Source organism: Vulpes vulpes, chromosome 9 (genome assembly GCF_048418805.1).
Source record: "Vulpes vulpes isolate BD-2025 chromosome 9, VulVul3, whole genome shotgun sequence".
NCBI classification, from domain to species: domain Eukaryota; kingdom Metazoa; phylum Chordata; class Mammalia; order Carnivora; family Canidae; genus Vulpes; species Vulpes vulpes.
In genome coordinates, this window is record NC_132788.1 from 74,681,180 (window position 1) to 74,803,075 (window position 121,896).

At 36.3% G+C, this 121,896-nt stretch overlaps 1 protein-coding gene across 1 annotated transcript; it reads left to right on the forward strand.

The window, feature by feature from the left end:
- The first annotated feature begins 12,604 nt into the window (after window positions 1-12,604).
- MDFIC2 (MyoD family inhibitor domain containing 2) lies at window positions 12,605-117,722 on the forward strand. Its single transcript, XM_072720468.1, has 4 exons — window positions 12,605-12,737; window positions 13,321-13,408; window positions 106,350-106,571; window positions 114,977-117,722. The coding sequence occupies exons 2-4, from the start codon at window positions 13,321-13,323 to the stop codon at window positions 115,234-115,236; spliced, it is 570 nt and encodes a 189-aa protein (XP_072576569.1). The 5' UTR covers window positions 12,605-12,737; the 3' UTR covers window positions 115,237-117,722.
- Window positions 117,723-121,896: the final 4,174 nt, after the last annotated feature.

Genomic DNA, 121,896 nt, shown 5'->3' on the forward strand with positions numbered 1-121,896 from the left:
GTGGCTGTCTACAGCAGGGAAGTGAGTCAGCAGATACAGAGCAACACACAGGCAGGAAACACACAAGTGGCTACTCTAACCTTCCCAGTGAAAGGCTGTCTTTCAAATTACTGACAAAAATATCTTCCGTGGCCCATTCTAACTGGAAATACACAAGGAAAGGAATTCTGGGACATGTAGTTCAGCCTTGCTAAACTGACATATTACAAGTCCCCTCATTTTACCATGGAGTTCTGAAGTGCCCAGCCTGTTGAACTTGCATGTGCCAGCCTGAAGGCATTCACTACACAATGGTAACCATTCCTATTGTGATAAGAGCTGCAAAGACAAAGTACATGGTGATGGAAGAGACTATCCTAATGATATCACGTGGTCATATCAGGGCAGTTGGCAACTGGGAGAAATGAGCTGGTAGTGATGAAAATTTTCCTTTCAGTGGTACTAATTTAAGATCCATAAGTCCTGAATGCAAATCCCAGTCCTGCCACTTATTAGTATGAAATGGACATATTCATAATGATTTTGCTTCCTTCCACATTTCACAATAACAAAAAATCCTAGGGCTTCCATTTCTCTTAACTATGTGACTTAGAATTCAAGAAAAAGAATCTGGTACCTTTTATTTCTCAAAAAAGCAAAGACAATGACATTTTCAATTTACTCTGTAGAAGAAGAAATATCCCCTTTTTTCACCTTCAGCTATTCTTTCCCCATATTCAACCATTATTTTTGTAAATCTCTGCCCACTAACATTTTCTTATCTCTTCTCTGAAAAACCCATTGTCCCTCTTAGAATTTGTACATTAACAATTATGTATTCTTAGATCACTGTGGCATTACCTGTGTAGGTCCTATGTGGTTTTAACTTTATTAATTTCCTAATTTATGGATATACTGATACTCTTTTCCAATTAGTCTCTATGACTCTTCAAAGAATTATTTTATCTCAGATAACATCAAATAAAACAGCTTACAATTTTTTATTTGCTTTATAGTTCTTTAAAGGATATAAAGACATCATTTGTGAATAGCTGATCAAATGTTAGAATTTCTCTTTGGATCCAAAAGTCCTGTTAAACTGAAATTGTATTTGAAGTTCAATTTATTTAAATGTCCTGCTTTAAGACTGACCCATGAGAGGTGGTCTAGAGAAAAGACTGATCAAGATAAGGTTTTTTGTTTTTTCTTTCTCTCTCTTGGGTTTAAAAAAAAGTATTCCTCACTGATGTAGGTAGAAGACCAAGTACTGTATGAAAGAAATTATAGTTCTCTGCCCTACTTGGCAGAGAAGATCTTGGAACTACAAAAGCAGAGACACAGCCAAAAGATGACAGAGAACTTGATAATTAAGGGACAAAACAGGAGGAAAATAACTGCATGCAAAAGAGAGACATTTCCAGATGTTAACATTTAGGGTAAATTTTACTGACATAGTGTATTGATTACAGAGAACTTCACTTTAAGCATCATCATACCTCCATCAATAATATCTATTAGTTTACATAATCATTTTAAATAATTATTAAGAATTTAGCAAAAGGTACTGTACTGTAAGAATCAATATATCAATACCTTCTTATTAATAAATAATTTTAAAGTAATTCCTCAGTAAGCAACGTTCCATATTGCTGCAATCAGTATCATCCAAATATTTCAAAATATCTAGGTTTTGAGTGAGAAAGCAAGACTGCCATTTCTGTTAATTGATTTTTAAAATAAAATAAACTGAGTTTGCAAATGTACTAAAAGTTCAGTGTCTTTTAAAAAAATAATAGTCCACATTTACAGGAAGACAGTATGCCTCTTCTCTACAGTAAAATTTTGAGAGGTTAAGGGGGTAGTGTCTTGTCTTACTGTCTTTTTCCCCTTTTGAGGATTTTCCAGGAGATTTTAGTTGATCAAAGACCTCTTAGTAGTCAAATATAAAGATGAGCCAGTTACTCCATCTGGATACCAACTAGTCATTTAAAGGTAAAGTTGTATGTTATAGAATAAAACTGCCTTTGCAAGCTAATGGGTGGTATTTTTTAAATTGCATTTTCTTTCTTTTTTTAAGATTTTATTTATTTATTTGAGAGAGAAGGAAAGAGAGCACACATGAGTTTGGGGGAGGAACAGAGGAATAGGAACAAGCAGAGTCTGCTGAGCTTAGAGCCCAATATGGGGCTTGATCCCAGTACCCCAAGATCATCCTGAGCTGAAACCAAGAATCGGATGTTTAACCAACTGAGCCACACAGGCACTCCTAAATTATATTTTCTAATCACAGTTTTATTTATTTTAGGACTCTCTCATTTTTTCCCTTAAAATTTTTTAATTTGATAAATGGTAAACCCACACAAAGTGAAATCACAAACTTGCACACAAGGGTTCATTATAGCTTTATCTGTAATATCCATAATGGAAAACCACTCAAATATCCATCAACAGGTGAATGGATAAGTAAACTGTGCTATGCCTATTCAATGGAATGCAATAAAAATAAGTGCACTCTTGACACAACATTATGGATAAATCTCAAGATCATTGTGCTGAATAAAAGGATTTAGCAAAAAGAACACACCCTGTTCGCTTCTGTTAGATTGAGTTCTAGAAAATGCAAATTCATCTACAAGGAATGACAAAAAGAAGATCAGTATTTGTGTGGGGATGGCAGTGGAGGGAGGGTTGAGTTGTAAAGGAAAGAAGAAATTTTGGAGATGATGCAGATGTTTGTTATTTTGATTATAGTGATAGTTTTCTGGGAAACTGGTCAAACTACATGCTTTAAATATGTGCCATGTGTTGTACTTCAACTATATATCAATAAAGTTGAACAAATCACTCAGAACAAACATAATTGTTATGTCTTTATTTATAGTATTTACTACAGCCTCAGGCTCCTTTCCAAGCTCTTTTTACTCATTAACATTTAACCCTCCAACAACTCCAAGGTAGATGCATTATTATTATCTCTATGTTACAGATGAGGAAATTGGGACAGAGAAGTTGCCCACTTTGATCTTCCCCAACTGCCCAATTTCTCCACTTTCACATAACCCAAACAGGCCTCCCTAGATGATTTAGACAAACTTCATTGACTTAAAACTGCCAAGTCCTAATGATTGGATCCCAATTCAAATTTTGGGAGCGAGGATATTGGATTGGCTGGAATGAATCACCTATTTCTAACATAATCTGTTATGACCAAGGAACAGGGTCACCTGGGGGTGCTGGACCCATCTCTGTGAGTGATGGCAGTCATTACCTAAGAAAAAGCAATTCTAAAGCAAGCTCCTAAAGAACTACTTTGGTGAACTAACTCATTTTACAGCTCTTAGGAGGGTAGAGGGAATGGAAGTTTAGAGGAAGGCTATGTGTTCAGACCACCAAAACATATAACGTTTTTAATTTTCCACAACTGATATTAACTTGGCCTTTGAGCCCTCATTTCTGATGATGATGAAAAACAAACTTACAAAATCACGTTAGCTCAATCTCTTCCAGCTTCAAAGAGAGGCTTTCAGGCTATATACAATTGCCTTTGGCTTTCCCTCTGGGTAGCAAACCCAGTACATGATAATCCTCTGTGGTTGTGCTTCACTTAGCTAGCACTTCCTGCTTGCCTTTGGGGATCATCTCTTTTTTCACCATTTCTTCTCCCAAAGCTAGTAACTCCTCCATTGCCAATAGCTTGTATTGTCAATGCAGCATCCGCTAATGACACCACTTACTATGACCTGGGGCCATGTTCCTATTTACTGGTCCTTATCACTTCACTCAGACTTGGAGGAAGTTTAAGATTCTCTACAGGTTGTTCTAAGAATACATCATATGATGAAAAAAATGCTCAAGACTTTCCACTTAGTTCTCCAACTGCTACTGATACCTAGATGTCATGTTGGATGCAGAGATTTTTTTTCTAAGTCTTGAAAACCACTAAGATGCTTCTAGAAAAGTGGGCAAAGATCCATTCTGCTGCTATTCTCCAGATTACCTGGAGATACTGTGGTCCCAGTCTTTCTAGGATTATCTAAAACAACCAGCGACCAAATTCCTTTTTAATGAACATTCAGCATCTAAACCATAGTCAGACATCTTCTTCAAACTCCCTTCCTACTCACTTGTCAAAATTTAATTTGGTGGGGTGATTAGCTCAAGCACTACTTTTAAGCAATTTTGTATTCTTACCTAATATATGATTTATGGCTTAAATGTGATCTTAATTCTTTGGTACTTATCATAAAAAGATCTAGTTTTCAAAACTACTGATTCTTCTATGAACTTAAAATAAAGTGAAATTTGAATCTCAAAGATAAGACATCCTTTGTTCTAGGTTCATCTGCCCTGCACCAGGGGATGAGAAAGATAGCTATCTCTGATGTCTTCTTGATTGGAAGGATAGTGGTAAAGGAATTTTTAAAATTATTTCCACTTTTGGTCACAATGGAATAAATGGTACTGTACCTGCATTTCTTCATATACAGTTACAAACTGGACAAAATAAATGGGGAAGGTATTTTTCAGCATTGGACAATAGGCAGAGCTGTACCATAATTTTTGAGAGTAGGAAAGCACAAAAGATAAACTATACATTTGCTCTACCTCTTGGCAGCACTTGTCTTGGCAGCACTTTCCCTACCATGGTGCAAGTAGGTGGAATCCACAGAGAGTAGCAGATGTGTTCAACTGAAGAAGCAGAGACTGGAGTTTGGACTGTTGAAGTGGCTGGAATTTTCAAGGCAGGGTTCTGGAGATGAGAGAGCAGCACAAAGTAGGTAGAGTTTTCCCCAAGTAGTCTTGGCTAAGGTCTTGGCTGTGTATGCATAGAATAAGACACTAAATAACTTGCAAAAAGTACCTTCTGTGGGGCTGAGCAATGAATGTGGCTACCATGGTTAATATAGCATTAGAAGATACTCTGGCCTCACTACAGCAGATGTATCTCACTGACCACTTTGGACATTTAGTTGAGGCCCAGGAAAGGACATAACTTGGCCATAATAACCAGATCCTTTAGCATGAGCTACATCATAAAACTAAAAAAACAAACAAAAAACCCAAAATTGACCCACCTTAACAAAACATAAAACCAAGACTGATAGGACACAGAATATGTGCCAGCAATTTAACTGTTTGCTGGAATAAAATTCAACACTCTGTAAAAGAATGTAGCACAGTCTAGGACTCCCTACAATGTATCATCCAAAATGTCAAGAGTATAATAAAAAATTATTACACACTTGAAGAACCAAGAAAATGTAACCCATAACCAAGAAAACAAATAGTCAATAGAAGATATAGATGTTGGAGTTGCCAGATAATGACTTTAAACTAGCTATAATAGATTCAATCAAGAAATTGAAGGAAAAGATGGTGATATTGAGAGATAGATATTATCAGCAAAGAAGTAGGAACTATTAGAAATAACCAAATGGAACATAAATTCTAGTATATCTAAAATGAAGACAATATCTAAAATAAAAAAATGTATGGGATTGCCTTAACAGATTGAGGACTATAGAAGACAATGTTATTGGGCAGCCCCGGTGGTGCAGCGGTTTGGCGCCGCCTGCAGCCTGGCGTGTGATCCTGGAGACCTGGGATCCAGTCCCACATTGGGTTCCCTGCATGGAGCCTGCTTCTCCCTCTGCCTGTGTCTCTGCCTCTCTCTGTGTGTCTAAGAATAGATAAATAAAATCTAAAAAAAAAAAAGAAGAAAATGTTATTGACCTTGAATGCAAATCTACAGAAATTATTCAATCTAAAGAATAGGAAGAAAAAGCTGGAAAAACATGAGCAGAGTCTCTATAACCTGTGTGAAAATATTAAGGAGTCTAACATATGTGTAATCGGAATGTTAGAGGGAGAGAAGAGAGGGAAGGAGACAGAAAAATATCTGAGGAAATAATGGCCCCAAGTATCCTGAGCCCAAAATACCCTTAGTTTGATGAAAAACATCAATCAACTTGCAGAAACTGGAATCTCAGAAAAACTTAAATAGAAAAGAGATACTAAGAAAATTACACCCAAACACATTATAGTCAGGCTGCTGAAAACCACAGAAAAAGAAAAGAAAATTAAAGTGACCAGAGCAAGGTGGGGGTGGGGCTGTTAGATATAGGAAGGAGGGAAAGAGGAAGGAAGGAAGGAAGGAAGGAAGGAAGGAAGGAAGGAAGGAAGGAAGGAAGGAAGGGAGGGAGGGAGGGAGGGAAGGAATCTGCCAATTAAGAATTCTATATCTAGCGTAAATATCCTTCACAAATGAGAGTGAACTAAAAACATTTTTAGATAAACAAAGCTGACCTAAACCAGCAGACCTGAACTTCAAGAAATGGTAAAATAAAACAAAAAAACACCCAAACACCTCCCAAAAAACAAACAAACAAACAACAACAAAAACTCTTTAGGCTGAAGAAAAATGAAATCAAATGAAAACTCAAGGGTGCTGAAAGGAATTGAAGAAATGGCAACTGTGTGGGTTGACATTTAAAAAATTATCTTCTTTTTCCTTCTCATTTCTTTAAAAGAAAACGGACCATTTCAACACACACACACACACACACACACACACACACACACACTGTCAGACTGTAACATTTGCAAATGTACAATATACAAAAATAATAGTTTAAAGGAGCATGTAAGTGAAATCATACAGTTATAAAGCTGTTACATTTAACATGAAGTGGAACAATATTTACACTAAGTGGACTGCTTTAAGGATGCACATCATAATTCCGAGGAATCAAAAATCTTCATAATAAACCCAGTAAGTGTCACTGACATGTTTATATCTTTTCTCAATGCCAGCCAACATCTAAGTCAGTAGAAGGAACTCTTTAAGGTATAAAAATAATTTGGTAAAGGTAAACAGCTCGTTTTAATGATCTGGCATGAAACAAGGATAAAACTTAATGCATTTTATATCCTTAAGTGTTATTTTTGAACCTAAACTTTTGATGAGATCTAACATCGAATAAATCCTTGAATTGGTATGCCTTTGGTGTTAGCTGCAACCTTTCCTGGGAAAGCTTGTATTACAAATATGGAATTTTCTTCTCATTTTATTTACCTTTGCCTCTGATATTTTGGACTGGTGTTTATTTGCTTCATGTGTATTTTTGTATTGAGACCAAAAAAATCCCAAAGAGAAGGTTGAAAATGCAAAATATTTGATGGCATTAGAATGGTTATTGAAAACATTTTAAGTAACTGTACTAAATAATATAGACATTCCATTCTTTAACAGAAAGCATACTTTCAAAGAATAGCACAACTTCTTATACCATTTCCATTTGGATCCAATCCACTAATACTTCAGAAAAACTCTGCTCTACAATTTATACACCTCAAATCCAATAATCTGCATTGGTGACTTCTCTCCTCACTGATTAATGTTCTCTTCCATGACACATACAATTTCATTGTTTTAGGAAAAAAAGCAAGTGACAGTGTAATGGTTTTGAAGACAACAAAAAAGATTAATTTGATAGGATATAATTATTTGGCAGTTTGTAAGTGTCTAGTAATTTGTCCATTTCTTCCAGGTTGCCCAGTTTGTTGGTATATAACTTTTCACAGTATTCTCTTATAATTTGTATTTCTGTTGTGATCTCTCTCTTTCATTCATGATTTTATCTATTTAGGTCCTTTCTCTTTACTTTTTTGATAAGTCTGGCCAAGGGTTTATCAATATTATTAATTTTTTTTCAAAGAACCAACTCTCAGTTTTATTAATCTGTTCTACTGGTTTTTGTTTGTGTGTTTCTTTATTGTTTATTTCTGCTGGCTATTATTTAGGTTTTATTTGCTATTCCTTTTCTAGCTCTGTAGGCATAAGTTTGGGTTGTGTATTTGAGACTTTTCTTGTTTCTTGAAATAGGCCTGTATTACAATGTACTTCCTTCTTAGGACTGCCTTTGCTGCTGATAGCACATAATTATTTGTTAAAGAAGGATCTAGCTTCATGCACTCAATTTTGTTATTTTCTTTTTAACAGAAACAAGAATATGAAACATATAATGATCTTACAGGTTTTTCTCTTGGCAAAGATTGCCTTCTACTGGATAGTTTGTCCTTAAAGTTTTTACCTTTAATCAGATTTTGACTAGCAACTAAAAATACTGATGCATGAGTCAAAATAAAAGGAATAGAATTATCAAAACAGCACATTCAAACTATCTCTGTTTAGAAGAGAAAATCAAAACATAATTTAAAGAGAAAACTGGAGTCTTGAAATCACATCCTTGGGTTTGAATTGTTTTGCCATTATTTAAAGTGGGCACAATGAACATAATTTGGGCAGTTTATTTTTTTAAATATGTTTATTCTTTTAAAATTCTAGTCAAACTAGCCTGACTTCTGAGGTTGGTTTGTCACTTTTTACCTTCATTTTCGACCATGTATTATTTCCTTGCTGTGCCTGATATTCATCAGACTTCATTTCTTTTCACCTCCTACCATCAACTGTGACTTATCTCACCCAGCCAAGGGCTCAGTTCAGCTCAAGAGTCTGCTTTGTGGCCCAAGGATATCTCTAGGTAAATGAATAAATGGTTTAAAGATTGGCTTGAGTATGTACTACCCTTTATTCAATGTCTCATAAGGACACTAGTGATATACATTTGATGCAGGAAAGAGTACTTGGTGACTATTCTTACCATCTTTACTGGTAAGGTAGATGAAGGAAATTGAATATGATATTTATTAACATCTGCAGGTCTCATAATGATTGCTAAAACAAAGACCAGAATAGAATTTAAAATGAGATGTCTATTTTCAAAAAATGGTGCTCCTTGGGCAGCCCGGGTGGCTCAGCAGTTTAGCGCCTGCCTGCAGCCCAGGGCCTGGTCCTGGAGTCCCATGATCGAGTCCCATGTCAGGCTCCCAGCATGGAGGCTGCTTCTCCCTCTGCCTGTGTCTCTGCTTCTCTCTCTCTCTCTCTCTCTCTCTCTCTGTCTGTCTCTCATGAATAAATAAACAAAATCTTTGAAAAAAAATGGTGCTCCTCAAAATAAAACAAAGCTCCATACAGAAAATTCAAGTAATGTCAAACACTCTTAAAGGTAAAAGGCAATTCAAAGAGCAAAGGCAAAAATCAGAGGGCAGGGAGAAGCTAAACAAAGAAAATGGATAAAACAAAATAACAAATATTCCAAGTATTAGAACATGTAGAAAATAGTATCTAAAAATTGGATAATATTTCCAAACCTGAAATGGATTTTTTTTGCTATTTTAAAATAAAAATTGAGTTTTATTGTTTGTTTCTAAAATAGGGAAAATTATGAAAACATTGAGGCACTGATATTCTACTTTTTTTATAATAAATGTATTTTTTATTGGTGTTCACTTTGCCAACATACAGAATAACACCCAGTGCTCATTCCCTCAAGTGCCCCCCTCAGTGCCCATACCCATTCACCCCTACCCCCCGCCCTCCTCCCCTTCCACCACCCCTAGTTCGTTTCCCAGAGTTAGGAGTCTCTATGTTCTGTCTCCCTTTCTGATATTTCCCACACATTTCTTCTCCCTTCCCTTATATTCCCTTTCACTATTATTTATATTCCCCAAATGAATGAGAACATATAATGTTTGTCCTTCTCCGATTGACTTACTTCACTCAGCATAATACCCTCCAGTTCCATCCACGTTGAAGCAAATGGTGGGTATTTGTCATTTCTAATGGCTGAGTAATATTCCATTGTATACATAGACCACATCTTCTTTATCCATTCATCTTTCAATGGACACCGAGGCTCCTTCCACAACTGTGGTCCCTTCCACAGTTTGGCTATTGTGGACATTGTTGCTATAAACATTGGGGTGCAGGTGTCCTGGCATTTCATTGCATCTGAATCTTTGGGGTAAATCCCCAACAGTGCAATTGCTGGGTCGTAGGGCAGGTCTATTTTTAACTCTTTGAGGAACCTCCACACAGTTTTCCAGAGTGGCTGCACCAGTTCACATTCCCACCAACAGTGTAAGAGGGTTCCCTTTTCTCCGCATCCTCTCCAACATTTGTGGTTTCCTGCCTTGTTAATGTTCCCCATTCTCACTGGTGTGAGGTGGTATCTCATTGTGGTTTTGATTTGTATTTCCCTGATGGCAAGTGATGCAGAGCTTTTTCTCATGTGTGAAATGGATTTTATCTTCATAATATTCCCTCCTCAGGACAACTCTTACAAAGAGATTTTAAAGTCTGCAATTTACTTAGCACGGTTCTCAAATAATTGTATCATAGTAACAACAAAAGTAAAACAAGTGGAAAATATATAGAGATCAAGAATAATCAAAGAATAAACCACAAGCAAAAGTAATCTGTAATCTCAAAAGTAAGAAACCCAGACAGGAGTTTGAGTAACGGACTGCTCTTGGGATGGATAATTGGAAAATAGTTTAAGTGAAACTAAATAAAGTATATAAAAATGACCACAGGATGTGAACCTGGAAGCATCAGAGGCTCACAGGTCAAAATGGGTTTCCTGCCTTAGAACTACATGGAAAAAGATGTTATATGACTTGTAACCTTAGGAAGATCTAAACTCCATTTTGAATCTTAAAAAAAATGTTTTATTAACCATATGGTCTAATATTAAAATACAAATGAAAAACAACTAGGAGTAACAATACACTCAACTGTGTTCCTGGCTCACTCATTATTCCCTTCTGGTTGCTTGACTGACTCTTTTCCACTAGCTGTTTGTGCATTACCTTTTCTCACCTTCCATGTTGTCTCTCTTCACTGTTTTAAGATCGCCATAGCTGATATTTACCAAATTTCTTCCTGGTCCCGCTAATACATAAATTTTTAGATAATATGCTTTTCCAAAGGACAATGCTTCAACTATTAAGGAAATTAGATTAGGTCACCAAATGAATGAGTAAGGGACATAAAATGCTACAACAGATATACCCATTTAAGAGTGAAATTCCTCTTTCTTAATCCCTCCCCTAATCTAACACTTTCTGAAACACTGTAATAAGTAATAAATCCACTTTCACTTTCTTTTACTGAGACGCCCACTTTTCAAACATTGTGCCCTCCTCTTCATTGCCACAGGCCAATAAATCCAAACTTTGTTGGATTAAAAAAAAAAAAAAAAGCTCTAACTATAGAGAAGACACAACCTAAAGGAATTTTTAAGTAGGTGTATCCTAGGACTTTGGGACAAAGGAAAACAGCATTCGGTATATTTGCTGGTTTTATTTCATTATATATCTGCAGAATATACATTTTCAATCCAGATCCATATTATCTGCAAGGTTCTTAAGCTGTAGAATGCTCTTCTTTATAACCAAGAAGACTAAATAATTTGAGGAGAGGTATCTCTTAGACAATAATCACAGAAAAGAAAGGCATGCTATAGGAAGTAATGTCTACAAATAGAATCACCATTCACTGCAATTAGCGAAGCCACACACTGAATAAGACATAGAAAATGCTGAGATATAGGCCAAGCCTTCAGGGGGTTTATAGTCTTAGAAGGAAGTTAAGACAGGTTTATGTGAGACCAAAATGGAGATGATTACACCAAGAGTGCCAAATGGGATCAGAATAGGGAGCAATCATTTTTCCAGAGGAGAGGTATCAATCAAGAAGGCTTCAAGGTGGGAGTGGAGATGGGATTTTGAGGAAACATTTCTGGAATGTTAATAACAGAAGCAAGCAGGTTGAAGAAACAGCAAGCAGCATTGCAGTTGGGTCAGAATAAAAGCTAGGCACCTGGAAAAATCAGACCACTTGAGACCTTCCTTGGTGGCCTGAAGAATGTTATCTTCTTGATATTGGGAGGAAGTGAAAGTGATTAGTATAAAAATTGGATTATCAAGCAAGTTTTTAAAGATGAGACTGGAAGCAAAGTATAAAAAATGAAATTGGTTAAGGAGAAGAAATGGGTATAAGGTGATGAGAGAACAGACAGTTGTCCAGGGACACTGGAGGAGGAAAACCACTTGGCGCCAAAAAATAAAATTATTTCCATGGGGGAAAAAAAAAAAAAAAGAAAGACAACCTTTAGAAATGTTGGACTATTTATCATCACTATGAATTATACTTTTTGTTGTTAACCTTTCATTGAAAACTGTATGATCTTTGACTAACAACCTAATGACAAATTCTCTTTTAAAACGTTACTCCAAATTCTTTTTGGAATATGTGCAGACTCAAAAAAAAATTTTTTTTTAAATAAAAACTTGAAATGTTTTCTTGTTGCCTAAAAAATGTTTTAAAAACTTGCTTTTCAAAATGTCAGCTACAGGATGAACTTCTAGAAAATAAAACTTCGAACTTTGTAGAAATTTCCCTTCTTTTTCTTTCAACCCAGATAGTCCATTTCTATTTTTTCCATGGGTTTTTTTCCACATCCTTTACAATTAACCCCCTAAGCGGTGAATGGCAGGTGTGGAAGGAAAGGGGACTAAAGAAATTGTCGATTTGAAAAGAGTTCATTATTTGCACCTGATTTTGCAGAGTGTCATTTTAAGTAAGTGCTAGCCTGGAAAAGGTTTTTATTGTTTTGAACCACAGGCTTTATATTACCTTAAAAAAAAAAAATCCTCTCAGCCGCAAGTTAGATGCTTCTGGCAGCAAGACAAATCTAGCACCACCCAGGGAGGGAGCGTATTTGCTTCTCAGCTCACTTCTGACAGGGTGGAGGAATGCTGGACATCGAGAGACAACAAGGAAGGCTGCCCAGAGCATCCCCAGGCTGCTCCCTTGTCCCGCACCTTGGGCCTCCTCCATCGGGAACACACAGGTAAGTTACACTGAGGCACTGATTCACGTGGAGCGTCCTAGCTCACTGAGAGCAAGCCACGCAAGTCAAGTGCAAATGCACTGAAGGTGCATTAATAGGTGTCAGCGCCTTCGGGGAGCTCCACTTGGCCTGGCTCAGGTCGTAAGATTCTCACTGGATCCAATAAGTTGCTGAAAAGGTCCTTTTGAGTTTATTGTTTGTGGTTGTATCTTTGTATATCACTTTACAGCATGCTTTTTTTAAAAATAGATTATATAAAAGGCATTAAAACAGCAACTGAATGTTTTTTTTTAAATCTGTGACTAGCTGTTAATCTGTTATTCTTTCATATTCAGAAATTATTCGATCTTATAGCCATCTTTACTGCTGAAAAATGAAACATCATCTAAAGTTTAGTTCACTGTCAATGTTTTAAAATACTACAAATGGATAAAATGTAAGACTTAACATTAGACAGCGAACTGAAAAATTATAGAGATAAAATTGTCCTATAATATGGTAGTAGTCTCTAAATATAAAGCTCAATGTTATAAATGCGGGTTCTTAATGAATTTTTTATATCACAAATTCTGTTTCCACTTAGATGTCAGAAACTGAGCTGGAAAAGATAAAAGTAAGAACAGCTGAGCATTTTGAAAATGATAAAAATAACATTTCTTGGTTAAAGGAAGGTAAGTTTTCTTGCTGTTGATTTTTTATCAATGTGAAAAATTGTGATTTTGTTTATTAGCAAGAGACAGTGTGGGAGAAGGAGGAAAATACCCTAGAAGCTCAAATAATATTAGTACTTCTGGTTTTCTTTTTTCTTTTTCTTCCTTCTTCTCCTTTTTATTTTTTAATTTTTTTTTTTTGCCTAAGTCGTAGTTTGAGTGTCTTTAGTATTGAAGTATTGTTGTACTTTCTATGCTGCAGTATACACTGATTATTTTGTTGATAAGAGAATATAACATTTTCAACCCAGATCCATATTATCTGCAAGGCTCTTATGCTGTAGAATGCTCTCCTTTATAGCCAAGAAGACTAAATAATTTGAGGAGAGGTATCTCTTAGATAATAATCACAGAGAGAAAGGCATGCTGTAGGAAGTACTGTCTACAAATAGAATCACCATTCACTGCAATTAGAGAAGCCACCTTCCCAGGGGAGAATACTGTCCGCCACGGGCCTCGCATGGGTAAGATGGTTGCTTGAAATACACACACAAATCGATATGTTCTCCTCAGATGAGTACAAATTTGTGCACTTTGGAAAATACGTAGAAACTCGTGATTATTTACTAGAAGGTTTGGTTTTATAATCTTTTCATTTTATGACCATCTGTAATGGCTCCTAAAGGAAACTGAATTAACATTTTATCTCAATAGATAGGGGCCTTGTAGACTACTGCATGACTCTATCCCGTTGTAAAGAGACTCTTAAGTAGTTCCCAGTCCTCAAAATTGTTTTATAACGTCAGGGGGCGACTTGAGTGTTTATGTCGAAAAAGCTCTACAACACCAAAACAATAATAACGACAACAACCACACTGACGATGTGTATCAATGATTATGCTGAGTCATCATACCAACCTGATGAAGCAGTAACCGTTCCTAATTTCAGATGAGAAAAGAGAATTTCAGAGAGCTCAAGTAAAATTGCCTCAAATCACAAAATTAGCAAGTGACAGAGGTGGGATTTGATCCCAGACAGTGCAACTCTGTAGTATGTGAATTTCACCACCACCTTGCAGCTTATTTCAAAGGAAAGATACTTGAGCTACTTGTCAGGGCATGGTAGTGCTCAGATATTTCTCTACGGTGCTTAAACCAACACCTCCACCTTCACACCCTCACATTCACTCTTCTTCATAATCCCTCTCTTATTCAAAAACTGTTGACTCTTTAAAAAAAATGATTTCTTCTGCCCAATGACCCCCAGTAGTCAAAATTAATAGCTGGAGCTCATTTCTACCACAGACTCTATTCCTGGATAAAGACTGATACATACTCAAAATTATTTCCTTCAAAAAGCCACAAGGCAAGAAAATTCTCTAAGTTCTCTTTATTATATACTTTTAAATAGGATGTTTTAAATTCAATGTGGAAGAATTGAATTTGTGTCAAAGATCCCCCTTTATTTTTCTTGTGAACCCCAAACCCATGAGGACACAGGTATTCTTCACTCCTATTTATAGTCAACTTTATATTATTTATTTTTGCTCTAGTTGCTCCAGGCTATAGATGTCTCACAGAGAAGTAATAGTAAAATTGATAGAACAGTCAATTGTCTCCTGAAGATTTTTTTTAAAAAAATTGCGTCCATTAGGTACGATTTAGGCATTGAATTCTTGTAATCTATAAAATCTAATTTCCCAGGTGACCTGTTTTATCCCATTTGGACACTTCATTTAAGCTATACTCAAATTATGTTTACTATATTTCATAAAAGGAAATTGAGCCAGATGCTAGATGACAACATCTTAATTGGGAATTATCAGGATGAGTTAGTTTTCGAACATAAATGTCGTTTTTTTTTTTTTTAATGTTAAGAAAAAGTATATGTGCTGGCTTTTTTTTTTTTTTTCCTTTAAAAGGCTAACTGGTGCAGTAGGAAGAACAGAGCTTTTAAGGCAGGTGTGGTTTTTAAGTCTCAGCTTAGCTATTTATTAGCTGTGTGACTGTGGCAGTTTACCTAACCTCCCTGAGCCTCAGATTCCTTACATTCCTAGGGACCATGATGTCTGCTTTGTGAGATTATGGGGATAAGAAGATCTTATTATTACTGTGGGGTTTTCTCCTCTTTTTATTTTATTTTTAATAGATTTTATTTATTTATTCATGAGAGACACAGGCAGAGGGAGAAGCAGGCTCCCTCCAAGGGGCCCGATGCAAGACTCCATTCCAGAAACCCAGGATCACAACCTGAACCGAAGGCAGATACTCAACCACTGAGCCACCCAGGTGCCCCCCGCCCCACTTTTAAAGCATGATTCAAAATAATGTAACTATGTTTTCTGAGATCTTGACACTTTGAACAATCTGCAATAGTAATAGCACTGTATATTTATATAATTTTTACATAAATCTCTTCATTTAGTCCCTACAACAATTGTGTGGCAGCATTGCCCTCATTTTACAGATTAAAGTACTGAAGTTCAGAGAGACTTTGGGTCTGCTCAAACTTGCAGAGCAGTTAAGTGGCAATCCGAATGCTGAACCCAGTCTTAAATTCCATTCTTGGCCTTCATCCACTTTGTCCCAGTGACTTCTCCAGTGGTTATCCATCCCTATTTTAAGTTTTTCAACCCCTTTCTTACACACACACACACACACACACACACACACACAAAATAAAGAAATCAATACTTTAAAGTTGTTTAGAATTTTTGTTCACAAATGACAAGAGTAGCTGCGTCTCACATCACTGTCTCTTGCCTCTCCCTGCAATGCCAGCTGAAGGCTCCCTGCTACAACGTAGGGAATGACAGTGATGTCTAATTAGGGTTGGAGCAAGCCCACTCTGGGATAACCTACAGAAATCACTGACCACAGTGTCCAGCCTCAGAGCACGCATGCCACCGACAGGAGTTACCACCATCATTGCCAAACTGAGAAGAGACATTCCTCCTAAACTCTCTACTTCAAACATAAAATCAGTTTGTCCAATGCGATTTGACATTTATGAATCATGGCATTACTGGAGACAAGGCATGAGCATGCTAAAGAACAATTAAAAAAAAAAAAGCAAACAGGGTCCTATACTCAAGAGGTTTATCTGAGGTCTTGCTTTGGCCTATAAGGTGAAGAGGCTCTTACCTTCCACTTTCCCTCTGATGGAGATGGATCTCATGTGCCCCAAGGCTTTCAGCCATGGTGTCAGGACCTGGCTAAAGCCACAGCCAGAGCTGTTATCAACAATTAGAATAAAAAGAGCTTAAGGAACATACTGGCAGACCTGACAATGCACTCACTGTAAGATTAATTGAATCTTGGGTTTTTTTTTTTTTTCTATCAAACCATCAGGCAATCTTATACCACACTAGTCATCTTGCCTTTCAAGGCCTGACTTTTCAAATTTTAGATTTATCAGATTCCTAGGCCGCAACTTAAAGGATTGAGGATCACACAGGTGAAGCCCAGGAATGAATGCTTAGGAGGAAGACAGGTGATTCTGAATTAAGATGCGCAGAGACCCTACATGGAGAAACTCTGTTTTAAGACCATCAGAGAAACAGTGTAATTTTGAAACCTGTAACGAGGCAGGAGGAACCATAATGTACAAGAGTGTACCAAAATAGGTGAGAAAGGACATCTTTAAGGAGCTCATGATCCTTTGCACAGGTGGAGAGGATGAGATATACCTCTGGGAGTGGAGGCATTGGAGTAGAAGATTCCTGCTTTGGTGCAAGGGAAAGGGGCATGGTGGCTAGTTATCTGAGTAGGGTTTAACACAAACTGCAGGGAAAAAACAGACTGAGTTCTGACTACAGGGTAAGTAGCTGGACATGGGTTCTGGGTTGTCACTGCAGGTCTGAGGGCAGGGACTGATGTACTGAAGCGGGATTGGGAGACATAAATCTGTAACTGCTGTGCAGAGCGGGAAGGGACAGGCAGAGACAAGGTGAAAGCAAGAGGGGTGGTGATGGCAAAGACAGCCATGCATTCCTTCAGTAGCCCAGAAGGGAGGAAGACAACCTGGGTAAAAGTCATAACAAGGAGAGGAAGAAAATAGGCCCAAATGTGAAAAAATTTTATGAAGGAAAAATTGATATAACATAGAAATTGGGGGGGAAATTACAGGTGGAATAAGATGGCATGTAATACCCCATTAAGCCAGGGAGCATTCTGGGTAAGCATTTTAGTGCTTGTACCTTACACCATTTGATACGGAAGAGAAACATCAAAATGAAGGGATGGAAGCCTTTAAATTGTTGCCATTTGCAGTTTAAAATCACGGCATCACCAGGGTTGGAAGTGCACACAATTTTTACAGTGTCTCCGGATTTTTCAGGAGAAGATGGGAATCTGGATTTCTGTGTGAAATCTCCAGATTTCTAAAGATAAGGTAAAAACAACAACAGCAGCAATAATAACGCACCACGCAGGACAAATGAAGCCAGGTTCTGTGAGTCCATTGTAGCCCGGAGGCTACCAGTTTCTAAGTTCTGTCCCAAGAGTTTGTATCTCTGAACAAGATCTATTACAGTGTCCTAAAAGGCACTTTTCCCTAAATATTGCTGCATTGGCACAGATCTATATAAACAAGCACACGCATTCATAGGTATGGGCAAAGACAAGTGTTCGACCTAAAAAAGGTAAAATTAAGAACCTTGAAATAAAACTTTGTCCTTCAAAAGACTAGCTGTAATTGTTTTAGAGAGGCGTTCTCTTTATGGGTGTAATAAGCAGAGGAAAGAACAAAATCATCCCAAGTAATAAATGTGCCCTCAGCATGCCAGGGCATAGTTTCAGAATCTAACTGGGTGTTCACTCTGTCCAACAGTTGTTAAATTGGGAGAAGCTCCAATGAGAAAATACATACTTTGAAAATGGGTGTGATCAAATAAAAAGAGGGAGGAAGGCAATGCACAAGCTTTGCTCTCATTTTCCATAAGTGCCAGGAAGAAAAGGGGGTGAAAATAATGTAGTTATTTTGAATTTAGTATAGTTCCTTTCCTATAAGCAGTTACATGAGACTACACTCTTTGGTGATTTCAAAATCATTATTTAGATACATTTTAAAGTAAACTTCCCTAAATTTAGTAAGCATTGAAGTAGAGGGGCTAGGTCACCAATGACTTGGCAACTTGAAAACACTGGTTGTCATTTAATCAGAATTCAGAAATATTAGAGGCTAGTAATCCAAGATACTGAAAACAGCCTAGAGGTCCCAAAAGCCATGTTCCCCAAATTCCCTTTTCAATATAATGCAAAACCTCAAATCCATAATACAAGAATCCCATCTCACTCTGGATCGATGATTGTTTGCAAATGAGACAGAAAAAGTGAGAATCTTACATTTATTGACATTCACAAATTCTCTGGCCTTCCCTTAATTCTAAGTGAAGACAGTTTACTTCATTTGCTCAAAAAAATACTCTTCGATAATGAGCATTAATTCCAAAATGTGTATTTTCTTCATCTCAATAACCCACTTGATGAGGTTCTTCTTGAACTCACAGTCAACATGTTAAGCAAAGAATTAAAGATGCCAAATACTTATGATGCCAGAGTGCCTGCCCTCCAGAAGCTCATGTATCTGGATGCTTTATTATAATGACAAATATTAATCCACACTAATTCTCTCCCTCAGATCATTCTCACTTTTAAAGGGGCATTTTTTTGGTGTCTACCTTGAAAATTAAGACACACTAATATCCATTTTCAGTTAACTTCCACACATAGAGCATACCTTGAAATGCCTTTTACTATGTATGCACACAAAATGGAATCATTAGCTCTTATTTCTGTACTCTTCATTAACTTATAAAAACGTGTTACCTAATAACAAGCATACAGGTGAGTAAAAAGTAACAGCCAAATAGTATGTTGTTTCGTTTTCAAACACAGTTGAAAGGAAAACTTAGATGTGAAAAATATGCCCTCACAAGTCATATGAGTGAAACAAGTACAAGAACATGATTAATTTTACAAGAGTAATTATTTTGACACTCTGAAGCAAGATGATGTGATAATAATTGGCATGGGGAATTATTCTTTAGAATCAGTGGTCAAAGAAGTTCTGAGGGAGAAATATCTGAGTTAAGACCTAAATGAACAAAAAGAGCCAGCTGTGCTGAATCTGGGAAAAGCATTCCACCAGGGAGAAGAGCCTGTGTAAATAGTATAGCTCAGAATAGCTGGAGGGGAGGAAAGGACAGAGGGAGGGAAGGAGGAAAAGGAAGGTGCTTAAGTTGAAAATAGTGTAGGACCCTGTTGGCCACAGTCAGGAATTTGGATATTTTTTTCCTAATTGGAATTAGAAGCCACTGATGATTCCAAGCAGGGAAATATACAGTCACTTATATTGTATGAAGCAAAGAGTGTATGCAGAAATAAACAAGAAGACATTGCAGTTGACCAAACAAAAGATAATAATTGGGATAGGAAAAGACTTTGAAGGTGAAAGAGGGAGAATAGGGATTGGGATCTATTTGGGAGGTAGGGCCAATGGAACTGGCTGGTGCATTGATGTAGAGCAATACAAAGAAATGAGTCAAGGCTGACCTCTGGCTTGGGATGCTGCATTACAGTAATGCTGAGTGGAGAAGAATGAGAGAAAAACTGACTGGAGATGAGAGAATCAGAAGATCTGGGTGGGTCAAGCTAAGTGTGAAATGTCCATGAGGCATCCCTGTAAAGACTATCAACTGGGCAATAAGATATATGAGATCAGTTGTCCACTCTGACTAATGTTGATGGGGAGAGTTTTTGCTTCGACAAAAGAATGAGAAGGTATTTGTTGATGGGGAGAGTGAAGGAAATGAAATAAAATTTCAGGTAAAGGATTAAGGCAGGAAAGATCATGCTCCAAGAAATGAATGAAAACAAGAGTGTCTGGAGCATCTTGACACAAAGGAAGGTTGGCATTCAATGCATCTGGAGAGTTTGCTCAGGAACAGAGTTTCAAATCTATCATAGACCTTAGGTCAGCATTTGGATTCCAATGTAATCATTACCCTGGAAATGCCTGCAAAAGACATATTTTTTATTGTAGTAAAAGTATCCACTACATTTCATTCTCAAAAGAATATATAAGAGACTAACCAAGGGCAACACATTACTTTCAAAATTTAATAATTATAAAATAATTACAAAAAAAAACTTTAATAGTTTTTTTTGTCAGAGTTCTCCAGAGAAACAAAACCAATAGAATGGATATGGATGAATGGATGGATGGATAGATGGTAGATTTTTTATGAGGAGGGGCTGGCTCACACAATTATGGAGGCTGAGAGGTCCCATGCATGATCCATTGTCTGCAAACTGGAGGCTCAGGAAAGCCAACGGTATAGTGCCCAACCGAGTCCCAATTTCTGTGAGCCAATGATGTAAATCCTGGTCCAAGTAACAAGTTCTGAAAACCAAGAGTGCTAATGTCCAAGGGCAGATTAAGATAGATATTCTAGTTCAAATGAAGACAGAAAATTTGCCTTTCTTCTGCCTTTTTGTTTCATCTAATGGATTGAATGATGCCTACCCACATTGGTGAAAGCTTATCATTTTTAAAAAATCAGACTACAAATGCAAATGTTAATCTATTCCTGAAATACCCTCATGGACACACCCAGAAATAGTATTTTACTAACTACCTGAGTATCTTTTAGCATAGCCAATTGACACATAAAATTATTCATTACATAGTTCTTGAGAAAAAAAGTAACTAACAGTGATTCTAGCTAAATTAATAAAAAAAAGAGGAATTTATTAAAAGGCTTGGAGGTAGCTTATAGAGTCAGTGGAAAATCCAGGTCCAGAATGGGCAGGACACTGTCTCAGAGCTCGAAGCTCTGGTGATCCTGTTAGTGAGACTTAACAACATACTTGTCACCATTCCTAGAACAAATTGGCTCTACATACTTTTCTGTGCTCATACTCAAGACTACAAATCCCAAGAAAGCTCAATAGCTTTGGCCATGAGTCCCCCTTGTGGTAAGGTGATGCAGGGAAACTTGACTGACAGTACCACAAAGCTTTTCCTAAAGGGATAGAGATGCCTCTTTAGAGGGAACTCAGGGAATTCGACACAGGAAGAGAGGGAGAACAGAAGCTGCATGGCCCCCAAATGATGTTGACTCTATGAACCAGTACCCATGATCCGATTTCCAGTGCTTTTCTCCACAAGGGATAATATTTTCTTAAGAACCTGACATGTACTTTTGAAGGAGTGCTGAACATTTCAGGAAGGAGAGTACTTACTTTAAATGTATTGGCCTTCTACTGAAGTTCAAATGTCAGAATCATTTTCATTCTCTGATAACCTTATTTTATGTTTAGAAAGTTCAGTAAAAGATGAGATATTCTGTGTTCTCATAGGTCAACAAATTAAATTCCAGTGCCACGTCCTACAGCTGACGTTTGAAATTTCTTTCCAACTAAGTCTATAAAGTAGTAAGCTCATTTCTTATAAAATGATGATGTTGATCCCAATGGAATGGAAGGCCTACAAGATGCCGTGTCAGCCTTGAGACTATGACCAGATGAATTAATCAGTGCAAAGTCCCTATAAGTTGTTAAACAGCAGATTTAAGGACTCTCTTTCAACGATGATAGGGCAGTACATCAAGTCCAGAATGATCTTAGCTCACCATTATTAATTGCAATTTTATGAACTAGGAGTGAAGCAATCTGTAGAGAGTGGAAACCATCTCTCCTGTCTTAACAGGAAGAAGAAAATTGTAGATAACTAGAAACTTCAAGAGATTAACTCCTTTTAGTTGAGATTTTCAATAGACACTTTTGCTTTCTAAACATCACAACAGCTGTTGACGTGGTACACGTAATCAACATTAGTATAAAGAGCAATCTTAGAGTGAGAGAAAAAAGCCCTTATGTTCTATGCCTCAGGAATAAGGACATTCCATTTCTTGTAAATTCTACAAAGAGATACTTTATTTTTATATGATTATGGCCCATTTCTTTCAGCTTAGGAACAGCATTTAGAGGGAATATACTCTCTAATAAAACGCACCTACACTAGGTGTTCACCAGACCATTAGTAAAAAAAGAAATGTGAATAGAGCAAATGAAGACATCACTCTACAGGCATAAATCATTTCAACCATTTTAGCCATTATTTAAGCCTGTCGAAAAGTAAATGTGCAGCAAAGACGAAAAGCAAGGGCAATGACAGTACTTTTGGAGTGTATAACTTCAAGAAAAAATAGAGAGGACAACTCATAGAGGCGTAGTATTAAATAAGACATCAGGAAATTCTTCCTCTTGAGCTGTATTTCCACACCAATATGGATTTGAAAAGAAATAATTACATTGCAGAAGGCAAGAAAGGTACTTCGTGATCTCTAATCTCAAACAACAGACAATAGGAAAGGAAAATCTACATTTTAGCTCTTTTTTCACTTACCAATTTTATTTTCTTTTAAATATTTAGAACAGTCAACATTACAGATAGGAAAATACATTTCTTCTGGAATTACCAAAAGGTAGATGCTACTACTAAAACATCCTGAGTATAAATTGCATAAAAACCTAAGAAGTACCTATAAATAAGCTCTTCTGGAGAAAAAAACATACCAAAGTTATATTCAGGCCACAATTAATAAAACAGAAAAAAAAATCCAATCCATGCATGTGTCTTAAAGCTAATTTCTTACAACAACACATGAGAAATCAGATTGATAAGATTAACCACTCATACCATAAAGCAAGCACAAAATAATGTGAAATTAAGTAAACCAAAACAAATAATACACTATGACTCCTATACCCAAGGACCTTATAATTCAGTTGGGGGAAACAAAATATCAACAGTACATCCTGTTTGCCGTATGATTCAGACAGGAGCAAGCTCGTAAGCTGTATTTGAATCATAGTAGAATGTGCACAAATCATTTGGATGGAATCTTTCAGTATCAAATCTCTCACACACCAAACCATATGGGTGCACCCAATTCCTTAGATAGACACAGATTTCTCATAAGATGATAACAGTGCTTTTCGGTTTGTCTCGTCTTTAATGGATTTAGCAGATTTGAGTGAAAACAACTATACGAAGGAGTCACTTGAAAACAGCCGAATTCGTTAAAAATATTAATGTAGATTCCTTACATAGTCTCTTTTTTTTAATAATAAATTTGTTTTTTATTGGTGTTCAATTTGCCAACATACAGAATAACACCTACTCATCCCGTCAAGTGCCCCCCTCAGTGCCCGTCACCCAGTCACTGCCACCCCCTGCCCTCCTCCCCTTCCACCACCCCTAGTTCGTTTCCCAGAGTTAGGAGTCTTCATGTTCTGTCTCCCTTTCTGATATTTCCTACCCATTTCTTCTCCCTTCTCTTCTATTCCCTTTCACTATTATTTATATTCCCCAAATGAATGAGACCATATAATGTTTGTCCTTCTCCGATTGACTTATTTCACTCAGCATAATACCCTTACATAGTCTCTTAAAAGAAAAGACCTTTTGTGTAAATATCCTTTAATTTGTTACCAGCCCTTTTATTTAAAGGGAAAAAAAAGGAAAACAACTGATATCCTTATTTTAAAATGAAGAAAAACTATAATATAAACAGGTAGAGATATTTAATAGATAGGAAGGGAGTTCATTTCTCCAAGGGAAATTACTTTTTTCTTTAAGACTTTATGTGTTTATTCATGAGAGACACAGAGAAAGAGGCAGAGACATAGCAGAGGGAGAAGCAGGCTCCATGCAGGTAGCCCAATGTGGGACTTGATCCCAGGACCCAAGGATCACAACCTGAGCTGAAAGCAGATGCTCAACCACTGCACCACCCAGGTATCCCTCCAAGGGAAATTCTTAAGTGAATAATTCCATGAAGAGGAAAATTACACTAAGGACTGTTTTTTTAAGTAAAATAATAACACAATCTAAAGGCCTCATGTATTTGTAGGTCATAAATAGATCAAGTATCCAAATTTAGTACTCTGCTAAGCATTTAAATTCTTATAGGCCAACATCTACTAATTAAGAAGACAGGTACTCTCACGTCCTTGGTCTTCCTGGCTAAATGATCAAGTAGGATATCTGTAGCATAACTTGCTCCCCAATAGAAGAATGTGCTCTGCCTCTGTTTTACTTAAAGAAATCAGTCTCATGTTGGACTTGCCTGGAACCAGCTGGTAGAAATAACTGGTTCTCATCATTTAGAGATCCATAATGCTACATAAGAACAAAATCTACATTTTATTTATTTATTTGTTGCTTAATCTTATTTTTTTCCAAATTTAAACTTAAAAGCACTGAACAGATAAAGTTACATAGTTAAAAATTATATGTGTTAAAAAATTATATGTGTTATATAAAATTGTATGTAATATATAAATATGTATAGTTATATATACTATTATTCCAATATTATACACTATGTTACACAAGTAAATATGTTGCTTGAATAAAGTATTTTATTTCATTCTTCTCTCTGCCCTTTCAACAATACATTTGTTGACTGTCTTTCATTTGTCATAGAACACAATGTTTCTTTGAGGGAGTCAAATATAAATAACACTCAAGGTGCCTACAATCAGAGTATGTATGATTGCAGGGGGAGGTGGTAGTTAAGTCAAGTTCACCATAAGTCAATAGATATAAATAAAGCAGAAATGTTTAAGTATTAGATTGTTAATTGCTCAAGGGCAAGAGTGTATCTGTACTTGTTTACCCCTCTATATCTGAGCAACCAGGTAGCCCCTAGAATACAGCAAATACTCAAAAATGATATGAATAAATGAACGAATATATAAATTTCCAAAATTCTATGAGATTCAAAAGTAGGAAAAAGTACACCTAGAATTCAGAAAAAGTGGGAGGTTAGCTGGGCTATATAAATCATTTGTAGGGTTTTAATAGGCAGTAGCATTCCAACTGATGAATATGATGATCTAAACTGGAGACAGAAAAGTCCAGGGCATTCAGAGAACAGTAGTTATGCTTGGCTGGGTGACGAGTATGTGTGGGAGAGCAGGAAATAAGCCTTGGCTATATTATAAAAGGCTCTGAATACCAGGCTGAAGACCATAAACCAAATGTCCTAAGACAAAAAGAAGCAATCAAATCTATCTGGGGTTGAGGTCAGGAAAGCAGGCAGGACCTAAGGGTAACAGAATCAACTCTGCACTCTAGAAATCATTTGTGATTTGAGGATCTTTATGAAGATGGATTGGAAGGGAAGAAATAGAGGTGAAGAGTGGAAACAGAGTGACTAGTTAGAAGCTTGTTGCATCCACTGATGAGGAAGAATGACTTCTGAATTGGGACACTGATTGCCAGGGCAATAGAAACAAAGGTACTAGCATCCAAGTAAATGCTGGCCCCAATGCCTTGGCCGTAGACTGGATATTAAGAGGTAGGAGAAAGAAGGAGTTATCAGATATTATAGAAAGCCTCAAACTGGAATTTCTAATGTGTGTGTGTGTCCTTATGTAAGTATTCTATGTTTATTTCAGAAAACTTAGAAGATGTGAATAGCCAAAATCATTCCAAACCCCAACATCAGGAGATAGCCACTTTACATCTTTTCTTCTATACTTTATATTCATGCATCAATGTTTGTATGTACACATACAAAGTAGTAATTAACAAATTAGTAATTTTAATAAAATTTGATTATGCAATATATTTAATACTGTGTTTTTCTTACTTGTAAATGAATATGGATGCTTTTCAGGTTAATATAGATGTATGGCATTTCAATGGCTATACACATGGTATTCCATTAGTGAAGTAATAAAATATACACAACCAATTTCTATTTTTGGATATTCAAGTTGTTTCCAATGTTTTGCTTTTAAATCTCATACTACAACACCTATTAGAAGTTCCTTATAAGTGAACGAAGGAAAAGCATCTTGCAGAGTCCTCCTACCTTAACTTTGGCTTATAGGTGACAATTCCCCATGTTTTGTACATCAGTGCTTCACTTTAGTTACATGACAGCCACGTGCAGAAGGCCTCATCATGCTTTATTTCTATATATGAAGCAAGTCAGAGATGTTTAGATAATTGGTCCTGAGTCCCATGGGTAATAAACGACAGGACTAGGTCTCATTCCAGGTATTCTGATTCCAAATCCAGTGCTTTCCCATTATGAATACACTTGAAGGTAGATAACCAAAAACCTCACACTGGCACTCATTTTGACAATTAAAATTAAAGGAGCTGGGAAAAGTTTGGAGAAGTCTTACAGATGATGCCTTTTTAAGCCTATTATTCATTTAGCTGGATTCTCTAAACACTGATCTTCAGCCCGGGCCTGGTGACTTGAATGGGTAGGAGGACTTAGTTATGACATCAGGCAAAAATTCAGAAGCCAGCTTATCTACAGATTGTAGTGATTAAATAGTTCAGGATGAATTACACATCTGTAATATTACACTGCATTCATATTTAAGAGATAACAATTGGAGTCCAGCTCCCATAATTTCCAGTCACTCTTAAGTTATAAGGATTAATCATTTTAATATCTTCCTGTTGAAGTTGGCTAACTAAACAAAAAACATGGCCAATGGAGGAGGGAAGTGGATATCTTATTCTGTTTGCAGATCTTTGTGAAACAAGCACTTGAAAATAAAATATATCACATCAAAGCATGGGGGGAAATAACTTTAGTGGCAGAATCAAGATTATGAAAAAGCAATATATTTTTGTGTGGCCAATAAACAGATCAAAACCCTGCAAACGAAAGGGTATTTAGATGCCAAATCTAACTTTAATTTTCAAATATCCCTATCTGGTCATATTATCTCTCCAGCAAGAAAATTATATTACACACAGCCCTGTTTTCTCATATTCAGCAAGTAGCACCCCTACCGTCAACCCTAGACATGACCTTGATTTTCCTCGTTATAGGTAGAATTTTTAAGAATTTGTCCCCTTAAATCTTTAAATAGTAGGATTTAGCAAAGAATAAAAGACACCACTCTGTAAAAGCTTTAAGCCAGAAACAAATATACTTCAGATAGCCATTACGGGTACTGCATCCATTGTTATGTTTCAATTATGAATTAATCTCAGTTATACTTTGGTGATCAGAAACTTGTGAGTTTACAATAATCATATGTTTTAGTTAAAATTAGAATACTTTGAGTTCAAAAAAGCCAGATAATCAAATGCTACTTTACAGATTACCTAAATTTTTAACATCTACCTCACAGAAGGAAAACAACAGTAACAAAATACTTGAGAAAGGATTTAAACTCCTCATTTTTCATAAGGAGAAAGCAAAGTCAAATACTTTTCCATTCTCCAAGAAGAAATATAATGAAGCTCAAGGAATTGTGATTACCCAAATATTAAGCTATTGTTCTGCAAGGCACCCAGACATATGCAATAATAGGCATCTGTATTTCTGTCCAATTGAAACTATACACATTAAATGAATTTGGCATTAGCAAGAAGAGAAACTAAATGAATAACATGGGGATTAAATAAAGGTGTAGTCTAATTACAGCCCTTTAGTGGCTCAAATATCTAAACGGTTAATTTGCACCAAGACATTCAGTCTTTTTGCAGTTTGTAGCAATTACTTTACAACTTCTATTTCAACTTTCCCTAGCATATTTAAGTAAACAGGTAGGCTCTCTGGTTCTTTCACTTTGTTTTCATAAGGACTCACTTTACAATAACTAACTATCCAGAGCCAGGCAAAAGAATTTGTACAATTATTAAAATTGTCCAATGTTAAATTCAACAAGAGAAGTATGCTTAAATATAAATTTGATTTGTTCTCTTTTTTTTTTAAAGACTTATTTATTTTAGAGAGAGAGAGGGGAAGAGAGAGCATGGGCATGAGTAGAGGGAGGGGCAGAGGGAGAGATTCTTCAAGCAGACTCTCCACAGCTCAGAGCCTGACACGGGGCTAGAGATTGTGACCTGAGCCAAAAATCAAGAGTCAGATGCTCAACTGACTGAGCCAGGGGCTCCTTGTTTTCCTTTTTAAAGTAAGCGGGGCTCAGAGAGAAATAGGTTTGCATCAATTCTGAAAAAATGTCTGATAAGACATGATAAATACCCCCATTGGTCAATCAACAAATATTGGTAAACCCATGATACACTGGGAGACATCAACCAGAGCCTGGTAACACACTGCTGGGTGCTTCTGGTGAAGATTTTCATTTTGTTTCATTTCATTTGGGAGAGGGTGGATGGCTGGTTGCTTTACTGTATTTTATTTTCTTCTGGTTTTTGGCTACTAAATTCTCTTTCGGATGCTGTCAAGTTTTCATGTGATGCCTGAAAGTGGTGCCTGAAAGTGGGGAAGCCATCTTGTCATCGTAAAGTTTGTTATCAGACTGGTAATAGAGCCATACACTCAACCCATAATGAAACAGAAAAAAAAATGGGGGGAAAATCTTATAAGAGTTATTGGGTCATGGATTTGATTATCCGTGAACTGCCCTACTTATGAATTGGCACACGAGAAATAAATTACCTTACTTTTTAAGCCAGCTTCTGTTGGAATTTTGTTATTTTCAGATAAAGGCTCCTTTCCTGAATGAGCAAAAATGAATGAAAATTACCGAGCACCCAACAATAACTACTATTACTATTACTAATTTACTTTTTTTCCTCATGGCTAATTTTTAGGTCTCTTTCTCCCTTTACCTGACCCTTTTGAAACCACCAGGGAATGTGTGGTTTCTTATTCCTTTCTATATTTCCCTACACATCCACACAGTGTCTGGCAGCAGTAAGTGCTCATAAATATTGTCAAATTGCAATAAAATGGAATCTAAGAGTCCTCATATTGTATAAGGTTTCATTAGCAAAAAGAAAAAATGTTTTATAAAGAATAGTATGAGGAAAATCAATGTATTTTTCATTCTTCAGAATGATATATTTTTCATTCTAAAGAAAAATATAAATTCCCATGAACTGAGTTTTAAATGCTGGGGCAGTATTATTTTGAACAAGTGACATTTCTACAGCACTGAGAAAAAGAAACAAAGGGGAAAATACTTGAAACATGACAATGTCTTTGTAAAACTAAGCTGCATCCTTAATAAAAATTGATAAATATTAAAAATTCATTCAACCCTTGCCCAAAGTACCATCCTTGATCTTACATTCACATTCCTGAGCCATAGCTCGGGCTTTCTGTGGTGTGCTCTCTCTTTCATCAGATAATTTTGCTCTTTCTCTGGCTCCAAAAGTCTCTTGAGGTCTCAGTGTGTAACACAAAAATAAATATAGTAATGAACTAGAACTTGTACAGTTAATTTACAGTTAGCAAACATAACCAGGCTTGTAAGAAAGTCTTTTTTTTTCTTTCTTTTTAGTAAGGTTCTGATACTCATTCATCTTATTTTTTTTTCCTTAAGATAATCTGGATGAATATTAAAGTCCCAAACAAAAATTCTATTACTCCTAATGAAGTGTTCTTCTGAGTGAGAAAATGGGAAAGAAAGGAACAGAACAGGTCCTATTAAAAAGTCTTATTTGGAAACAAAAACCAAACTAATACCATTTTATCTCCTCCCAACTAAAGCAGAAGTGTTTTGTTTTCACTAATCTCTAACTAAAACTTAGAATTCCCCTCCATCATAAATATAGGCAATATCACAATAGTGGTATTGGCAATAACTGTGATTTTGGGAAGAAATCATGGGTATTTTCATATCACATTATAATTGTCAGTGATATCTCAAAATATTGTTTCTTCTTTTTCTATCTTAATTCCGATATAGTTAACATCCAATGTTATATTAGTTTCAATATTGTTTATTCTTATCCCATCATCAGCTATTCAATGTCTAGGTCTTATTTAATTTACTGATAAATATGCACATATATTGCTTTATCAAAAACTCAAATATTTTGCTAACTGTATGCCATTGGTTTAATCTAATCCTATATATTTTATTTTATTCATTTAAAACATTTTTCTGGGGCACCTGGGTGGCTCAGTAGTTGAGTGTCTGCCTTTGGCTCAGGTCATGATCCTGGGATCCTGGGATCAAGTCCCACATCAGGCTTGCCACGGGAACCTGCTTCTCCTTCTGCTTGTGTCTCTGCCTCTCTGTGTCCCTCATGAATAAATAAATAAAATTTTTATAAATAAATAAATAAATAAATAAATAAATAACATATTATTCTGAGAAGGAGTCTGTAGGCTTCACAAGGCTTCCACAGCACAAAAATATATTAAGGACCCCTGCACTAAAGGAAAGCAAACAAACAACACACTTCCTGACATCTGAAAAGCAGAGGCAGGGAGCTGTGTTGGCTAACACTGAATCTCTGCCCCTCCTATCATATAATATGCTACATGTTTCCTGTCAACAAAAATCAAAGGTCTGAGATTGCATGACCATCATAGTCTTCTCTTCTTTCAAAGAGATAATCACTTCAACTTTTAGTAATCAATTGTACATATATTTCTCCTACTAAATAATTTTAAATCATAAATATACTAAGCTTATTTTGGAAAAGTTGCTTATGTAGGAAATAGATCCATGAAGGTAATTCAGCCATTTAAGAAAAAGTCTGAGGGGCACCGGGGTAGCTCAGTCGGTTGAGCATCAGACTTGATTTTGGCTCAGGTTGTAATCTAAGGGTTGTGAGATCGGGCTCCGTGTTGGACATGGAGCTGGCTTAAGATTCTCTCTCCCCGTCTTCCTTTGCCCCTCCCCCCTTAAAAATCTGAACAAAACTGTTACTTTTTAAAAATTTTTATACAATTCCACTAAGTAGTCCTGAAAAGGAAGGGAATTCTTCCCTTTATCCACAAGTTACAGATGATGGTGATGATGATGATAGATAGATGTTACAGATGTATCTATTGATGACAGATAGATAGATAGATAGATAATGCCTGTATCTATATAGATACATATCATCAAATATATAGTTTTAAATATCTAAATATCATTAAAGAGAACATTTCATGGATATCATCCTGGAAATGAATTTTACTTTTTGGCAAGTTATTAGGCACCTTAAAAAGGGTGCTGCTCAAAAAAAGAAAAACTCATCCTAATACAAGATATTCCTACATAAAAGATACATTAAAATGTATAATAGATACAAAGTACTCCTACATAAAGAACTTAAAAAAAAATAAGTTTATAAATATTTTTTTCTCAATGTCTCTCAAACTAAAGGAGCCAGGCACATAGCTTCAATTCCATCTTTGCAATTACTTCCAGGTTCACTCAATAGTGATTAACAGTAATTGAGTTTACTATGTATCAGGCACAATGGCTGAAAACTAGCTATCAAGGGGAACAAGGAAGGCATAGTAACAACACTCAAAGCCCCCAGTTGAGCTGAGGCAGATATTACATATTACAAATAATCGGCTAACCACAATTGTTTCAGGAAAAATCATAGGGTGCATATTCTTAATAATTCTTACAACTCTGTGAGATAGGTACTACTACTCTCTTCGTTTTGTAAAAAGAAGCTTGAATTCAGAGAGATGGAGTAATTTGTCCCATGTCATAAGGAGGCCACAGAGGTACCAGTATAACAGGGGAGATTAATACACACAAAATAAGTCATAAAGTAATAGCTTTGTAATTAATAATATTAACTATAGTTATGTTTATAATTAATAATTTTAATAATATTGTTTACCTTCTTAAGGAATGAGATCATATATTCATCTCTGAAGTCATTATGTCTCATATATGATAGCTAGAATTCAACAAAGGAATGACTCTTAATTAAAAATAAACCATTGGACAAATTGAAGTAAGAGATGGAAAATGGGAAAACAGAAAGTATTATACTCCTACATTCTGCCAGGAAGTCAATGACAAGATCTGCAGATGCAGACTACACATCTTGGAACAAAGTTAGGTTCATCCTTAGTTTAAAAAAAAAATCACCATCTGGTTTATAAGGGAAGAGTGATGTTTATAATGGAAGAGGCTATGCATGTGTGGGGGCAGGGGGTTTAGGAAATCTCTAAACCTTCCTCTCAATTGTTTTATAAACCTAAAACTACTCTCAAAATTGCTTTTAAATTTTTTAAAAAAATAATAAATAGACAAAGGAAATTTATATTACTCCTTTGATGAGCATATATTATATGGGTAACAAATACTTTGCATCTTGGACTCTTTGGTTCTAATCCACTGTCAGTGAATGAATGCTAAGATACTGTGTTGAAGAGAGGTCAAGGGAGCATTACTGTCGTGAATACCAGAGGGGAGGATGTCAGCACTGTTTTTGTCCACTGATGCTCCTGGCTCTGTGCTAACACTATCATCCCTTCTCAGGAGAATTCAGAGGAGAGTGGCAGATAAGGGCAAAGAAACAGAAAAAATACTATATAGTGTGACAAGTACCGGAACAGAGCCAGTTCAGGATCGTGGGCCAGCTCAGAGAAGGGAGATAAGTTTTGCATGGAAAAATTAGTAACTCAGTTTTATTAGTTCTAATAACTACACATATTGCATGCTTACAATTTGCCTAAAGTGTCCCAAGCACTTGCATGTTTTTTTTAATTCATTGAATTCTCTCAAAACCACATGAGAAGGCTATTAATATTATTACCCCCATTTTACAAAAGAGACAACTGAGCTCTAGAAAAGAGAAGTCATTTGCTCCAGATCAATACCTGTAAATGCAAAAGCTGTGTAAAAACCCCATATGGTCCAGAACCCTCGTCGTTAACCATTAAAATATGTGAAAAATACTTTCTTTGAACAGGATCTGTTTTCTACAGAGATAAGTAAAATTACTTCAAGGGTATTACTATTTCCTTGGTAAGAAACAAGCAATTTAGAACTAGTGATTAACCCACATAACATTGTCAGTAAAACTTCAAAAACATGGATCAGCTATATCGATTCCATTTACTCTTGATGTTTGTCATTCTCCAAAGAAAGCTTTTTTTGCTTTTGTGTTGGTTTTCAGAAAGGTTAACACATATACACAGTCAAATACAAATTTTGATAGTTTACAATTTGGAATTGAGTTAACCTCAGTAGAAAATTCATGGCAAGTTTACAGGAAAAAAAATCATAGGAATGAACACATACAAATATCTTGGCCTTATCACTTTCCCTGCTGGTTAATGTTCATTATATTTGTCTAATGAAATAAAAACTATAAATGAAACACAACATGACCCTTGCTTACATGGAACTTTAACTAGAACAAGGTGACAGTTTTAAGAGTTGTACTCATGAAAACCAGTCTAATTGGGCTTTAAAATCAAGTTCTATTCAGGACTTTAAAAAGCCATTAGCCAATATTTCTGCCACCCAAAGACTGTGTGAAGGCTCTCTGTTGAAGGGTGGGATGACTAATATTCAAGGATCAGAAATGGAGTTAAGATGAATAAGCTTGCAAGATTATGAACAGCACATATATTAACTACTTGATTTTGGCATTTTACACATTCTTTTAAAAATATATTATTTATTCACCACCCAGATTTAACAGATGTTAACATTTGGCCATATTTGCCTCAGATCCTTTTTTATTTTTTTTCTCCTTCTTTTCTCTCTCTTTTTAAGAAATAAGTATCACACACTCTTTATTCTGTCTTACTGTGTGTGAAATCAGGACTCTAACTGGCAACTCCCTTAAAATTCAGACACCCAAACCTCAAGTCTGTTATCCTAATAACAGCTGCAAAGAACCTGACCCAAACATCAATCTCTTTAATCTGTGCAAGGCCCACAGAGGGAAGTGGGTGATCCAATTATGCCCATTGTACAGATTAGGTAACAGGAATGAAGACGAGCTGAGACTAGTCTTTCAAAGTCCTTGTTCTTTGCATATGTCTATAGTATCCAGGAAGCATAATGATATCCATCAGTCTTAATGGTAACTACCCAGACTCAGCTACTGCCAAATCCAGGTCCTATTCATTCCACTGTTATTGAGCATTTATTATCTGCAAGGCACAGTGCATTAAAAACACAGACCAACCAAAAAGCAATCAATCAGAGTATTGCATCATTTTGCAAGGCTTCTGCAAATCTACTCCTGTGTCTTCCCTTCTAATAAAGCTGAGATTTACAGGCATCTCCTGCCATAGGACTGCTCGTGTTCCCAACCAGCTAGTGCTGATGTCAGTGCCAAGATAAGTAGATTCTATTATTTGAATATTAATTGCCCCAAAAGCCATTGCTGGAAAAAATCTTACTGAGGTTTCTAAGTACTAGCCCCCAAACCCTTGGGAAACTGAGTCTCCCAATCATCAAGGGTTTGGGGGTAGGATGAGCCAGGTTGAGTGGTAAGAATGAAGGGCAGAGAAGATCAGGGGCTGGGTGAGAGAAGATTTTAGCTTTTAGTTAGACAGGAATGAGAAATCATTAGCATGTGTAGGTAATATGATCTGACTTCTAAAATTTAGATGGTAGGAATAATACAGGTGACCATTTGGGAATTTAGTGGGAGAACACATCAGATTCCACATGGACAGACACATCTTGACTTGTGTGTTTGTCCAGGAGGGCTTTAATGTCAAATAAGGACTTGCCATGTACAGTATACAGGCTGTTAAAGCAGGTCAAGGGACCACCTACACTGGAATCACTCAAAGATGTTTTTAAGCCTGAAGATTTCATGAGACCCACCAAAGATATGATGAACCAGAATGTCTGTGGCTGGAGCTAAAGAATCTGCATTGCAAACAAGGATCCCTGGTGATGTATGAGTGTAAAAATTTTGGACAGCTACTGAAGTCAGGGAAAGCTTAGCAAACAAGGATCCCTGGTGATGTATGAGTGTAAAAATTTTGGACAGCTACTGAAGTCAGGGAAGAGAATTATTGAACTGAGTTTCAAATACAAGAGTCAACCTGTGAGGAAGAAGCAGGAAGTAATGATGATGAGGATCCCTTAGGGAGAGGAGCCATCATGGATAAACACCTAGAGACATAAAATATCATCTGATACTTAGGTTTCTGCATCTGATTTGACACAACTGGAGCAATCTTTTTTTTGCACTTTTACCCTGTGTCAAACATATATGTGGTCCCATTTTATCACCCAATTACCATGAAGGGGGCTTTAAGGAAAGTGAGGGTCACTGAAACTAAGTGGCCTGTCCAAGACTACTTGGCAACTAAATTGTAAAGCCAAAATTGAAGCAAACATGATTTAACTCTGAAGCACATGATCTTAATCATCACATTAAGGAATGTCTTAAGGAATGTCAAATAATGAAGTCCGAGAGATAAGAGAACAAATCAGGAGGTCCTAAATGCCTTGCTATAAGCCAAGACACTAACTTGCAACTTCACATGTGCCATTTCATTTGTCTTCATGGTAGCCCTTTGACCCAGGGTGTTTCGCTTCGCTTTACAGAAGAAGAATCTGATGCAACAGGTAACCTAAGTTACTTTACCAAGGCCATTCTTTTATCAATTGGTAGAGACAGAGATGTTAACCTAAATCCCGATGGTTCTAAAACTTGTGTTCTCATTACCTCTCTATGGCCCATTATATTCTCCACACATGCTCAAGTACACATAAAAACGTATGCCGAAGCCAAGTGTATTTTCCTTGCATTTTCTGTACATGGAGTATATAAAAGCATTCAAGCTATTAAAATAATAGTGCAACTGACAATACCAAACACTTGCCACAGCACAGAGCACCTGGAGTTCTCCTATGCTACTAATGTAGGTACATTTGGAAAACTACTAAGCAGTATCTACCCAAAGCTGATACATGCATACATACATACGTACGTACGTACATAAATCCCATTCTACGATCCAGCAATTCTAATTCTTAGGTTTATACCCAACAGAAACAAGTGTTTATGTCCCTTAAACAAAAACATATGCAAGAGTGTGTTCAAAGCAGCTTTATTCAAAATGGCCACTCACTGGGAACAGCTTCAATGTCCCCTAACAATAAAGTGGATAAATAAATTGTGGTATAGTCCTGCAATGAAAATACTGCACAGCAATAAAAAGAATGAACTACTGGTACGTGTAAAAATATGCATGAATCTTATCAATATGATATTCAGCAATGAAGTTAAATATAAAAGAATATACATTATATAGTCCATATAGTCCCATTCATACGAAGAAGAGGCAAAAGTAATCTATAGTGCTAGAAATCAGAATAGTACTGTAGTTACTCTTGGGGCAAAGGTGCCGACTGGGGGAGGGCGGTGAGGGTGACAGGAGCTGTCTAAGGTGCTGATCGTGTTCTACATTTTGATGATCACATGGGTGTAAACAAAAAACTAAATCAATCTTTGTGCTTAAAATTTGTGAACTTTATTATGCATAAGTAATATCTCAATAAAATTTTAATTTATAGCATTGAGGACCCAAAAAAATCTGGCCGGCAGGTTATCAATAGTCATCCTCTTATTAAAACTGAGTTCCATCTTAATCATATCTGTCTCATCCTTTCATCCCCTGTACCTGGCACATAATGGGATGCAGCAAGAGTTTGCATAACCAATAAGCACATGCCTGTGACATTACTCAAGTTCCCACCTAGCTTCAAGTGCATCCATCCTTGTTCCTCAGATGAAACACAGACCATAGTGGCAGCAGGCCCTGCAGCCCAGGAGGTGATAGAACTATCTCCATACCTGGCCATACTTTCACTAGAAGAAATAAACTATAAAACCAAGCAGCAGTTTTGCAGTATGACACAGCAGTATTGCTTGCATTAGGCCAATTTTCCACTTATGACAGCAGTAATAGCACTAAAAGCCAATAAAAGCGGTCTGTTCGTTCAGAGATCGGCTTTTATGGCTTATTCTAAATATTATCAAGTGAATCAAGAGCCGTCATTATAGTGTCTAAAAAGCCTTCATACCTTGTAAGCAAACAGTGTGACTTTGACAAATAATCATTAGCGTGCCTGTGTGAGGCCAGTGCAGAGGGAAAAAAATCAAATAACTGATATTTCCGTTTACATAAGTCATTAAGGTAATGTAGGTTAGTTTCAGAATAAACAAAATGGATTTCATATGTAAAATGACATACTATCGCTTTCAACAATCTCAGCATTTTTTAAAGTCTTATTTCTAGGCAGCTGAAGATATGGGTGGCTTTAGTTATTCAAGGCTTCTCAGTCCTTATGAGCCTATAAGGAAAGTTCAATAAAACTTCTGAGGGCTCAGTCAATCACACAGGCTCAGCCAATATTTCTCATTTAAAGTAAATCTCAATAGCTCTGATTGCACTAATTTCAGTTTTGGTGATTACTCATGCATGTCATGCTAAAAATGACTTGTGTTGTAAGGAGTTGCTTAAGAAAAAATAAATAAACCCAGTGAAAACCAAGACATGTTTGCCTTATTAATGTGAGAACTTTTGCTGGATTATAGTTGAGAACATAAACTTCCTGGAAGGTAACTTGCCTAAATTAAAATTGACTGGATTAGTGGTTGGCAAATGTTTTCTGTAATTGACCAGATATTTTCAGCTTTGCAGGCCGTACAGTCTCTGTCACAACTATTCAACTCTTCCATTGCAATGTGAGAGCACAGACAGTACATAAACATGTGAGTGTGGCTGTATTCCAATAAAGCTTCATTTGTTTAAAAAAAAAAAGCATTAGGTTGTGTTAGACTCATGGTCCACAGTTTACTGACCTCTGCACTAACTATAAGATGCAATGGTATTATACTTGCTTAATTCACCAAGGTATTCCCAATTAGCTATCTAGTACAGGGCACAGGTTAGATATTTGGTAAATATTTACTAAATAAATATTGAATAAATCATAATTCCATAAAATGGAATGGTCAGCCACCTCTAGGTGTTACCCCAAGAAAATAATCATAAATTTGTGCAAATTTTGCTGTACTTGTCACGATATTTGTTTATAATGTAATATAAACAAAAACAGTAGAAGTATTGAAAGACAGTAGAAGTAATGAAAATGTCCAACAATGGGGGAGTAGATGAAGAAATATTTATATTATTTATGTGGGATAATAATCACTCATTAAAAATGATATGCAATATTGGAAAAACAAAATTTAATTCCATTAAAATGTCTTCAAATACATGAAGTAAAATTTTTATTATAATAAAAAACATCATTTCATCATTCCATGAAACAATATTTATAGAACACATCTTATACCAAGCACTATTCCAGACACTGAAATACAGCAATAATAAATCTGGCAAAAATCCCATCCACATATAGCCTATGTCATACTATCTTAAGTAAGTATGAGTGTGTTTTGTTAAAAAGAGCATATACACCTGTGTGTGTATATTATAATTTTTAAGTTTGAAGTGTTCTTCATCACAATATTTTTAAAAATTAATTGTGGGTGAATAAAATCATGGCTAATTTTATCTACATGTTTTGACTAAAAATATTAATCAAAATTGATTAGGTAACAAAGGTTGCATCAATAATAAACAATCTGATTTTAAGTAATTAATTATTACCTCATAGGATAAGATATGGATTTTAGAATCTTATTGCAAAAAAAAGCCCTTATTTCAAGTATAATTTATTTTATTTACCAGGCCATCATAGAGCACTTATTACACACACATACACACACACACACACACATCACTGCTCTAAATACTTCACATATACAGACTTCCTTAGTCTTTGCACCAACCCTATGAGATAAGTATTATTATCCCTAATTTACAGATAAGGAGTTAGGCATGAGGGGTTGGGTAAGTAACTTGCCTAAAGTCACAAAACTAACCAATGGCAAGGCTGGGATTTAAATCTAAGCAAAACAGTTCTAGGGCAATCATAATGAATGAATACTATGTGGAAACACAATATACAAAGCAGATAATAATTTGTGAATTCAACTTTTTGTAAGTTAAAATTCCTAACATTTTTAAAATTATAAGATCTGTGAGAATAATGAGGTGATATTTCTGACAACTATGGAATTTTTGTTTGGAAGTTATAAATGACAGCTGCAAACTCAAATCACCAAGAAAAGGCAACTTTTTTCTGCAGTGTGCTTTGGAATACAAAACACTGAGATTCTTTGTTACCTAGAAAAGTAGTTGCACATGGTCATAGATTTTCTTTTCCCTTTTTATATAACTCATTTTGCAAAATTGGTAAAAAATATTTAACGAACTAAACCCAGAGTTTAGAGAAGGAATAGTAAGATATTTGGATTTTAAAGTTAAACCACTAGCAATATCTAATAATTTTTACAACATTCCTAGTGCATATTCCATTTGGAAGCTCCTACCTTTGTCAGCCAGTTTAACACTAATTATCCGCAGACAATACTTTTCAAACATATCTTATAACACCAAGTTGATGAACAATGTTATCAAAAAATTATGTATCAGTGCTCATTCAGTCAGATATTTAGTCTATATTTTAAAAGAGCTAAGTTTGTTTTGTTGAATATGGTGACTCTAAACCTTCCTTTATTTTCATCAATCATAAATTTATCTGCTGTCAAAAGCACAAAATGTCATAAGCTGAATTGCCTAATTGAACTCCCTGAGATTAAAAAAAAAATCCAGTCTCTGTCTTTCCAAGTCATGTGTGTGCACTCATGCACACACATGCACACATAGATGCATGCACACACACATGCACACATAGAGAGGCAGCTATTCATTGTATTTATATTTATAGCAATCTCTTGTTTCCGAAAGGCCAAAAAAACTTTGATATCAAAAGCAAATTCTGGACTTCACTGTACATTTCACTACTAAATAACTGGGGGAAAAAACTGTCCTTTAAAAACTGTGATCAGTTAGTAATGCCTGCTGTTCGCACAATATATTGAGAATGGCAATGGATATGTGCTGCGTGGACCTATGCCTTGCCTTTTCCCCTCTGACATTATAAAAATGCTCTTATAAACAAAACAAAACAAAACAAAAAAGACCCTGCACTTCTTTTTTAAAAAGTATCTTTATAACTCAGACTTTACACAAGTATTGACTTTTTCCCAATTAGATGACATTATTGTATTATCTGGAGTTTACTGTTTTAGGGAGGATTTTTCTGGAGCATCTCCCAGGTGATGGCAATCATCCTAAAATACTCCTGAAGAGCAACAATTCTGTGATCTCATCCTGAAGCTTTTAAGACTTCCCTTTGGATTAAAGGTTTTAGCATCTCATTTTTAAGAAGAAAAAAAGAGGTGATAAGTACTATATAAACACATATTTTCTTTAGAGTAATCTTCAGAGAAATTGTTGAGTCAAGAAAGTTTTAATGAACTAGCTGGGCTTAGCACACTTGTTATTCCACCTCTGGGACCAGCATTCACATCTGCACAAAACCTCATGCATACCTTTCATGTCTCACTGATCACTGGGGTAAATCTCAGATTTGGCAGTCCTCAGGATTTTATCCATTTTAAGACAGCCTTTCTCAGACAAAACTCAGGCGTCTGGCTGGACTTGCTTTGGCAACAGGTAGGCAGGAGTGTGAGAAGAAGATTTTGGAGGTAAAATGAGGAGGGAAGATACTATTTGATCTGGACCTTAATGGCACCAGACAAAAGGCCCAAGCATACGAAGGGCTCCTCAGAGAGTTTGTGCAGATGTTGCTGGTGAGCTGTCTCTTCGATGGAGTGACCTCAGATCTCTTTTCCATTTCTATTCCTCATGAAAACCTTGCTGAAAGAAAATTCTAACTCAGTGGCACAGTAAATATTCATTTATATTTGTCATTGAGAACTTAGAGGATAAGAGGGTATCTGCATTCCAGTAAAGCTACAGATTCTATCCAAACCCACAATTTGAAATGTGCTGAGTACTTTTTTGTAAAGTTAAACGTGCTCTTACTATACAACACAGTAATTTCACCCATAGGTACCCACACAAGAGGAACGAAGCCATAGGTCCACAGAAAGACCTGCACATGAATGTTCATAGTAGCTTTCTTCACATGAACCCAAAACAGGAAACATCCAAATTTTCATCATGGGAGATTAGATAAACAAATTGTGGTTTATTCCTATAATGGACTACGCCTCAGCATTACAAATGAATGAACTCAGTAACATGGATGAATCTCAGAAACATTATGTTGAGTGAAATAAAACAGACACAGGAGAGTACACACTGTTTGGCTCTACTTATATGAAATTCGAAGAAAGGCAAATTTAATCTCTAGTGACAGAAAACAGATTGCTGGTTCCCTGGGGCTGCCTGATGGGAGGCACGGTGACCTCAACAGGGCAGGAGAAAGCTTTTTGGCAAGATGGAAATGTTCTGCACCTTGATCATGGTGGTGTTTTTGTTTGCCAAAACTCCACCATACATTTAGAATAGGCCCACTATATTGTATAAAAATTATACTTCAATAAATTTGACCAAAATAAATCAGAACTCTTGGCTTACGATGATTATCATTATTCCTTTGAAGAAAAAAAAAATGTTTGACTCATCCCAATTTTAATTCCTATGAATCAGGGCTAGCATGTCATTCTGTTGTGGCTTCCATAAGTTTTTAGTGTACTGTCTCTCAGACCTTCTTAGATGGGTCAGTAAACTTACCAGGGTCTCAGTTTTCTCAGATGTAGGATGAAGATAATGGACCAGGCCAAATTTGCAAACTGGTGGCCTGTGGTTCACATTTGGTTAACGATTGCAGGTCCAGTGCAATGTAATTCTTGCAGGGTAAATCTTGTTAAATATTTGAATTCTTAAAAAGCAGAAAAATTTTATTTAAAAAATCCAGACTTCTGGCTTCTGTTGAAAAGTAAATCTCTGATGGTACTTAATCTGCATCCCAAATGGCACCAATTAGTGGGAACTAATTAGCCACAAGTCTGTTCACCCATGTGTAATATTTTCCAGTTTGCCTTCTTCCTACCTGGCCCTCATTATCATTTACATACCTGCCTAATCCCTGGTCATGCTGACTTTGGAAATCCTAAACTAGAACAATGATAAATAAATGAATCCTTGAGATCTAAATACAACTTCCAAGCTTTGATAAATGACCTACGATCTAATTTTAGGAATTAAATTTTAATGTATTAAACATCAGTCCTGCAAAGTTACTCACTCATGTATATACATAGAGGAAGCATTCCAAGTTGTGAAATTCCAGCCATCCTTTTGCAAACACTAGAATAGGACTAAGCACAGCACATAAGTACTAGAAAAAAGTTTTGATAGTTAAAACAGCCCAGGAATTAGACTGATCATCAGCCACTGATCAACAAGTAAATGATACACAAAATTCAGCCCTGAAACAGATCCTGTCTTCATATGTGATGGCTCTGTACTTTTCTTGTTTGGTTTGATTCATCATTTTGAATTCAGGATTAAATATTCCTTATAACATTATTTTGGAACCTGTTCCTTTTAATTTTCACTGCTTTGAAATGTTTTATAAAGTGCTGGAATTAGCTGTACCTTGGAAATTTGAAAGGACTCATCTGTGAAATCAGCTGGTAATTGAGACTTCAACTCCTTTTCTTAACATTGTTAGTGTATCCTGCCTCTCTCCGTATTCCAAATTTAAAAATAATTTGGAATTTCTAATTGATTTACATAACTTGTGGTTTATATTATTCTATTTCTCAGAAATTTGTATTCTCAGTGTCTTTCCTTCCCTGGAAGAAAAATAAACTTTTGGATTCACTTTTCTTTGTATTCTTATTCAATTCATTCCTCTTTCTGCTTCCATCTGGCTTCCTCCCTTCTCTTTTCCTTAGGATCATTTGCTTTTTCAATTTCTTGAGTTGAGTAGTTATCACTTGAGAACAGTAGTTTTCCTAACTTTATATTTAACTCATGCCTTAAGGCTGGATATTTAGTATCACTGCTATTTTTCCTAAATACCGTATAATTTTTTTTATTTCTTCTTTGTCCTAATAACAATTTGGAGAACAGTATTTAAACTTTCTTTTTTTTTTTTTATTTTATTTATTTATTTTTTTTTGTATTTAAACTTTCAATTGGATGGGCATTTCTTTTTAAAATTGTTGTCATTAATTTCTAATTTTATGTCACCTTAGTAAAATACAACCTGTATGTTTTCTGCATTTGGGAATTTATTGGTATTTTCTTATGATGTAGCATGTGATATATAATTAACTTTTAAGTTTTATAAAAAGGGAATATGGATATTCCAAATAAATATTTCACAGATATGTAAAAAATAATATGTATTTTGTGATATAACTCCACCTTTTAAGATTTTTTCTTTTAATCCCTATTTTATTTATATATAAATACTTGTGTTTTTTTTAAACTTTTGACAGATCAATAAAGCAATATCATGATTTCCTACGACAACAGTATTTTTCTAATTTCTCTTTATATTTACCTGGATAATATACAGGGGGCTGAAACTTTTTTAGCACTGTGTTCTAAGTGCTTCCATTGTTAATTAGTAATAGTGGGCATTTTCTGTGTATGCTTCTGAAAAAAATAATTCTCATAAACTGAGTTTACAAATCTATTGATACTAAATATTTTGTAATAATAGTTTAAGGGGTTTCTTTTGTAAATGAAAGGGAAATATTTGAAGCAAATAATTGCAGATAAAGTAGACACTTCACTGAGGTACTTCTCTAAAGGAGTTGCCAGAATCAATAGCTCTTTTCTAATCAGCTTAAAAAAAGTGAGGGAGGGGGTTACTAAGAATTTAATGGTTTGACAAAGAATGCTCAGAAATTAGAACCGATGCTCAAATTTCCAAGTCCACTTTTCAGAAGGTGAACTAATCCCTTGAATGGATTAGTACTCATATCAGATTCCCATTTTTACTTAACAGAATTTGTTTCCTAAAAAACAACTTAGCTTTCACCTGGTGAGGGTCTTTATCTTAAATTGTGTGCTATGAAGCTGCCATGAAAAATGCTATTTTAAAAAAAAATCTGTATTAGAGATTAGAGTCCACAATCCTACAAAGTTAGACTACATTATTTTAGAACATGAGAGAAATAGAAATACCTCTACAATACTAAGATGCATCCACCCTTTTGCCCTTGATAAAAATGAACCTTCCCTCACTATCTGAGAAATATGGGGGTAATTAAGTATAATATCATTGTATAATTGATCAGAGAAAGTTTATAAATTGGTTGATAATTGACACTCCTTTCTCTACCCCCCCCCATGCAAACAATTTTGGGGAGTGACCCATATGAATTTATTGACACATCACTCAGAAGGAGGCTAGAATTGGTCATTCATGAGAGCTTGGATAAGAAAAACTATGAGACGCAAATGTTGGCAGTGTTCATTCAAGCACGTCCATATGTGAAGGCTCCTCAGCCAACACAACTCCAGTATCTTATCCCACTGCCAGACCATGCCTCTTATGAGGATGGATGGATAAGATCAATGTTCCCAAACTTCTACTTGATTTTTTTTGACATATGCACATAACATCTGGACTGATATTTACTAATTTGCTTTAAAACTGATTCATGTTTCAAAAATTCAGTAAATATATTTTAAAAGAAACTCTGTATCTCTGTGATAAGTAAAACTGCAAAGCAGTTACAGTTGCCATAAAATGTTTGCATAAAAAACAACCATAGTTGAAATAAATGCATTCAACTTTATAAATTAAAAATTTGACATGATATATAAACAATATAATAAAGGATATGATCAACTTCTAAAAATGCATAGCTAAAAATAAGTTCCTCAATGAAAAGAACAAAACTGTCTTTACATACTTTGCAATAAAGGAATTCTGTTTATTCTGCTTAAGGCTACTTACTTGGGTCAAAGATAGAAAAACCAAATACATGTAAGAGCATTTTCTATTCAATAAACTTTTGGGTCACAAGACAAATAGATCTCACATTCTCTTTTTCTTTTTCCAAAGGATACTACTGAAAATGTCCCGGGTGCCAGGGTGGCTCAGTTGGTTAAGTGTCTGCCTTCAGCTCAGTTTATGATCCCTGGGTCCTGGGATAGAGCCCTGCATTGGGCTCTCTGCTCAGCGGGGAGTCTACATCTCCCTCTCCCTCTGCCTGCTGCTCCCCCTGCTTGTTCTCTCTTTCTTTCTCTCTCACTCTCTCTCTCTCTCTCAAAATAAAATCTTTTTCAAAAAAGGAAGAAAATGTCCTTTATCCATTTAATGTTGTTATTCCATATTCATGAAGCACTTTGATCACGTCTTTCCAGGTTCCCACATAATGTGGTAGATACCTTTATGGAGCTTTATAGATGAGTTTAAGGCTATTCAGAGGGGGGGAAACTTTTGATATTTGTGTTTTGGTTAATGAATAAATAAATTTAATGTATTTTCTATCAGGTCTCTTGGGGCATTGTCTCTGGTGCAGGATAAAATAATAATGCTATCATTTACTAGGCATTCATTCAAAATAAGGCATTGTTTGGCTCAGTGGGTTAAACGACCAACTCTTGATTTCAGCTCAAGTCATGATCTTACAGTAATGGGATCAAGCCCCATATCCAGCTCCCTGCTCAGGGAGGGTCAGCCTGAGATTCTCTCTCTCTCTCTCTCTCCCCCTCTCCCTTTCTCCATGCTCATGCTCTTGCTGTCTCCCCCAAATAAATAAATCTTTAAAAAAGAGATAAGAAATAAGGCACTGTGTTTAACCACACCTCATTTCAATCTCATTTAATCACCTCATTTAAATTTGACAATAACTACAAGAGATAGGTACTATTATTATCCCCACATAATACCCAAGTATACCGGGCTCAAGATTTACCTAAGGCCATGCAACACATAATGGTTATTTCAACTCCAGAAATAATAGAGTGATGCTGTAAACTACTGCCTTCAGCTGCGTCACACTCCAAGACTACAATTCCTCCTGATTCTTCCCAAGCCCTCTGAACAAATGGATATAGTTAAGGGTTCTTTCAGATACAGGGAGACAGGAACTACTGTTTCTAACTAACCCCACTATTGATGGTTCAACTTCACCCCAAAAGTCACAACATGTTTGGGAGGTTTCATTTATGAACTGTGTATTAATGTGTGCATGTAAGGTGTTGAGGTGAGGTGGCATGAAGCAGGGCTGGGGGAAGGTAGAGTGGTGTTCATCAAAGTCCTACAGTCAAAAGAGATAACTGGTTTCTCTGTTTGCTCTTTCCTCCTTCACATCTACTCCAAAACCTATACCCTACCCTGGTCTTGCCTATCATCAGTGAGAAAAATATCATACTTTGGGAATGCTTAACAAGGTTAGTTTTTCTGCCTTCCTTATTCAGATAATTCATATTGATCCTTTATATCTCAACTTAAATATGGTGTTCCCAGAGAGCTTTACCTGAATCCTAGCTTACTTTAGTTTCTCCCTTGATACACAGCCCCCAAGAGTTCCCAAAGCTATTATACATTACCTATCACAAACTTTCTACACTGCTGTTACAGTTGTTTTTTGCTTAAGAACTTTGACATTTGCCTTGATTACCACATTTAGCAAAGTAAATGGCATATTGTAGGTGCTTAGTAAATATTTGTTGTACAGACGAGTGATACAATGTCTGGCCTGATGCCAGAAACTATTTGATTCACCTAATTTACTTCACTCAAATTCCATGATCTTAAATGAGTCTTCAGGTTGTGTCTCCTAGAGGGAGAGAGTGAACTGCTTATGTAGACTCAGGCACTTTCATGCTATGGTTGGCCATAAACTAACAAACTAAAATTCAATTCCTTAGCCATTCATCTGATAAGCCTATTGCTGTGAGTAGGTCCTTGAAAAATAAATCCACTCTTCGAACATTAAACAAAAGCACATTTTTAAGAATGTAAAGATGATAAAATACTGCAGTATGAAAAATTACAAAATAAACTTAACTAACGAGACAGCCAGTATTCCCCCTGACAAGACCAGGGCCTTTTAGAAGTCCAGGGAGGTCAAAGCCTCAAGTCATTGCCATTTTTTCCCTAAGGCAATCTACATATTTTTTTTTTAAATGAAGAAATACCAAGACCTTTTTGAAAAATCTATGCTATATTTTAAATATTTATATTTAGAATCACTTTCAAAGTAATGCTTTATGTAAAGAATAAAATGCAAAATGATTATTCTAGCCACAAGATAATTACAGAATTTTAATAGTAGTAAAATTCATAGTAAACTTACTGCTTCCAGACATGAGGGCAAAGGAGGGTCTGAGTCATCCTTCCACCTGATACTAACAACTAGAAGACTAGAAAAAATATAGGAAATAACTATTTTAGATATTGAATGACAGGAATTTCATGATTTTGATCCTTGGGAGGAAGGAAACAAAGTGAATTCTACCATTATCCAGACCTACTTGGGGGTAATTTCTGGGCTGCAGTTATAGAAGGGGGAACCCAAATGGAGCCAGATAATGTCAATGAGTTGAGGAACTAGATATTGAAGACTGGGCAGGCCAAAAAAGGATAGAATTTGCAGGTCAGAGAGCACAAAAGAAGGGAGCTATACAGAGAAATATTTGAGAAATTTGCATATGAGTCCATTAAGGCATACCATCTATATGTGTAGGATGGAAACCCCATGAGGCTAGGCATGACAAACTTTCTGGGAGACAACAATTACTAGAGATTCAAAAGCCAACCATTTCCCAGAAATTACTTCCAGGCTAAGAATTATTTGAATTTCCACTAGCCAAAGTGGAAAAACCTCTATGAATACGTGGACATTTGGGAGAAATTCCAGGAGAGCCACATTTTACAAGGGCTAAATTAACCCTAGTAAATATCACTAGATGCCCACCCTAAAACATAGAAGAACTATGCTGATCACAATTAATTTAATCACCACTAGAACAAGTCTAATACACTTAGAGGAATATAAACATATCCAGCCCTTGATAACACAAAATTTACAATGTCTAGCATAAAATAAAAATTACTAGGCATATGAAGAAGCAGGTGATCCATAACCAGAAGGAAATATCAGTTGACTAAAAACAACCATAAATGACAAATATAATCCACTTTATTGTCAAGGGAGTTAAAACAATTACAATAAAGCTGCTTAGTATGCTTAAAGATGTAAAGGAAAACAAATGTAATTAGGAGAGAAATAAATTGCAGAGAATTACAGCAAATAAAATATCTAGAGGTGAAAAATACAATATCTGCAACAAAAAATTCATTGATTTTTATCTAATTAACAGTAGATTGGACACTGGAGATTTAAAAAGTAATGAACTAAAAATAAGCAATAGAAACTATCTAAAACAAAGCACAGAGAAAATATATTGAAAAATGAAACAGAGCCTTATTGATCAATTGAACAATCTCAAGCAGTCTAACATAATGTAATTGGAATTACAAAGGAGAGGAGAGAAAGGAGAGACAGAAAAATTATTTGAAGAAATAATAGCTGAAGATTTTCCAATTTGATAAAAAATATATAAAGCCACAAATCTAAGAATCTCAAATAATCCTGAGCAGGATAAATGTAATGCATGCACCAATCTAAAGTCCAGTTATGTGATACAGCATAAACTATAGAATGAATGACTACTTGTTTTGAACCTAGTGGTACATCTCTATATATGTGTCACATACAATCTTATGTAGAAATAACTTTTAAATTATTTTATTTATTTTTATTTGAGGATTTTATTTATTTATTCATGAGAGACACAGAGAGAGAGAGGCAGAGACACAGGCAGAGGGAGAAGCAGGCTCCATGCAGGAAGCCTGATGTGGGACTCGATCCCGGGAGTCCAGGATCAAACCCTGAGCCAAAGACAGATGTTCAACCACTGAGCCACCCAGGCGTCCCATAAATTATTTTATTTAACTGTAAATAGGCCCACATTAAATGACCTTCCAGATTCCCCTAAGTATCCTCATGATAAATTCCTCTGCATTTCCTAAAAATGCTCTTATTTCATTTCACAGAGACTTCCTAAGAATGTTTCTACATCTTTTAAAAAGCTTTTATTGAAGTCACTGTCCATTATGCTTTTCAACAACCTAAACATAAGTAGCTACTTAAATTCCACTTAGGATTTTTCTTCCCTCATCACAGCTTATTTTATCAGATGATGAGTCTTAATAGTGCATCATTTTCCATTTTGCTTTGGCCCCCAGGAATCTCAGAGTTACATTTTATTCTAAGTCCTAGTACCTATTTTCACTCTAAAGTTTCTGGTACAACTATTTATCCATTCCCACTCTTTCCTTATATGGTCTTTGCACCTTTATTTGATGGTTCTGTGGAAAGTAGAAATTGTTGAAAGTGGTGAAGAAAGCCCATTCAATACTATCTTATGTAACAGCTCTCATTCATTGAACTCCTCTACACACTAAAGACTATGCTGAGGACTTTACAAGCAATCTCTCATTAATCCTCAGCAACGGTATCAGTGGTATTATTTCTCTGTCAACCAAATGAAGAAAAACAGGGCTTTGAGAAGTTAGGAACTTTCTAAGGTCACAGGACTCAAACTTATTTTCTCTGACTCCAATGGTCATGTTTTTAACTACTATCTTATCCAGCCTCTGTACATCTTGGGTGCTTAGATATAATAATCTATCATAAGACATTAGGGATAGGGGGATCCCTGGGTGGCTCAGTGGTTTAGCGCCTGCCTTTGGCCCAGGGCCTGATCCTGGAGTCCTGGGATCGAGTCCCACATCGGGCTCCTGGCATGGAGCCTGCTTCTCCCTCTGCCTCTCTCTCTCTCTCTCTCTCTCTCTTTCATGAATAAAATAAAATAAATAAATCTTTAAAAAAAAAACATTAGGGATGATAGTAGCATCACTACCAAGAGAAGATTCAGAACTACATTAATGGTTAGGAGGTAGAGAATGAATCAAGGAAAAGACAGTCAAGGGAAGTTGCATCAGAGATACTGAAAGGCCACAGATAATAGTGTAAAGTGGCTGAGGTTTCAGATTTAGCACATATGTATTCACACACAATTTTTGAAGCAAAGATGTTAGAATATGATGAAGAAGGGAGAAATCAAGCAGGGCAGTCAGGAAAAAGCTACACTGTACTTATTCCCTTAATTTAAAAGCAACAGTCATGCTTTTGATTTTAAGAATCCAGGATTGACTCGAGTGAATCATTTAAAGCATTGACCACCCAAGACTGTTGAGTAAATTTCAAACAATGCAAGGGAAGACTAAACTGAAATATAATATTTCCCACTCGTGGACATTTGACTCTTGTGCTTTTATCCAAAATTAATGGAATTGAACTTTAAATATGCTCTGAAGTGCTTATATTCTTACTGTTTGAATAAGATCCTTCTGCAGGTTTTGTTTGGTGTCAAAGGGAGAAATCTCCTCAAGGGATCTGGAGTCCACAAGTTCTCTAAATTTTATGAACTTGAGAACCTTGTGTCCACCCAAAGAGATGTTGAAGTCTCAATCTGCAATACTTCAGAATGTGATATTTGGAGATAGAAACAGGAGGTGTAATTGGTTAAGATAAGGTCATGCTGGAGCAGGGTGGGCCCCTAATTCCAATATGAGTGGTGTCTTTGTAAGACGATGGCCATGTGAAGATACAGAGACACAGAGGAGAGTGTCATGTGATGACAAAGACAGAGATCAGAGCTATGTAGCTGTAATCCAAGGAACATCAAAACATTATGTGTGGAAAACATTAGAAGCTAGGAAGAGGCAAGAAAGGATTCCCCTATAGGTTTTAGAGGAAGCAGCACTCTGCCAACGCCATTATTTTGGACTTCCAGCTGCCAGAACTGTGAGATAATCAATTTCTTTTCTTTTATATCACCTAGTTTGTGATTTTTTTTAAGGCCAGCCACAGGGAATTGATATGGAAGCTCTCTGATACAGTCCCTACACATGGGACTTTCAGTGCTGAGGATGGTTGGAAAAGAATAGAAAGTGAATCTGGAGGAAAAAATAAAAACTATCCAGCAATGAGATAATCTACAAAGCTCTACTTAGCTCTAACTTCCAAGACAGACGTGAATAGAGCAGACAGGTCCCTACCATTGAAGAACTTCTGTACTACTTCTAACATAACCTGGACCTGAGTGCAAGATCTGAGTTCATCACTTTGAACTGATAAAGGTCAGTTTTCTTGAAAGATAATGCAGAATTCTAGCCCTTACTCTTTCTTTAAGGTTCCTAGCCTTGACTATGAATAGAGTGTATCCTGGCAAATGGCTAAAGTTAGGGCTGTAGATCAAAGAGCCACTTGATGAAAGGCCTTGTCTGCCATCCTGAGACAGTTGGGATATAAACTGAGAACTACTGGGAGCCACTAGATAATTTTAAGTAGGGGTTGACCTGATATCTACATGATCTTGACCTAGTTTGTTACCACTAACTTCAGGATCTTTCTCTATTTTATCTCTTGCAACTTTTTAAAATATTTTGAGTTATTTCTCAATTTTGCAATTAAATTTTAATTATAAAAATAACAATTTCACTGTTAGAATATGTACAAAAGGGACACCCAGGTGGTTCAGTGGTTGAGAGTCTGCCTTTGGCTCAGGGCGTGATCCCCAAGTCCTGGGATTGAGTCCCACATCGGGCTCCCTGCAGGAAGCCTGCTTCTCCCTCTGCCTGTATCTCTGCCTCTCTCTCTGTCTCTCATGAATAAATAAATAAAATCTTTTTAAAAAAGAATATGTACAAAACTTTTTTTAAGAAAAGAAAACTACCAACTACAGCGAGGCAATGTCAGTATTTCTATGTGCTTCCTTCTAATTTTATATTCTATTGGATAAATAACATCATATTATAAGATTCTGTTTTCCTATTGATGGATATTTATATAATTTTAAAGTCTTCATTATTTAAAACATGCTTAAATGCACACTCACACATAAAGCTTTGACTGCAAAGTTTTTTTGTTTTTTGTTTTTTTTTTACTTTCTATAAACTTCTAGTAGTTGAGAGTTGGGTTAGAGCATATTAATATTTTAAAAGATTGTGCCAATCAGTAATCTCCATCAGCACATGACAGAAATTCAAAATTACTAACTTTTGAATAAGACTCTGCTGGCTCTTATGACTGGACAGTCTAGGGATTGGTCTAGCGTTAATGGCTATATTCACAATTTATGAGTATGTGTTCATGTGTATGTATGTTTATATGTGTGTGTTTGTATTCTCAAAGAAAGTTCCTTATCAAGTAAATATTCTGTAAATATTTTTTTTCTTTTTTAAAAATATTTTTCCATATCTGACTTGCTTTATAATTTTCTTAGTGGTCTTTCAAAGAGCAGATAGTTTTAGTTTTGATAAGCCCAGTTTATTCAATTTTTTTAAAGTTTATGCCTTTGGTGTCCTAAGAAATCTTTGCCTACAATAATGTTCAAGTTCCAAAGTCTTTCACCTATGATTTATTCTAGAAAATGATAGTTTTTACACTTATATTTGTATCTATGACAAATTTGAGGTTAATTTTTTGTGTATGATTTGAGGTGAAATTTGGGATTTATTTAATCAATCCATGTGAATATCCAGATATTCTAGTACCAATTGTTGAAAAGACTATTCATTTCCCTCATTGAATTACCCTGGCATCTTTGTCAAAAATCAGTCATTTAGTAGGCTTTAGTGTAAAGGTCTTGCACATACAGCCTTAAACTTATTTCTCAGTACTTCATGGTTTTTGATGCTGCTGTTAAGTGGTATTTTCTTCAGATTTATTTTCCAATTCTACTTCCTCCCTCTCTCTCTCCCTCTCTCTCTCAGTCCCTTTCTTCTCTTTATCTTACATCTCTGCTTGTCTGTGATTTTTTTTTTCTTCTTGGCCATATTGACTTTGACTTCTACCACAAACAGGTTGTCTCCAAGAGGAAATATAGCTACTGATAGTCCTAAACCTAATCCCTTACAGTTCATAATACAAAATGAAAAGGCTCTTCCCTGTTAGCTCTATCAAGAAATTCCCAAAGAAGTCTACCCTTGAAGTGCCCTGAGTGACTTAGGTAACAGGTGTTAGGAACTTGGGAAGAGTATGCCATAGAAATCCCTTCCCAATATTGACAGAGGATGCTAGAAAGACAAAAAGCATAGTTAGCCAGGTTCTTCACAATAACCATGACATGTATTATCAAATTACTTTCTAAAAAAGTTGTGCTGGTTTCCCCTTCCATAAACACTGTATAAACATTCTCTTACTTTTTCATAATCTATGCTGATATTTATCTTCACCATCAAATCTCTAAAATTTATATTGCTTACCAGCTATTTTCTCCACTATGGACATTGTCTTAACCCATAATTTCCTTGGGCTTCACAGTGGAGACAAATTTTAATCCATTTCCCATGGAACTGGAAGCATCTGCTAAATCCCATCTATCCATCTAAATAAATTTATTTAACCTTCTAGTTGTTAACAAAGGGGAAGTACCTATCAACTTTGAATTGCAGTATTAGCATGTTTAACATGTTAGTAGCTCTTAAACTTGAAAGCAAATGATTAATAGGGTCATGTCTTACACAGTCAGAATAAACTAAAGATTAATAATATCATTTGATCCTTTCCATTGCTTCTTCATACTTCTAGAAAAAAAAATGACATATCTCGCAACTTTAGGCTTTCCTGTATAATGCATCATTTAATTTACTGGTGGAAGAGAGTGGCATAGGTTTTCCAACAGCATATCAATTTATTTGAAATCACTTGAGTTCCAAATACAACACTTAGAACTAACTGAACAATGGGGTCCTGAAATCCTCAAAGTTAATATACTTCCTTAAATTACAGTTGGAATCATAAACTTTGAATAGTTACAATTTACAGCCTACATTCCATCTTAACTAAACCTTAGAAATTATCATCACAGGAAGGGTTGATAGAAGGTTGATAAAGAGGCCAAACCATGTCTTGCGAATAACCAGTACATTTAGGTGGCCCAGAAACACACATAATATAGGTACATAGATACATGCATCTCTGTGATCAGAGACCCTGTAACACAAATACATGTTATATTTATTCGTATAAAGTAGCTTTATTTTTGCTAGCAATAATTTATATTATTAAGGTTTTAATGTTTCCATCTTAATTACTAGGACCCATATTAAAGAGTTTTCCTTATCATGGATAAAATTCTTTAACCTTGCTACTTCCTGCCCCATTACCTAGGACCCTGAATTCTTTATATATTACTACTGTTTGTACTAAAAAAAAATGGGATGGTATTATTACACTTGTAAATTAGTTCAGTTCTAAAGGGGAGAAAAGAGGGGGTAGATCCTGATTTAAAATTATATTTTTTAAAAACTTCACTAATTATGCATGTAATGAAGTTTTGTTCCCCATAAAATACCCAGGATCTACAATTTATATATAACCAAATAGTTAGAGCACTTTCCAAAGTGACAGTGGCTTCCATCAATTGATGTGCATTGCTTCCTAATTCCCAATGCTCAAAGATTAAAACATGGTTGAAGAATAGGCCACTTAAATGCTCCTGAGTCACAGAACCAGCACACTCATTCCATATCTGCTTATTAGGAACCAAATATCAAGAATAGCTCAGACTCATCTTTAGCCCTTTGATTTGTCTATTTGTGATGCCTATAAATATTTTTAATACTTTCCACAGTTTCGTTTTCCAAAAAAAAAATATTACTGGTCATACTATAACCTAGTTTTTATCCTATAGTTTACTAATATTGTAAATTCCCTTTATTCTTCTTGTAATCACTGCAAAATAACTTCCTTGCTGCCAAAGGACCAAAATAATTGAAGAATTTCCTTGCTTCCTATTTTCGTTCATTGAAATGTGCACTTTTAATTGGTCCCTAACTTTGACATGCATGTCTCTCTTCTTCGAGCTGAGTCCCTATTCCACCAAAAATTATTACTTTAAAATTATAGGAAACAATCTAAATGTTCGAAGCCTAATATTGGTCCAGGAATATTATGAAAACATTAAAGAGAAATGGTAAAGTGGGAAAAAATAGAGACCCTTGCATATTATAACTTCTTATGTTTTAAATAAAAATGGAGCCTGTTATATATGTGTAGATGATGTATAGAAGAGCACACAAGAAACTGTCCACAGTTTAACTACTATGGGGAGGTGACTGGACATCTCCTTTGAGGTAGAGTGGTTGAGAGATGATAGGATTTCTAATTTCATTTTAGAATCTCAAGATTTTTGAGGCCTGATTTCACAGAAGAAAATTGCTTTTCACTTTTTTGTTTAAGGACACTATCTCTGCCACCTTACCATTAGGGAAAACAGACTCGTATTTATTATTCCGAAGACTTCCAAGTGAAAATTCATTTTCCCCAGTGTTTGGTGGAAGGAAAGTCCAAAAATCTCCTTTTATATCTTTTGTATCTAAGATGGATTATGTTATTTCTCTTCATACTCACATCTGTTTATAATAATGTAAAACCTGCATAAAACAAAATGATAATTGAGAATAATTGCACAGATTACATAAAAAAGCAATTTTTGGATGTTTGGGTTGAGCTTTTTTTTGAAAGATTCTTTTAAGTAGTCTTAAAATATGACTTTCATTTATCCATTAAATTCAATGGAATTCAAATAAATTTATAGCTGGTAAAATCATCCAATTGACACTAATGTTTTATCATTACTATTTAGCATACAATTTTTATAAACAAAACTAGGTTTTGTTATGTAAAATCACCAGAAAATTTAACATTCTGAAGAGAATATTAAAAATATAAACATGCCTACTAAATGCCTGTTATTTGAATCCAACTATACAGATCAATCTTATCTCTGCATTTGTTAGCCTCTTTTTTTTATTCTACTGAACTAATTCTATTATACCAATGACCAGAATAGAAATTCTTCTGGATTTTGTTTTGTTTTGTTTTTGGACATGATTGTGCACTTTTAATATATTTAAATATTGTTATCTCCTGCAGCAGAATTTTTTTAGGTTTATTTTTTGCAAGTGTTTTAGACTTCTATAAACAGGTTATGTCATGGTCTTATTGGATGTGTTATATTATCTTGCTCTTCTTCTGTGTTTTCTTTTTTTCTTTAGCACTTAGAGCAATCTGAAATACTCTTCACTTTACTTATTTAGCTTTTTTTTTTTATGGTCTGTTTAATGAACTAGGATGTTAACTCCATGAAGATTTCTGTTTGTTTCATTTACTGCTGTAGCCACAGAAAATCTGTAATAATTTCTGGCACATAGCAGGTTTCAAAAAATGTCTTTGAGTGAACAAAAAGCTATACAGGGCCTGTATGACAAAACCAATGAAGCCAAATAGCTACCTCTTGTAAATGGGACACATGTTCTCCAGTTTATGGAGAACACGTGGATGTCGCATTCCTATTACCTGGCCTACTTTATTGATTTATGTCCTTTGCTTGGCTTTGCTTAACTTTTGAGATTGTAACTCTTGAATCATGCCTCTAACATATTACTCTCCAACCTATTGTAAGTGAACTACTTAGCTTAATAATCCATTTGAAAATATTACTATAATAGCTTATATTATCAGTTGAGACTCACCCCCCCCCCTTCCATCACCCATTTGAAAAGGTCACACATAGATTCATGGAAAGTTTATGGAACTCTGGTATGACCCACCATACCTCAGTGGTAAATCACAGCATGTGATACATATATATTAAGCCTAAGTGATGTATTGAGTAAGGAAGAGTTCCACACAGATTATGTGTAACTCTACTTCAAAAATTTTTCAAATTTGCAAAAACCTTCTATTTTGTTCTATTTCACCAAATAACAGGTTTGGGCATTGATCAATTACACATGATCATAACTTTATTTAAGGTTTTCAAATCTATATGGGCTGAAGTCAAACTGTATCTTCAAAGCTAGCACAGATCCAAAAGACTTAATCAAGAACAGTGGAGATGTCTTCCTTTAGATCAGCACCTGCTCATCTATGTAGAATGTTATTTTGAAGATACTGGTTACGGAATCAGAATTTGGTGCACTGTATCAGTTGGATATTGACATAATAATACTGTATAACAAATCTCCCCAAATTTCAATGGCAAGTGGCAAAGTGCATTTATTTCTTGCTTGCATATCTTTGAGTCACCTGCAGTTTGGCGAATATAGGCCAGGTGCATTAGGGCTCAAGTCAGAGCTGCAGAATGGGTCCAGGTCTGCCTCACATGTCACTCATCTTTCTTGGACCACAACTAGTTACACATGATATTCTCAGTGCAAAAGGTAGGAATTCATATTTGCAAGTATACTGCTCTTATTATAGTATTTATCTTGGCCACGTCATTAGACAACACTAAATTCCCAGAAAGAAGCAGGGATGTATACCCCACCCAACATGAGCCAGAGCAAGGACTTGCTATTTGAAGGAGTGAAAATTTTAGACCAATACATCAATCTAATATACCAACTTTTATATAAAAGCAGACAGAGACCTGATATATCTATATTCTCAGACCTCAGAATGCATGCTCAGATAAAATAAAATTCTGGTGGTGCCCCTAATATGGCAAATATGAACTATCAATGTTAGATATGTAGATTGAAAACTGTGGTAGACCACTTTACCTTCTGGACATTAAGTTCTAAGAACTCAGATGGTAGAACTGAAACTCTACAGAGCACAGGCATTTCAAAATCCTGAGACAGCAATAACCACAGAACCTGAGGAGTCACTTTGTCTCCAAAGATGTGGGCAGAAACCACCTTTTTGCAATTTCTCTAATGGAATTACAATTAACCACAAGCTTGTTGTGGAATAAGGCTCCACTGGGTATTACTAGTTTGGCTTAATGAATACAATTCAATAGTGTACAGCATATTCTCTATATCTCTCTGACAAGGTATTTAAATGGTGATTTCACAAAATATTACTTTTGATCAAATCACATTGGGACATGTCATTATTTTATAGTTTATCTTTCTCTAAATAGACTAAAATTTATTAAAGATCACTTTTTCAGCCAAGTGTGCTAAAAAGTTTTGATAAAGCCTTCTTATTATTTGACAATCTGCCCATTAAACCTAAGCTGCTTCTGCAAAGAACTGTGCGCTGAAGAAGAAATGCATATGTTTATGTTGATAAATCCAAAGGGAACACACTATTTTCTTGGTCCCAAATTGCAAGATGCTTCCAGGACAAACAAAGAATTGCCAGTGGAAACTCTGGATATTGGTATTTGAAGTGTTGTGAGGAAGCTGGAAATTTTTGTGAAATAAAAACATACAGTAATTTAAAATTACACACATTCACAGAACAAACCTTTGCCAAACTGGCTGCTCAGAGACTATTTTTCCACCCAAATAGTTTAATGGCTTTTAAGTATTAGTTGAAAATATTTACCACCAAGTTTAAGGAATGTCCCAGAATTGATTAAATTTCGTTGGAAAACATTTTCAGTTTTTGAAAAATTTATTCATTATAAAGGAAAAACAATGTTTTCTTGTGAATAACAATAAAATCTGAAACAGGCTATGGCTTCTTTTCAGTTACCTAAAAAATGTCATTGACCTCAATAAAATTACAAATTATTTACAAATTGTGGACTAAGAAGAATTTTAATAAATGAGAGATTTAGAGCTTTAGCTATAGAAGATAAGAAGAATTAAGAGACCCAACTCAAGAAATTGTGAGAAAGTGCTAAAACTTCAAGTTCTTCAAAATATTTATTGAACAGAAAAGATTAACTAGCAACAAATTGAGGGGAAAAAAATCCCTTGGCTTTAATCTCTAAATAGAAAAGGGGACATAAAATTTGCAGAACCTGACCATTCCCTCTGTTTAAAAACAATAATTTAATTAAAAACAAAAACAAAAAACCTCGAAGCCAGCTCTCTCTTGATTTTCAACTGAAATAGCTCAACATCAGCTGGACTAGTAGATCTAATTATGTTCTATAACATATTCCACTTGGTGTACTGTTCTTTTTTTTTTTTTTGCCAAAAACTCCCCAGCCCCCTCAAGAATGTTTTTCATTAGAGTTAGCAAATAAAGGAATTTTAGTTCTTTATTTTATGACCACTAGCATCAGTGGTTACAATTTAAATAACTACCGTATCTTAGCAACTCTAATCTTAACAAAATAAATACAGCAAGGAGCAAACAGGCTTCATGCCACACTAGTGTCTCATCAACATCCAAAAAAGGGAAAGGGGGAAATAAACGGAGGATGACTCTCATCGCACTGGTACTCTGGGCTTGGCAGCTTTCCCTGTGACCAAAAACATTACATTTTTTTCCATTTTCACAGCAGGGGCACCTGCAATGATATATTTTAGGAAAAAATGTACTTCGACCTACAGGGGCAAGCATGAAAGAGGTAGAGAAAAAGGATGATTAATCAAAAAAGAGAGATGGGAGGGGGCTGATATTTAATTATTTTCTTCTCCCTTTTCTTCTGGGACATGGTTGTTACAACAAGTATAGCATCTGGTAGCTGTCTCCCACAATGCATCTACACCAATGCTCATACTTGGACAGCATGATAAGTTCCTTCCCTTAGACCTTAAAGCCTGAAGTAGCAACAAATTATGACTAAAATAAGAAAGAAGGTATTTAATACATCTTGAGTGAATGAATGAATGAATGAATGAATAACAGTTATGTCCTTTCAAACTGGTTAAGAAATATAAAGACACAAAATTCTTGAAACCATTTCCTAGTCCTGGATAGATTACTTAAAGTGTGCCTGGTACAGAATTAAATCCTTGTTAACTTGGTCCAAACATGCACATCAGTCTGAAATCAACCTGGTACTATGCATTTTAAAGGGAAAATCAGGAACTTTGTGCTTTGATGGGCTTAAAAAAGAGACCTCCACAGCATGATTTCCTAGCTCTGTGAACTTATGACAGTACATTTAATATTTCAGAGGTTCAATTTCTTCTTCAGCCAAATGGGATAAAACTTCACAGGAAAAGAAGATGGCTGTAAAGTTATCCATTGGAACAATGTATGTAAAGCTGCCTTGTCCACTTCCTTATAAGTTGATTTATCATCAGAAAAGTTAACTCACTTTCCTTCTCTTGATTTCCTGTTATCTGAGTCATGAAGGCCACCATCAGCAAACACATCACCATATAGAAGCCACTCAATACATTCCTGTTTTATATTAACCAGGTTTATCACCACTCTCCAGAATGTTCAGCTGTTGAATTCCTTGGTTCATTAACTTTTGAATCTGTTACATCCAGTCCATCTCTAATTACAAATTGACACTTTGCTTAAGCTTTCATTACCTCTTGCCTGGACTACTGATTGTAAGAGTCCAAACATTGCTCTTCTTATCTAATCTTGTCCCTTCCCGATCTGCTGCCAACATTCTCTTTCTAAGATTGCCCATATATTTTCCTACTTCAAATTCTCCTTTTTTATGCTGTTCAAGGTCTCCAAGTTCTGAGTGATTTGTATTTCTCAAATCTTATTTCCTGGAGTTCTTTCCACTCTGACCTTTATTCTCTAGTCAAATGAGTCTGCTTTTAATGCTGCTTCTCGACTCAACACTCTGGTAATTGTACCCTCTATATAAAATGTGGTTTGTTTTTTCTTTTTACTTTTTTTGAACAGTTGATAAATTCTTTCTGAATAAAACTCAAGCATCATCTCCCCAGTGAAGACCCTTCTGCAATTGCATTATAAGCTTGATAGCATTCTACCTGAGACCATGTCCTCTCAATATCCTGTCTTCATAACACTATGTTAAAATGCATTGCAAATCATTTACTTCCTAGTGTGTGTCTCCCATTAGACCATGAGTCAAAAAGTCCTGAGGTCATGGGCCACCTAGCTGGTTCAGTCAGTAGAGCATGTGACTATTGATCTCTGAAGTTGTGAGTTTGAGTCCCATGTTGGGTGTAGAGATTACTTTAAAAATAAATAAATATTAAAAATTAAATAAAATAACAACAAAGAGTCCTGATGTCAGATATGGTTTAGTACTCTCACTGCCTGGCAAAGTGCCCAAATATAGGAGATGCTTGATAAATGTTAGTTTATCTCCCCTATCAGTCTCCTCCCTACTCTTTAAATAATAAAAAGATGGATTAACTTGGCTCTTTTGGATGTTTATTTTGCTCATTTTAACTGAAAATTCTACTTTATTAATGTAAAGTCTAATCTAAAAATAAAAGAATAAACTTCTCTTCACCACACATACACAAAAACAAAAATTTACACTTAAAAAAACACAAATTTGATGTTATTTTTGTGCTTGATGAATACTTCTGGTTTCTGCTTTCTTGATTACCATACTCCTATTCTGTGTGTTGGTAATCTTGAGTCTTTAAGGATTTATCTCACTCCGCTTCTTGTTACACTCATTCCACACCTCTGTCACTTTACATTTCCTAGGGAAATGTCCATACATGTATGCAATAAAAACAAAATCAATAATAATGAGGAGGAGGATGAGAAGACTGTTTGCTATTAAAGCCTCATAAAATTCCAGATTTCAAAAAAGATGTAATTTTATATATCACAATTTTAATACAATGGAGTTGCAGGTTGAATCTGCTCTTCGAAAGTTGGTTCAGTACCTAGGATAAAAATTCTATATATTTAAAGTCCCTTAAGAAAAATTTTAACTCCTTCATATAATAGATAATATACATTACATAATAAAGAATACATATGAAGTGCACAAGAGTATAGATTAATTTCTCAAGTTTAATGTTTCTATAATATACCTTTCCTGTGGGGTTAAAAAAATGCTTCACTAATTCTCTCCTTATCCAGGAGGATGACTCTCAACCATCCAGACTTAATCTAAGAAATATTTGTAAGAAATACTACCTTTATTTCACTGTTAAAGTTGTATGACATTTCATCCTGTGTACAGTGAAGAATATCTCAAAATAGAAATTAAAATGTAGAGAGAAAATTATCATTACGTGTGAAAAAGGAGGAAAAGGAGAAAAGGTTAGAAGAAAGAAGAGAAAATAAATTCAATGGTCAGAGAACAAATTCACTGAAGCAATGTGGACTGAGCTCCTACCATCTGGTTGGTACCATACCTGGTTCTCAGAAAAATAAATTAAAAAAATTCTTTGTCCTTCATGGGCAGTCAGAGAGACAGGTACCCATCAATTATTATAATATAACTTGAACTTTATATTGTTCAAGAATATTCTGCCCAGGGCATACACTCACAAACTTTTTAGCAGAGTTATATATAAATCTAATATTATGAATTATTATTCTATAAGGAGACAAATATTTTTATAAAATTATAGTTGGTAAGTTTGTTTTAAGAATAATAAGAAGATAAAATGCTATTGTTTTTTCTCTTAAAACTTTCTTTATCCCAATTACACAAAGTCTTGCTTTTATAGTTAGGATTGGTAGATTAAATAGAGAATGCCTCCTTAAATTTAAATTTCAGATAAATAACACATAATTTTTAAATATTAATATGCCCTACATATTGGATGGGACATACTTCTACTAAAACTTATGAATTGTTTATCTGAAATTCAAAATTAACTGAGCATCCTGTGTTTTTATTTGCTAAATCTGGCAACTCTATTTTTAGGGGTGCCTGTCCAATCTTCAGACTCTTCACTCTGAGTTTACTGTGTGTGATTTTAATGGATACAATGGATCCCACAATGACTGAGATACAAAGCAGGCTACTTGACCTTGTGTTTACAACTGCACTGTTTTTCAAGTATGCAGACTCACACAACTATGTTCCCAGCTTACTTTCCTAAACTGCTTCTGGCTTATCACACAGGTAACAAAGCGTGACCTTTATCCTTTTCTTTCTCCTGAAGAAAGCAGAAATTTTCTAAAGGGGGAAAAATTTCAAAAATTAAAAATGACTATGAACTATTCTAGAATCCTAAGGCTGTCAATACTTTATGCTTTTAAATAGTTGCCATGGTTCACCCCAGAAGCATCTGCATATTTCTGTGGGTTTTTTCATGGTGTGTAGTGAACTTTGATATCTTTGGGGAATAAAAGAACTCTCTGTCTATCTACACATATATATTTAACAATGCAAGTTATTGTTATATAAATGTAGGCTGTTGTCAATTTCAGTTCCCTGCCATATCAAAAGAACAAAGCAGGCAGGAAGAGCAAGAGGATGATCTAATATGCCTACGCTAATAACAAAGCCAGTGTCCTAAATTGGCAATGGCAGCCCTCTTCTGCGGAGATTGTTTTTAACACCAGCAGTAGACATTTAAAAAAATTGGATGGTGACAGGAAGAGTACATTTTAAATTGTCAACCTTCATGATGTCCTTTTGAAGAATAGCAATTACATAACTCAGGGAGCTTTATTTTGCATTTGAAAAAAATATATATATAAAGCAGTTTGCAGTGTTATGCAAGACTCCATATTCAGAATTCTTTGTAGAAATCAAAGTTACTTATTCTTTACTGTAATCATTTGTCCTTTTATTATCCAATTGTTAGTTAAGTTTGAAATCAATATTAAGTATTAGTACAGAATGAAAATTGTTTTCTGTTTCAGTTATTAACAAATTTACTTAAAGAGGCTGTCGACCATATGGTATTTCTTAATTATAGTCGAGGTCCAGTTTGTAATTTCCTAAGGGTCACCCACCTTTCTTCTTCTCTATGACATTAAAAGAGTTTGCTAATAATATTGTAATATTTTGTTAAAGTTTTAAGTTGCTTCCTCTTAAGCAGTGAGAGGAAAATGTTATGCAAAAGTAATTTTATATCACCAAAATGTCATTTGGTCTTTTCTTTTTCTAATTCTCTTCTTCTTTTGAAATAATTTTAGAAAAAAAAAACTTATAAAAATACAGACCTAATGCCAAGAGAAGCGCATTGCAAGTACCCTAAATAGTTAATGTATTTTCTAAATGAATGATTTAAAATAGCTATTAAAGGAGAGGAAATGAGCTTAGGTTTCTAGTAATGACTTCTCCTCTTCAAAATGAAATCTGTAAATCCCTGATTGCAATTCCAAATCCCCAAAGGACCAGCAGTTCTGGGACCAGGGCTCACTGGCTTTATGTCTAATAGCACCAGATAAGTAGCATGATTTTTATATATGCAATTTGGGAGAATATTCGGAATTTATAGACCTGGAGACAATTTATGAATGAATTTCCTTTTTAAAGTACATTATTCTAAAAATCAACTTTTCCACCCAAATGGTAAGCAGAGCACGCACATAGGAATGTGAGAGGCATGGATATATACGTACAGAGACATATGTATATGTATTTATATATGCATGCACACACATGCACAAAATATAAGTAGCATCTTATTCATAAGAGCATAATGATTCAGGCTGTGATTGTTAATAAAAATGCATTTCTAACCATCAACTTTGAGTCTATTATTCTAAGTTAATTGCATTTGCCCTAAAGAGACTTACAGCTGGCTGCCAGCCTGTTTGTGTCAGTTTCATTTTATTCATCAGTCAATCTTGTCTTTTTACATTCCATATATTGATCAAATAGATTTGTTAGCGTACCTCCCCAGCTTTCACAGCATTTAAAAAAATAAAGAATAATCTCGGTTTTATTATCAGATGAGTTTGATTACTTCATTCGTTTGCACGTTATCTTAATTGCTATTTCAGTAGTACATAGATGCCCTTCTGACAGGCATATGAGATCGCCATTAAAGTTAACAGATGTAACACTCAAGGAGGCACTGAGAAAAAGTTAAACGAGAGTTATGTATAAGTCTACACTGCAGTGGTCAGTGTCATCCCAACTTTTCAGGTGGAACAGAGCGTGCTCATCATGGCAAACATTCATTCTCTACTGGAGTGCATCGCAGAACAGAAAGCATCCTGTTAAAATTCATCCTCTGAAGAGGTGTATTATTAGTTGGAGAAGTGGATTAAAGAAATAAATGGGCACCATGTTCCCATTTGAGCCAAAGAAAACGGGGAGGGGGGAAGAGCAGGGAGGTTAGGGTAGAAAAGTAGTTAAGGTGGAAAATCTGAGAAGAATTAGAATCTTCCTTATATGAGTCAAGTTGCATAGAGGGGAGATAAAAGGCATCACGGGGTGAGGAGATAATTAGCAGATCAGAAGCAAAGCAGTTAAAAGGTGACCCTTACCTCCTCTGTTACTCAGTCTAAGAAACTATAGACAATTATTACAGTATTTTCTCCAGGGATGTGTGATACAGTTCCTCCACATATCCTCCAAGATACAAAGCTCTCTCAGCATTGTCATTGCATTGCTTGAGTTCAGTGCTTTTTATGGAAATTCCTTTACATCACACTAGCCTTGTCTTTCAACCTTGCTTTAGATCAGTGATTCTCAAATGGGGTGATTTCACACACATACACACACAGACACGCACATACACACACACACCACCCCAGGGGACATTAGGAATACCTGGAGACACTGAGGGAAGGTGCTACTGGCATCTGGTGGGTAGAGGCCAGGGATGTGCTGCTACACAGCCCACAGTGCACAATAAAGAATTATCCAGCACCAACTGACAATAGCGCCGAAGTTAAGAAACCCTGCTTTAGATGGATGACTGAAATGCACTTAAAGCTAAAAAACAAAACTACATCACAGTTCAGCAGCAGTGCAGTGAGTAGGATTTAAGCAACTCTGAGCGGCAGAGAGCAGTACAGCTGCTGCACAAAGAATTTCACACTTGCCTATTAAATAATACAATTCATTACCTAGACCCCAGGAACAGTTGAGCAAAATACAACCCCAATTTTGAGGAGAACAAAGAAAAATGAAAATCATTGCTTGATAGAAGACATTTCAAAGACCTCCAAGACAAACCAACTGAAAAATCCCCAATAAAAAGACTCAGCAAGAAAATTGTGTCACAGCCCCTAATCCTCAACAGACCTTAACAAGATGCTCATGAGCCAAAGACTCATGTCTGCAGAAGACAAAAGACATAGGAAGCAATGTAGTCTGGAGAAGGATTATCATTAAGAGGCAGGAGAAAGATAAAACAGATTCCTAAACCTTACAATTAGAACTCCTAAAAATAATAACCACAAATGTGCTGAAAACCATGTCACAATAACTGTTATATCTTTCTGCTCCTAGGGAAATTAATATTTAGGTTAGGCCTGGGGCAATGTTTTTAAAACCTTTATTTTTGATGGATGCTTTTTACCCCACCTGACTAGACACCCCTGCCACCAAACCACTCCCTGGCACAGATGGCCAAGACATTTGCTTTTTCAAATACTCCATATTTCCACAGCCACCCACCAGACAAAAATTAGATTACCAATGCTTGTGTAAACTTTCCAAGCTCTGACACAATAAGATTCCAGGAAATGTACATGCACAGCTAAAAGCAGCATTATACATAATGCACTGTAATTCCAACAGACAAGTTGCTATCTTCGATAGATATATACACATTTTCCATGCCAAACACATGAACGTCAATACATTTTTCTCAAGTTAAAATGGAAACCATTTAACAGATATAATGGGCACAATGAATTTCATTTTGCATTACTAATGCAGCAGCAGTGAAGGAGGGAAGCTCTGGCAAGGATTGCAATGAGACCAAGAAAAACAGGAAACAACTTAGAAGCTGTCATTGCTGTCCAAGTTATTGCCCCAAAGCATGGTCATGGAACCCAAGGGATACTGAAATTTCATATCCTCAAAAATACAGTTCCATATAAACAAATTTTCTGTTTATGAGGGGGGAAAATATAAAAAAGTGGACAAAACAGTAGCTACGTTTATGCAAAAAGAGCAAGAGAGCATCCTCAAGTATTTTCCCCACTGTTCCTGAAGAGATGTTACACTCTATTCAGGAGGATAAAGGAGAAACGTATCCCCCAACACTCCTATTTCATCGCTGTTAGAAAAATTGCCAAAACAGCAATACACATCATTGGCCCTTATCCTTATTTCCAACACTCCTATTTCATCGCTGTTAGAAAAATTGCCAAAACAGCAATACACATCATTGGCCCTTATCCTTATTTCAAGTCTTACTTGCATCTTACTTTATTTAGTCAATACACAATGAAGTATTTCGGGAGGGGGGGTTATTATCTATTACACTTAGGTAATAAAGCTCTAAAGCCCTAAAAAATGTTATCATGCCATTTAGAATGAAGGTTTTGAGCATCTGGTTATTGGAATCAGGCAAATCTCAGTTGTAAGCCCATTGCCACTATTGACAAATTGAGTGAGCTGGGGCAAATGACTGACAAAATTACGGTTTTTCCATCTGTAAAATGGGTACATGATAGTTTCTAGGGAGGATTAAATGGGGTCATGTGTGTAAAGCATTTGATATCTTAATGTCCAGCAGCAGCAGGGACATGATTAAATATTTTGGCTTTTCCTGGGTTCAAATCCCTGCCACCATAGTTTACTGACTCTGGGAACTTCGATATGCTACTTAGCCACACTAAATCTCAGTTTCTTCATCCCTGAAATGAGGATAATAATAATAATAATTACTCAGAGAATTGTTATGGGGACTGAAATAATAAAAATAAAGGGCTTTGTAATCCCTAACACATTTTAGTCATATCCACTCTTTCCATCATATTTACAAAGGGGATATAAACATCTTTCATATTAGACTCTGCAATAACCGGGGAAAGTATCTCAAAATGTAAATGTACATACAGAGAAAGACTTGGAAAGAAACCAACTGGATGAAGAGCATGAGCCTTTCTTCATTATATTTATCATGAGTTCCAGCAGTGATTTGCCTTTCTTGGATTTTATTTTTGCCCTTAGAAAACAAAAACACATCCCTCCACAGTCAAGTTTTAAAAGTGGAATATGACAATATTCAGGAAGATCAAACTGAGCAATAGTTCCAAAATATCTCCACTCCCAGCAACTGATGACTTTTTCCACTAATGTGCCATGTGGTACCTCATCTAATTACACAAGTCAATGCCATCACAGTCAGTCCAGTGGTTAAAAACATTATGACAGCAAATTGGTTTCAAAGTGTAAAAAATTGTGGATGCAAAAAAATGAAGAACATCTTTGGCTGTGAAAGGTCAAGATGAGTTAGTAAGCTATTAACTTAGCTCATTTTTCAAACTTTCATGAGAAATATTCAGTGTTTCCAAGCTGCTTATCAAGATCCTAATTCTGTCATTTTACAGGCCTATATTACTGAAATTTTTAGAACACCACTTAATCTTAATTGTTAAATTACAGTGAGGTGCCCTGGAGGATGAAAATAACTCAAACTTTTAGCTTGTTTCCATCTTCCCATGCAGAATAAACTCTTCAGAATGAGGGGCTTCTGAGGTGCACCATGTTTAGCCAGATGAAAGATAAACCAGATCGGTATGACAGTCAGCAACAGAAAGACAAACAAATTAAGTACTTATAATTAAAGCTTGAGGAATGAAAGAATTCACACTTTCTTAGAGCTATTATTTCAGACAGTCTGGTGTCAGAATTAAAAGCCAACCAGTGCATCTGTTTATATTGCCAAGGATTTTCACAGTAAGAAGGGCTAGGAAACACATATTTTTTAATTAGGGTCCAAATTCCAAAGAACACCAAAAAAATAGTATGTCAAAAATATATGTTCTTGTGATTTGTATTGTTCAATGTCTAAACAAAGACAAAAAATTATGTTTCTTCCTTCTCCTTCACAAACACAAGTGAAAGAATTAAAAAAAAAAAAGTAATTCTGTTGCTTTGGCCACAGACTCCTTTTTCTGTTATCCTGCTTGCTTCTGGCTTAGCTACTGCTTTTCTTTCCCAGGAAGAAATAATATAGGAAAAGCCGATTAAGGAAGGCTTCATTCACACAGAAGGTTCACCAGGATGGCTCAGTTACCAAGCCTTAAAAGCTGAATTACAATGGCCACCTAAAATGACCATTTTACACTTTAAAGGATATCTTTTATTTTAAAAATTTGAGTTTGCTCTTGGCTTATATTGAGCTTTCAATTCAAAGAAAGTCCTCTTTAAAATCTATGCTGATGTATACCACATTGTAGTACTCAAATCTATCACTAACCTATTTTTATCTCTCACCAGCAAAACCGGAAGTATTTTAATTATCACTCTTTTGGTCAATTGGGGGGGGGGGGAAGTCAAAATAAAAAGTAGTATTCTGTACACAAAAGTGGATAAACTTCATTCCCTCACCTATTTATTCAATAAATATTTATTGATCATCTACTACTGTTTGCTGTACTCTGGGCTTCCTGTTGGGAAATACTGAGTTGAACAAGACACTACTGCATCTAGCATGTCATCATCACACAGGGTGATCCGATTTCCAACAGAAGTGTTGAATTCTAGGGAAGCATTTACCAGGAGGAAGGTGCTGGCAAAGACTTGATAGATGATTGGCCCTTATCTTTTACTTGATGGAAAAGGAAACTAAGATTTAGAAAGCTTGAGCCACTTAATCACAGTGCTCTTTAGTGGAAAAATTGCAGGACTAGAATTCATGTCTCTAAATTCAAATTTCGTACTCTCTCTATAAGCATATACTTCCCCCCCCCCAAAAAAATGACTGCTAGCCCCCAAAACAATAATACCAAGCCATCAGTGTCAAGACAGTCGACCACAAGTTGGAAAAGTTCTTTGAGAACAGAGAACAAAGTTAACATCCATCCTAATTTTACAGCATTCCAGATGGTGGAGAAGGATGGTTTAGAAGTCGGACCCAACTGGATTCTAATCTTAAATCTATTAAACCTAACCAGCTAGAGGACATTGGGCAAGACTGGAATTGTGAAAATCATTTGGATGTTTAAAATTTTTTTCCAATCAGGTTAACAATGTTTACATGAGAGGAGTAAATTTGATGAAATAGTGGGATTGAGTAGGTGGTAGTCATTATATATAAACTCCTGTGCCCTCTTCTCACTGATGTAAATTGAATAAAACTGATAAAAGACCAGGTCAGCAGAAACCACATTTCAGTTTCTTGATTTCTAACCAGTCATTTTAGCATAAGATCCAGCCTCCAATTTTAAGCCATTTTTGGAGATCATTTTTGGCATACCTTCACAAAATTAAACATTTCCATTCTGTGAACATTTTGGGAGTTAGAAAGCAGAGACTAAACAATTAAATTTAGAGAATTTCATCACCATACATCCTCTAAAAAGAGATGGGAAGAAAATAGAGTCAGAAGAAATATTTAAAATTAATTAAACCTTCTCTATCATTTTCTGAGTCTCTCTTCATTAGAAGGCATTCAAATTCAACTAGCCTAGGTAAAGGGAATTTGGAGGCTTCGCTTACTTATCTAGGATTCTAGAATGTCCAGGAGTTGACAAGTGTCAGGAGTAAGTAAATCAAGGGACCCAAATGATGAATTAAAGGTCCCACCTGTACCTTCTTTTTTCAGCTGTTTGGCCCTTCTGTAGGCTTTACTCTCAGACTTCCTACCCATGGCGGGAAAGTAGGCTTCTGTCAGTTACAAGCCTACATTATCTTTCCACCTTACAAAAGAGGAGGAAAAAAAAAAAAAGAGGAAAGAATCCTCTACTCAACGCACTTATTTCAAGTCCCAGGGAACATCCTCATGGGTACAACCTGACTCCCATAACCAGCCCACAGCAAACTGCTGTGGCTAGCTCATGGAGAACTCGGGTTACCGCATCAAGGTGCATAGACCAGGGGCAAGGCCATTCCACTCAAGCTACCTGCTGTAGGTCCTCCACCAAAAGATGGGGTTCTCTTTGCTGAAAAAAAAGGGGAGGAAGGATTGTGGAAAGGCAAAAACAATGGATATCTACGTGAATAATCCTTTTTAAGTTTTTGTTCTTTAGGATTATCCAGTTCCATTCAAAGTCCTCTTGGAGATCCTGGTAGGTTCATCCCTATTTCTTTATAATGGCTTCCTATATTGGACTGGTGGACACTTTGGATACCACATGATAAGGGAAGAATTCCATCTTTGCCCACATCCACAGTACAGTTAATGTAGCACTGGCATGCAAATCATCAAGTATCTGCATTAGTCAAGGCATGCTGAGATATGTTCTTGCCTTGAAGGTGCTTAGAGCCTCTCTGTACATACATGTTAGCTAACAAAAAGTTAAAAATCATGCATTTGTTTATGCAATATGTGGATTCAGAATCTCCCATACATAGGACGCTATGTTTAGCTCTGTGGAAGTATAAAAACCTCAGCCTCTGTCCTCAAAATTGAGTAATCTCTTAAAGATATTGCTTTCGGCTGGAGTTAGCAATAGAGGACTCTGTGTGTAAGTTTGCATATGAACTGGGTTTTGGAGAATAAGTAGAAGCTTCATTGTAAGGAATGAGGAAAGAATAACATACACAAAGAGGCCAAGAGAGAAGTGTGAAGTGTGTTTTCTCGTTTGGTTAAAAGATGATATATCTGAAAGGGATGGGAAATAAATTGCAAGGTAGCTTTTAAGGATTCATCAATAAAATCTGTGTAATGGCGCCTCTGTATGAGGCAATACTATGCAGTAGATTTCGAGATCTAGACGAGCACTCCTCCAAAACATTAAAAGAGGAAAATTCACATTAATAAATACCGTAATGTGCACTTGCATAAAATAAAAATCAAACATGCATGTGTTCATTAATATAGGCAAAAGGTCTATAAAAGAGTTATCCTGAACTGAAAATAGTTCTTTATTATTCTGTAAAGAATAGTAAGACTAAGGCAAGCATCAGTGGTTGAGTGAGGATTTTGCTTTTAATTTTATACTTCTGAGTAGTAAAGATGTATCTAATAGTAAAGATGTATCTACATGTTGCTTCCATAACAAATAAATATTGTTTACATAAAGGAAAGTTTTCTATTAAAATAGGTCAAATTACTAGCAGGCTAAAGAGTCTGGTCTTTTAAAAATTAACATTTTTCTTTGTTTCAATGGGAGCAGATAGCTAATAACTTGAGGTACAAATTAGAAAGAATACTACTTTGCAGGTGGCATTATCTTAGAGCCAATAAGCAAATAAACAGGTAGAAGTCTTTGGAGGTTATTACAAATATATAATATACATATTTTGTATGTGTATATATATATAGTGATATATTAAATATACAAGTTAGACATATTTTTATATAGGAGGCTATTCTAAATATACATGTATAATAAATATAATAATTATAAATATATACTGAATATATATGAATGAATAATAAGAGAAGGAAAGAAGGCTAGTTCTTCTTAAACATAGGGATTTAAGGTATCAAAGAGATATCTTGAGGATGTTCTTTTGGGAGTTATCTTAAAGATAGGAAATCTGGATCTGGGGTCATAATGAGCTGAGTCTGGTTTCAGTTTAGATTTGGTGGTGGCCTACATCAAGATGGTTGGAAAAAAATGAATGTGGTCCAAAGGTCCTCAGGGATTAAATGAAGTCAGCAAGGGAAAGGGTGAAGAGAACTGAAGCCCCAGCTTTGGGAAAGATCGTTCATTAAGAGGAGAACAATGCATTTGATCACTCATTCACAACTAATATTTTTCAAGAACCCCAAACTCAACACTGCCAGTTTTGAGGACAGAAAGAATTGGAGAAAAAAAAATGGCATGGAAACTGCTCACAGGGAGCTTATAGCCATTGGAATGCAAATACTAACATTAAAGGAGCATTTATTGTCTTTGCAAGGGCATTAAGTGTCACATCAACCTCCAGAACAACACTATTATCACCTCCTTTCTATGGATGAAGAAATGGGCTCTTTGTCTTACATCTTAACAACCATGAAGTATTAGGGACTTGATTTGTACCCTAAGAGTGTCCTCTACCACAATCCAGAAACATGAGAAACATTGCTTCCAAAAATGTGGCCAGTCAAGCATCATACAAGAAACATCAGAATGAGAGAAAAACCAGAATTCTGTTCAAGAGAACAGGGATGGAGTCATAGGCCATAGGCCGGACTAACCATGTATCAAGGAGGAGGAAAACTGATTAAAGATCATTGATTTGGTGATGAGAAAATCATATATTCTTTTGTTTATTCATTCTTTTTTTTTTTTTTAATTTTATTTATTTATGATAGGCACACAGTGAGAGAGAGAGAAGCAGAGACATAGGCAGAGGGAGAAGCAGGCTCCATGCACCGGGAGCCCGACGTGGGATTCGATCCCGGGTCTCCAGGATCGCGCCCTGGGCCAAAGGCAGGCGCCAAACCGCTGCGCCACCCAGGGATCCCTTGTTTATTCATTCTATAAAGATTTATTAAGCACATAGCATGCAGTTTCACATGAGCTTTGAAAGAGGAGTTTCAAAATAAAATAAAATAAAATAAAAATAATAAAATAAAATAAATAAAATAAAATAAAATAAAATAAGAGGAGTTTCATTGAAATGGAGATGGAAGTCAATTGTGAGGGACTAAGGAATGAGTGAATAATGAAGTAGTATGTGTTAAGGACTTCTTTAAGGAAACAGATGGAAAAATTCATGCAAGAAGGATTTGAGGCTATGGTACATCTAAGCTTGCATGCAAAAGGAGGAAAGTGGCAGTAGAGTGAAACTCAAAATACAAGGGAAGGGGACGTGGTGGAAAAAGATATGTCCTCAGTATGGTGAAGAGATAGGGATGCAATTCCCTGATGCATGTGTTCACCTTTAAAAGGCCTCTTCTCTCATAAGGTATAGAAAATGTAAAGGAAGAGATAGATATGGCAGTTAAATACAGTCATAGCAAATTGTACCAATAAGAGTTCATTTACATACTTTTATTGAAGATTTTATGGTTTTAATTTTTTATATATATATTTTTGTTTTTTACTTAAGAATAAGTGACGTATGACACTGTATTAGTTCCAGGTGTGCAACACAATGCTTCTATATGTATATACATTATAAAAGGGTCACTAAATAAGTCTAGTTACCACATGTCAGCATACAAAATTGTTACAATATTTTTTACTATACTCCCTATGGTGTGCATCTCATTAGCATATCTTATTTGTTTTATCACCAGAAGATTGTACCTCTTAATCCCTTTCACACTATTTTGCCCATCCTGATACCCCTTCCTCTCTGGCATCAGTTTATTCTCTGGGTCCATGAACCTGTTTCTGTTTTGTTTTGTTTGTTTGTTAGTTTTGTTTTGTAAATTCCACATGCAAGTAAAATCATATGGTGTTTATCTTTCTCTGACTTATTTCATATAGTATAATATCCTCTGTGTCCATCCATGTTGTTGCAAATGGCGAGATTTCCTCCTTTTTTGGTGACCAAGTAATATTCCAGTGTGTATGTATGTCTGTGTGTGTGTGTGTGTGTGTGTGTGTGTTATCCTTTCATCTACTGATCGATTTATGGATTTTTAGGTTGCTTCCACATCTTAGCTATTGTCAGTTATGCTGTAATGAACATAGGGGTGCACATATCTTTTCAAATGAGTGTTTTTGTTTTCTTTGGAAAAGAAATATATATGTATATATATGAATATATATATTTATGTATACATATAAAGAACTGCTGGATTGTATAGTAGCTCTGTTTTCAATTTTTTTGAGGAACTTCCATACTGTTTTCCTTTGTGGCTATACCAATTTATATTCTCAATACATAAGCGTCCTCTTTCTTCCACATCCTTGCCAACATTTGTTATTTTTTGTCTTTTTAGGGATAATAGCCATTCTGACAGATGTGAAGTGGTATCTCACTGTAGTTTTGATTTGCATTTCCCTGATGGCTAATGATGTTGAACATCTTTTCATGTGCCTATTGGCCATCTGTAAGTCTTCCTTGGAAAAATATCTATTCAGGTCCTCTGTCTACTTTTAAATTGGATAGTTTTGTTCTTTAAATATTGAGTTATAGGAGTTCTTCATATATTTTGGATGCTAACCCTTCATTGGATATATGTCATCTGCGAATGTCCTTTTCCAATCAATAGGTTACCGTTTTGTCAATGGCTTTCTCTGCTGTGCAAAAGCTTTTTAGACTGACATAGACTTATTGCTTTACTTTTGCTTTTCTTATCCTTACATTGGGAGACAGATCCAAAAAGTGTCACTCAGATTGATAAAGAGCTTACTGTCCTTGTTTTCTTCTAGGAAACTTCATGGTTTAAGGACTTACATTTGAACTTTTAATTGATTTTTAGTTAATTTTTGCACATAGGGTAAAAAAGTGGTTCCATTTCATTTGTTTGCATGTAGCTGTCCAGTTTTCATACCGAGGAAACTATCTTTTCACTATTGTGTATCTTTTCTATTTTTGTTGTAAGTTAATTTATTATATAAGTGTGGGTTTATTTCTGGGCTCTCTTCTGTTTCATTGATCTATGTGTCTGTTTTCATGCCCATACCATACTGTTTTGATTATAATTGCTTTGTAGTATAGTTGGAAGTGAAGGAGCAGACTACATCTAGCTTTGTTCTTTCTCAAGATTGCTTTGGCCATTTGGGGTCTCTTGTGATTCCATACAAATTTTAGATTTACTAGTTCTAGTTCTGTGAAAAGGAGGTTGATATTTTGATAAGGATTGCACTGAATGTGTAGACTGCTTTGGATAGTATAGACATCGTACAATATTAATTATTCCAATCCATGAACATGGAATATCTTTCTGTTTATTTGTGTCAGCTTTAATTTCTTTCATCAATGTCTTATAATTTTCAGAGTAGAGGTCTTTTACGTCCGTGGTTAAATTTATTCCTGGGTATTTAATTCTTTTTGATGCAATTGTAAATGGGATTGTTTTCTTAATTTATTATATAGTGATAGTTTGCTGTTAGTGATATAAGCACAACAGATTTCTGTATGTTGATTTTATATTCTGCAACTCTACTGAAATTATGAATTCTAATAGGTTTTTGGTGGACTTCTTAGGGTTTTTATTATATAGTATATGTCATATGCTAATTATGACAGTTTTACTTCTTCTTTTCCAATTTGGGTGCCTTTCATTTGATTTTCTTACCTTATTGCTGTGGTTAGGATTTCCAATACTATGCTGAATAGAAGTGATGAGAGGGAGCATCTTCGTCCTGTTTCTGAACTTAGGAAAAGCTTTCAGATCCTCACTATTGTGTGTTATGATGTAATGATAGCTGTGGGTTTGTCTTACATGGCCTTTATTATGTTGAGGTACTTTCTTCCTATACCCACTTTGCTGAGAATTTTTATCATAAATATATGCTGAGTTTTGTCAAATGGTTTTTATGCATCTATTGAGATGATCATATGATTTTTATCCCTTGTTTTATTAATGTGGTGTATCAGGTTGATTGACTTGCATCAATATTCAACCAATCTTTGCATCCCTGGAATAAATCTCATCTGAGCAAGGTGTATGATCTTTTTAATAAATTGTTCAACTTGCTATGGTAATATTTTTTGAGGATTTTTGTGTCTATGCTCACAAGGAAAATAGGTCTATAGTTTTCTTTTTTATAGTGTCTTGTCTGGTTTTGGTACAAGGGTAATGTTGGCCTTGTAGAATAAGTTTGAAAGTGTTGCTTCCTCTTCAATTTTTTGGAATAGTTTTAAGATAGGTATTAACTCTTCTTCTTGAAATATTTGGTAGACTTCACCTATGAAGACTTCTGGTTTTGAACTTTTGTTTGTTGGGAGATATTTTTACTATTATTTTTACTGATGCAATCTAGGTTATCCAGTTTGTTATTACATAATTGTAGTGGTCTCTTACCATTCTTTGTATTTCTGTTGTATCAGCAATCTGTTCAGTTGTATTTTTTTCTTTTTTATTTCCAGTTTTATTTGTTTGGGTCCTCTCTATTTCTTCATGAGTCTGGCTAAGGGTTTATCTTTTTGTTTTAATCTTTTCAAAGAATCAGATTTTGTTTTGTTGATCTTCTTTATTGCTTTTTAGTTTCTTATTTCATATATTTCTGCTCTGATCTTAATACTTCCTTCCTTCTACTAACCTTGGTCTTCTTCTTTTTCTAGTTCCTTTAAGTGTAAGGTTAGATTGTCTAAGATCTTTCTTATTTCTTGAAGTTAGCCTTTATTGCTATAAATTTCCCTCTAAGAACTGCTTTTGCTACCTCCCATGGATTTTGGAACATTGTGTTGTCACTTCCATTTGTCTCAAGGTTATTTTTTTATTTCCTCTTTGATTTCTTTTTTGATCCACTGGTTGTTTGGTCTAACATGTGATCTGTCCTGGAGAATGTTTTATATGCTTGTGAAAAGAAAGTGCATTTCAATGGTTTTTTAGGAAATAAACATTCTCTATATATCTATTAAGTCCATTTGATCTAATATGTCATTTAAAACCATATTTCCTTATTACATTTCTGTCTGATCCACCCATTCATGTCTATAGGGCATTAAAGTCCCTTACTAGTATTTTATTTTTGCCAATTTATTTCTTTGTGTCTGTTGACATTTGCTTTATATATCTAGGTGATCCTATGTTGAGTGCATAAATATTTCTTAGTATTATACTCTCTTATTGGATTGATCCCTTTAAGGGTATTCATTATGCGATGACTTTTTTGTCTTTTGTGATGGCTTTTATTCTAAAATCTATTCTATCTGATATATACGTATTACTATCCCAGCTTTCTTTTCATTTCCATTTGCATGGAATATATTTTCTCATCCCTTCACTTTCTATCTGTGTGTCTTTCAAGCTGAAGTGAGTTTCTTCTAGGCTGTATATACATAGGTCTTGTTTTCTGTTTTTTATCCATTTAGTCACTCTAGGTCTTTGGAGCATTTAGTTTATTTACATTTAAAGTAAGTATTGATAGGTATGTATTTATTGTCATTTTTTCTCCATTGTTTTCTGGTTGTTTGTGTGGTTCATTTTTGCTTCTTTGTTCTTCTCTTGTTCTTTTTCCTTGCAATTTGGTAACTTTCTTTAGTGTTATGTTTGGATTCCCTTCTCTTTATTTTTTATGTATCTATTATAGGTGTGTTTGTGTGTGTGTGGTTACCATGAGATTTATATATAACAACCTATGTATATAGCAATCTATTCTAAGTTAGTGTTCATTTAAGTTTGAATACATTCTAAAAGCATTACATTTTTACTGCCTCCTCCCACATTTTGATTTTGATGTCATATGTTAAATCTTTTCATTTTGTGTATCCCTTAACTAATTATTGTAGATATAGTTGATTTAAATGACTCTGTCTTTTAACTGATATACTAGCTATAAAGTGGTTGCTCCATTACCTTAACTCTATGTTTGTCTTTACCAATGTGATTTTTTCTCTTTCATAAGTTTTCTTGTTACTAATCAGTGCTCTTTCTTTTCACTTAAAAAAAGTGCATTTAATATTTCTTATAAAGCCAGCTTAGTGGTGAAGAACTCTTTTAGCTTTTGCTTGTCTGAGAAACTCTTGATCTCCCCTTCAATTCTGAATTTTAAACTTACCAGAAAGGGTGTTCTTGGTTGGAAGTTTTCACCTTTCAGCACCTTGAATATACATGCCACTCCCTTGCCGTCTGCAAAGTTCCACTACATAATCAGCTGCTAGTCTTGTGGAGTTCCCTTAAATGTAAGTAATTGCTTTTCTGTTGCCACTTTTAAGACTCTCTCTTTATCTTCAATTTTTGACATTTTAATTATGACCTGTTTTTATGTGGATCTCTTTGGTTCATCTTATTTGGGACTTTCTGTTCTTTCTGGACCTGGATGTTGGTTTCCTTCCTCAAGTTAGAGAAATTTTCAGCTATTATCTCTTCAAATAATTGTTCTGCCCCTGTCTCTCTCCCTTCTCCTCCTGGGACCACTATAATGCAAACGTTAGTATGGTTAATGTTGTCCCATGGGTCCCTTAAGCCATCCTCACTTTTAAAAATTCTTTTTTTCTATTTCTGTTCAGTTTAGATGATTTCCACTCACTTCCTCCGAGGTCACTAACCCTTTCCTCTAAATCTTCTAGTTTGGCATTTATTACCTTTAGTGTCTTTTTCATTTCTGTTATCATATTCTGCAGCTCCAATTGGTACTTTCTTAAATTTTTTATCTTTTTTTATTGAAGGTCTGTGTTCATGCATTCTTCTCCTAAGTTCAGTAAGCATTTTTCGGACTAATATTTTGAGCTCTTCATTGGGTAGATTGTTTATCTTCATTTTGTTTAGCTCTTTTTTCTGAGGTTTTGTCTTGTTTTTTTTATCTGGGACATATTCCTCTGTGCTCTCATTTTGCATAACTCTGTGTTTATTTTTATATATTAGGTAGTTTAGCTATGTCTCTGAGTCTTTTTTTTCCTTTTTAAATTTTTTAATTAATTTATTTATTTTATTGGAGTTCAATTTGCCAACATATAGCATAATACCCAGTGCTCATCCCGCCAAGTGCCCCCCCCCCAGTGCCCGTCACCCAGTCACCCCAACCCCTGCCCACCTCCCCTTCCACCACCCCCTTTTCATTTCCCAGAGTTAGGTGTCTCTCATGTTTTGTTACCCTCACTGATATTTTCACTCATTTTCTCTCCTTTCCCCTTTATTCCCTTTCACCATTTTTTTATATTCCCCAAATGAATGAGACCATATAATGTTTGTCCTTCTCTGATCGACTTATTTCACTCAGCATAATACCCTCCAGTTCCATCCACATCGAAGCAAATGGTGGGTATTTGTCATTTCTAATGCCTGAGTAATATTCCTTTGTATACATATACCACATCTTCTTTATCCATTTATCTTTCGATGGACACTGAGACTATGTCTCCCAGTCTTGAAGGAGTGACCTTATGTGAAAGATGTCCTGTGGGACACAGAAGCACAATCCCTGTGCCATCCGAGCCAGATGCTTGAGGTGTGCCCCCTGTGTGGGTGGCATGTGCCTTTCTATCATGGCAAGACTGTGACTGTTGCAGGGACATTGGTGGGCAGTATTGGCCCCTGGCCCTGCTATCTTCACAGCCTGGCCACAACTTCTGTGGTTACAGTGATGGGCAGCATTATCATCCTATTAGCTGTGAGGCCAGCCAAAGTGCAGGGTTGCACAGGGCTCTCAGAGGAGCAGAGCCCCTGGCATTCACAGTTTACAAAGACGATTCCAAAATGGCATTCACTAGTGCCAGGATCAGCACAAAACAAGATAGAAAAAGAGGCCCAGCTACCTCTTGCCTCTTCAGCAGATGTTCCAAGGTTAGTAAGTGGGTCTCCTTCATCTTTGGTCTATGCACTTTTCAATCTGGTGTTTTGTGCTGGTTTCCAGGGTGAGTGAGTCTGCACAAACCCTTTAAAAGCAGCTTTCCTTTCTCTACAGTTCTGTAGTTTTCCTGGATGTATTCCCTGTTGGTTTTTAAACCCAGATGTTTCAGGGGTTCATTTCTTTTGTATAGGATCTAGTAGTTAGGAGGCCTGACATGGAGCTCAAACCTCTTGCTCCTCAGGAAATCTTTGAGACCTCTCCCACTCATAGGATATTATTCTTCAGGTCTGGCTTTTTTTTTTCTTCTCCTTGTGACCATGCTCTGGCTCTACCCATCTCAGTGCTGTCCCTTGTGCAGGCTCTGTTCACCCAGCTCCTACATCCCCTTCAGAGGGAATTATTCTATATGAGGCTGTAGATTTGTTGTGTCCACAAGAAGAGCTGAGCTCAGGATCTTCCTACACTGCCATCTTGAACTCTCTCTAGATGTCTACTTTTGGGTAGTGGTTGTCAATCCTGGCTATACATCAGAATCATCTTGGCAGCTCTCACAAATTGTGATGTACTCCAGATCAATTGAATAGAAAAAAACCTTCAGGTTTCTTTGGGTGGAGGATGTCCAAGACAGGTTTTAAAGAGAGACTGGAGGATTTAACTAGGTGAGAAGGAGGGAGGCATTACATATGACAGTGACTTGAGCAAAATTTTTAAGATTACTAGGAACCAATGAAGAAATTAATTCACCTAAAACAAAGGAAGCAAGGAAGAAGTAAGGAAGACAATAGAAATGGGAGTATGTGGGCAGATCACATAAAATCATTATAAATTTCTAAATTGCTGCAAGGTAGATATAGGCACATCCCATTATTTATGATGATAAGCTGTATTAAGCACAGAGATCTTATCATTACTAGTCACTTTTGTATTCTCAAATCACTATCAGGGTCCCTGCATACAGGAGATAGTTAAAACCACTAGTTTAATAAATACACTTAATAAGTAAACAAATATATAACTCAGATGTCAGCCCAGGAATCTCTTCAAATATCAAGAATCCTTGAGAAAAGAACTGCCTCCTATCCAATCCCAAGTTGCTCATTGCAAACACTTTTCCACACCTCACTCAGACCTATCTGGGTCCTCAGCTGGCTTCACTGGATTTGATTTCAATCTCTTTGTTCTTAATGTCATCAATATTAGATTGTATCTAATAGATTTGTACTAGAGTTTGACAAAAGTGAAAAAATAATAGGGATGAGGTCTTTGTGATCGAAGTACCCACTAGCAAGCAATTTTAAATGATCTTAGATAGCCATATAGTTAACTGTGTCACTTGACCATTCTTATTGGCCATTATGCCATTCTGAGATCTTGTCTCCTGCAGTATTATTGCACTCCAATAATGTCTCCTATACCATGTCTTAGAGGAAACTCACTTTTAGTATCCAACTTTCTTAGAAATTATTCTGCTAAACCAAATTTCAGCTATTAACCTCATCTCTCATAGGGCCTCAAACTGTTACAGCCAACTATGATTTTAAATGGCAATTTTTCTGTCTTTATACAAAAGAATGAATCACCTAGGAAGACAAGTAGAAAATATCCAACCCATTAACAAATGAGGACCCATGAAAGAGTAAACATTCATTATAAGTAGTTCACAAAACAATGTGTCCACTTTATTGTGGAGAATAACCCTTCCCTTTTTTGCTAAGGAATCACAAAATGAATGTCTTTGTCTTAAAATGTCATCACTATATCCAGTCACATGAGTGGTGGTGTGAATACAGTGGGCACTCAACACATGTGCACTAATCATGAGGATAAAGGGTAAAGATGAGATACTCTCGGAGATTTTATACCTTATAATAATAGTGGTAATAATAGCTACTTTGTATGTCCAAAGTCGTTTAAAAGCATTAACATTTCACATGGTGCACATCCTCAGAAAGCAGATCAATATTTATTCTTCCAAGTGTGTCGAGTATACAGTTGGGGCACCTCGAGGTGAAACCATCACCCTGCCAGTGTCAGCCTCAGAACTTGGAAATCACATCCCCAGTTCATTATGTCAGAATAATAAAGTGACCCTGGCCAGTTGAACATATTCATTAACGGTTAAGGGGAAGCAGGGCGGAAGGAGCAGACAATAGGCTTTGGGAGCATCCCGTGCTAACTAGCCTTCAAGGAAACAGGACTATTATTCAGCATAGCATCAGTTTGGGAAGGGAAAAAGCCATGAACACACACACACACACACACACACAAAACCACAACCACAGCGGGCCTGTTTAGTCCTTCCAGATAAGAATTTATTTTTGTGACTCCTGGTCCAAGTGATTTCATTGTCACTAATTGGAAAGGATAAGAGAGAATAGTAGGGACTACCTTTTGCCCCATCTCCTTTGTCTCTGTCTCTCTGTCTCTCTCTCTCTCACTCATTAGTGTGTGTTTAGCAAATCAACCTTAATTAATAACTAACTAGGAAAGAACTCTGCAAGGTTTAGTTAAGCAACATCAAACCCACAGCCTGTTCTCAGAGCCCATTAAGAAGTAATCATCCAGCGCAACTAACAAGTCACTCAGACCATACTTTTGTAATTTGGCTCTTTTGTTCTGTCAGTTTGAAGAGTGCTGCGCATGTGATGCAATTTAGAAGGGAGCTCTTTTAGAGCTTTCACTCAGGAAGGCATCGGGAGCTCTGGGGGTAGAGCTTAGCTCAGAAAAAGGGAAAGAATTCAAGTTTGCGTTGACAGCTTGATCCCAGAGAGAGATGACTGGCTGCTTGTCTAGCAGGTCCTTTGGGTGTGGATGAGGCAGGGGCAGGAGTCTTAGTCTTAAGTGAATGTGTGCCGCCAATGTTAAAGGCACAATTACTGTCCTGTGCACTGCTCACTGTTTGCTACTGCTGTTTCCTTCAATAAAACCTCTTTTCCATTGCCAAGTGGAGCCTGTCAGGCAATATTATTTTTCATGCACGATACACATACTAAAATGCCCTTGTGTGTTTTTAATAGATTTACAGCTGATAACAATAGGGCTGTTTTGTCGAGAAAGGTAGAAATGTATTTGTTACAAATGCAGAGCCATGGCCAGTGTTGATGTGCCTCACAGCTGCTAGTCCCTCATAAGGGTCAATCCATCTCCTGTGAGCAGGGAAAAGTAGCAAAAGTAATCAAGTCGAAGGTCTTTTTATTCAAACAGAAATTCACCTTTTTAATAAAGAGCTTTGTTGGTTGAGCCCCTCTTCTCCCACCTGGGAAGAGGATGATAACACAAAGCACAGTACGGGGGACATGCAGAGTCCTCCTATTTGAATGCATACGTGGCCCTTATTCATCATGGAACATTGTCTTCAAAACTCAAGGAGGATGGAGGGATGGGATAAATTGTTCCATAGAGCAAACCACGGAGGTAGTATCCATCCAAAAATGAGAATCCTAGACTAATAATTTACAGCTTGCTATTATCACAGCTCAGTTTTGTTTTTGTTAAATGAAACCACATATTAAACAGTAAATGATAAATAAATGACTTCTATCAGCCAATTCCAAGAGAGATTTCTGTTGTTATTCAAACATCCATTTGGCTGGACTTAAAAAGTGTGTGTATATAGGATTCCTCTATTATTTGCTTAATTATAAAATGAGTTGGTAGAGGTTTTGAGAACCAACTAAAATCCTAGTGGTCAAAAATAAGGGTTTGACATAAGTCTCTAACCAAATACATAATTTTATGAAAGGACATACTGGTGAAAAGGATTTTTGTTCTAATGCTCAGGGTGAAATGGACCTTCTACATTATTTTTCAGAATAAAGGGAATTATGTGGGTTGTTATTCAACTATGTTTACTTATAAGAAATAATATCAGATGTTAGTTGTTTGACACATATTATATCTACCAGTAGGACACAATGCTATTAAGTAAGCAACTCTCATGTCTAACAGTATGGATTTAAAACCTGGCCACACTATTGTTAATTCTATGATCTTAAGTAAATGTCTCCAACTCTTGAGCTCCAATTTCTCAATGATTATAGTGGGGATGGCAGTAATAGTACCTACTTCATAGCATTTCTTATAGGATAAAATTACACAATAAATATACTCCATTAAAATCGTAGAATTCAATATGTGTTAAATACTTTTAAAATTATTATTCTATAATAAATACTGAAAATATTCATTAATTAATTCACATCCGAGTTGTACTGCATATTATTAGCCAGATTTACTAAGAGCAGTAAAAAACAAACCCCACATTTCAATGGTCTAACTTAATAAAAGCTCATTCTAGGACAAAGTTAAATGCAGGTAGACACTTCTGAGTTGCTATCAACCATGGAGTGACTCAGGGATCCAGGCATTTTTATCTTCTGGCTCTGCTATCCCCAGGGGGGGCTCCTCAGTTTTTTACTGCATCCTTTGCTTAAAGCTATCCATTAAATAAAGAATAAAATACAGAGAATAATGTGACATAGTTTAGTAGACAAACTTGCAAGTGTGGCACATCATTCTTGCCCACATCCCTTCTGTCAGAACCATTTGCATGACCCCACCTACATGCAAAAAGGCCACTGGAAACTATTGCTTAACTGTGTGTCCAGAAAGAATAAGTACGTTCAACTCAGTAAGCATCCAAGTCAGGATGTGTCACCAACATAAATCTTTATGAGCTAAAGATGGTGTAATTGAGAGTATTTTCTTTGGCCACATTTGAAGCGCTGGATACACCAATATATGTAAAGAAGAAACTTTCTGAATACATAATGTTCCTATATATATGCACTAGCACTGTTGACCATTAAATACTTTTACACCCTCACCTTACTTGGCTGTCTCTGGTTTTTCTTCCTTTCCTAACTGTTCCTTCTTACTGTCATTCACTGGTTCCTTTTCTACATGTATCAGGAAGCTGGTAACTGAAAAAAAAATTTGCCAAAAGTTTTATACTTGCAAAAGAAAATGTGCATCGTTTCCAGGCTTCCTCTAGATTTGTATCATGATTACCTTCTTTAGGAAGACCTTTTATCATGGAATCTGTGAGCATCCCATACTGATATCCCCACAACCTCTGTCAGAGCATTTGGTACATGGGATTCTCAGGGTCTCTTTACTGGACTTGGATTTTGGAAGCTATCTGAAGACTGACTTGGGTTTTTATCCAAGTTTTTCCTCACCTATTACAGGGTCTGCCACATAGCAGACACTCCATACCATTTACCAAATGAATGAAGGAATTTGCGGGTATAACCCAGTGTCTATTTTAGTCCATAAGGAAAACCATAATACAAATAAAACCTAAATACTGTCTATCAAAGAATAAATGACTCATGAGAAAACATCAATGGGAGGAATATACATTTTCCTTTATAAAAGTATAAAACTTTTTGGTTTTTTGTTTTCAGTTTTCAACATTTAGCACCATACTTTTAAAAAGTAAAAAATCTTGACTGTTTCACCAGGGTCCAGTACATTGACTTGGGAAATATTTTCCTTTCCTACATATATTCATGTATTTTAACTAGAAGACAAGGACAAACAACTGAGAAGAAGGATCTCAGGAATACTTCCCCCAGAACTTCTGTGCTATCATTAAAAAACAGAGACCATCTCTGAATCTCTATTAGTGAAACATTATTTTTTTGGCAGCTTAACATTAGTCATAAGACAAAGGGTTCCTTTTGAGGGGTAAGACTGCATACTTTAGCTGTAGACAGTTTAATTTACTTTTCAAATTAAACTTTCATCAGTGGGGCACCTGGGTGGCTCAGCGGTTGAGCATCTGCCTTTGCCTCCGGTTGTGGTTCCAGGGTCCTGGGATCAGATCCTGCATCAGGCTCCCCCATAGGGAGCCTGCTTCTCCCTCCAGCTATGTCTCTGCCTCTCTCTGTATGTCTCTCATGAATAAATAAATAAAATATTTAAAATAAATTCATCAGAGACAAAAATTCCATCGAGGTTTTTACCAAATACAGTGAAACACAACATGATACAATGCTAGGTTTCTTCAGTATTTTTGCATTATTGTAATATTTTAGATCTTATTATAGTCACCTTTGAAAAATATCTTTCTTCATATCAAAACTTCTAAATCTTAAGAGCACTAAAGACTACTGCTAGCACCTTATCCAGTTCCAAATAGTGAAATATTTAGCACACATTCTTCTAACAATAGTGGCAACCTATTCAAATTGGCATTAAAGTTTCTCCTTTGCATATAATTTATATTGCTCACTAATTACTTTCATACTACTACTATATTATCAATATTAACCCATGATGGTACATGTACTATGTATGTCACTATTTACCTATAAAATCTACTTTATCAGAGGCAGTGCACTGTAGTAGTTAAGAGCACATCTTTTCTGAAACCAGACTTCCTGGTTTAAATTCCAATTCTGCCTTTCACTATCTGTAATTTTAATTCACAACTCATATTATCTTTCTGTGCCTCAGCCTCTTCATATGTAAAATGTGGACAGTAATCATGTCTAGCCCATAGTGTTAAGGCAAGGATTTAGATCAGCTTATACTTCAAGAGCCTTATGGAATATTGGCATATAAAAAGCATCTAGAAATATTTAGCTATGATTATCTATTGAGAGAGTAATAGATGTTCATCTTTTCTATATTCTTATTTCTGCTTTTCCCTCATCCTAAATTAATCTGTCTTCTATCCTTACCCATCTATTGAAATTTTCTAACACATATCACCAAATTGTTAAATGCGGTGTTTTGTTGTCCACTTGGATATATTGCTGCCTTCTTTGTAGCATATGATCCTTTTGTCCAGAATCTTTTTCTTAAAAAGTTCTCATCTCTTAAGCAAGAGAAGGGATATGAGAAGACTCAGAAGAGACAATATCACAGTGGCTCAGAGAAAGACACGGCAAGTAGAAAATGGCCGTTAAGGAGGGCATGTGATGTGATGAGCACTGTTATACTATATGCTGGCAAATTGAGCCTAAAGAAAAAAGAAAATAAATACAATAAAATAAAACAAGAAAGAAGAGAAGGTAGTAATTGGTTTACACATTAATTCGAAGAAGGGCAGTCAAATAACTAGAATCCTGGACTTTGGTCTACTTTCCCTATAATCCATCCTTCATATTGGCCTTTCTGAGACAAAGATAGGATCTTTTTTTATTCCTGCTTAACATCTTTATTTCAGGCTCTTCAATAGGAGTTAAGGGAATTTGGATATAGCTTGTATGTTTGGAGAGTAGCAGTGGATCATTTGTATCATATGTCTGAATCCTGAGCATTTTTTTCCAAGAGAGGATCCATATATTCCATTGGGGTCCATCTCTCCTAGATCAAGAACCACCATCCCAATGGCTAAATTTTAAAATCCTTAAGAAAAGTTAAAAATCTTCACTTTAACTCTCACCAGTCCCTCTCACTCCTCCCCCTGCCCCCACCATGATCTTACCATGCTCTGCTAAACACTGGTTTTCACACTTCCAAGTTTTACAAACTTTTTCTATTTCATAGAATGTCCCTGCTTTTAATTGCCAACTGGCAATTGAATACTAATTCTTAAAGACCCAGTGAAAATTCTATCTCTTCTTAGACATTTTTTCTGCATGACATCTAACACACAAATTCCTGAATTTTACACCTCAGAACAGTGTACATACATACCTCTATTACCTGCTTATCATGTGCTGTTGAAGTTGTCTGAATGCCTGCTGCCCCAATGAATAGTGAACTCTGAAGGCAGGGGCCAGGTCTTATTAATCTCTGTGTATCTACCAGCACTTAGCTTATTGCCAGTTACTTTATAAAGAGCCTATAAATGTTTCCTGAATGAGTGAGTGAACTAGTGGTTGCTGTCTTGCTTCTGATTCATCTGTTAGGTGAGGTATTATATGGTGTCTTCTGAGGGATTTTTATTTAAATAAATGTTGATTAACCCACATGACTACCAGACCCTTCCATATTGAGAAGAATTCAGAAATACAGTGCTGTGCTCCACACCACTTTGAAATTGTTTTAGATCAAAGCAACATCACATCAAGAACCAATCTGGTAGTTGGTAAAGAGCAATGATCTGATGCCATGGTTTTTAAATTTAAGGAGGCCAAAAAAAAAAAAAAAATTTAAGGAGGCCAGGGCTCTCTCCAATGGCATTATGTGTCAGATCGGGGCTCACGATGCTGTTATCTCAACAACAGCCCCATTACATATCCTGAATTGTTAGAGAGGAATTGTACAAGTTACATACATAGCTAAAGAGGGAGAAACTGAGTCGGAAGCAAGTGAAAATATTTTAAAAGACATAAATCTAAAGTACTTTTGTCCTTAACCTTAAAATATACTTTCACGCCATTGTTTTATCTTTGTGGACTTAAAAAACATCAAACCTCTTTTGATCCGGAGGAGTTACAAAATTTTCTTATGAGGGTGTATAAAGAAGTTAGAATTAGGGATGCTTCTGGCATCTCCACTTTGTACAGAGGAAAAGATTTTGAAGTAGGGAGAATATAAACAGTATACACTAACTCTTGACACACCATTGCTTTCTTAAACTAGAATAATAAAAATTTGCAAATGAACAAAAGAGTGGGAGGTAGATATCTGATTTACAATGTTTTTGAGATAAAGAACACTATAAAAAAAGATCAATGTGAATAATAAAGCATTGTTAACTGAGTCATGACATTTCTATTCTAGTGACAATTGAACAGCAGAACTGCAAATGAGCACCTCGTGCCACTTTCAAAGTGGGAAGAAGACATATAATTATAATTCTTACACTGACGAGAATTCAAGAAAATCTGGGGAAAAGTTTATTGAAAAACATATTGACATATCAGTATTATAAATTACTCTCTCTTACGAAACCAAAAAAAAAAAAAAAATTCTTTTGTTGGCTAGCTCATCATGGTACAAAAGGTGTTTCATGAAAAGACATCCCTGCCTTAAAAATCCTTTTCCTAACTTGAAAAATATCTACCATATATTTATTCTGTAACTTTCTCAACATGCAAGGTCTATCAGAGAAATATTTTTTTCAAACAGTTTTAACCTCCATTGTCTTGAGCGCATGTATCAACACTGTCATGTCACTTAACCACAAATCCTCATGGAAACCTTGTATTTAGTCAAAACTAATGAATCTGTTTTAACACCCTTTGCGAAAGTAAAAGAAGATATAATATTATGTTTTCACGTAACATACATTTTCATCCATCTCTTTTCTTTGTTGGATGGTTCACGGGGAGAAGAAAAACTGCAAAAATTACAGGGACGTTATCAACTGTGGTGTTTTAATAGAGAACAGAATGGAAAATGGCATTTTGCTGAGTGAACTTCTAAATGAATTTAAAAAAAAAAAAAAAACCAGAAGGGTGAATTTTCTCCTGATGTTTAACTCCACTGAAGTCTCAGAGGGTAGACTCCCAAGTGCTGAAGGAAGCTCTCTTTCTGACCCCATTACTGCCTCTGGCACTTGGGAAGGCAAAGGGGCAGTTGTAAAGTCAGACACAGAGTGAGCATCGCAGAAATTATAGCATTGCATTAAATGTGTCCTCTGCAGGGTGCTTTCCTATCTTCAGAGAACACACTCATTAAGTGCTGCCAACAAGAAAACTAAGCGTTTTTCTTTATAAAAAAAAAAAAGTACCACCTTTTATGGAACATCTGGAGCTCATCCAAAGGGCTTCCAGAATAGGCAGTAGAACGTGATAAAGCAAAACGGCTCAGCCACTGAGGTGTTAACATCAGTTGCAGCATGGAGTCATGGCTCCACGTGAACTGGGGTGATTCATCTGTCATTATAATGTGCTTGGGAGACCCAGGAAGAATGCACTGTGTCTGGTCCATGTAAAATCCTTAGCTGGGACTTGGAATCAGTCTGCAAAAGGTCTACTTACAAACTTTGAGGAAAATCTGTTTTGGCGATTTATTATAGTTTACTAATTCAGTTTTATCCACACTCAACTATTTTCTGTTAGTGATAAAGACACATCCGAGTATTTGGTTTTTATATCGTTAACCTGGTACTTTCTACGTGTCTGTTGTGATAGAGAACAATGATTAAGACATGTGGGAAATATATAGACTATCGATAATGCATTCTTGTGGATAGCCAATGCAGATAGCATATCAGTTTATACTCAAGAAAGAAAGAAAATCACAAGGGTAGGGGGAAAGGTGAGGGCGCAAAAGTCTTGATTGACTAAGATTGACTAAAGATTGACGAAGAGTATCAGAGAAAGAGCACAATAAAAGAGGAACCAAAAATTAGGTTTAAAAGAGTAATAAAAACAAATTCACCTGTGAGTAAAAACAAAACAAACAAACAAAACAAACAAAAACACTGCAAGAGCCCCAAAGCAGCCTAACTTTCATTTGTATGTGAATTAAATTGAATGCATGAAAACTTGTCCTTGATGTGGTTCTGTTCTGTGTGCTCTTAAAGTTGGCTAGTACACACTGGAAAAAAAATTTCTTAGACTTAAGTTTTGGAGATGACCCTGGGACAGGGCACCAGCCTTTACTACTCATTATGACAAGTCCAGAGTCCAAGAACTTGTCAATAGATTCCTCATTTTTCTAGGGAAAGAGAACTTTGATCTTTCTGAATTGAGACATTACTATTAGTTTCCTTGAAATCTAGATTAAAAAAAAAAAATGATTGCTTATAAAGGGAATGGGAATCATTTCTTTTTTAAAAAAATCATTTCTAATTCTAATTAAAACTCCTTAAGTATCTATGGGCCCAAATACTGGACATGGGTGCTTTTTATCTGTGGTTTGCATTTATCGCAGTGGATTTTAAGGAAATCTGTGCAGAGATAGATGATAGCAAGAGTCTGAGCAAACTGGATTTGAGTCCTGGCTGTGTCACCTTGGGCACAAGGTCAGTTTCAGTTCTTCATGGCACAATAAATGAAAACTTGAGCCAGAAGTCTTGCTTTCACGTATTAACATCCTGCTGCAAATAGACTAATACAAATAATGAGAATCACCTGAAGCAGGTGGCAGACGTTTGGCTGTAAGACGTGCCAAATTTTCCATCATTCTCTATTTAATGGAATTTGCTTGAAATTAAACACAGACTTAGAGTATCAGAAATTCTGAGAGTATAACACAGCGATCAGTGTTTTAACACACACTCTGGATGATCCCGATGAATGCTGAAGCTTAAGAATCGCTACCTAGGTAGGATAAAACAAGGTCTAGGTGAGCTATGCCAACATACTGTATGAAATGTTCACATATGCCAGCTGGGCTCAACCAGTTGACCACCTGTAGAGGTATTACTCTCAAAGCAACCTTGACAATAGCAAATGTACTTTCTTTAAAACATCAGCAGTATCTTCTGACTTACGGAGCTCTCTTAAAGAAAAAAAAAAAAACCTCTTTCAGTCTGGCACAATTATTGAATTGGAATCACCTGGTATATTTATACTTGTTTGTATCACCAAGGGACAACTTCAAACAAAGTATGGCTGGCTCATTTCAGGTTTAAATATTCCATTAGCTAAGTAGTAAGTAAGTTCATGTAACCCAGGAGGCCCTATGGTTCCATTTTAAGTATTATTCCTTTAGAATTTCTGTTACTGTTTTCAACCTTTTGAGCTTCTGCAAATGTATTTGGCATTCAATTAAAGTGTGATTAATCCAAAGCAGATGTAGCAGTAGTAAAGAACTGCTTTGTTGAAAGTCTAGCCATCTGAGGCACTAAATTATAAGCACACAGACACAAACAAATCCATAAATATCAATTATTTAAAATTATTTAAAATGCATAGTTTTATATAACTCATTTGACAAAAATACAAATGCCAATGAGCTCTTAACAACAAACTATAATGACTAGTTTTACCTTTATGGCAACATAAAAGTATTTCAGAAACTGAAGACCTTGAATTTCAAAGTCTTCATCTCCAGTTGCCAAGAATTCCCATTTTACCCAAACCTCCAAGACTATTGCTGTGACTGTACTCCTACCTTAGATCTTAGATTTCTAGAAAAAGAAACCAGCAGAACTTCTTTGTCCTGTCAACTTGACGGGGAGCCTGTGGAACATAAAAGCGGCTAGAGAAACCTAAAGCATAAAGGGTGGGTGTGGTAAATATTGTTATTTACTACACTGGAAAGAGCCAAGCCAGAGCACTTGTCTACTAGACACACAGGGTGTCGGCCAGGCTCAGAGATGTCTTTTTTTATGCAAAGTTAATTGATAGAGCCTCTTAAAGGGAGAATCAGGTGATTAATCCACCCAACTGATAGGATGAGAATCAATCCCCATCATCTCATTTACTGAGGTTCTGTAAATATGGAAGATGGCCTTAACAATGATAGCTTGACATAATCATATGCATCAGAGTCCCAGAAAGTGGGACAACAGCCAAACTGCCTTATTTAGCATCATACACAATCTCACTGTCCTTTTTTTCCCCTTCATTTGAATCTTGGTCTCACTGGGGAATTCTGACCAGCCATTAGCATGAAGTGGAATTACCCTGACACAAAAATTAGGTTACAGGTGGCATAGAAGAGTTGCCTGTGGGCAATCAACCTGTTGACATGTTTGGCTTCTTTAAATATACCATAAAGTCCCCAGAGGCACAATTATGTCTTGCTCACCTTTGTGTGCCCTACATATACTACAGTGGTTAAGAGGAAAAACTATAGCTACAAATACTTAAATTTAAATTCTTACTCCGATCTTTATTAGCTTAGGAATACAACAATGAATTAGGCACGGCCCCCTTCCTCACTAGGAAAACTGAACTTATAATAACTTCCTCATTGGGTTATTGTGAGGATTAAATGAGAATCCATTCAAAGCTTCTCAGAGTGTGAAGCAAATGTTAACTATCATTACTTTTATTATTACAGCAGGTGCTAAGTGAATGAATGAATGGATGAATTGGTGTGTGGGAAATGAAACTGACTGACATCTACAGTTCATTCCACATCTAAAATTCTATACTTCTATTTAGTTTCCAAAGAGCTCCATCTCTGAAAACTTCTTATCTGAAAATAAGTACCAAAGCTGGCTATTATCGTACCTGATTTGGAGGTAATGTGATATAAGAAAATGCACAGGACTAGAAGCCAAAGAACCATATTTAAACATTTGATTACCTGACATCTGGTAAGCTGATACATACGTACATTCATTCAACTTCTACGCCATGCACTGTACTAAGCTCAGGACACCAAGGCATGGGCCCCTTCCCTCGAAAGTGGGAAAGATGCGCTTATCACAGAATGTTACAGAAGCACAGAAATGACCTTCTTTTTTTTACCAGTTAGGAGGGCTGAAATGTCTGCGAGGGCAGAAATGGGTTTCATTTATCCTTGTATTTCCCAGTACTCGGTAGGATTTCCTAGTACAGCAGCAGTTGACAAATAGTCGTTGAGTAAAGTACCAGTTCCTCTGAGTCTTGAGTGATGATCAGGAATTCAGTAAGGTGAGACAAGAAGCGAACTCTAAGTAGAAAGAATGACCTTGTAAAGGGCATTCACAAAATTGGGAGGTGCAATTGTACTTGTGTGAGGAGAGTGCTGTTGGTGGGGAAGGAATCCTAGATAGACCAGACAGTGGCTATAAAAGCAAAGTGAACTGAGAGCATACAGCTGTTTTGTTGCTGTGTTGATCTCTGCCCTCATTATGACCTCTCTGGCATCCACATAGTTCTGTGTCCCTCATTCACCTGCTCCAGTGTCCTCTCCAGAATACCTTCATTCTCCCTTTCTTCTTTTTTTATGAAAATATTTTAGAAGATCACTTGATAAAAAAATACAATACTTGCCTTCATCATTTCTTTCATTATAAAAGGAAATACTTCTAACACTTTCCAAAAAATAGAATTATACCAATGTCTCCACACTGACCACTCTAGCCACTAATGTTTCCATCTGACTGTCTCCGTTCCCAATCCACATTGTCACGTTAGCATGTTTTAGCCCTTATTTTAAAGATCTTCATTTTTAATTTGTCATTTTTAAAAGGATTATTTCTTCAATGAAGAAATATATTCTTCTGAGCTTTTATGACAGTCTTTTGCACCGAATGCTCATTTAAGAAAACTTGAAAGATTCAGAAACCTGGAAAATTCATACTTATTTGGAAAATTCAGTAAACGCTTCCGTGAGTGGAGGTTTTATCAGAGACTCTTTCATACATGTAATTTCCAGGTTACTGCCACAAGAAAAAAAATTAATAATGCAAAGGTTTCCTTACTCTACACCCAGATATCATTCTAGAAGGAGACCAAACACTTCCACACAATTCCTGGTTTCTGGCTTAGTAGTTTCCAGAGTTGGTTATCAGTGCTGAAATTCACCCCAACCCTGTCATTGAAATTCCTCAAGATAACCTGTCACCTTTCCTTACCTCAGCTTCTCAAAACTGGAGTTCCTGACTTTGTTTTTGCTCTTTCACAAAGTGAAAATATGACTTTAAACAGTTTTTTCAAGAAAGTTTTCATTGCTTTTCTTGGTGGTTGAACATTTTCTTTTGACAATGATGAGAATGCCTTACTGGACTTACACACAAAAAAGTCGAGCGGATTGAAGATAAAATGATCAAGGTGTAACTCCATTTCCTCAAAATTGAGAAAATGTTGTTCTGCTGTTTTCTGGCACTTAGTTTTGTGCAAGAAGGAGTAGGGGACAATCTCAGGACAGTTCTTTCTACAGTTTTGCCTGTCTGCATGTTTGAAAAAAATCTTTATTTTTGTAATTTGAAATACTTTCTAGGATGGTCGGTCTCTTTTTCCTAAATTTTTGGCAATGAGGTACATATCAAAAATGATTTCTACTCAGAACATATACTTCAGGATTATCTTTGAACAAAGCTTATGTTTAAATTGCTTTGGTTTCTTCTTTGGAAAATTTATTTACTAGGTGACACCTCTGTGCTCCAACCCATGCATCTAGCAACATTTTTGTTATTGTAGTTTGAATCCTGTGTTTTTTTACTTTTGAACCAAAGGAAATTTTTTCATATTTGCTCTCCACATTACTACTGATATTTTCTGCAGTGTCAATTCTGTGTTTTGCTGCTCCTAAGGCAGATTTTAATTCTCTAAGTACAATTTTGACTGTTTCAGAATCTTTAATTTGACCATGTCCCTTTGGATCTATCCTGTAGGCCTTTCATCTCAATTTGTCTCTTAAGATTATCTTCTCTTTTCTTCACAGAGCTCTTCCTGCAACCTAATGAGAGCCTTGAACACTTTTTGAAAGTTTTTTTTTCTGTTTATTGAAACAATCTTTATCTGAATTGGTTAGAGTGATAAAGAATTATAGCTTTTTGGTCAGGTCACAAAACACACCTCTTCAAAACCCACCTAGTTTGGGGGTTGACAAAATATTGATTTCTGAGTCAGGAACAGGGGAATAAAGGCAGTTCATTTGCCTCTCAGCATAAGTGCCAGACTGATTGAATTCTTCAGTTCTATTATAATGGGTTGCTATGTAGTATAAATACTCCCCAGGTCAATATAATATGTATCTTGTGGATGTGAGCATTTTTCTTTTTCTATATTGTCACAAGTATTTTAGAAGGAAGCTAGCAGAAGGTGCATCAAGGATTGCTAAAAAGATATTTTAAACTGGCAGCCTAGATTACAATGACTATTTGGCCTCTGGAAATTATTTTTAAACCTATCATTATTAATAAATAGAATAATTGGACAGTTTTTCTAAAGGAGACTTTTTCCCCCTTCAAATGGCCCAAACACTTCATAGAATTGTCCTGTTATTTTTAAGACCTGAAATTTCAACCTAACTTTGTGTTAGCTTGTTTTAACACTCTAAAATATATTCAGAATAGTCTACCTTAGCATGCTTGAATGTTGAATATTTTATGCTTGGACAAAGAGCAAACTGTAGGTCTTTCGCCAAGCACAGTCAATGCTCTTGAGTATGGGTTACCAAAAACGCTGGAGATTTTTTTTTTCTATTTATTGTTATAGCTCAAATCCTTGTGTCTCTGGTAGGCTTTAAGTGACATAAATATGCATTTCCATCTGCACATCCTTGTCAGGAATAGTTCTGCTGGGAGGTGTTATGCCACCCAAGTACTTCCAGAATAGAGTCTGTTAATCCTGTTACCACTATAGAAACTCAGAGGAAAAGTCTACTCAGGCCACTACTGCAGCTGCTGTGGCTGTAAATGTTCCAGCAACCACACCCTGGGTACCAAAAGGAAGCATAAGAAAATTGATTTTTCTTCAGGTGGAGGAGAATAGAGAGAGACTTGACTTTAGTCTATTACTTAGACCACTGGTCTCCAAAGTTTTTAGTATAAACTTTTATTAGCAAAAAGGGGGGGGGGGAGACATAGTGTGTCCACCATACACATTCACACACACACACACACACACACACAGTGAAGACATATGCTGCTATATTAACTGCTATATACATTATAAAATACACAAAAATAGCTATTATATCAGGATTTTTAAGTCAATTAAATAGATGCTCTAACTCCATTGGATAGTTTTGTAATTAATTCCTCTAGGTATATATATGCCACTTTGGAGACCACAGGGTTAATTTCTACCAGGTAGTTCCACCAGGAACATAAATCTTAACTCCTCAATTAGATTCCTAGATTCCATAATACATTGGGCAGACACTCTGGGCAAAAGGAGTTGTGAATAAGCAAGATGTTTGCCTCTCCTGGTTATTTCTTGCCCTTCCTTCCAGTGTGGCTTAACTTCTGGCCTCTATTCAGAGTCTCTATTCTACATTTAACCAGGTGTATCATGGATGGATACTAATTGATGAAGGCCTAGAAGTAAACAGGGTGCTTCCAAAGTTTGCCAATTGAGATGTTACCAAAGAGCCCCTGTGACACAAAGGCAAGAACCAGCTAAATAAACCAAATTCAATTGTCAATCATCCAATGGACATGTTTCATTCACCAAAATTTTATTGATCTACAAACATTAAATGAGTGTCTTTACCTATCTAATCCATATAATGCAAGAGATGTCAGAACTACCCATGAATCTAGTCATGGAACAAAGATTCCTCAGAAAGGCAATGAATATGAGAAAAAAAAAAAAACAAAAAACCTTTTACCTCTCATGATAGTGAAAGACTATCTTTTCCGATGTAGAAAATTTGGAGACTTGACTCAAAGCTCTTTTCAAACTGAAAAAATAAGTTATTTCATTGGTAGAACCTAGAATTGGCCTGAGAACAACAAACTTCTTCCAATCACTGTTGATGTAAGTATAAATTGACATGATCTTGCTGGAAAGAAATAATTAGTACATTATATTCTGAGCTTTAGATATCTGGCCATTAGTGCAATAAGTCACTCTCTATGAACTCAACCAATATAAGCAAATAGATATACAAAAAGAATCATGAAAATAATGTTTAAGACTATTTCAAGTAGCAAAAACAGGAAATAGTCTATGTTTTTATTGAATGATGAAATTGTTAAATAACTTATGATACATCATGCAAGAAATACTATGTATTCTTTGACTTCTAAGTCAAAGAAAGTCGAAGTTCTAAGTACCAACTATACTAAGTACCACATATCCAGTCCTCTTCAAGGATATAGCAATTAATTAATACAGATAAAGGTCTGAGAAAGGTGATGTTTTAGCAAGGGTAGAAGAGACTTGAACTTCATAAGTGAATCAACAAACAGATAAATTAAACATTTTCAGAATACTAGAAAGCACTATGAGGACAATGAGACATAGAATTGGCTGATGGCAAGAGCCTGGGACCACCCTATATGTGGATTTCTCAGCCTCAGCACTACTGACATTTGAAACCATAGTCTTTACATTTTATTTGGGCAGGATGAAAGAGAAGGAAGGCATTCTTGTGCCTTGAAGGATGTTTAGCATCATCCCCTGGGCTACTCACCCTACCAAATGCACTAACCCCAGTCATGACAATAAAACATGTCCAGCCATTGACAACATTTGCCCCCATTGAGAAATATCACTTTAGACTTAGTATAAGAGAAGGCCTCTCCAGGAAATGACATTTGAGCTGAGATCTGAGGATATTTTTAAGTATTTTTTAGGTTATAAAGAAATGCTCAAGATATAATGGTAATCTATGTAATGTATTCAATAAAATCCTGTCTCATTTTTCTTTTTAAATTTCTATCTAGAGGACAATATAACATCTTATTTAGAAGCATGGACTTGGAACCAAATAGCTAAGTTAAAATTGCAGCTTCATCCCTTACTATTTGTGTGACCTTGAGTAAGTTACTTCATATCCCTGGACTTAAGTGTCTGCATCCAAAAAATGGGGATGACACCAGTAGTACCTACTATAAAGTTGCTGGGAGTATTAAATCAGTTAATACAGCAAAGTTCCTAAAAGAGTGAGTGACACATCTTGGAAGTAGTATACATATGATATATGTATTATATGAGTATATATTAAAATTAGAAGAGAAACAATATATATTTATTTAATAGAAACAATATATAAATGTTATATTTATATTATATATTTATATTGTTTCTCTTCTAATTTTAATATATATAATATACACATATTCCAGGGCTGACATATATATAGATATATAGACACCAAATATTTCCATTGTCTTTTTTGTGAAACAAATACAATAATGTGTTAATAATGGTAGAATTATAGGGGCTTTTATTTCCTTTGTGCCTTTTTACATTCTTCACAGTTTTACAGATATAAATGCAAATGTTGCCTTCAAATAAAAATAAAAATTAATATGTGTCTTAGCACAAAAGAGAATTTTTAGACTTGCTTCAGGATTAACTGGCATATCAAGAGTGGGGGAGGAAGGCCGATGGAAAACCTGTCCCAGGGAAAATGAGTCAATTGTCAACTAAGAACTGAGACACCCCACATTCAATCTGTCAGTCAGTTCATCAGTCATCTGAAATTTATTTAACACTTGCTTTCTGCCAGACACTGTGCTAGGTGCTGGGAAGTCAGAAATGAATGGAGCATGCATTTCCTCAAGGAGCTCACAACAGGAAAGGGAAGAGAAATACATCCACAATCAACTACAATACAAAAAAAAAAAAAAAAAGTGGGCTATCAACCCAGACCTCTGAGGACTCCCAATGGGAAGAAGTAATTTCATTTGGAATGGGAGGCATTGCAGGAAGCTTCACATAGAAGATGACTCACTTTGAGCTCTGAGGGGTATAGAAGATCAGTCATTTGTTGGAGTTCTGGTTTTGAGCACACACACACTAAGAGCCTCCCTAATCAACTACTAATGAGGCCAATTAACCTGGACAGAGAAACGTCAGAAGGGACCCAAGAGTTGTACTTCACAAAAGTATCTTGATCTCCTATCAGAGCGCCTGGTTTCATAAAGCGATTTACGAATGTAAAGTTTGACTGTCACAGGAATTACAAGACATTAAGTGCAAGTACTAGCTCTGCCCCTTACCAGCAGGGTAATCTTGGGCAAACCACTAAAATCTCTGACCTTCTATCCATTTCCTCATTCATATAATAGTGATAATAATACTTTGTAAAACTGTTGTGAGCCTCAAATGAGATAATGCAAGGAGACTTTAAGTGGCATTCACTTCGTTGGGATGAATAAATTGTGATGGTTTTAACATAATAGAGAATATTTTGAATAATTATAGCTTAATTTTTAACATTTATATTTAAATACTGACAATAAAAAAGCAACTGTATATGTAATAACAATTAGGCGTGAGTTTATAGCCTGTTTGGCTTCACTGAGTTTTTTAAAGCTCTAAACCTATTACTAATCCAAGTGCATCAAGCTATAAAAACTGCTAACCAATTTGTTTTTTCCTGAGATAACATGATCTTTATTTCTTGAGACACTTTATACAAACATTAAACTGAAGGTAACTGCATACAAATGAATTGGAGACTCATAATCGCAAACTGTTCTCATGTCTGAAGAAGATCCAACCACCTCCTAGGACAGAATTTTTCCTTTTTACAGGCTTAGGATCTGGCTATAAAAGTATATCACTTAGCCTATGTCTGTCTACAGATGTCAAGTGTACTACAGGGGGATAGAAAACAGATAATGTTCTAGAAGCGTTAGGCCAAAAACCCCACTTTAGTCCCAAAGGGTTGAAGATGCTTCACAGGTATGGAGGAAGCTCGGCAAGCAGGCCACATTCAACCTTATTCTCTTGGTTCTCTTCCCCTCTCTCTAATCCTTTTCACCTTGAACACTCACTGCTATTATGTCAGGACAAATAATATTCTTTTGCTTTTTCTCTCTTTAAAAAAAAAAAAGATTTACTAATGCTGATTGAAAAGGCTTAAAGTGTCCCCTTGTCATGGCCCTCGATAAACATTTCATCTAACATTTTTGAGGCAGGGTTTTAGTAGAAGCACCACAGAAGACAAAACAATCATATATAAAATGACTGCTTTAACTTGAAAGTCTTTAAAGGACATCTTCTCACCAAAGCTGGCATTTGAAAATTACAGAAAAAAAAGCGTCCAATATCTTTACCTCATTTATTCTACTCCCCTCCAGAAAAAGAGATTTAATGAACCCAAAGTGGTTATTGTTGGTTTTTGTTGTTGTTGTTGTTGTTGTTGTTGTTGTTTAGTCTAATAGGAGATCGCAATGAAACATGCCATGGATAACTTACTTCCATTCATTTAAAAAGGCTGGAATATTTTCATCCCCTGGTCTGAACAAACTATCCCCTTACTCAGCTTACAAAAAGGAAAATGTGTTGTTTTTTAAATACAGCTTAAATAACAATCATCTTTTATATGCATTTGTCAATACTGAGAAATCCTCTTCTTCCTGATTTTGTTTGTCTCTAGTCATAAGTATCAGTTCCCAAAATTTCACTCAGGATAAGAATAACAGTACTCACATCCCTAGAAACTGTGATTCTAGCTCTTTCTAATAATTTTCAGCAAGTTCCATCATGTTGAATGAATACCCTTCAATTCTGTGCTCTTACCTACCACACTATGGAGAATACAGCCTATATGTTCTAGTAATAACAAAATTCATTTCTGACTTCTGTGTGAACTTTATAAACTTCCCATACAAAGGAAAACATACTTTTTTTTTCTTTTCTTTGGTGTTTCTTCAATTAACTACATTTACTAACCATAATTATTTGTTGATGGTTCAGTAGCTTATACCTTGAAATGTCACCTGTCTGCTTCAATCTGATTTCAATCCCAGATAATTACAGTATTAAATTCTAAGCTAGAATATAGTTTAAATCCAAGGGAAAATACATAATGTATCATGATAGCTTTAGAAATGGCCCATACATTTGAAATACACACTCACGTTAAACATTTCGGTCCAGAATTAAAATTAAAATCACCCTGTGTTAAATGCTTATCTGACAACATTCGCATAGGCTTCTGGAGTTTACCACTTACAAGAAAAACTTAACAGTAAGCTACCTTTTTTCTATTGGCAATACAATGTATAGATTAATTCAGAACAAGAGAATGGGAAAATATTCTGGTATTAAAGAACTATTAGCATTTGGTGTATGAGTGATGTGTGTGTGTATTGTGTTTTGTTTTGTTTTCATGAGTAATATGATGAGAATATTGCTCAAAACATCATTTCGATGATAGTGTACAAGATGTCTTGGGGAGGGTTGTCACTATAGGTGAGATCAGTGGTGACAGAAATAGTACAGATTTAAGAACAGAGAGGATTCGTCTTGAGTGGTAGAGATGGGAATGAAAAATCAGAGAGTCACTTGTAAGACATTTAAAAGGAAAAGTAAATAAGAACTGGTAAATATTTGGATGGAAGGACGGGGCACTTCACAGAACATTTTGAAGCCCTGGGAATTTGTTAAAAATGACACTACCATGAGAAGAAATTGAATTGTGGGTTCTCCAGGGATATCCAGAATTACCCAGTTTGGGGAGAAGAATAGGGCGTTAGTAGAAAGAGATACACTAATTGTAAAGATTAGCTGATAACTCAAATAAAATATCCAATCATCAGTTACAACTGTGTGACTACAATTCATGAGGACTGTGGACCTCTTGAGGACTGAGACTATTTGCTCTTCTCCTTTGAATCTCCCGGCAACCAGTACGGGGCCAGACACATAGTTATACACTCAATAAATGGGGCCCAGCTGGCTGATGAACCACACCGAGTTCTGGGAGCCAGCTTCTCCAAGAAAATAATTAAATTGTGAGCATGGACAAATATGACCTTGAAGGGTAGGGTACAAAGAAAGGAACTAAGAGGACAAAGATAGAAATAAAGGAATAAATATATTGAAGGAAGTAGAATGAGAAAAAAAAAGCAATAACAGAGACAGGCAGGTCAGGGAGTTAAACTGAGAGAGTGGAAGGGAAGGGTAAGGAAGGGGATGGGGGAAGGGAAGGGAGCAGAGAGGGAAACAAGAATAGAATCAGAGGAGCCAGGGAAGAAGAGGTGCTACTTATACACAATTGGAATGCATATATATGCATTCAAACAGAGAATGCAAGGATGCAAAAATTATAAAGTCACATTTAGTGAGCAAAAATGAAAATCATTAAAATGTTTCCTCAATAACTTAAAGTAAATAAATTAATAGCTCCTGTCAAATTGATTCATCTATTGCATGTGGGCACTCAATAAATGTTAATTGAATTAAATTAATAACATTTGCTCAATGGTAATAAAAAATTAATTAACTGTCTGTCTTTTCTGTTACTTAAGTTTATGCCTATTGGTTCTGCAATTACTTCTAGCCCAAACATGAATTTTCTATTTCACTGACTTGAGATACACTTTAATTTTTTTCCCTAAGAAATAGAGTTGAGCTTCTAATTTTTGTCCTAATTTTGGTGTTTTTTTTTCTGTTAAAAAATTATTTTCTCTGAGTTAATGTCAAGAACTATGTATAACGTCCCAAATATAGTTTCACGAGTTCCTTATTTAATTCCAAAATCGTTTTCTCTGCAGGAGATGTGATACCACTTTTTATATGTTTCTCCTTTTAGCCTATGCTACTTTATAATACTTTGGATACAATGTCAAATAACACCGTGAAAGAGGAATCCGGGGAAATTTATTGTTAGCTTCCCATCTATAAAAGATGGAAGATGTCAGTAATGCTCACCCAAAAATTGTGACTCATTTCAGATGTCAGAATTCTGGGTCGAACAGACCTGGGTCGGAAACGTGTGTATGTCAGATGATTTTCTAATGAGCAACAGATAATTCCCACTGGAGAATGAAAAAAAATAAAAATATAAACAGAGATATAGAATTAAAATAACTTTATGAATGGCAGTTTAACTTCTCCACAACATTCTCTCAGTACAATCCCAGTGGCTCCAAATGGTTGCTTAATGTAGCACACCACTTAGACTCAAAATGCTATACTTAAAATTGTCGCAAAATTAAAAAGAGAATCATATACCACTTGGCTGTATACAGTATTCTCCGCATGTTCTTATATTCTAGTAACCTCTATCCAACATTTTTTTTTGTTACTGAATTACTTTGTGCAAAAGCAATTTAAATTACATGCAGCCTGACTACGTGTGATAATTTGAACTGATTGTTAATTAATTCCGTAAGTAAATAGCTGCTGCAATCTCTATACTCATCAAGGTTTCGTTCTCTACCGGCTCTGAGCTGCTCTTTAGTGTACAGTATGAAGCAGCTGTAACTGGAGACGCAGGATTCCCTGAGTGTGCAAGAAGGTGGTCCTGCTTTGCAGAGACTAAAGCGAAGTAATCTGCGAGGCTGGATTTGGGGTAGGTGACACATCATGGGATTTAGGGTTCAGAGGGGTTGCTGAGGTGCGGTCTCAGCAGCTAGGAAGCAGAGATAAAAAGCTCAGAACAAGTCAGAGATAATACGACGGAGACAAGGATGAGAGCAGAGCTCTTGGAACACACCAAGCCTGGATTCAAATTCTAGTTCTGTTACTTGCTAATGAGGAATACTGAGGCAACTTATCTAAATAAACTATCTAAACTTTGGTTACACTCCTTCATCTATAAACGGGAAACCGATGCATACATTCCCCTCAGAGAGGCCGATGGTATCTACCTCCTGGAGTCTTTGTGATGCTTCAGGTAAATAAGGTACCTACGTGGTACTATGCAACTTGACATAAAGGGTATGCGAGGGCGTATGTGGGTGTGCGTATAAAGCAGTGGCTTGGACTTCCACCTAGGTGACTTTGCCCCATAGTGCTGTTTGTCAGAACCTAGGAAAATGCATGCTACCGGCATCTAGTAGGTAGAGGACAGGGGTGCTGTCAAACATCCTACGATCTCCCCATGACAAAGAAGACAAAGAATTCTCTGTCTCCAAATCTCAGTACTGCTCCAAGTGTTCTAAGGCATAATTTGAGGCTCTTTGTAATATTAGCAGATTGCCAGACACTTCGATACCCCAGAAAAATAAGCTATTATTTTTCTGTCATCATCATTACAACATGAATTTGGTGAATCTCTCTGGGGTTAGAGGAAGTCTAAAGGTTTCCCAGTTGGTTGAGCTAATTCCATCTATCCACTGTTACATTAATTGCTATTCATGATAGATGTTTTCATGAACCCCAATTTCCATTGGTTCAATTTAGAGTGAATCAAGCCACAACCATTTAAAGCCAGCAACATAAGGGGTAGGAAATAAAAAGCAAACCTTGTTGAAAGCCAAGGCTGTCTGGAGGCTGAGAAAGAAACAAGACAATTGTGTGTGTCAGACTGACAGCTCCCATGCCAGTCAGGAGCCTTTGGAGCTTCATGTAGAGAGCTTCAGAAATCCCCCAGGGGCTGTGACCTAATCTGTTGAGGGGTAGGAGGGGTTGCCTAAGCTTGAACAAATTCCAAAGTTTTAAAAGATATCCCAGTAAAAGATATTTTACTCTTTAGAGAAGTCTGGGAACCACTGCCCCATGAGGCAGGACCCAGTAGAGATTTCCATCCACCAAAAACAAAAGATGTAACTTTTGAAAAGGTGATTAAAATGGATGTTGGTAAGAATGTACTTCTTGCACTGAGCTGTGTAAGCATGGAAAAAAAAAAAAAAAAGCAGGTCTTGAGTTCTATTGTTTATTCCAGTCACTCAATGAACATTACTGGATCAACCAGGCATTGGAATGGCAACAAGAAGGCAAGTCTCCAGAATGCATCTTCACTATCCCCCAGTAGGGCTGCCAAATGACCAGGGTTACTGCTCGTTTAGGACTTATGGTGTCCCTAGGAATCTCTGGTCTTCATGTTTGAGAATATCTTCTGTTAACTGCTTTCTTGATCATAGGACTGTGTGATAGGAATAGATAAGTTATGACCCAGACTGGTGATGACCCAGACTCTAATGTGGTTTCATGGAATGTTGCTCTGTCATACACACCTCAATATTGTGAGTTAGCTACTTCTTTGCTAAGTCATTTGATGCTTGCAGAATCTGGGGACCATGCCTGCCTCAGGTGCCACTGTCTTCTCTGTGCCCAGCCCAGTGTACCTTATATAACAGACCCTCAATGATTATGTGGGAATGAATGGATGGATGGATGGATGGATGGATGGATGGATGAATATGGGAGCTCTTAAAATACATGAGGCACCTAGGCCTTCTTGGTCTTTTCTATGCCTCGCCAAACCAGAATCTCAGTTAACGGTCAAAGACTTTGCTAGAGGTTCCCTTCCAGGCGGTTATATGGAAATAAAATATATTCCAAAAAGCCCAGCCCCAAAAGCCATATAGACAGTCACCTGCATAGGAGCCTAACAAATACCAAGTCAGGAGAAAAGATGGCAACCAAGAGTCTCTGAGGGAAAAACACACGCATGAGCTTATAGACGGTTCATTTATCATCATTTTTCTTATACAGAGGAAGAAACTGAGGTTTGTAGAAACAAAAGCAATAAAACAATCTGATTGAAACTACATACATATTGAGCAACACTTTGACCATAAGCTGACAACAAACTGTGAGATTTCGTTGATCCAATTGAATGAATTCTTTGATTTTCTCCACCCATCACTTAAAAAAAAAACCCACAGTAGAAATACTGCTACAAATTAGTGTGATAGAGAAACTTGTAATGTATATAAAATTTTATAATTATTGCACTTTTCTATTCTTACTTATATTTTTATTCAAAATGATCACGTTCAATGTTTCATTCTCTTAGATAAGACCTTTTTCTCACAAAAGTCTAGGGAGTGAAACTTTTGCAAATGTCCATTTTGAGATCACTAGGTCATGTCAACTATACTGGGTTTGTGTATGTGTTTTCTTTTTTTTTTTCATCTAGATACGCAACTCACAAATGAAAAGCATACAGACGAGAAACCCATTAACGCTATCATTATAAATTCAGTATCCGAATTCAATATCACAGATGGACCAGCCAAGGAAACCCCCAGTGAGAAAAAACTGTCAGAATCCAGCACATCACTGTCCTCCCTTGAAGAATGCCAAACGAAATGTTCCTACCTCCAAACTGATACTTCAGTTCATCAGAGAGACACTGATGGTATGTTTCTCAGAATCAACCCATCTCTAAATAAAGCTTCCCAACCCCCAGCCCTTGTAAAATCATCACATATGCTGTTAGAAAAAAAGAGCCTTTATGAATATTAAACAGGAAGACTTCGATTTGAAAACCCTGGTGAATGACACATGTCAAGGTCACTCTGCAATTATGAGGTGCTTGGCAGATTGTTTGCTCTCAAAGCTGGAAATCAGAGGCAAAGTGTTTTAAATAGCTGGAGTGAGGTATAATCATTCTTGCTATGGAGCTATGAAGTGGATAAAGAAAAACGGCAAACTTTTCTAAAATCTGAGACTATTTCAGCCCATGACTCTAGGCTGAGAAGAGAAGAAGGCAGAGTAGAATGGTATTCAAATGCAGGAAATGTGTAATGTGGACTGTGAAAAATATCAAGATGCTTACATCAGCAACTAGGGTTGGTTCCTGTAGGTGATTATCACCTCCTGGGCAATCTGATCAGTACCAACCTACACCAAACTACCCTTGTATATGACTATAAAAGGCACATTCCTTTTGCAAAGCCAATATCAAATTGATTTAGTGCTAAATGGTCATCCCAGTCAAGTTCAAAGTCATGGACTCCACACCAAGACATATGTAATTTTACTCAGGTTGACTTTGTAGTGAACTTTACCGGAGACACAAACCATTCAAGAATTTTGTAGTGTTCCATATCTGCATCTGCATTTAAAGAAAGCTTGCAGTTTCTCAAAGAAAAGACAATAGGGTATAGTTTCTGGTCTGTGTTTAAATTAATATTTACTTTTTGAAAGGAAGAAAAAAATAAACAAATGGACTTTGTGTAACAGGAGCTTTGGAGTCACATCAGTTTAATTCCTGGCTCTGAAATTTATTAACCATATAAACTAGGATAAGTTCTTTACCATCTCCAAATCTCAGTCTTTCCATTATATAATGGAGCTAGGGTGTTTTGAATAAATGAAATAACATGCATAAAGGATTCTATACAGAACCTAGAACATAACAGATATTTGATTTTTGCTTTCATTACGGTTATGGTTTTAGAAGGCAAGGGGGAAAATTTCCAACATGTGTTATATATGATCTCGTGCAAACAAAGTCATGGGTGCTTTAGACTGGAAGCTACAGGCACAATTGCATACAGGTGCCAGTGCCAGGAGATAATGTGAGTAATGAGGTAGACTGGCAGTGAACAAGAGGGATTGGTGAGGACTGTGGCAAGGTGAAGAGCACTGCCTCTACTCAGCTCCAGCTAACTGTTGCCAATAGGAAATAAAGGCTCAGAGTTGCCAGCTCCAGAGTGTCATGTGAAATCTCCAAATTGTTTAGGTGTTGACAATACTTCTATTTCTTTTATGAAGCTCCAGACACTCCCAACGATACACAGCTTGGGACCAACTTTGGCCAGTGGACTGCCAGGTTAGAACCTCAAATTCAAGATGATGCCCAGTTTCCAGCTTTGCTAGAGTTTGATGCCAATCAAGGAAACAGGAAATACAGGAGAGCTCTCTGTGACACTAGAAAGCACTAGAGCATTCCATCAGATTGTATCAGGGATGCCTGTCATGGATCTTGGTTGCAAAGATCCCAGAATTAGGAATTGTCACTGTCACATATCCATGCAGTACAACACAATGCCCTCCAGAACCACTCTGATTTGTCCTATCAGGGATTCTGGGAGAATGAGAAGGGCAGGGGCAGCTAACATGACACCTGAACCCTTGTATTCTCAGGGAAGGGCCAAATAACCACTCCATTAAAATGGCAACTGATACCCAGGAGTCTCATGCAGGAAAAGCACCACTTATCTTTTCTCAAAAGAGCAAAGGAGATTCACAAGGACAGTTGAATTAGACTGTTTTCCTTAAGCCCTGGTGAGAGGCCGGTACAACCCAGAAAATTATGATTTTAGATTGACAACACAGGTAATAGCCCCACCGTTCCTCTTCCACATGGTGAAAGATCTCCCCATTGAGGTAAGAGTTTTGGTACCTGGATAAAAGAGAGAGCGAAACATCCAAACTCAGGCCCACAAATGTGGTTAAGAAGCTCTCATTATCTTAAACAGCAAACATCAAGCATATCAAGAGTTAAGTCAGAGAATTTTTATAGTAATTAATTTAAGGATGCAGAAATTGAAAGCTGGGGTCATTGTTCGTACTGAGATAAATACAGAAATATCTTTCAGGAACAGCAGGGGAAACAGAAGGGAAAAGAGAAGATTGCATCCACTTTCATGTAGTTTGTGGTTAATTTATTTTCAAATGTATAAATGAGTGCATAGGAATGGATGCTTAATTGCTAATATCTATTATTTATATACATTGCCCCACTTAAAACAGAATGGAAAAGCCTCACACATGCAGATTTTGTAAAATGTGTTACATCCATTAGCACAGTTCATGGTGTGTGCTCTGATGGGAATTTAAAAGGATCTTTACTGCACATCACACACTATGTGCTGCAACATTACTTTATTATTAAATTGTGGCTCATCCTGTGTGGTCCCTTTCCTGAATAAAATGGAAAAAGTCCAGAGCACTATCTGTGTCTCTGCTTCTGTTTCTACATTCTGATTGCACAGGCATCCCTGTGGGTAATAAAATCAAGGCTACGCACAAGACTCGAAAACAGACTCCTTAAAAAGAATCCTGAGACTATACCTAATTGATGTATAATTTTGAATTTGAGACGTCTCATCCAGGTGGAAGAAGAAAATCATAAATACAAGATACCTCAAAAGAATAGTCTTAATTACACCATGGACTACTGAATAAAATGATTACATTTTCTACACTGTAAATTTCATACAATTAAATGCAGTAGTGTCACCTTATAAAATGTTTCAATTTTATAATTATTTCAGTTCATTTGCTCAGAAAAAAACATAAGCACAAATTTACTAAGTATCACCCAAATCCAGTCATCCTCATTCTAAAGAACTGACTTGAACGTTAGTTGTGCTTGTCTGAACTTAAATAGATTTTGACATATTTAAGTAGCTATTAAAATTGATAACATCAAGGATGATACCCCCGCTAGAGAAAGGCATTCAGTCGCACTTTATTTATTCCTATTCTACATTACAGACTTAAAAAAAAAAAAGAAAAAGAACTTAATGTTAGAGGAGTGGGAGCCAATTTTTAGACTTTTTGACCAAAAACTTGGAGCAATTAGTCAGGTCACAGTGTCACGAATCCCACGATCACACTGAATCTGCTGGGATAGCACATTAACCAGTAACATATTAGAACACTGGGTTTGAGCCAGGTTGATTTACCTTTTCTTATAATTATTACTTTGTGGGGAAGGGAGGGGAGATGGTTGTTTATCTGGGGCCCCTTCTGGAGGAACCCACGTTCTTGCTATTTTGGAGAGTGATGCCCAAACTCACTGGTGGTGTTTCTGGAGCTGAGGAAAGCTGTAAGAACTCCAGTGGACAGCTAAATCCACCTCTGTCCCTCCCCTCTCTTAATCCCAGGCATGGTGGTGACATGATCGAAAGCTGGGAGGGCAAATGCAGAGACCGTGACTGTGAAGCTGACCTCAGGTACACTGGTGGAAGCTTCTTGCGTTGTTACCTTTCTACTATCATTAAACATGACCCTTTCTAATGAGACAGATTCTCCCTCTTAATTAGCTAATCCCCAGCTGTCTATTTAGCACCTTTGGAGGCTGCGTTAATCCTTCAGTATCATTAGGGTATCACTTAGCACATTACAGTCTCAGTGCCCTACCCTAGGGGTGTAAAGACGAAATGAAACAACCTAGGAGGGTTTTTGTCATGGCTTCTTGCTTATAGTCAAATAGCACTTTTGGCTGCTTGGGTTGCAAGCCTTGGCTCCCTCTTGAACTTTCCCTGATCTAGATTTAACAAGGTAAGAAGAGGGAAAGCTAGATGGGCACTCCGAGAGCAGTGATTACAGCCCAGGCCAGGATGACGGTGGGGGAGGGGTGGGTGGGGAGTCAATAAAGGGACTTCACCATGCAGAGACTTCCTTACATAGATACTAGGAGAGGTAAAAGGCCAAGTAAGGGAACAGGGAGGCCACTCAGACTTTAGCAACAAGGCTCTTTCCTTGGTCTCTCCAGGCCACTGGTAGGTGACTAGTCCTGGCCTTCTCTTGTGGACCACGAGTAACTAACCATTCCTAGGCAGACTACTAGCAAGTAGCAGTAACAAAAGCCACAGGACGAAGAATGTTCAGAAAGAGGTAAAACCAAGGAGGAGATACAAGTACTGCCTGAGATACCACTCAAAGCAGAGAGAGGCATTCCCTCCTTCCCACTCTCCCATCTCCTGCCACTGTTTCCCACTGGCTAAACCTAGCAGGAAACCATTCAACAGAACCTGGGGAATAGACAGTGACAGTCTAGGAATACAGAGTGGAGCCAGGTAAGAGCAGGGAGTAAAGAGGACAGCAGGCCTTCCATGAGCTGGCCTCATACTGCACCATGTCGGATTGTGACAGAAGAAGCGTGAGCCTTTTGAAGGGCAGGCCAGCTGCAGGGTTCAGAGCTCTGGAGGGGATAGTTAGAGTCAAATCATGGCTCCACCATTTCCTGTGTTTCTTAAATTTCCTAAGCCACAGTTTCCTTGTCAAAAAAAATTCCTTGTCAGACATGTCAATAAAAATAAGCCACAGTTTCCTTGTCAATAGCAATAGTACTATTCCAGGAAATACTATTTAGATCCAGAAAGATTGAGATTTGAACTCCACACCCTACCCCCACCCCCCTTGCAACCACCTTACAGTTGAAAGATTCAGGACAGTCAGGGACAATCCCTGAGCCTTAGTCCTTTCATCTAAAATATGAAGACCACTTTATTTATTATCCATCATTCAATTATTCATTCATTCATTGAACAACAGATATGGCTTTCTTACAACTAGGTTCTAATAGGAGGAGAAACTCATTAATAAACTCATTAGTTTCATATCATCCTATGGTTAGTACCAGGAAGAAAAAGTAGAGTGCTATGAGAGTTTCAGCAAGGATGGAATTTATAGAGGCAAGATGTTTTAAGCTAAAGACTCAGAGGTTGAGTAGGAATCTAGTCAAGCTGTGAGGTGGGGGATATGGAACACAGGCCAAAGAGCATGGGCAAAGGCTGTGAGCTTGAGGCCTCCCAGGATCTGAAACTGAACCATTGTTGCTGGAGTGCAGTGAGCCAGAAAGACAGAAGAATGCGAAGCCAGAGAAATAGGCAGGAACCTATCACACAGGCTTCTAGGCTATGGCAAGGAGGAGCTAAGGCTATGGAAGAGTGAGCTCTTCCCATCTACAATGAAAAATATCACGGGAGCTGATGACTTGAGCTGGGACTCATGTAAAAGCTATGTGATAGGAGGCTATCACTGTTGACCTGACAATGGCTGATAGTGGCTGGAACTAAGGTGGTGGCCCTAGAGGTGGGTAGAGGCTGTCTCACATACTTGAGACAGAATGAGCAGAGCTTAGCAAGGATCTGGATGGGGGATGGAGGTATGACCAGGAGAAGGGAAATGATAAGAATGAGTCTCAGTTTTCTGCTGATTTCATCCGATCATGCAGGAGCCATTCACAAGAGAAAGCCAGAGGAAGGACAGTTGTGTAGAATGTGGAAAGAGGGAAATCTGAATGCAGTTTGGCCTCGATAAGTGGGAGATGTCTTGAAGACGTTGCCAAAGAGATATGAAATAGGCAGATGGACACATAACATACTTTCTTGGCTAGGCTGAGAGCAGGGGTGCTAATCATGGGCTATGACTTTGGATATTGTGTGTATTGAACCTGAAAGCCCCAAGAAACTGTTCAGGAAAAGAGAGCACACACATTTGGGAGAAAGGGAAGCCCAACTCTCTTCTCAAACTCTTGCAAATTTCCCTTCTGAACTGCTTTGTTACTTTTGTGCAAACAAAAATTGCCATATGCAAAACAGTTTTGCCTGCCCATGTGGAATTATGTAATATGCCTTTTAGGAAAAGTTTTCAACACTCTTGAAAGTTCGGAAAAATCTGTTTTCAATTCACCAATGTTGCCATGTTTTTTTGGGCAAGAGGCTCTGCCTTTTATAACCAAATAAAAAGGACTGACTTATACACAGAAAAAAAAAAAAAAAAAAGAGCTCTATTCTCAAATACAAAATAGAGAGGTAGAAGAAAACAAATGCCAGTTTGGCCAAAGGATTAGGCCAAACATTTTTGTGTGTGTATAAATAAAATCTATGGTGTACACCAGAAGCAGAGACCTCCTGAATCTGCCAGCTTGAGAAAACGTTGGCAAGAAGAATTAAACCAAAAGATTATATGCCCTCAGGAAATTACAAGGCCATTTCACAAATAGGTGTTTCACACTCTGATAGGAAACACCAGCTCGTATCCCCACGTCACCAGCTCCTACCCTAACTTGCCTACAAACCAAACTTTCAGCCTCACATCTACATCCACAAAGGATGCGATCCACTGAGATCATTTTTATACGAATGATCATAGCCCAAGTCAGTCTCTTGCACCTCCAGCCTGAGGCATATGGAGCATTTGCTTGGAATATTTTCTACTGAGAACTTCTTCTTTGCCGGGGCTGCTAGAGTAGCCTTCTTGGCATTAATAAAAGTTGATGAGGTTTTATGCTCCATATCTTTGACCACCAACATGCCCTCTTCAGAAACACAGACATGAAATAGAGTCTAGGTACTCTACTAACTAACTCCTGAATTTTTGTGGGTGGTTTGTGGTAACTTATATGGGTGAGTTGGCCTCATGCTAGAAGCTGGCCGTAAGTGAATAAAAAAATACACCCCGTCTGGCAGAGAGATGAGTATATATGCCCTAGAGGTATTATAGGATGTGCTGCCTATACCAGAAATATTTAGTAATGGCGACAGCACCTGCAACAATATATGGCAATTAAAATCATCATAAAAGTCACAGTGAGGTTCTTTATGATTGTCTTACTGGGAAGAAAAAAAACCAAGGGAGTGAGGCAGGGATGGAGGGCAGGACAGAGGCAGGAAGGAAGACTTTTGTTTACCTATATGCAAGTTCACTTTAGGCCTTTATATAAGGATTCTAAAAGAAATCTTGAAAATATTTGTTCCCTTTTAGAGCAAGTTTCTATGTTCTCCCTCCTCTTAAAAATTAACAAATAAAAGTAAAAAAGCTGTCTGGAAAACATTGTTGGAAGTAAATGAACAGGGCTCTAAGAATACTCAGAACCCTTTAGCAGATGACTCCAGGAGCAAAATCTCTCCTGCAGGCTTGTACCGTCTCAGCCAACTTAAGTCTGAAAACTAAAAGTTATTAACATAACATTCTTGTTGAAGAAATAATAAAATCCTTATGAAAATCTAACTTTAATTGATTGATAAACCCATCAGGAGGAGGAATTTTTTTCTCTAATTCATGCCAGATTGTTACTTTCAACCATCAACAATTTTTAGGATACTGATTTTAATTAATTTGATGATGTATCATGTAAACACTTACCTACTCATTTATAAAACACTCACATGTTTTTGAGGCTTTTTTAACTAAAAAGAAAAAAAGAAGTTATAATTTTAACAAGAGAACTGCTGCATCTTCTAACTAATTCCCTTTATGGAAACAAAAAAAAATACAATAATCTATAACCCATCACAGCTGTTTGGCTAGAATTACCAATTACCTTCAATACCTTAGAGATACTTTGCAGATTTTCACAAGTCTGCGCAGTAAATTTTTAAACCAATTTTCTTAAAGGGAATTGAGAAGACCTACTCTTTTAGGCATATGATGACGTATTCCATTTAACATGAATATAAAATCAAGGCTTCTCATTAAGTGGAGGACAAAGGACACAGGGATTAAAAACAAAATGTAACTAAAATCAAAACTATGATTATTTAAAAATCATTCGTAGGAGTTTTTGCAATGTGCCTTTTGCTTGCATTTGAGTATGGGAGTGGCAGATTTCTGGGAATCCGTGTCACACCAATGACAAAGCCTCCTGACAAGAAGCCGGAAGTTTGTACAGTCACTCTTTGTCCCCAACACTGATTGCTCCCAAAAGCTTTCTGCACCAGGGGAGGACCTGCTATTTTTCAGAGTTGCGAGGTTTGCAGATGGGTAGCTAATTGTGTGGCTTCCCAGCACCTCTGCAGGCAAAGTAAATAAAGGAGTTTAGAAAAGTGACAGCACTTTAAATAACCAGATTATGTGGAATCAATAGAAATGCTCAGGAAGTTAATAAAGCAATTACTTAAGTAGAGTGAGTCCTATGTGGGGATGGGGAAGCTTGAGAGAATAATGGTGTTACATTACCCCTCATATGGACAATTAGGAGTTGGCTCTGAAGTTCTCAAGCGCAACACCGCACCTGCCTGTCCTTCAGGGATGCCCCCATTTGTTCCACTCTTAATTTTTTTCTTCTTCTTCTTTAAACAGAGGAGTGTGCCTCCCTTATCCTCACCTGTCTGTTTTGCCAGTTTTGGGACTGTCTCCTGATGCTCCCTGATACGTGCGAAACGGTGTGTATCAACACATGCTGCCCCTCTCACAGGTATCACCACACCTCGGATGAAAGCCACTCTCGCAATGATCGCAACTGCAACTGTGACATGGACTGCAGCCTTTTTGAATCTTGCCATGAGACCAGCGAGTGTCTGGAGCTGGCCATGGAGATTTCAGAAATCTGTTACCGCTAGCACAATGAAGTCACCCACATTCCAGCAGACCCCTTGGCCCCACGCGGAAATTCCATGACAGTAAGACTGTGATTTCTATGTGCCGAAATGTAAGGACTGTACGTGTTTCTTGGATGCTATGGACCATTTTGTTCTGCACCTGTCTGGCAAAGTAGTACCGTCAACTCTATGGTCTTATTCCAAATTTCATAACCGCATGGCTCGCTGAAAAATAAGATCTTGATCACATGTGATGAACAAATCTTAAATACCTCTTAAATGCCATAGGTACAAGGTTCTTCCATGACTGTAAAAAAGCATGCTGAACCACTCTGTGTTATTGCATTCATTGGCTTGCATCATGGATCCAACTTCATTCACAAATTCAGGACAAATTAGTGCATTCTTTTAGAATTGACATACATTAGCTCGTCTTTGTAATGGACTCATGCATAAACATTATGCATTGTTGGTTATTATTAATAATGTATTGTATAACATCATTTTGTAATTAAAAATTTATTTATACAGTCTCTTAAAATTCACTTATATGTACAGTTTAGGTAGGAAAGGGAATTAAATGAATTAGAAACCATGTTCCTATAATTACAACAGATGTCTCTAAGACATCTCCAGTGAATTTTGAATATGATGTACTTCGAGAGAGTACTATAATTCTAGACCATATTATTATACGTCTATGACTATGTCATAACAGGTTATGCATGTTCTTAATTTGTTACAGAAACTCTCTTTATTCCAATGAGCATAAATGGGAATTATATGCAAGTTTCAAGAAATGACCCTAGATAATCAATTCTTCATTTTCCTCATTTCTGTTTGTCAGGTACAATAAGCAATAGGATATTACAACAGAATCAGTTCATTTTACTAAACTATCACTTATATAGGAACCCAAAAGAAATACATGTCTAGGTACTTGCTCAGCACTGAGTTTCCTAATAAAGCATGTGCTTCAGAAGTCCTATTTTTTTTCCTTTCTGATACTTAAAGTAATTCATAATTACGCTGAGTACCTCCTCATACAAAAAATATTTTAAAGATGTGGTACAAACTTGGAAACAGATTTTCAACTCAAACAAATTAAAACAAACCATTGGAGGAAAACACATCTAGGTTGAAATTCTTTTAGAATATTCTTTCCTTTTAGTAGGCATAGTATTGCTCATTAATACTATTATTAATACAAATTAACATGTGTTTATATATTCCCATGGAGATGCCTTAATATATCCATTGAGTATTAAAAAAAACACTATATATATATATATATATATATATATATATATATAACCAAAAAAAAAAACCACAAAAGTGAAATAAAGAGTAGAGGGAACTTTACACAATCTAGTCAAACCACAAAAAAATTCCAAAGTATTTGCTTTTGGCCACCTTAGGTAATTTCAGGCAAAAGCAACATTTGTTTTGTTTCTATAGTAAACTAGCACATTTTTCTACTCTGCAATAAATTCCTCCAAACATTGAAAACTATTAATCTTTAAAAACTGTGTTTAAGCTGCTTACAGAAAGATATCAAACTGTTCCTGTCTTGCTCTTGACAGCCCAGTGCATCCAGGGTCAATATGACCTAGTTCCTGTTTGACAATCACCTTATCCACAAACCACAGAGCATGACAGTGCCCTACACTGTCTAGGAAACCCTTCCTTCTCTCTACTTTTCAGAAGTTCGAGGACAACTCTGTACTCTGCATAGAACCTGCAGATTGTTAGTGAGGAAAAGAAGTCAATTCTTAGAACAGGAAGAGAACATAGGACTGTTCCAATCCAATATTCTCCTTCTCCATAAGAGAAAACGGAGGCCCAACTTATCCAAGACCACACAGTGAGTTACTGGAAGTGTTAAGAACTCTAACTGGTGGTCTAATTTTCTAACTACGCCACACCACTTGTTGGTTCTGCACTTGTGAGCCCAGCTGGTACACAGTGGTACAGCTGTTCCAATGGTTCAAATATTAAAATACTACCAGACTGACTCATAAACAGTTGTTACCTTGTACCTCTTGAGTGTTTCCTCTATACTTCCCAGGCACCCTGGCCCCTCTCCAAGCACCCATCCTACCTCCCCATGGTCAGTCACTAAAAGACAACTGGCACTGCAGGATCTCTGGAACCCTGTCCCAATAAGATGGTAGCTGGTGTCATTGATTAGGCCATGTCGTATTACTGTTAAATATTTTGACCATCACCACTTTCTTTCTAGCCTACATACCCTTAAATAATGCAAGATTATGCATTTCAAATATGAATCAAATGCTTGTCAATTAGAGACATAAAAATTGCCAGGTCTGATTTTATAATGTGGTCAGAATGCTACAAGATTTTTCTGTGGTCTCTCCATGGTTAGTTAACTTGTTCCTCACTTTCAGAATTCACCGTGCTATAACAGAAAGGGTTGGTTATACAAAGTACGAAATTTCTTTTCTTTATAACCAATAATAAAACATCATCCTTTTTGCAAACATGAATGGCTCCTTCAATTGAATTCTTACAATAAAACATACGCAGCTGGGAAAATGCACTTGTAGAGGTAAGACAGATGAAAAAGGAATGTGGTTATTGATTAAATACAGGTATCAGAATCTGAGAAGGCTCAGATTTTTTTTCATGATGATGAAGGCTTATGATTACAGGGAAAAACAATGTTATTCTTTAGAATGGGCTTCTTAGAGAACAGAGTATTCCCATTTAAGAAAGCATATTAGATAAAAAAAAAAAAAAAAAAGATTTGAAAACACCACATTTATAGAAAATCAAGAACAGAGATTTTTTTCCCCCAGCAACATAACAACATAGTTACATTGTCTTTGCTTTGTTCAGTGGAGTTTTATAAAATCATTGCTTCTCTAAAATCCTACAGAATATGGAAAGTAATGAAGAAACAAAGTTACATTTAACTTGCTGACGAAGTTTTACCACTACATAAGCTGATAGGCCTACAAAATTAATTATCAATGCTGGACAAAGTTAATAAAGCAAAAGTTGCTTCAGTTTTTTCCAAGGAAGTAAGAAAACATTCAGGCAGGGGAACTTTACAAACAGGAAACATCAGGCCTATCAGCATGTTTTTCAAAAATAAATGTGTAGGTGGAAATGTCTGAAAGACAGAATTCATTATCCAATGTCTCCCAATTTCTCCCTCTACAAAATGGAGCTAAGAAATAATATGTACACTTAAGTAAGGTAGTTTGACTATAAAAGTTTTGCCCATTAAATGGTAAGTTTGCTCAGCCACACAAACTGCTGACCCATGATCAAATGTTAAGCACTTGGTTTAATCGTTTGTTGGGCATTCTTTGAAGAAGATATCTGAGCTAAAACCTAAACGGTTGCCATATACAGCGTCATGTGAGCTGTGTGGAGAAGCAAAGTCAATACAGAATGATTGTCTAGTGATTATAATCAGCATGGGACTAAAATTATGTTGTTGGGCTTCTCTACATAGGTCTGGATAGTCCCTAACATTTCTGGGAAGGGGCTCAAAATACGGGGAGAGGGTGAGGAATGAGGACAGAAGAAGGATCTGCATCATTATTTGGATATGTAGTTGACTCTTGAATAATGCAAGGGTCAGGGGCCCCGACCCCCTGCCCAGTCAAAAATCCTCATATAACTTTCGATTCCCCCCAAAACTTAAAACCAATGGCTTACTGTTGACTGTGGAAGCCTTACTGATAACATAAACAGTTGATTAATACATATTTTGTAAATGGAGGATGTACTTATTCTTATAATAAAGTTAGCTAGAGAAGAGAAAATGTTACTAAGACGATCATAAGGAAAAGAAAAATACATTTATAGTACTGTGCTGTATTTTTACAGCACTACACTGCATTTAATGAAAAAAAAATCCACATATGAGTGGACCCACACAGTTCAAACCCATGTTGTTCAAAGAGCAACTGTAAGTGCCACCTTCTGGTCTACCATCTTCACATGCTTCACAGTCTTGCTTTTGCCATTATCTCTAAAGCTGTGGTTCTCACTGCTTAGGGGGTTTGCCCCCCAAGAGACATTCGATAATGTCTGGAGACATATTTGGCTGTCACAATGGAAGCAAGGACAATTCTATTAGCACCTAGTGAGTAGAAGCTAGAAATGGTACTAAACATTCCACAACACACAGGACACCTCCGACAACAAAGAAAGAGCTCTGAAAGCCTTCTTATCAGTCTCGATGAACCATCACCAAACTGACTGTAAAACATCGCTGGAAATAGAACTGCCAGATAACCCAGAGGATGCCCAGTTAACTCCAAATGTCAGATAAACAACAAATAATGCTTTGGTACAAGCACGTCCCAAATATGGCATGTGACACACTTCTACCACAGAAACGATTTCTCGCTTATCTGAAATTCAAATTTAGCTGGTTGTCCTATATTTCTATTTGCTAAGTCTAACAGCCCTAGTTCAAAAGATTCCACATTTTGAAAGGGTGCTATAGAAGGAATGATCTTCTAGCTCCTTCCCTGTCTCCCAGAGAGGAGTTGTTTATCTCTTTGGTCAGAGGCCAGGACACTCATCGGACCCCATTTTACAATGTGGTATAATTTAGGTCAGGGAGCTTGGCTTAAAGATCAGCTCCAAAGGAGACTCATTTACCCTTCTGCCCCAAGCTTACACTATGACCTTCAACTAAGCTGGCCTCATCTTATTCTCTCTGCTTCACATTTCTGAAAAGGGACCTCAGCCAAGGGCTCTCTGGATTCAAGGGGTAGAATGCAGTGGTTCTTACTTATACCTTGATATCTAAACCACATATTCTTGTTCGGTCTTGACCAGAAATACGTGTCTTGATTGATGCTTGCACACCTCTAAGGGAGTATTTTTTTTTTCCCTATCTAGTTGTTTTCCTTTTCATATTGCTTGCTCTGTCAAAACTCTGTGGGGGAAAGGGGTGAGTGAGCATTTCCTGGACTTGGATTGAAATACCATCCACTAACACATGAGCTTCACCGTGCACTCTTAGTGTATATTTAGGGGTTGACCAGAGAACCTGAACATGCTTCCTTTACTACATTATTCTTATTTATCTTACAGATGAGAAAAATATCCAATAGAAAATATTTGATTTAGTTCTTTATATACATTGCCACAGTTCTCTAAGCAGCTCTTAAAATAGATTCTATTATTAATCCCATTTTCCTAGAGGAAATAGAGACTTAAGGAAATTAAATAACCTGTCCAAGGCCGCACACCAAATAAGCAATAGCCACGATGTTTAAACTCAGGTCTGCTTACTCCAAAGCCCAAGCTTTCAAACACTGTGCCTAAAAGTTGTGCATATGAAGAATGATCAAGCCAAGATAAAGTTTAAGTATTCACTTCTAAAGCAAAATCAATCAGAAAAATATAATGACTAGATTCAAAGAAAACCATTCACTGATGTAAATGTTTTAAAAATTGTTATCCTGTGCAATGATTAGAATTTGGAACATCTTCAAAATGCTTTTAAGATATGTCCCCAATAAGTAATAAATGCAAAGTCAATGTATTGCAATTTAATCTTTATGTCAGTAGCTTTGCCCCATTCATCTACAGTTATGAAGGCTTACCTTTTAGTGTTCCATTTTAGCCAAGCAACTTTGATCTCTGCCTCAAGAATCCATCCTACACATAGCACCCAGACCAGCCCTCATCAGCATTCCACAAGGGGTGCCAGGAGCATGAAGGTTTTTAATCAGTCAACAACACTACAGTCAACCAAATGAATTCTGATACTTAGACCTTTTATCTCAAAAGCTATGCAGAAACCAAGGTCATGGTAACCTCTTTTATGGTTCATTGCTTCTCAAATGTACTTAGAGTGAATTTACAAAGCCACAACTTATTGTGTGGATGCAGAGCTTTCACTAGGTTCAGCCCTCTCCAACATCCACTTTGTTTCCTCTTTCAGCACTTTCTGCCTGTGGTTCCTTATTTAATTTCAAGTTCCCGTAAATTTTTTAAAAAATAAAACAAGAATATCAAACAAGATTTTCCCAGTAGCTAAGCTACTCATCATTTGTAATTGAGGTTCCTCAGAAGCTGCATTCACGTCTCAAATCACTGCTGACTAGCTTTGCAATACCAGTGCAAGTCCCTCCAATGGGGTAGGATGACAAAAGGGGGGGCAGTGTCATAACTCCACCACTGTTACAATCAGGTAATTGCCAAAGTGGGCGTAGCAGGAAACCACCTTGTTCCAGAGGTGAGTTTGTGGAAATACTGCTGGGAGGTGAGGTGGGAAGGGGGTTCTTAATGTTGTAGAAGAGCTGTTTATAGTTTGGATCTACAAGTGACACTTTTACAATAATGTATTAGCAACGCGTTAGAAATAATTCTGAGGACAGAGGTATTCATGTAGCAACAAAATCAACCTTCATGCTATCATTAGTACTTGTATCATATGCTGGAACCCTAGGTGCAACGAAAGCCAAGAGTGAGACCAACTCAGTGACTGCCCAACATCAGGTAAGACTTAGTCCGGGAACCGGACAAAGAGGGTGGGTATGATCTGAATAGTTGGGGAGAAAAAGAAAGGGCAAGAGCCATGTCAGAACGGCCTTGAAGACTAGTTTGGATTTTACCTAGGAGCAGAGGGACAGCCACTGGTGAATAGCAGGGGATCCCATGATTAAAGTGGTGTGCGAGGGAGCC

Bases quoted from the DNA above. Each gene is read 5' to 3' on its own strand.
- MDFIC2 (XM_072720468.1), top strand. From the start codon at position 13,321: ATGTCAGAAACTGAGCTGGAAAAGATAAAAGTAAGAACAGCTGAGCAT. The intron at 13,409-106,349 runs GTAAGTTTTCTT...TTTTTCATCTAG, and splicing joins CATTTCTTGGTTAAAGGAAG to ATACGCAACTCACAAATGAA. The intron at 106,572-114,976 runs GTATGTTTCTCA...TTCTTTAAACAG, and splicing joins TCATCAGAGAGACACTGATG to AGGAGTGTGCCTCCCTTATC.